General features: G+C 37.7%; 3 protein-coding genes and 1 long non-coding RNA gene across 9 annotated transcripts; 2 read left to right on the plus strand and 2 right to left on the minus strand.

Moving 5' to 3' along the window:
• Positions 1–5,004: 5,004 nt before the first annotated feature.
• LOC310881941 lies at positions 5,005–26,034 on the minus strand. Its single transcript, XR_014572702.1, has 4 exons — positions 23,037–26,034; positions 12,141–12,339; positions 9,482–9,592; positions 5,005–7,614 (listed from the first exon to the last, which is right to left on the minus strand). It is a non-coding gene; the product is annotated as an uncharacterized lncRNA (long non-coding RNA).
• LOC310881936 (phospholipase A2-like) lies at positions 20,840–32,498 on the plus strand. The gene is made up of 4 exons (XM_083799911.1): positions 20,840–22,125; positions 26,042–26,207; positions 28,964–29,070; positions 31,532–32,498. Exons 1-4 carry the CDS (start codon positions 22,068–22,070, stop codon positions 31,675–31,677), a joined length of 477 nt encoding a protein of 158 aa, XP_083656037.1. The 5' UTR covers positions 20,840–22,067; the 3' UTR covers positions 31,678–32,498.
• BFAR (bifunctional apoptosis regulator) lies at positions 32,497–39,936 on the minus strand. Of its 4 annotated transcripts, none has more exons than XM_083799880.1 (8): positions 39,628–39,936; positions 38,041–38,371; positions 36,971–37,172; positions 36,463–36,632; positions 35,664–35,808; positions 35,245–35,415; positions 34,535–34,737; positions 32,497–33,639 (listed from the first exon to the last, which is right to left on the minus strand). In XM_083799880.1, exons 2-8 carry the CDS (start codon positions 38,304–38,306, stop codon positions 33,447–33,449), a joined length of 1,350 nt encoding a protein of 449 aa, XP_083656006.1. In that variant the 5' UTR covers positions 38,307–38,371; positions 39,628–39,936; the 3' UTR covers positions 32,497–33,446. The 4 variants fall into 4 exon arrangements, with proteins under 4 accessions (XP_083656006.1, XP_083656005.1, XP_083656004.1 ...); XM_083799879.1 differs by having other exon boundaries at positions 39,611–39,936; XM_083799878.1 differs by having other exon boundaries at positions 39,546–39,936.
• Positions 39,937–44,159: 4,223 nt separating this feature from the next.
• PARN (poly(A)-specific ribonuclease) lies at positions 44,160–108,438 on the plus strand. 3 transcript variants are annotated; one of them, XM_083799838.1, is made up of 24 exons: positions 44,160–44,304; positions 44,515–44,592; positions 45,479–45,558; positions 47,740–47,807; positions 47,898–47,979; positions 49,847–49,907; positions 50,660–50,825; positions 51,452–51,517; positions 52,274–52,312; positions 53,976–54,018; positions 54,700–54,780; positions 56,599–56,655; positions 57,677–57,754; positions 58,901–58,944; positions 59,388–59,430; positions 61,164–61,239; positions 63,189–63,299; positions 63,384–63,453; positions 69,363–69,418; positions 73,159–73,245; positions 79,638–79,712; positions 96,525–96,714; positions 105,239–105,426; positions 107,475–108,438. In XM_083799838.1, the coding sequence occupies exons 1-24, from the start codon at positions 44,286–44,288 to the stop codon at positions 107,525–107,527; spliced, it is 1,911 nt and encodes a 636-aa protein (XP_083655964.1). In that variant the 5' UTR covers positions 44,160–44,285; the 3' UTR covers positions 107,528–108,438. The 3 variants fall into 3 exon arrangements, with proteins under 3 accessions (XP_083655964.1, XP_083655966.1, XP_083655965.1); XM_083799840.1 differs by having other exon boundaries at positions 44,184–44,291; XM_083799839.1 differs by lacking the exon at positions 44,160–44,304 and having other exon boundaries at positions 45,479–45,539.
• Positions 108,439–111,427: the final 2,989 nt, after the last annotated feature.

Here is a 111,427-nt window from a genome sequence, read left to right on the forward strand (position 1 = left end):
CCGAAGGGCGCACCGGTGCCGGCAGGTATCCGTGCGGTAGAGCCCTGCAGAGCAAAACGTCCCGGGCCTTCCCCTAGTGCACGGGGCGGTGGTGCCTCAGGCGCAGTCAGGCCCCTGGCAGATGCCCTCGGCTCGGCAGCGTCAATCAGCTCTGCTCTAATTACTGCCGGGAGGCTGAGCATAAATTGCTGAGCGTTGCTTTGAGGCCTTTCTAAGCCGCGGTAGCTGAATCGCCTCCGGATAACCTGGCTGATGTGAGCTTGTGATTCAAGGTTAACCTGATGCAAGGTTGCGATTCCTGAAACTAAGCGTGAGAATTTAATTGCAGCAGTTAGCCATGAAAGAGTTAAGTATATAAGATGAAATTTAAAAGCCCTCTAAAACTGAACACAAAATCGGGTTGTTGTTCACTGCAGAAGCTAAAGGATGGTGAGAGGCGGGAAAAAAGCATGCCCAGGACAACAGTTGTTGTACTCACGGATCATAAACTACGAGCTGGACCATGAAGATGGTAAGACGGCTTAGACAATCCCACGTTATAACTGTGTGAACACTGAGCAGCTTCAAGCAATACAATCGCTCTCATCCAGAACAACAAACCAAAGCTCAGGTAAAATCTTTCAGCTGATAGAAGCACGTTAAAAATATTGGTCCTAGCCGTTAATCCTTTCAATGTATGGGTATTGCATAAATCATGATGTACACACCACTCACCACTAAAAGATGCCTTGCTGTGAATTCCACCTATGGGCTGACCAATTTGGGAGAGTTTCAGGTGTAGGATGGACTGCAGAAGTGAGGCTGAAAATTGCGTGTGATGACATTAAAGTACAGAAAACGCTGTAAGAGCACCCTATGTATCAAACACTTAGGAAGCAAAGCAGATTTTGTGCTAGAATTATGATGTTGTTGAACTACTTTATTTATTTATTTATTTATTTATTACAAACAAATTGTACCCTATAAAGCAGCTCCAGCAGCATAGCAGTGGCACTCTGGGAGAGCGGGAGCTTTGGAGTCGTGGTTTCGTGTTATGTACCAGGTGTGCAAAATAACAGGAGTATATGGCAAGGCATTGACCCAAAACCAAGTTTTTGAGGAAATACTATATTTTGCTTTTATATAAACTGAAAGTATATAACATAATTATTTTCATTTGTTTAAATTGATTTTATGGTATAGTAACTCAGAGGAATAGAATAGTAGTTATACTTCAACCATCTTGAACTGACTTATTGTCACGAGTTAACAGGTGATAATTACTCCTGTTACATAACCTGATTATCTTTCACTTTAAAATACTCTTTGTGGAAGCCTACAAAAACTTACCAGACTTTTTTTTTTTGACAATTTCAACTGCTTACGTAGTTATACTGAGATGAAAAAGGAACCTCATTATTGTTGCTTATGAGAGAATTATTCCATGAGAGAGAGAGATTAAAATACCCTTTAAAAGGAATTTGGAAACACTGCATTTCTGTATGAAGAAGGAAAGACCCTTGTACCTTGCTGGAACATCACTCAAGTCAGCTAGAAAATCTTGTAGATGCCATCTTGGAGAATTAATCTTTTGTCATCTTAAAACCTGTTAGAAGAGATGTTTTGTCACTGTAGGTACTGATGATTTTGAACAAACAATCTAGGTTAATTATTTGACAAAGAGGAAAAACTCAATGTAACTGGAAGTTATAGAGCTTTTTTGCACTTTGGAGAAAATTGGTATTCTTTGATTGTTCCTAACCACTGTAGTAGAATTGTTACTCAGAAGTGCATATTTTAGTTGCTTTTATAAGACTGACCAAGAACAGCCTGAAAAACGTATAATTGTAGATTCTTTAGGAGTACTTAGTAAACCAGAACATACATACTCTCCTTTTCACTACTTTAATACAAGTAGATATGTTCCTTGTCACTAATCTAAGTTATAACTTGTAATGTTGTAATAACCTAACATCTATGATTGAGTAGTTCCCTTTCTGGTTTAAGTAAAGTGATATTTTGAGCTAATAAAGAGTTGGGACTTAGTAGAAATTAAGTCATTTACGCAGCTGACTTCCAGAAGTATGGTCAGATTTTTTTTGTATTTTTTTCCCCAAGAAGCTTATAAAACAAACCAGGCAAAGGGACTTCCCTTGAAATCCACAAATTATTTTAGGAGAGGAAACAAAAGAAGAACAGTCTTATTTTTATAATTCAAATGTTAAAAAGTAAATTGCTCTGGAGCCCATCTTTGTATTCACTAATTGGTAGAGTTACATAGCTGTGAATGGCAGCATCAGATGATTGGAAGACAAGTAACTTGTTTTTTCAGTGCATTCTGCAGCATCTTAAGTCCTTATCATTGAACACTTTCTGACATTAGGATTTCAGTTCACAGAAATTTCTAATGTAAATAAGTTATTTGTGTGTAGAGATAATTCTAGGAAATGTATTCCCTTAAACTGTTTTGGTTTCGTTGTTTTGAAAGGGGCCTTGATTTTCTTTTCCAGACCCAGAATTCCATCATACATATGCATGGTGACATTGTGCTCTTTCCATAAGCAGTGGTTTGCAAATATATGGCTATTCCATCTCCACATGTATTTTGGGAAGAAAAAGAAATTTCTCTTCCTGAATAATTAAAACAGGAATTTTCAAAAAACTTTTTTAACATCTGTACAAACAGCCAGTTTGGGTCAGACATAAATATATGTTTTAGCAACTATGAAAGGAAATATTCACCAAAAAAAATGTATACGTAAATTCTATAAATCTCAAAGGTAGAGCTCGACATAAAACAACAGGATGAAATACAGGATTCCTTCTGTGAAGGCATGCTCAGAAGTGTTGGCCTGAATTACTCAGATTGTAACAGTTAAGCCATATTAAATCTTTATGAGAAGACAAACCTTAAAAATAATGTCCTTTATTTTAAATAATCAGGTTAATGTAATCCGTCCTATAAGTCAATTTTTAGTTGGTATTTTTTTATACCTGTTTTTTTTTTGGGGGTGTCAGCAGACTGTTTGTTCTATTTCTGCATATCTTGATGTTTTCCTTAGGATACACAGAAATGAGTGAACATTGCTTTGAGCAAAATAGGAAGACCTAGTGCACATTCTTGTAGCTGGCCAGCATATGAAGGAGGACTCCCACCTAAGGTATTGCAAATATTAGGTTTTGATTCTGTTTTGTTTTGTTTTTTTTTTTGTTGGTATTAATGGATTCTTTATATCCCCATGGAAAAATACTGAGTATGGCATGCAAGTCATACTCTGTGGCATTTTATCTGTTCTGTCACGTGCATACCACGCTGTTGAATAACCTAACTGACTGCATTACTGATGCAGCAAGATCTTTTCCTTTACAAATGCTGAAGATATTGTATATTGTCACTTCCCACAGTTACTGGTCAGAATATGGGCTTGACCCCTGAAAATAAGATGAATTTTTTTCTTAAATTGCATCTGGACTCTTTTTTGCAAGTCACATGAAAACAGAATATTCTGTACTAGACAATACTTAACTAATCTCTGTAGAAATAAAAAGGTTTTGGTGTTTGTTTTTTTTTTAACTTGTTTATTCTTTCTTAAAACATTTATATATCCTTATTCAGTTACTCTTAGACTTGAACTAAACAGCATAACAAGATCTTCCTACACAAATGCTATGTTGCAAAGTTGTGCTTATGACTCGCTATGTAACCACGAATAATCACTTACTGTATGCAAAAAGTAAAGGAATTGGTAATACCCTAGCAGAGAAGTGATTTCTGCTATCACTGGGCAGCTCTGGGTGGCGGAGGGGCAACTGAGTATTTGGAGAACAGTTACAAGGCTAGTTAAACTGTAACTTTTGTGATAACTTTTGTGATAACTTTTTTTTCTACTGCCGTTAAAGATAACAAAAAACGTTTTTACAAATACATCAACGCAAAAAGGAGGACTAGGGAGAATCTCCATCCTTTACTGGATGCGGGGGGAAACTTAGTTACAAAAGATGAGGAAAAGGCTGAGGTGCTCAATGCTTTCTTTGCCTCAGTCTTTAGCGGCAAGACCGGTTGTTCTCTGGATACCTGGTACCCTGAGCTGGTGGAAGGGGATGGGGAGCAGGATGTGGCCCTCGCTATCCATGAGGAAATGGTTGGCGACCTGCTACGACACTTGGATGTACGCAAGTCGATGGGGCCGGATGGGATCCACCCGAGGGTACTGAGCGAACTGGCGGAGGAGCTGGCCAAGCCGCTTTCCATTATTTATCGGCAGTCCTGGCTATCAGGGGAGGTCCCAGTCGACTGGTGGCTAGCAAATGTGATGCCCATCTACAGGAAGGGCCGGAGGGTAGACCCGGGGAACTATAGGCCTGTTAGTTTGACCTCAGTGCCAGGGAAGCTCATGGAGCAGATTAGCTTCAGTGTCATCACGCGGCACTTGCAGTGCAACCAGGCGATCAGGCCCAGTCAGCATGGGTTTATGAAAGGTAGGTCCTGCTTGACGAACCTGATCTCCTTCTATGACCAAGTGACGCGCTTGGTGGATGAGGGGAAGGCTGTGGATGTGGTCTACCTTGACTTCAGTAAGGCTTTTGACACCGTTTCCCACAACATTCTCCTCGAGAAACTGGCTGCTCGTGGCTTGGACTGGCGTACGCTTTGTTGGGTTTAAAACTGGCTGGATGGCCGGGCCCAAAGAGTTGTGGTGAATGGAGCCAAATCCAGTTGGAGGCCGGTTACTAGTGGAGTCCCCCAGGGCTCAGTGCTGGGGCCAGTCCTCTTTAATATCTTTATCGATGACCTGGATGAGGGGATCGAGTGCACCCTCAGTAAGTTTGCAGATGACACCAAGTTAGGTGCGTGTGTCGATCTGCTCGAGGGAAGGAAGGCTCTGCAGGAGGATCTGGATAGGCTGGACCGATGGGCTGAGGTCAACTGCATGAAGTTCAACAAGGCCAAGTGCCGGGTCCTGCATCTGGGGCGCAACAACCCCAAGCACAGCTACAGGCTGGGAGATGAGTGGTTGGAAAGCTGTCTGGTAGAGAAGGACCTGGGAGTACTGGTTGATAGTCGGCTGAATATGAGCCAGTAGTGTGCTCAGGTGGCCAAGAAGGCCAACAGCATCCTGGTTTGCATAAGAAGCAGTGTGGCCAGCAGGTCTAAGGAGGTGATTGTCCCCCTGTACTCGGCTCTGGTGAGGCCGCACCTTGAGTACTGTGTTCAGTTTTGGGCCCCTCGCTACAAGAAGGACATGGAGGTGCTCGAGAGTCCAGAGAAGGGCGACGAAGCTGGTGAGGGGTCTGGAGAACAAGTCTTACGAGGAGCAGCTGAGGGAGCTGGGGTTGTTTAGCCTGGAGAAGAGGAGGCTCAGGGGAGACCTCATCGCTCTCTATAGGTACCTTAAAGGAGGCTGTAGCGAGGTGGGGGTTGGTCTATTCTCCCACGTGTCTGGTGACAGGACTAGGGGGAATGGGCTAAAGTTGCGCCAGGGGAGGTTTAGGTTGGATATTAGGAAGAACTTCTTTACTGAAAGGGTTGTTAGGCATTGGAATGGGCTGCCCAGGGAGGTGGTTGAGTCGCCATCCCTGGAGGTCTTTAAAAGACGTTTAGATGTAGCCCTTAGTGATATGGTTTAGTGGAGGACTTGTTAGTGTTAGGGCAGAGGTTGGACTAGATGATCTTGGAGGTCCCTTCCAACCTAGACGATTCTGTGATTCTGTGATATGAGCCTGATGTTAGTTGTGAACATTATTAATTTCCTTAGAAAAAAAACTTAGCATTTTTTTAAATTAATTTAAAATTCCTTGCTGGTAGAACATTGAGAATGTTTAAGCCAGCAAAACATCTACAGTTTTTTGTCTAGGAATTAAAGTAGAAATCGTTGTCATATTTTACATTAAACTGAAGTATTAACATGCAGTGGAGAGTATCCCGTGTTAGTTTCAGTGTCTCAGTGTTAATGTGCAGCAAAATTAAAAGCAAATAAACAGTCGCTCTGTAGCAGTATGCAGCTTTTACTGAGCCTAAGGGGAAAGGTTTGCCTGCTCCAGCAGCATTGTGAGGACCAATTGACCAGCAGAGGGCACAAGTCCCACTCCAAGGTTCCTGGGGTGCTGGTATCTGCAAACCGATGTCAGCTGCCATAAGGAGAGCTAGAACGAGAGGAATTCCTGCAGGTTGAAAGGTTCAGAATTTAAAATGACTTCTTGAATTAAGAAAACCCAACAACTTCAGTATTATAGCATGAAGAAGACCCCTGTCTTGCACAAGGCCAGCTGACATTAATGCCAGCTACCACTGTGAGCATTAGCTGGAGGCCTCCAACCAGCCCATGAGAATAATCTTGAGTGAAACATGCTGCAGCATGACAAAGGTGTGGATGGTGGATCTAATAAGGATAAGAATAGAAAAGGTAACCCTTTGCTAGGATGGGTGACCAGCTAGAGGTCTTCTGTTAGCCAGGAAAGAAAAAGAGTGCCAGTCCCTGCTTTTAAACTTTTCTGAAGAATAGTAAAGGTGATAATGGGCAGGTGTTCTCCATAAATGAGAGGGAGATGGATTTAAGCTTTCTTTTTCCCCAGTTAGCTCCGTAATGTACCTGAGGCTTACTCAGGCCTCTCTCTCCTTTCATGTTTGAAAACAATCAGAGCGTATCACCTCAGGCTGGCAGGGGAAGGAACAAGAAAAAGAAGTGCTTGTCAGGCTATGCTACTACAGCTTAGACCATCTCCTGATGTTGTCACACATTTCAACAGGAAGAGTGACAAAACTGGAACCACATCAAGCCATACCTGAAAGTCGCTTGAGATGAATGAGCAACTACTCAAAAGCATGCTGTCCTGAAAACGCATTGGTTGATTTTTTTTTATTTTTTACATCATTATATCATTATTGTCAAGGTTCTTAGCTAAGATATCCTTCCTAAATGTTAGTTGTCCAGAGTATGTAAAAAAAAAAAAAAAAAGTAAAACTTGTTGCTGGACTAGAAAATTCAAATGCCACAGGGTTTTGAAAACGTGATTTAAAAATAAAAGGGAATATGCAGGGCATTTTGTATTAATTCATACCAGAAATGCTAAAGAGGAAATAAATTTGAGACTCTGAAACAAACAGAGGTTCTGCTCTGTAAGGTCTCAGTAGATTAACTTCAGTTTTCCTGCTTACTGAGCCTTAATGCTGCGTGCGCTCAAGACTTGTAAATCTTTTAAGGTGCTTTACCATTTTCGTAAGGGACTTGCAAACTCGCAAACTCTCTTTTGATCACAAAAAATGTATCTGTCTGGACATAAAGGCTATATTTCAATAGGAATAAGATATATATTGCTTCAATTCTTGATTTAATAATAACTGATCTATTCTAGCTGGTTACAGAATTTTGACCAGAGTTGGGAAAAGTCAGGAGTTTGGACAGTTCTGTGGACAGTTCTCACAGCACCTCTCCATGTCCAGGGAGCTAAGGACAATTTCTGAGGGTGCCTTACATATCTTGAAAAAGGGTATCTATCTATCTATCTATCTATATACACATATAAAGATACTTTAAGGATACAAGAAAAGCACATCATGAAGTTATTAATCTGTCAACTCTCTTCTTTCCAAGCAGCTTCAAGTTTTCATTGTTTACATGTTTCATTACATTTTCCCTTAAAAAAAAAAAAATCAGAACTTTTCCTACCATTTTTCTTATTATTTTTTGTGGTTAAGAAGGTTTAAATGCAGCAATATATGCCCATTTAATTTATTGGATTATTTCATTATATTCCATTTTTTCTATACTGTTATCTTACTCATTTCTACATTACAAACAGGCATTGGAGATTAAACTGAGGAAGATACACACAATTTCTGGCCTTTTTGGTAATGTGATATTTACATCACTGTTGTAACTGGCTAACTCATTATCATGAGCTTCAGCTGTTTACATCAGATCTTAATTTTATCATTTTCTTTAACTATGGCTGTGCTGATTAATGATGTAAGGCATGTCAGATTACTTCCTTTGGGAGAAAGAGAATGTCATTACATCCGCTGTTAGCGTGAATCTATCTCAAGAAGTGTTTTGTTTGAGGGGTAATACACATTCTAGCTGTACTTTGGAGCTACATGTTTTTATTAGATTTAGTATCTTGATTTCCACGTCCATGGTCCTGTCCTTATTTGCTTGGCTTTATACTTGGAAGTTAAGAAGAACATACGTTTAATCCTAGAGAATTCTAACGTAACTGAAAAGATGGATTATGGCTAAAGTGAATTGATCTCTTTTTCTATCACAGCTTATATATGCAGTTTAAATCTGCCCATAAAGAAGATGGAGGAGGTGAAAACAGTGGTTTATAATCTAACTCAGAGAAGAGTTAGGAACTCTAGAGTCAGGAAAGAACACAGCCAGAACTGAAGAATACCTCCACCCAGAGAGGGGTCCCTACCAGAATAACAGATGACTACACAATGAGCCAAAGCACACCAAATAGTGGCAATCAATGGCTCACTTCTGAGCCAAACTAAAATACTAGCATGGGCACATACTTTACCAATTTGATCATTCCTGCTAAGAGTAATCCCCCTGAGTTTTGTAGGGCACCTTTGCATAAACAAGCGGGGATTAGGATAGATTTTCTCTTTTTGCAGTAAGGTATCCTAATCACGAGCTCAGCTGTTGCTGGCATATCTTTCTGTCTCTGAATAAGAAAATCTAATTCTTCTCACAATTTTAACAGAAAGGGTAAAGGCAACAGTTGCTTAAAACCTCTTTAGGGCTGGCAATCAGATTATCCTTTTCATAGGTGAGTTAAGTAGGTTAAGTATCTTCAAAGACTCTAAACTGTCTCTCTCATATCCTGAAAGCTATTAACACATTGGAACTGTCTGCTCCCCGCAGGCTTAGGTCAAAGTGGCTAAATGCTACACCTCTCTGCCTCTCTTAATCATATCCACTTGAAAAACAGGGAGTCCCCCATCAGTACATTGGCTCTTGTGAATCCCTAACTTTTTCTTTTTACTATAGAGGAAGCTCAGACCCTTCAGACAGAGAACCAACCACCATAATGCCTAGTTATAGATCAGTATTCTTAATTCCTGCAAACGGTATAAGCAGTTATTCATCAGCTGATCTTAGCTGTCATTGTTATTCTAAAAGGTCAAGAAGTCATCCAAGACTCAGGATATAAGCACTAGTAAAAACAGCAAAGTATTCTCAAGCTGAGTATAGCATATGTAAGGAATTCTTCAGTTTTGCCACTGACATGTTTCAAGTCCTGAACAGTAGTGTTTACTTTTTGCTTTATGTCACTCCACCTCATGTTAGAGTACATTATTACAATGATTTTGCTTTTCATCATGTCACCTAAAACATAATGGAACAAACGCTGCTTTGCAAAAGTAGCAATTATACACTAAAAAGCTGAATTTAAATACAACTTTAAATAAGGAGGGGCCAGATTTGACTAGATTCTTTCAGAGAAAATACTTTTTAAACAGAAAATAACAAATGAGAATGAACTTAGCTGGTACCTTTGATCTAGCTTATTTCTGTTTTTATATTGCTGGGCATCAAGCTGATGAGATGTTTCTGCTTTTCCCTTACCATCATTACTGAAATACAGGGTTCAAAATACAGCTTTTCTAGAGTGAAGGAGAGAGAAAAAGTCTGTAAACCCTCACAAAACACACACGCACACTTTCCAGATAAAATTTACTTGTAGGCTTCACCCTTTATTCCTTCCTGGCAATTTTAATTTCAATTTTTGATCTTTCTTGAACAAAAAACATTAAAATACAAAAAGGATAAATATAGTAATTTTAAAAAATGCAGAAATTACTAATAAGTGCTATGCATTGAAAAGATAAACACTGATATTGGAAAAATTTGGCAACGTGTAGATCAGCATCAGACACCAACACTCATTTTACTAAGTGTTCTGGCCAGCAACTGAAACTTTTAAGTGTCGAAACTAGATATTAGAAACTTGTATAATAATTTTCTTTCACCTCTTTCTTCTAGGGAGAAAAGGTAGACTATTTGGTTCAACTAGAAAAAATGCAGAATACTTCATAACTGAGAACCTATCAAAGAGAAATATTTAAAAACAGTATTTCAATTCTTGTTTGTTAAACTAGAAAGATTACCATTTTGAGGAACTCATAGCATCAAAGTAGAAAAGCATAAGAATGAATGATGCTGCCATGGAACCCCTAAGGATATTTTTTATTCAAAGATATTATAAATATAAATATTATAAATATTTTCTTTAAAGAATAATTAATTTCATCCCTCAGTCCAGCATTTTGGTATTCAAGCCAGTACAGTTTGTTTTTTTTTTCTTCTGCTGCAAGCCATATCATTAAGCATATAGGTATACACACATTACTCCTAAATATACACAATTTCAGAAGTGAGAAGAGTCATATGAGAATTAACTAACACAATATATTTAATTTCAGAGTTCTCATTTTGCAGTACGGAAGAGAATCCAGGTGAATGGGCAGCGTACAGTGTCCATTACAAATAATGACCCTGATGGAGCAGCACAACCTCTGACAACAATGTGAGTCCATCTTAAGGACTGCGTGCCCAGCAAGGCAGGATATGAAGTCATGGAGCATTGTTTTTAGGCAACTTTGCAATTCTGTTTACATAGAAGTTGTTTTCTCATACCTTTTTGCTAATCTTTTTTTTTTTTTTTCTCCTCGTTTTTCTTGTACTCTTTTACTCTGTGGTAGGAACTCAAAAGAGGCTTTATAACCACATGTGCTTCCATGAAATTTGAGTTTGTATGCTATAAGACCCAAACAAAACAAACACTAGATGGTTGTGTGTGTTTTTTTTTCATTTAAGTGAAGTGCTCTATTCTAAAATGTGGCACCCCACCCATGGGCTGTATACATAAGAAGGTTTTAAATTGACAGGAGAGTTAACATTCTTCCAAACCTCAGTCTGGAACATATATAATTACGCTAAGTCATTGTTAGAAGCTATTTTAAAAGGAAATGTTGCCTACCCTCTGAGTTTTTTTGATATGTATATTTTTTAGGCACATCAGCTTTGATACAGTCTCTTTAAGAGTACAACATTATTATCGTGATAGAATAAGCAGCACTAGCCCACTTCAAAGCACTAAAAATAAGACAATGAGCTGGCTCTTCTACGTTTTTCTTCTCTTCACCTTGCTTTGTATGGAGCTTCAGTTGTTCTGTGTCTCATTATTTAAAATTTGTAAAATTGAGCTGCCACCATTTAAACCTACACAGTGGTTGCAGGGATTTAAATAAAGAAAACTACTTCTTTAAACTGTTGATTTTCAGGTACTAGATAGCTACTAGATAGCTATTGGGTTTTTTGGTTGGTTGTTTTTGGTGTTTTCTGTCTTTTTTCTTTTTTTTTTAGTTCCCTTTTTTGTTATTGTTGTTTAGTTTTTGTTTTTACACATTTTTCTTTATGTTTTAGAGATAATAGGAATTTACTGGTTTAACTGAGAACAGAACCTAACCTTTGGTAAATACTGTATATGCTTTATTTGTATGTTCTCACGACTAAAGTTTTTCTGCCTGTCAGTTGAAATGTTTTAATATTGAACTTACTGCCATTCCTTCCCCTTCTCAAAGGCTCTCCCAAATTATTTTAACAAATATTTTCATGAATAAATAATGAATATGTTTTCTTCTTGAAGAGAAAAAATGATTGTGTTGATTAGATTTTATTTTTACTAAAAACATTTTACCAATTTCAAATGTGCATTGTCCCATCTAACTGCAAGTCAATCAGTTTTAAGTAAACCTTTTCCCTAAGTAGACTATCCCGTCTTGATTGCTGGTGCCTACTCTTGAATCAACTTTTTTTTTCCCTGCAGACAGAGGCCCCTCACAAGGGTTCTGCTAACAGAACAGGAAGTCCCTTATCTTCTAAATTTGTGTGACTCCAAATTTAATTATATGCTTCAGGCAGATAGGAAATATGCCTTGCTCAAATAAATTACTTGGGCTGGTACAAGAAATTTCAGGAGCTATGGCATACAAGTCAGATTAGATGATCTGAGCATCAACTCTTTAAATAAATCACAAGTGACTTAAGAAGCTGAAGAAGAAGGTGGGCAGAGGCCAAATCAAAATGATTATTTATTGAGATAAAACATCAAAGAACAGGAAAAAAAAAAAAAAGAAACAAGCAGCTTACCAGTAAGTAGTCACACTTCTTGTTTTGATGGTGACCCTTCTTGAAGGGATCATATTGCCTGGTGTTTTCACATGGTTTCCTAAGTCCAGTATTTCAAGTAAAATTAGGGCTCTTGCAGCTCCTCCTCTTCCTTTCAGCCTGCTGTCATAATGATCATAAAGGCACCCACCTAATACCAGTTCTCCCAGTTGTGGGGTAGCTACACAGATTACAGAAAAATGAAGGGGGTTGGGGGGATACAATATATGTGTTACGATTAAAAATATTTCTTTCTTTATATGAAAGCAGTTGTTTAATGCTTGTATTATTTCTGGCCAAAGGAAGATGCATTCCCTTCCCCAGGATCAGGGATGATATCATTACAGATAATTAACCACTTTGCTTTACATTTTAAGTCTACTTCATTGCATGCAGAAAGCAAAACATGTTTCCACACATCCATAGGCAAACTATTCACTGCTTCAACATAAATTCATAAATAAAAAACACTACCTTACTGAAAGTGAAAAAATGACCTTTTAGCATCTCAACACACAGTTATTTGAGAACATCTATATGTTTGAAACAGTGATGTACAGTATTGACTTTTTTTTTTTTAAATAAATACAGGTATTTTCTTTGGTGGCTATCAGAAAAATCAAAACAAAAACTCAGTAAGGTATTCTACAGAATAAATATGAATTAGAATTGCTATGTAATTAAGTTGGGGTACGTCTCCCCTTGACCCTCCAATTTAAATAAGACTTGGAATCAAGCAAAGATTATCTGTTCCTGGCAAATCCTAGGGATTACATGGAGCATAAACTAATAAGGGTTTAGCTTTTCTTCTTTCTGAGAGAGGAAATAAGTAGAATAACATTAAAACATTAATGTGGCGTTAAAGAATTCCAAACAGAACTAGAAAATTAAAAAGGTTAGGATTCTCACAGCAATATCAAATCAGCATTGAGGTTAAGAAACGCAGTCTTGCAGATCACGCAAAATTCAGAGTACTCCCTGTATACAGTACTGTTCTGCTCTGTAAAGTAAAAGCATCAAATATAAGAAATTCTATATTTTAAATGATAATCTGCAAACAAAAAATGATGCCAACAATATTCAGCACCACAATATCCTATTTTGGGGTGTCATAGTCACAAAGGAAATCTAGACAAAATTTCTACTTGTTCAACAGAGTTTGACAAAATATCTGTATTAAAATAATTGAAACAATAATTAACACAATTAGAATGTGCTAAGTTTTATGGCTGTTTATTTCTTTAGGCTTTGAAGGACTAATCAGTGAAAGCGACAGCATAAATCCTAAACGAGGAAGTTACTGAAGAAAGTCTTAGAGGAATGAACTACTTTGTTACCAAGCTCCTTTTGACTGCTCGATATCACCTATGACTTGATGCTATATATGCTTTAGGATCAGTGCTTTAAAGAAGTAAATCCATTTAGCAAGATTCACACCTTTAATCCCTTGCTCCTTTGTTTTCTCGTGCTGTCTTGTGCATCCTGACCAGTTAGCAAGGCCTATTACACTCAGTATAGCACAGTCCCTTATAGCAAATGCAAAGAGAATGACAGTTCCATCACTACTAGTACGCATGGGGTAGTTCCATGGCATTTGATGTATTAATTAATTTAATGATAGCATCTCAATACGAAGTTAAAACATTTTCTCCTTTCTACATAAGATTTTTCATACATGCCATTTTAAAGCATACAGTCTCTCTGTGCTTAGGATGATATGAGCTTTAAGATTACAGGACCTGTAGACAAGAGTTTTTCTTGCTTGCTTTCTACTAAATTTAGTAAATACAGCATTGCAATTAGGAATTTGTTTTATTGTAAACTAAGGAAGTAAGTCAAGTATTTGGTTCAGGTCATATTCCTCGTATTAAAATGAAAACAAAAACAATAACCAAGGCTTAAGATTGCCAAAACCACTGGTGTCTTATTTTTCAGTTTGGACAATGGAAATTAAATTATGCAACATATCTACATCTCTTTGAAGATTCAGTGAACTCTGTAGGAGCTAGGTATCATCATCTTGCTTGAGCACAGTCGTATTTACAGGGTACTGGGACTCCACTGCAGATGCAACCCTCAGACTCAACTGTTCTCTTAGCATTTTCTGACAGTGAGCCTATAAGAAGTCTCCTGCTCACAAATGTCTTGAACATGTCTTATCTTGCTCATAACTGGTCACTTTTAAGGGAATATGCAGCCTATAGAATCATAAACTCTTTCTTAGTTTTAGGAAGAAAAGTATTCTTAATCCAGTAATTGACACCACAAAGAAGCATAAGCTAAAGTCTTTATAATTACAGGATACATAAGTTGTTCTAAATTGTTCACATTATAAAGTACCCATGGCATTTGTTGCTGTGCAAATACAGTGGCAAACAGGCCTTCATAGAAAACTTGCATAATATGTTTGTCAGCACGACCCAGATTTGAGAATGTACTTAAACTTGTACTTTCTATTGAGATTAGAGTCCTAGCTTCTCCCTGGGAAATCAAAATAGCAACTAGTGGCTAAACAATAGCAGCTAAGCAGACATTTTACTGAATGCTGACCTGCATGTTGGGCACTTCCGCTCTATGCATAATCCTCAGCCAATGACTGTTACAACTCTTGGCTAATTCAGAAGAATCTGATTTACTTGAGGTGTAGAAAATCATGGTCATGGAGCTGGCGGTTCTCTGTTTCATTTACTCCTTGTTCCACCCACACTGAAAAGGCAGTAAAGGTAGGAAACAATCCAATGGGAAAGAAAGAAATCCAAGCCTGTTTGACAAGTGGCACTTGAATTTATCAACACTATTGAGCTGCATTGCCTTTTTGAACCCGTGTGTCTTAACATCCCAGTTTTCTAGTTTTCACTTCTTTCCTACTCGTAAGAAGTTCTCTGGCTATTCCCAGTAACCCTCATCCCTCCTCAGTACTTCCATTTTTCTTGTCTCCTAGTCATACATTCAGTAACTGCCCAGTTCCCAAAGGAGTCTGGATGGCATTTAAACAGGTTAAAGATAGCTATTCGGATGATTAGCCTGGAGCAGACAAGGGCTACTTTGTCCTCACCTTTCCTTTGATGGACACCCAACTTAGGTTTTTTATCCTCTCCCAGGTGTCCAACTGACATAAAATTATTGACAGATGAGAAAGCAGACATCATGAACAGAAAGATCATAAAGAAAGCTGTAATACAAGCAGCCTAGTGGGGCATTACACCACTGACAGGATGGAGAATAATATAATAAAAGATGGAAAAATAAATAGATGAGACAAAAATCTGCACTTCATTTTTAAGCAATTTACAGCATTTAATGAGACGGAATGAAGAACCAGTAGGTAAACGAAAAGTGTTGCACAAAATGATAATAGGTGTATTTGTCTCAGCCCTCTCAGTGGAATAGTCTACACAGTCTCTGTTAGTCTAAAGTCTACCTTAATCTTTAGTACTGCTTACAGTTCTGCAGTTTCCCCACATCTCAGTAAAAATACAACAGAACTGGAAGAATATTTGGATAAGGACAAATGCATGGAAATGGAATTTCAGAACAGTGAATTAAAATGGCAGGAAAGTAGTTCTTTATGAAAAGAACATTGCTTCTGTTTATGACAAAGCAGTCTAGATAATAAAAGTAGAAAAGCAAAGTCTCATCTTTCCTTGAATTCAGTACGTATTATTCCTCCTGTGCATTTGCATAGCTTAGTTGGTGATACATACAAAAATAATTATCAATTAATTTGTTATTGTAGTAGAACAGACGTACTGCCTTCCCTGCCTGCAGGGCGTAGTTTCATGAAAACCTTTAGGCAAAAAGAAAATTGTTATTAGAGTCTCTTTCCCTGCAAGGTGGAACTGCCAGTTTGAAGCTACCTGCTATCAGATCACAATTCATAGAATCACACAAGCGGTCAGGGACTTCTGCAAGTCTGCAGCATTACTTTCTGCTCAAGGCAGGCTCCATGAAACACATTGCTTCAGGCCATGTCTAGTCCAGTTATGAATATTTTAAAGGACAGAGTTACTACAGCCTCTCCGGGTAAGCTGTTCTGGTATTTGACCACCCTTTTATATACATACATACATATATATACACACATATATAAAAGGAATATATATTTCCCTATACTGAATTTCCCACGTTGGAACTTGTGCCCATTTGCCTCTTGTGCATCTCTGGGAAGCACCAAGCTCTACACCCTCCTTCTCTACTCCCTCCCATTAGGTAGCTAATTAGACAACAATATGAACTCCCCGCACCACCATCATCATCTTTAATGCTGAGCAAACCCAGTTCTGTCAGGTTCTCCTTGGCACGTTGTGAACTGCAGCCCCCAAGCAGTTTGGTGACCTTCACAAGCCTTGCTTTAGTATGTCAACATCCGTCTTCTACTAGGGGTCCAAAGCTACAGACAGCATTCCAGATGTAGTTTCACAGAAGCCAAATTGAGGGGAAGAATCATTTCCCTCCAAAGCCACTGGCTATACTCAGCCCAGTATACAGCTGGACACGCTTGCTGCAGGGGCACACTGTTGACTCATGTTCAACTTCTCCACCATGACCCCGAGATCCTTTTCTGTAAAGCTGCTCTCTAGACAGTTGCCAGCCTGTCCTGTTGCATGGGGTTATGCCAGCCCACATACAGGGCTCTGCATTTGCTGAGCTTCATGAGGTATAGCTCATTTTTCCAGTCTGACTAGGTCCATCTGAGTAGCAGCCCTGCCCTCCCATGTACCAACCACTCCCCCCAATTTGCTATCACCCACAAACTTGCTGAGAGTTCACTCTATCCCATCATCCCGCTCATTACAGCAGCCATTTCAAGAATCCGTGTTGACATAACCTCTATAAAAAGAAATCACAAGAAGGATGTTTGACTTGCTGTGCTACAACCTTCTAATTTTGCTTTACAAGAAAAATGGAAGAGTTGCATTGCTATCTCTTCTTATCTAGGTATAAAAATCAAAAGTAAGTTCCATGGGAAGCAGGCCCTGGGTCCCTTGGGTACACATGCTACAATGTAGAACTTGGCTTACAGTGTGTAAGAAATCTTCAGAAAGGCACAGGTGACTGTTGAAACTTAAGAGCTAAGAAAGTCAGAAATTATTTACAGATTCCTTACCCAGAATCTGCCAGTTCATGGCTTTGGTCAAAGACAGATGATACTTCTATATCATAAAACAGACAGATTCACATCACTATATACATAGTGCTCCAAGAACATACTTGCAATTTGTTATTTACCTGGGTGATTGCGTGCACAGGATGGACTTTGTGCTAGTAGCCATTACAGTTGAGAAGGAGAGGGTAGAATCTGGAGCAGAACAAAAACAGCCCCCAAAAAAAGACTGACGAAAAATGAAAACTGTAGGAGTAATTTAGCTCCTCTGCATGCACTGTAACTGCAAACCAGTTTCAAGAACATTTATGTAATAACAACCTTTCCAGCAACAGTATGTTATGGGCAGCTGCGCACCAGCACAACATTTCTACAGGAGGGACATGACAACATTGCTGCCAAAGGGCATGTCGAGGATGCTACAAACATGGTTCCCAAAATTCTCTCAGAACATATTATTTTTCTCATAGACTTACTATTACAAAAACAGTGCAAGTCATACCATAGGCTGGTATAGTCTTAAAGTTGTATTTTGTTCTGTATGCTAGAAATAGTTTTGAGATAGTACCATGAAGTATGTTATTAAATACTATAAACTGGTTCTGCAGAATATTTTCGGATCGTTTCACACAAACCTCTCTCTCCAGATTATGTTTTATAACTCTTACAGTTTGTGGAACAACATCCCCAGCAGCATGAGACGAAGAAAACATTGGTAAACAGGAAGCGTTCGTTCTGAAAAGGAGCTACAGAGGATGGAAAGACATGAAAGAGAAGGAAGCCAGCCAAACCTCTAAGATGTGGGAACAAAGCCACTGACTGTTTCCAAACAAATTCTGGAATAAGACTCTTCTTTTTATGAGGATGATTATAAGTAAGACACCAAGGTGCAGTTCCCCAGCTCTACCACAACCCTCATGTAAGACTTTCACCAAATCACCCTGCTTCCATTCCCATCTATAACAATGGGAGAAATAACTTTTTCCACCATTCTTTATTAGTTGTTTGCTTAGCTCATTAATTCAGTGGGGTAGGAAATATGTCATGTACAGTAATTGCAACATGCCTAACACAGTAGAATTCTGATTTAGTAGGACTTGCCTTAGATACCTACACACCCTAGTACTCCTACAATCATCATCGTTACTAGAGATCTTCATAATAGCTAAGTTCTGAGTACATAAACCAACCCTGGTCCAAGGTAGGAGGTCAATTTTTTTTTATTATTTTAATCTCTCAGTAAAAATAATTGATCTTACTAAATAAAAAGTGTTAATGGAAGCAACTTTTTCTGTTACTTGAAAAATACAGCTTTGCAGCTGTTTGGTCAGTGGCAAACATACTATCACGTTTTTCTCAAAATCACCACCTTCACCTGCTCACAGGGGAACTGGATACCTTGCACTTTTTCCTGTTTTAGACCATTCCAACACTTTGCATCAACATTTTAGAATAAATTGGTCCAAAATGTTACCATCTTGCTGCGTATACAGACTAATATCTTCATTCTACACATAAGGAAACCGAATCATAGACCCAGAAACCAGGCTTTTACAACCAACTTAACAAGACTGCCCATAATATTTTTGTTCTGAGAGAACGTTCCTCAGAGCAACTATCTGTCTCAATTATATTAATCTATTCCTCAGATTTAAAAACAACTTAATTAAAGCTACCATTGAGCACATGCAACCTTGGTTGAGAAAGGATATTTGTAAAGCAAATGCTTCTCCCCGCCCTTGCATGGCTCCAATTCACAAAGTAAAAATTCACCAGTAAGAAAGGAAATGCCGTTTCTTGCATACAACTTCTACCAGTTACCAAGTGCTTCAGAAAGAAGAAAGGGACACTAGAAAGAGTGAATATGACATTTCCACTGTCCTATAAAATATTATTTTAAAACGTAAAGGGAATTTTGAGTCCCATTAAATAAATAAACAAACAATCGTTGTAATCTGTAATAACTTCCAATCTGTTACTAGTATCTTTTCTTAGCTGTATACAATAACAATTAACTGGACAACCTAACTCCCCTTGAATTGAAGTATTTATTTTTCAGATTTTTTGCCATGATTTCACTAAATATTTTCCTTTTACTGCAGTTCTTATGAAACAAAAATCCTGATTTGCATTCCTTACTTCATATAGTTTGTCACCTCACATCTTTTTCTCTTTTCTAATGGAAGCAGCTGTAGTCTGAGCATTTCAATCTCTTGTGATTTTTCAAGGGTTGTAAGATTACTTTCCTTCCTTCAGGGAAAATGCATTTCTAAATCACAGATGAAATTTTGGGAAGCATATGTAATGATAGAGCATGGGAAAAAGTACTCACATGCAAGCACTATCACCACCTCATGACCTAAGAAATACACCAAATCGGCTGTAACTTCTTATGTGGTCTCTACAGAAAAAGATTTCTTAAAAGTAACTAATTATATGATCTCTGGATAAATGCTGCAGAAGCTAATGGAACCTTGACAGCCCATTTCTGTGTCAATCCTGCTCTTGTTTTAGTAGAACGTTTCCCAGGGCCACAGGACACTAAGAGGATGGTTCTCTTCCAGTTCAAACTATTTACATATAAACTATTCAGTAGGTACAGATACAAAGTATTACAGCAGTGTATTATTTATCTATTACTCTATGTATTATTTCTGCACATACCACCACACTTAAATGTTAATAGCATGAAATTTTGTGACAGTTGGATAACATGCATATGAGAATGAGAGAAGAATTAGCCAGCTTAGATGAAAAATCCACATCAGCTGTACTAAACCAACATCAGGTGCACCAGCACATCACCATCAGGCAGTCTACTGAAGAGCAAACATGACATTCAATTTGTGTTGCTCCCCTGGATATGGTTTTTATTGTCATAGCCAGTGGTATGTTGGATGGGATACTGTTCAACTGGAAGTTTCACTATACTGCTGTTGAACACTATTAAAACACTCTAATAGGTGTGACTTATTGACCGGAAGAGTCAGTAAACAAATAATGTATAAGTGACAATATAAAAATAGTGTAACAGTAATTAGCAGTGTGACTCCATGAGTAATAAGAAAATTGCTTTGACCCAGTTGATGGCAGTAGGAACAAAATCTTCAAATAAAAATAAATAAATAGAATCTATTCCAAACAGATGGATTATCTGCTATGACTCGTATATTAGCAAAACTTTTTCAAGATCATCGACAACGGTTATGGTTGCCAGAGATCCCATTTTTCCAGCAAGTCCAGCTCCCCAGGAGGTACAGCAGTAACTGTGCTCCGCTCTGCTCAGAACAGCCATGAGGTAGGGACAGAAGGAGCTGCTGGCAGCACACAGTAGCACCCTGTATCAGAAGCTGCTTGGCATCAATCAGCAGGAAGGCACAGTCACAGAGTGAGCCTCCAGCAGGATCCAGAACTATCTATGTCTATGCCTCGGCATAATGCCTCTCGAGCTGGAAACCACGCTTTCTGGTTTGTGAAAACTTCACACCATGAGTGCATCTGCTTATTCGGGCACAATGCATAGCCTTGCCTGGCTAACAAACTGCTTCTGCTGTTCTGCAGGCAGTTGCACAAAGTGGTGTCAGGTGTGTAAAGGCATGTCAATATCCTACCTTCAGCTGATGTGCTTCCACATTTATCCTACGCTACCCTAACTTCTGTGCCAACACTAACAGTTCATAGAGAGTGGATTAATGAGAACATAAAAACAAACCCGATCTGTCTGTGCATGCTTTTTGTCTTTTGGAATCAGACCACATATGATTTTCCACTTCCCTCCTGATTAAAGAGGAGCGATATGAAGCAGAAAGCAGTGTTTTAATGCAGAAGTAGAATTATTCTTCAATACACACATCCGAAAACATTTTATTTCTTTGGTGAAAATAGCCTTAACTACAAAACTACAAGCTGCTTTCCAATAGTAAAATGGTGTGACCAAGAACAAGTTCTTGGTAAATCCTGTTGAAAACAAATAAGCAAAACAAACACCACAAAAAAAAAATAAATCAACCAACCAACCAACAGAACCCCAACTCTCTTTTTCTCCTCTCTCCTTTATCCAAACAGTCAGTCTCCGTGGGATCCAATGGAGGTGGTATACTGAAATGTAATAATACTACACACGAAACAGAGGGAAAAAAAAAAAAAATCAATGCACATGATTTCAGGGGTCCCAGTTGCTTGAACTCACAAGAAATGCACTGGTTTCAGTGCAACAATAAAAACTCTGATGAAATACCTGGAACGTAGCAGCAAAGAAAAGTGATGTAAAAGCAAGCGGTGTTGTCTGTGTGTTGAGAAAGGCAATGACACCATAAGAATGTGACACCCACCTGTAGATTTTGCAAAATATTCCAAGAGTTAGAAGGAAAAGCATATACAAAAAGGAAATGATCTGGAAGAGGAAAAAAAAAAAAAGAGAGAGCCCTCAGTATAAGCCTGCTTTGCCAGAGGGAAGGTTAAAAAGTCCCTTTGATCGAGCTGCGGAGCCCACAGGCAGCTCCCCGAGCTGGTGCAGCAGCAGGGGCAGCTTTGCCTCCCCGGCCTCCCGGCTCAGCGCACGAACCCGGCGCTGGGCACCACCCCGCAGCGGAGCCGAGCCGCTCGGCCCCTCGCCTCGAGGCTGAGCCGCATCGAGAGAGGAGCGGGGTTGTCCCCGCTCAGCCGGGGCCCCCAGCGCGGCTCCTCCCTTCTCGGGAGCCCGGTGCCCGGCCCGGGGGCAGCCTCTTAGGGCCGGCGGGGGCGGCCCCGGCTCAGTCCCGCACGGCGGTCACAGAGTGAGGCCGCGCAGCCCGCCCCCGCTGCCCATGGCGCCCCGCCCGGGCCAGCTGCTGCTGCTGCTGCTGCTGCTGCCGCCGCCGGCCGGTGAGTGCCCTGCGGCTGGGGACGGGGCTCGGGGGCACGGGGACAGGGACTCCGACCCCGGCCCGAGGCCTGCCCCCGACAAGGGGAGCTGCTGGGCCCGGGAGGAGGCTGAGAGGGGGCTTCGCTTCTTGGGGGGAGCTTCGCTGCTTGGACCTTCTTGGGGAGTTTGGGGGGAGCTTCACTGCCTTCCCCCCCCCTTAACAAAAGTTCATCAGTAATAGGCAAAATGTGTGAAAGTTTGGTACCTAAAAGCTGACTGCAGGTGTAATAACCTTTCCACAAAGGCAGGATATTTTACCATACCCATCTCAGGGGGTAAGACGCCCAAGGCACAAAGCAGTTCTGAAGCAAGGAATTGCTGGTGGTAGGGTTGTCTGCACAGCCACAGCGGGGTTATTCATAGAGACCGACTCATTCCTCGGGAGTAAGTTACAGTATAGGAATATAATTAAAGGACCCCTGCCTCGTACCTGACTATAACAGACTGCTCACTTAGCAGGTATTTAATTATTTTTTTTTGTCTCCTACTTATTAAATTAATGTCCTGTTTCTTAAACAATATTAGAGACCAGTTGTAATAATTTAGTTCATTTCCTCATAGATTTTCTGAGGTATTCATCAGCATAGTGCCTGAATGTACTTACTCCACGCTTCTGTGAAACTATACCATCATCATCATCCCTCTTTTACAGATAGGTAGCTAAGTTAACACACAAAGCATCCACTAATTTTAGGTTTCTGTGCTGACATGACAGAACCCAATCTTTTTTTGTGCTACTTTAAATGACAAGGAACATCAACTGCTTAAAGCCTGGCTCTCAGCAGTACACTTGTAGTTTGTTTCTCTAGCCCTGGGATATTCAGCAGGCTGGGACCATCAAGAGGCATTGTTTTAAAGGGTTAAAACTAACCTTATGCTGAACTTCTCTAACAGCTGTAAGGATAAAATCCAGTTTTCCAGAATAGCATCCAGCTGCCTTAACTAAGAGATTCGCTTTTGTCTCCTTGCACTTCTCCACACATTCTTAAACCACTTGGAAATTCAGCAAACCAAATCTCACAAATAGAAAGATCTTAAGGACGAGAGCCTCGACCTGTTCTTACAGCAGATCCTCTGTACAGAATGAATCAGGGATCTGGGGAAAAAAAAAAAAAGTCACCTGATTAAAGACCACAAGGTAATGTGCTTACATAATGGGGCCAACTTAAGGTTCCACCAGGCTCACTGCCCCAGTTCTACTTCCTCACCTCAGCATGCCCCTATTATTCCTTCTGCATTTTGATCATCCTCCAAGACTTCATCCTTTGCACAGCCCAAACCTCAGCAAGAACATTAAGGAAAACAATGAAAGACTGTTTCACTGCTTGTGCCAGCCTAGAGCAATCATTACAGAGAGAGCCTGGCTTCAGCCTGACGGCTGAGTCAAGCATCGCAGTCACCCCTTCCGTAGGCAGCGAGGAGGAAGGGAAATGCAATTTACCTGTTTCTCAATGCTTGGTCCACAGTATCAGGCAAATTTATCTGTTCAAAGGAGTTTACACATGACCACAGTTCATAGAGATAGCATATCAGTAGTCTGGGCAACAAGATGAGGTGAGAAAGGCCATTCCTGAGGCAGAAAACGTCTCACTAAAACATGTTAGTTATTACATTGTCCCTTCCAACCCAAAGTATTCTGATTCTATAACCATGTACAGCACAATCAAAACGCTGAAGAGCTCATACAGGCAACAAACCATGAGGGTACAATGAAGTTTAAACTCTCCAAAGGTGGCAGGACTCCAATTTGGGCAACAAAATTGCTGATTTGAAATCAGGCAGGACACCAACATAACGTGATTACTTACTGTTACTTACTCTCAGGCTGTCTTTACTGTTAACTTAATTTCACTCTTCAGAAAGTCACCTCGGCTTTTAATCTCTGCAGTTTATTCATTAGAATCACATAGAACTGCATAGATTGTGTTTGTTCGTGTCCCCATCTGCTATTTTTATGTGTAGAGTAATCTTAGAATTGGTATAGTATTGTTTTTCCTTCAACCTTTACTTCTAAATCAGGTACATCACATCCATTTAAACGTGAGTTTGCTGATCTCTTGTTAGTTTTGTTTCCCCCCCTAATCTCCAAATACCTGTCTGTAAAGCTTTCTTTCGAGAACAGGAGCAGCTGAAATTTTAACATTTTCTTTGGCTTTATTCCATGGAAGTTCAATAAAATATTTTGTAAACATTTATTGTGCTGCTGATACACTAATGCTATCATTTCTGTGCCAATACTCCTCCTGTTTCTGTCATTATGTGGGTTCTAGGAGCATCCTTCATTGCTTTTATTACACATGGGTTATAAAGCTGTTGGGACAAACCTTTCTTTCAGCCTCGTTCTGAGCATCTGGTACAATACAGCCTTGCTTTATACCTGGAAGTCCAGATGCTGTAACACAGAGAAATTCCAAGGATAAAGATTTCATTTCCTTTTAACTTAGGTGGCACACTTCAAAAAAACTATACTTAAGCTCGCCACGGAGTAGGCAGTTCATTACTTCCATTTTACCTGGATTTAAATAAGGGATTGTGATTTCTCCAAAGTTAGCAGACAACTCTGTGATGCAACCAGGAATGTGATTTGGAAGTTCTTACCTTTTTCTTTCTGTCTTGTAGCCCTCCTATACCTTCCTTCCTCAGCAGCCAAGAACCAAGATGCACTCTGTATATTCTTCACTCGCTTCTGGGGTTTCCTCAGAGTTACTAACATCATGTACAGCAAACCTGGCTTTGCCATTAACCACTAACATGGTTCCTTCAGTTGTTACTGGCTAGCTACAGGACTAGCAAAACTAAACACTTAAGATTATAAGCTGTTTTAGTTTGTAATGCTGCAGCCTTACTGCAACATTTTTATCCGGGTATTTACTGAACCTGTACTGATAGCAAGGGTAATGCTTTCAATGGTGGTGTAAAAATAACTTAAGACTTAAAAATTGCTGAAAATAGGTTGGAGCCTTCAGTGCAAGGAAATGCTGCCTATTTACCATCCAGGGTCTGATGTGTTAGCTGAAACTGAAGGATGACCTGAAGCCCTAAAAAGAGTCACATGTTGTCGCAACGTTTATCTCCTTCCCAGGACCTAACTGCTTTAGCATTGAACTGATGGCTACAATAAAGTCCTTGAATAGTCTTGTTCTGTAGAAATGATGGCGAGAATCCCTTAAACAAACCTTTTTTCTAACTTCCCTGTAAATGATCCCAAGCACCCACATGCTTCTCTGCTCCGTGATGGAGAATTATTATCAAAATATACATTAATCATAGTCTTCACAACCTTCACATACATCAACAAAAAGAATTCCCTCCCAAATTTATACACACACCCTTCATCCCTTCAACATATTACAACAACAGAAATTCCTCCCTCCCCCAGTAAAATCAGTTATTTGGCATCTTGGCCTAGAAATTAGGATGCTTTAGTGGAAAAAAAGAACCCCATGAAAAAGGATATACTTGTACAAGTGTGAATTTTATATAAAGTAATAACACAGGCAAAATTGCGTTTTAGGTTAAGGAGAAAATCATCACTTAGGGCATCTAGTCCTAGCAGACTTGTGGATCTAGACCACAGAACATGCTAGCTCTAGCCAGTTTTAAGAACAGAAATGACTGAGGTCTGTCATTATATGCTGCCTTTATGGGAGGCAAACACAACACCTTTTCTGAATGCTGTTCAGTATTCTGCTCACTACCAAGTGGGGGAAAAGGGATTGGGTCAAGGACAGTCAATCACTGTGCCCCAGAGTTTCAAAAAGAGAATGGAGTATTATTTCAAAGTACTGACATATATTATCAAAGTTCAAATAAATACTAATAACATCAATGACTGTGTCTGCACATTAGATTCAACGCAAAGTTTTTCTTCCACAGTTTATAGAGGCGCTCTTGGGGAAGCCCATTTAAGGAATAGAAGAGGAATTCTAGAATTAGCCGGAGCCATTAGATGTACTACAGGACGATCTCCTTTTGCCTACCTACGTTATGGATGCTACTGTGGACTGGGAGGAAGAGGATGGCCCAAGGACAGAGTAGATTGGTAAGAGTAACTATTTATCTGAGTAGCAAAGTGCTGAATGCTTGCAAATGACAGAGAAAAAGGACTGAAATATGAATTAGGCCTATTTAACATCAACAAGGGAACTGACTCTAAACACACTTCAGAATGCTAAGAAACTCTGAAGCATTAAAATAGTATCACTGTAGACCTACATGAGTCTTTATCTCAAACTCTTACTGCATTAATATTGACTTCACAGTGCAACTGAGTTTTCTTGCTGTTGCTGCTTGGCCAAAAACTGAAGAACTGAAGTCTTCTTAGAAGAGTTTGAAAAGCTCAAACATTCAAACGATCAATTTAACAAGTCCCAATTGCAAGTCTTTTGATTCCGCTTCTATCCATCCCATTTTATTAGTGTTCAAAATAGTACATAGAAAGTGGTGCAAAATTCAACCTGTGAAAAATAACTTTTGAATAAGAGGAGCTATGAATCATTACTAAAATAATTATAAAACCAGTCCTTTTAAATTTAGTATGAGACCTCATTATACTGACTACCATCAATTTAACTAATAATTGAATGTTAGCTGTCAGGGAGATGATTTCATGGTTATAGTAGTTAAATAAAAGTTTTACATTTTCAAGGTTATCATTATAACAATAAATTTCCCCACCATATGTTACCTCGCGGTTATCACTTACCAGACAGATTATATTGTAAAACAAATTAAAACAAACACCTGATACTCACATTTGGGGTAGAACATACAGGAAGTCATACAGAAAGCTTGCATCTGAGTTTTTTTGCACAGAGTAGTTGTGTCCAAACCTTAAACTTTTAGAATCTTTTCATATGTATTTCAAGCTTTTGCACATAAGTTCTGTTGTTTTAAAAGAGAGTTTTTGTGGTTGCTGCTTTATGGCTGGGAACACATGAAAAGAAGGATCTGTTATTAGTTCTAGTTACCTGCATACCCAAAGATAGTGGTGAAGCATCTATAGTTTGCTAATCTTTCCTTGTGGGTCTATTTCTCACTTTACGGAAGTCCCATAATAGCAAGAAGCTTATTCTGCACAAACCACAGCTATGTAACATTAAGAACAAGCCAGAAGTGACTGTACTTATTACTCTGCTTCTGCATTTGACCAAATCAGCATTTGGCGCTAATTAACATGTAGCATCAAACATTCTTATCAAGTTATATTTCTTACAGTTATGAGCTACACTGTGAACTGTTTACATTCAGGATTAGGTCTGAAAACAATCTAAGGGAAATTACAGAAATACTTAATATGAAGCAAGAATGTCTGTAATGGAATTATTTGTATAATACTTACTACAATTTAAATTTATACCTATCACAAAAATAAACTTTCAAATGGAGACAATTTTTATTGCTTTTATAAGACATCTAAAATCCGGAAGCATTTGCTTTTTTTTTATTAAATCCTTAAATTAGGTCTAAAGTTATTCTAAAAATTTAAGAGATGCATTCTTATAAGACTGCTATTTCTGTAAAGACATGAAGATAGACTGAACTGTGGCAAAAAAAAGAAAAAGCCATACTTCCTGGTTTATTTACCTTAGTCCTGCTATGAAGACTCTGAGTCCATTTTTTTTCTTTTGTTTCTTGGAAGAGACTTCCTCATACATATAAAATGGATGTATTGAGCTACTTAAAAATTGAACAGCAAAATGCCTGTAAAGTACTGCAGGATGTTTAAACGAAGACTGGTGTAAAATTACCAAGTAATTATTTAACAAGCATACAAAAATAGTCATTCCAAGTGAGAAAAAGTCAATGCCGTGAGCTCTCTTGCAAACAGATTCCTCAGGCAACCTAAACACCATTGCTAAACATCACGTACATACTATAATATGATGGTTGTAGGCTACCAGGAGGTAACCGAATGACTGAATGCAAAAAGCTTGCCGATGTATCCTGTTCTTCCACTGAGGAAAAAGAACAGTCTGCAGCAAAGACTTGCAAACTATCCATCTGAATTCAGGTCCTTCCCTACTTGCTATTCTGGGCTTGCAGTGTCTCCACACCATATGAGTAATTATTTGTTTAAGCATTAAAATATGCCATTAACACTTAACTATACTGTTTAGTTCCACAGTGTGATAGAAAGTCTATGAATTCATTGTCTCAAATGTGAAAAGAATAACCTTGAAAGCATGATTTGGGGTAATTTTCCATATTTTTGTATGATAGGGAGCAAACAGTTTTAGGTATATGACATTAAACTGCCGCCATGCCTATGCATTACTGAACAATTCACCTGCACCATCTAAGGACTTTGCCATGAAAAGACATTTTTGGTAGTATGCTATGGCCTAACAAATTTTCTCATCCCCCCCCCCCAAATTGTTACAAAAGCCATCAATAAGAAAAATAAGTCACTTATTATCTGACAAACTATTCTGGTGTTTAATCATCTTCTTGAAAGGGGCTAAAAGGGAGGGGATAGGCTATTAAGTAGGCATTTTGTTTAAAACTGAGAATACTTGAAAGATTCTTACAGATGAAAGGGAAAGTTCAACTAAATCAATGTGTATCAGACACTTTTTTCTCCTCATCATTTATTACATGAAAGAATAATTAATGTCTGTATTATCCGTTAAACAGTTATCCTGTTTTGATTCCTTGTTAGGCAACTCGTTGCACATTCATACATTGACTGTTTTATTACTTTACAACCTACAAAATATGCTGATAAAAAACCATCTGGATTACCTGACTAAATTACCACACTATGAAATAAGGCAAACCCGTTTCTGTTTCTCTCAGGTGCTGCTTTAACCATGACTGCTGCTATGGTAAGGCAGAACGAGCAGGTTGTCACCCCAAGATAGAAAGTTACCACTGGGAATGTGAAGACAACATTGCTGTGTGTGGTGAGTGGACAGTTACATTTTCTGGGTTTAGTTTTACTTGCACTGATTGCCTCATGGACTTCATAGAAAGACACTTAACTCCAAAATCCTTATTTTGCCTTCCCTCCTTCTGCAACCTCTTTGCAGGGTAAGCTGTTTTTCTAGAAGGCATGGCTATGCCAACTGAATACAATTTCTTTTTTTAAATCCCCACCTGCTGACATAACCAAGCAAAATTCTGATCTACAAGTTTCTATTATTTTTTCAGAAAACACTTCAAAAATAAACAAACCAACCCACCTGTTTTCACTCAAGCTGTGTAACATGTATATATATTAAGGAACCCACGCTATGCCTTGCTGGTCTCCAACTGGAAAGCAACCACAAATGGGGCCAGAAAATACAGCTGTTTAAAAAGGATCATTTTTACACTTAGCAGAAAATATTATATACCATTTCTAAGTTCACAATGTACACATTTTTGGCATATTTACCACTGACTGACTGCACACCACACTACTAGTGACTGCAATGCACAAGTGACTGCAATTAAAACTTAAAAGTTCAAACACTAAGGCAGTAAGTTACTTGATGAGTATATTTGTTTATTGAAATAGCGTGTCCACAAGCCATAAAATGTAAATTTGAAAATTCAGCCTGATAAAACTTGTTTGATTGCTCCAAAATATGAATGTAATACATGCCAAGCTACAGTATAAAAGGGAGGGACAAAGAGATGTTAAAGAAGTGAAACAAAAATATGTAACAGGGAGAAGCAGCATGTCTTTTACATGATTTGTTTACAACACCCAGTGTTTTCAGATATACTTAAAGAACTTTTTGAAGCCATAACAAATAAGAATCCCCCAAGCTTTGCAAGCCTTTTTTTTTTAAGCATTAAGTCAAAGTTACTTTGCATGTAACTGTATGCTACTACCCAGAATACAAATCAGCTTAATAGCTTATTATTTGCACTGCAAAAATGCAGGCCCTTTTATAAATTTGTTTACAAGTCTGACTCTCAGACTGACATATTTTACAGGTAGCAGAGTAGGTCATTCAGAGAATACAAAAGATAAACCCTCGCTTCACAACTCAATTTAATGTATTTGCCTGACCTGAAATCAGATGAAGTTTTTTGATGTTATTTTCTTTCCTCCTTTTCATTCAACCCCTATTTTGCCCAAGCATCTAGCTCATATAGACTCTCTACTTAGTAATTTCCTCCTCTGCTCCAGAAGTGCTAAGCATCTTCTCTCTCAAACTATTTAACAGTCAAATTACAGTCAGCCTATATTTGGCTGTAAAGGTTCTGCTCCTATTCCAGACCAGAAGCTGACATTTTGAAATACTAGCCAAGACAATAAGCATATCAGCAAGAAATAAAGTTGGAACAAAATAACAAAATAGCTGGCATACCATTGAGAAAGTTAAGTTTGGAGCAATAACACGCCCCCCCCCAAAAAAGAATTCTTCTCAATTAATGTTTTATTTATGCTGCTAAGTTATTTATGCTTCTTACACTAAAAGAAGCTTGTAGGGTAGCTAGTTACAACATCAACGTATATACATTGAGAACAGTCCCATTTCGTAGCAGAATTTGAGTTTCTTCATCACAAAACTGAATGCTTGTTCTGCTCTTAGACAAATCTCAAGCAGAGATGGAGGTAAGCTTTCACACTCTGGCAAAACAATCAAAAATTTTTCAGTTTACAGACTGCTGCAGGAAAAAAATAATCGCATTTCTGGGTTGGCACAATAAGACTAAAATATACTGCCGTGGAAGAAACTGTTCATGCCAATAAGAAATGTTAATGCTAGAAGAAAGAATTCATGCCAAAAAACCCTACTAAGTTTCTGTAAGGACTACAATTACAAAACAAACATGGCCAGAGATGGATTTTATTGTACTTTAACACATTTTACCTAGCTTCTTATAGAATACCTTAATAAAAAAAAAAAAGGGGGGGGGGGGGGAATATAAGCTGAAGATGGAACACCTTTGCATTCCTTATTACACATAGATAATTTTTAATGCTACATCCTTTAATAGAGTAAAGCATATGTGAAATGGAAATTTCTTCTCAAACTCAAATTTCACTAGAGCAAAAGGGCAGGCAAGGAGGGTTACATACCACTTTCTAAAGGGGAATTAGTTACCAGAGTTCCTTTTCTAAAGAAGGTAGAGAACTTTTGCTAAAGCAAACCATGCTTATGTATCCTCTATTGCTGAGCTGTCCTTGCATGGAGCTCAGTCTAAATACGACAGATTTTCCAATAAACAAAAGAACTGTCTTACTAAAGCTCAGTACAGTTCCTGTTGCATTTGAACTACAAGAATAAAACAAAGCATGATTGCTGTTTTGTAAAAGATTGCGTTATTTATCTGGCAAACATAGAACAGGAAGTAGCAATTGTTGTAGGTCCATTTGTTATTTCTAATTACTTCAAACTAATATCAAACTTATTTGTTTTCTTTCAGAATCAATAGAAGACAAGTGTCAAAAAATGGCATGTGAATGTGATAGTGAAGCTGCCAAATGTTTTTCTAAAGCTCCCTACCATACAAAGTACCTTTTGTGGCCAGATGTTATGTGTGGTGAGATTCAGCCTGTGTGTAGATATTAGGTACAAAAGATCAGCCTTTATGACAACTCTGTATGTACTTAAAACTAAAAAGACTATTTTTGTCACAGTATTGACAAGAAATGATTTTTCGCTTTCTTGATTCTCCTTCCTGCCACTCTAGCTCCTCTATCCCAGAATGGCTGAAGTAAACATCTACCTTCTAATTTACCTTCTACAATACATGGACTAAAAAAGCATGTTCAGTAGTTTGGTGTAAGCTTTTATTTACTAACCTCAAATTCCTATTTAGTATTTATCAGTTTAATGAGTAACTGACTTAAAATTTGTTTGAATCACAGAATAGTTTGGGTTGGAAAGGACCTTTAACAACCACCCAGTTCCAACCCCTGCCGTGGGCAGGGACACCTTCCATTAGACCAGGCTGCCCAAAGCCCAAACCCCAACCAGCCTGGCCCTGGGCACTGCCAGGGATGGGGCACCCACAGCTCCTCTGGGCAGCCTGGGCTAGGGCCTCACCACCCTCACAGTGAAGAATTTCTTCCTAATATCTAATATTTGTTGGTTTATATTCAGCTTCATAATATCATTCACTGCAAATTTTCCATCCTCGCTTCACTGGAATGTAAGATACAATCCACACTTTTCCACTAACATTTATCTTAACATTTGTTACATTTGAACTGACAGGAAGTGACGTTTATTAGGAAACCTAATTCAACTTTTGTATCTCACTCTACTTCAGAGGTCACCTGTATTAAAAATTGCCCAACATAGTTTTTTCTTTTCAAGCATTTACTGTCAAAGAAAATGTCAAGCACTTTGATATAAAATAAATAAAACTTCTTTAGGAAGGCCTACGATTTAAAAATGTATCTTTAATCTTTAAAAATATTCATAGGCAGATTTAAAGTTCGTATTAATGATAACAAATGAAAAAAAATCAACAACATAATGCAAGGCGACGCAGCTCTTGAATATTTAAGAGGTTCTGCTTCAGTCAAAAAAAAACAATACATTAATAAATGGCAATCCAGTTTATACAAAATAACTTTCCAGTCAACATTCATTCACAGTTCTAGATACACACCTTATATTGCAGTAAGACATAATTACAGTGTCAGGTCACTTATCCAAAATAATCCCTTTAAGAGATAACCCTGAATTTAAGGATTAGCAACAGACTTTAAGAGGAGAGCATTAAAGAAGCTATTGATGAAATCTAACTGATCTGAACAAAACAAAGCAAATTGAATGGCAAATCACCTTATCTTCCAAAAGGCAAGAAAACTCAGTCTTTGCCCTTAACAGGGGGAATTCTAGACCAAACTTTATCGTGCATTTGACAGTCACAACTTCACATGTAAAGCAGGCTGAAAACACTGAAGTACTTTCAATATCAAGCCTATCCAGGAAGAGCTCTCCTTTGGCAAGTTTAAGTTCTGAGCAACACATTTCCCTGGTATGAAATACTAAACACCACTGTAGTTGTTCAGAAGACACCGATTTTAAGACAGAATAGTGAAGTTTGATTTGATCAAAAATATGATGACATGACTAAGTTTTAAATGGCAAAATCAGGAATATATATATATATACACATGTTTTTACTATAAAAATCATTTTGGATAATAAAGCCCATCCTCAGAGTTGGAATCAACTGTTTAAGAGTAACTTACCTTAAGGCTTTTTTGTATGTTTAAGTTAATGTAATCCAACATTTTCACTGCCACATACATAAAGGAGAAAAGCAAAGTTTCTTTCAAATAACCACTTTTAGAAACTAAATAGCTCAACATTTCTAATGCCAATCACTGCACTTGTGTCTCCAAACGCCTTACTTCTTTAACCACAAGATCAATGTTTATAATTGGGTTAAAGTACAAGGCCCAGTAAAACAAACAATTGCAGACAAACTGAGGAATAAATGGCCAAAAAATAGCAACAAAAAGACCCTGGGTTGAGACTTTCCAGAAATGTCTCCACATTCTGTGAGGAATAGTCCTGTGGAAAAGGAAAGGGAGAGGCTTAATGGAACTTTGTTTTGTTTTTAACCATTCTAAGACAAGCTAAATAATTTGAGGCTGCAGCATAAATTAACGCTTACTCAGTTACCTGCAAAGCATCATTCTGCACTCCATAGAAACTTTCTTAAATATAGTAATACTACTTTTTATGTGAGGATGTATTAAGTCAATTTATTCAGACTACAAACTACAGCAGTTAAAGTGGTAAAATTCTGGATTTGTCATAGATTATGTTCATATACTCTGTTCTTGTTTGAAGATGTTCTGCCCCCTAGCTGCTGACAAAGTGAAAAACCCATATATGTCAAACCAAGAATTTCTGCTATGCGACTTCTAGAAACTATAAACAAAAGATCAAGCAATTATGAAGTGATATTAATACACCTGAAGTTAAGACCAAAGCAGTAACTTTTCTGTTGCTTCTAGCAATTTTGATCACCATCAGAGGTAATATCAGTCTAACTAAACTAAGTTGAGGATACATCCTTTAGTAACTATACTGTAAGTATATCTTGACAGAATTCTTGCACGTTTAGTTCTCAGCTGACAGCTAATACCAGTTACCATAAAAGGCAGGTACACATTAACTCTTATCCTGAGAACTAACGGTTAGGAACACGCATATTACCATTACTGCATTTGCTACACCTGATCAGTAAAACCAGCTGTAATAAATCCTTTCAAGTATTCACAGCAAGAAATATATTCAAGACTGGAAATTAGTGCATGTGCAGATTTAGATTCACATATTCTTATTAGTCTCAGAGTTGTGGTTAGACACTGTAAGCAACTGTGAAATCATAAGAGACTTATTTTCCAGTTTATAAGGTCACATACTTCCTAAACCCCTCAACAAGCTCAGTAAGACTTACTTCAATTCTCTTCTTGACCAGAGCCTCCAAAAGGAGAATAACTCGAGAACAGAGAGCAGCATTGCATTTACAATTATAAATCTTGATGTCCAATAGTGCACATCCAGCCAATCCCAAGCAAATTCAGCTATCAACTGGTATGGCAAAAATAAATACTTCACAATGAATTCTCTCCACTGTTTCCAAGTAGGATCTTTGAGGTCCTGTAAATTAAGAAAAAAAAACCATTAAACAGTTTCCTACTAAATAGACACAATACTGACTGGCTTATTTCCACTACTCCTCTGTTTTTTGTTTTTTAAACAAACTGAAAGCAGTAATTAATCTTTTTTTATGCTTTCTAGTAGATAGCATTGTAACACAGTAATTTCCATTAGAGTAGCATAAAACATCACAAACATCCAGGCTTTATAATGCAATTTTTTAAATGCGGATATTTTCAGATAAAGGTTTTTCTACAGTCATGTGACCTTAAAAAAAAAAGAATCATAAGAATCATTTTCACATGTTTAAAACCCTTAAATATCTTGCTAAAGGTTGTAGTCACAACACTGTTAATCTCATTCAATAAAATAAGAGGAACCATTTACTTTACAATATTTCTTTTTAAAAAGTTGAATGGTAATGAGATGAAATGATGAATAATTACATCATGCTTTTAAGCAACTAAATCTTAAATTGCTTCAACCATGCAGCACCTGAACACTTACTAATAATTTTGTGACAGTATCTTCATACTGGTCTTCTTGCATAGGACAAATTGTGTGGATGAAAGGTAGGAAAGCTTCTGCATAATCAAACAGATATAAGTATAACATACTGAGTCTTGGAGAACTCTTCAGTGCATACAGAAGAAAGAGTGATTTTCCTGGATTTACTGCCTGAAAGGTATCAAATTTTGAACGATGAAAAAATTAAGGGATACATCAGTTCTTAGACTTTTTAAAAAGATCGTTTTTCAAATACAACAGTTCATTAAACTGGGCATTTTATATATATATATATATATTTATATTTTTTTCAGAGTTAATTCTACTTCCTTAACACTGCTTTTGACTTTAAGAGAATTTTCTTTGAAATACATTTTAAAATTACTTTATATAGATCGCAGACTTTATACAGAATTTACCTTATATTCCCAAAGGTTCTGTGGTGGTTTAACGCCTAAAGTTTTGACACATTCCAATTCCACCATAATAGCTTTTCTATGGTTATTGTTCTCTATACTGTAAGGCTCTTTTGTGAAATCCTCCTCTGTCAGTGTGAGAAGGAGCCTACAAGAGCAGAAGAATTCAGAAGGTAAACAGTGACTCTTCACCAAAAAGATATGACTAACAAATCAGTAATTACATAATGAAACAATAAGCTACTGATAGAAGTTATCACCTTTTGGATTACATTCCACATGGAGTGTTCTGAATCAACTGCATCTCAGAGCCTGGGTTTTAAATATCCTTCTTTTCAAGTTTTCTCTTGCCTGCTTTCAGCATGCAAATTTAGCAGCTTGTTGGCTATCACTGAACACAATTCTTCATTACATCACAGATCTAGTCTGGTCTCCTGATATCAAACCTAGAACTCTTGGGTGGAGTGCAACAATGCATATAGCGCACAAATTTCCGCAAGAAAGAAAAGGTGGGGGGTAGATAATGCATTAGTAGAATTTTACTTTAAGTATCATTTCGGTCTCCATTGTTAGTATTTAAAGAAGTTCTTAGAAAATTTTCAGTTAGGTTGCTTAGTGTCTACTACTAAAGTTTTCAACTATAAGTGTTAAAACATCTCCTGTATTTTCCTTTGCTACATCCATAGAATATTCCCACTATCTATGGAACAAAGTCTGGTCATTTCATAATATACCATGTCTAATGAAAACTATCTAGTAGTCAACTCAAATGATAGCCACTCCTGACAATTAGACCCCTCACCTTCCATTCACTTTCTCCAGCAGAAATTTCTCTTTATAATGTGAAGCCCATGGGCCCAATTGCTCTAGCCAAAGCATCACTTCTTCAGCAGTCCATTTAGCAACTGGCTTGTGGACAAGAAGATCATCTTCAAATTCTCTGCTACTCCAGTGATACCCAAGTAGTACTACCTATAGGTAGATTAAAAAAAAAAAAAGATCCTTTGCAAAGCTAATATATTATCATACAAATAAATGTGCATTGAGGGACTTGACACGCAAAATCTTTCATGCTAAGAACCCTAGAGAATATTTAGGTTACAAGGAACTATCTTGGAGTCTTAGCCAAGTTGTCTAACTTCCATTTGTTGTATATTACAATTATAGCTGCTGACAGACAACTCTGCTACATTATTTACTCAGCTCAGCCAAAGTCTCTTCTATACAACCCTTTTTATGTGCATGTAATTTAAGTATATTTATTTACATATTAAATGAAGGATATGGAAAACCATCTCAACGAAACTTACTGCTACACCAGTTAAAGCTGTCAGAACGCCTGAGAAAAACCCTCCTCCTCGAGGATTAATTCTTCCTGTGTTTGGAGCTGTAGAAATCTGGTCATTCCCATATTTTTGGAAGGTTGCTAAGCTGCGTGCTACATCACTGTTTTGTTGAATATCTTCTTTTCTTTGTTCAATTGCATCAGAAAAGAGTCTTTCAATAACATCCCTAATGGGAAAAATACTTGTCATTGACCTATAACCATTGAGGCCTAGCATTCAGAAAAGGGATTAATTTTAAGATTTTTGTTTTCCAGCCTCTACCAAAGACTGTCATCTTTGAAAGCAAGAAAACATTAGTTAACGATACTTAGTAAAGTTAAACTTACACCAATTACTTCAAAACAGTATTTTCCTTAGCTTTTAAAGATGGAGGAAGTTAAAAATCTCACATTTAAAAACAACAATCCTTATCTCATATATAAAATCAGTACTGTGTACACTACTAGGATGCCTTAATTATTCCAAAATGCTAAGCAAGAAACAACATAAAAGCATACCATCAATTCTATAACTTATTTATTAAAATCCTATTAATGTAGGCTAATGTTGTCTTGAACACACCACAAGAACTTGTAGGTAATTTAAGACAACAGTTTGATATCTTGAGCTTTCTTCTGCCATAAGATCATACTTCTTCCTATAAATAATTCTTACTACAGAAATAATCACAAACTTATCAAGGATCCTTCTAACTTAAAATAACTGGTTATTTCCTAATAATTTTAACAGATGCAATTGTCTCAGTATAAATTAAAAAAAAAAGATTGCTCCTCTCCATTCTCTAAAATATTCAAGAAGGGGGGGGGGAAACAAACAAGTAAACAACACTTTACTTTCATGCAGAAAAACATGCTTGCACAGTTAAAAAAAAAAAACAAACAACAAAGAAGGTATACGACTTCTGGCTCTAAACATCCTTGTGACAGTTCAAGTTACCAATAAAATACAAAAATTTATAGCAGATTCAAGAAACCAGACAGTTAATTTTGGTTGTTTTAGAAATAAATTTTTAAAGAAAAGCACATTACAATTACCTGAGAAGAATGTTGACTTTGGGGAATCCTTCCCATTTTTCTCTGCATTCTGGACATTCATTCTTCTTGGAGGATACCCACCACAACGCTAGGCAGTGTCTACAGAAACTGTGTCCACAGTTCAGGGTGGTGGGATAAACCAGAATGTCATAACAGCAATGGCAATGGAACTCACTAACTGATATTCGCCGACTGATTTCAGGGGTAGCATGTGCTTTAACTTCTGCCCTCTCAGGTTCACCTTGTGAAGTCTCATCTTCTTCCATTTTCTTTTATACCTTATGCAAACCAAAAGCTCTCTCAGATCTTCAAATCTGGTACAGCATTACTTCTGCAAAGCAACAAGACAAGTCTCAATAAGAAAAGAAAGTTACTAAATATGTTTAGAATTGCAAGTTTATTTTATCATCGTAACATCTGTCACTCTGATGGTTTTAAACTTTTTAACTAACTTAACTCTTCCCAAAATGACACATGATCTACTTTTTCAAAAAATATGTATTTATTGCAAACTACAATCAAAATCAGACTCTAGATGTAAAGTGTTGAGCTCAGTCTCCCTGTATGTTTTTTTCCAGTGTTAGGTAGCACATGAAAGTGAAACCAAAAACCTCACCAATTCTCCGATTCAGACGCCCATCTTATTTTGGCCAATCAATCAAAAGAAACATCATTAGAAAATACCAGGAGAGAATAAAAAAATAAAACCAACACCAGAATACATGCAACATTTTGATCTAATTTACTCTGGCACTATTCTTTACAAGTATATGGAATAAAATTTAACAAAGACCAATGCTAGGCAATGTAAAAACCCCCAGTTCATGAAGTCACAAGCCTCAAAATTATAAGGGATTGTTCTGTTTGCCATCTCAGTGAAGGACTGAGCTCTGTATTAACTTCTTTACTAGTAATTACCCATTGCTGGTATTTCTGAAAATGCAGAGCTGAGAAAAGTGTAAGATTTCCACATTTTTTCCAGTGTAAGTTTCCCCCCCAGCTTGCCAAAAATATCATCCTATTTATGTTCCTACTACACTCTGTCAACTGGTCGTATCTAGTTTCTTAGGACACACATTGATCCAGATGACTTATCATTACATGTTAGAAAGGACCAAGGGCTGAAGGATTTTCCCCTCAGGCATTAACAAACTTATATACGCTTATGCTCTCCCCCATCTGACTGCTGCTCACTACCGGGTTACCATCTTTCCATCCAGACTAGACCCAACACAAGAAGTAAGCATGCAAGTTTGTAAGAAAAAAGAATAATGAAGCCCGACAAGCAGTACAGCGCTACATACCGATAGCGCAGCCAGGCTCCCGAGAGCGCTCACCACCACTTCTCTTCCCAGCCAAGCACAAGCTGTCGGCTTGCTACGTAAAGCAAGCGACACATCACTTCCAAGAGGAAGAAACCAAACCAAGCTTTTGCGTCTGAAAACGTCCTCCTCCTCCTTTTCTAAAAGGGAGAGGCAGCGGGGTTCTCCGCAGACCCACCTCACCTCAGCACCCAGCAAGAGCCCCAGAGCTTCCCCGGCGTCTTCCCCGCTACCCGCCCACTCCCTACCGCCTCGGCGCTGCCACCTCAGCCGAGGCCCGGGCCCAGGTCGACCTTCTGTTCCTCCCGCCCCGGAGCGGCGCCAGGCGGGGCGGACACGCCTCAAGCCCGCCTTCCCTTCACCGGGAACGAGCCGCGCCGCTAACCCCGGCCCCCTCAGAGCTCGCAGCACCCTCAGGGCGCGGCCGGCTCCGCTACCCAGCGCTCCTCGTCAGGCCCAGGCCCGGCCCGACTCGTGTCGTTTTAAGCCCCGCGCTGCGCCATGCTAGGGCACCGCTACGCGGTCTTAACGCGCTCCTACACTCGTGAGTCGGGCTGCGTTTGCTGAACGCACGTTTGCACGCTCATCTTCCTTCACGGAAACGTGGTCCGAGGTTTATTTTACAAGTTGAGATCTAGAGGGCTAATTGCAGAGGTCAATTAGGCTTCTAGAGGCTTGTTCAACAGCAGCGCTAATGCATACTGCAGTGAGTTGGCTCACACGGGCTATTTTTACTACATTTGAGAGTATTTCTCTATATAACACACGTTCACAAATATTTATATCAGTCTCTGTTCCCTTACTGTATTTCATTTTGACTAGAGTCCAAAACAAATTGATTTTTTAAGTAGGGTTGAAATGTATTTTTCACTGTGTGATATGAAGTAACATTTTCATAAAGATTTTGTTCATGTTCAGCTTGGCACAACCTACAAATCCAGTTCAAATGACATCTGAGGTACCCAAACCAGATATCGAACATTACCACTAGTTCAGCCTATTTCAATAATGAAAGTAATAGTCTCTCATTGCTTCCTCTCCCGTATTATCCAGGTGTCTCCAGAGGCCAATTGTTCCTGTGCTGACACATGCACAGTCCTATTTTTGTTTGCTCTAGAACTATTCTAATCTGATTTCTTCCGGGACAGAAAAACACACAGATGAGAAGTTCATAACTCTTTGAGCAACAATCCAATACTTGTATACCACACTTGCATATTTATTTGGTTTACTTACCAGTTATTGCTTCTTCACATGCAAGTGGAGTTCCATTAGCAATATTGCAGCTATTATTGCTTGGATCTGTTTCTGATTAAAAAAGGAGCATCCAATTCTGACCTTCTTTAAAGTGATATATTAAAGGTACTAAACAAATTTCCATTGACATGGAATAAGTAGGCATATATGTTCAAGCATACACACCATTGCTAGATTTTTTAAACACAATTTTAGTTACAATGGTTCAGGGATCATAGGAATGATTTTGGACTCCAAAGCAGATTTCAGCTTTAGTCAAATAAAAATGAAGAATTCCACTATCAGCACAGAGTAAATGGTAAGTCTGTACCAGCTAACTTCCAATGCTTCATAGCAAAAAAAAGCAATGTAACCTTGTAATTAGCTGTTTGCCCTGCTCTCTCTCAAGATTACTCAGTCATTTGGAAAGCAGCCAATCTTTTCCTATGTCATTAAAAAATGGGAGCTTTGAGGAACTAAGATTACAAGCTATATTTTCATAAGTGCAGTTGCTTTAATGTATACATGGAAAAAAAATCAGGTAGGTACTTATTTCATTTTGTAAATATGTTATCTTCTGAAACTAAACAGAAGTGAAGATGTATGCCTCTGAAACATTAAGGACAATTACACAATAATTGATATTAAAACTTGAATAAATATCATAAGAATTATAAATTCTTTTTAACACCTAATAGCATTTCCTTTTTATTGCAATAAACTTTGTATAGGAAAACAGTTAAGAGGAGAATGTTCCAAAAGTGGATCAAAGAACAAGCAGCCTAGGCTGTCAACAGTCATGCAGAATTTCATTTTTCTCCAGAGCAGACCCTCTCAGAAAAACAAAGGAAGACAAATGACTCTCATCTATTCGACCTTTAGTTCTGTAGCTTGGGACAAACTTTTTGTTTCAAAAAAATCCAAAAGTAAATCTGAGGTGATTAACTGGACATTAGACCAGCAATGAGAAAAGATGTGTAGCATCAAACAGTAGTTCAAATTACTATAAATTAGATAGAAACTACTTGTGATGAATAATTGCCAGACTCCACAAAACCCTAATTAAGCAGAGTACTCTGCTGTTAATGTAAAAAAATGCTTTTTACCATATATAGATGGCATATTGCCAAGATGCTGCACTCTTAAAACCAGAGCATATAATACTATATCCAAGGTAAAATTGGATTAACTTGTAGTATGGATTATTACACCACATACTTCACCACATGAATATTTTTGTAGCTACTGTCATCCGCAGAGGAGTCAATCCTAAGTATAACTGTGCTGTTTTAGTCCTGCTATTTGAGTTCATTTTTCTCCTCCAAGTTAAGAAGAAACTTTTTTTTTTTTTTTAAATAGCTAAAGCCCCAAAGGACTGTTAATAGTTTCACATTTTCCTTTTAAATACACAATAATAATACCTACGTTTGAAGCAGGAAATCTCTCTTGCCTGTAACACATAATACTTCAATTCATATTAAGTAACTACACTTTATTACAGCATCTGACATTTCTATTTGCAGTTTATTTAGCTTTGTTTTGTAACTGAAGCAGACTTCCTGATTGCTCAGCTACTTGGGGAAAAACGTTAAATTTCTAAAACAGCCATCAAACTTTGTGTTTCTTTTTTCTTTTTTTTTTTTTCCTTAATAAATTGTATGCTTGTAAGTTGAAGGGAGAGAAAAGAGGAGACAAAACACAATTTGCTTAAAGTATGAATAAAACTATTAGCCAGTGATCTCTCTGAGCTAAGAAGGGACACAGCATTATACTTTCAGGTTATCTCTAATACTATTTCATGCATAGTACTGCTCTATGCAGATCTTTTTGTTTCCAGAATAAGTACAAATATTTACACTACCTATTAGTAATGTAACATTCCACCACTTTTCGTAATTCTGTAATACAGTTTATCATAATTTTACATCTAAATGAAAACAGGTAACAACTTGTGAAAACCACACTGTATTCTAGAAAACTGTTTAGAAATCACAAGATCTATCCTACTAAATGTAAGTGACTAATGAACCTCAAAGAGAGGTTCAAACCTCAAGCAAAGTTACCTTGTAGTTTGCTTTTCCCTTGGAATGACATTTCCATTTTTTCTATATTATATCTAAAGTTTGACTTTGATTACAGGTACATTGGTTACTACTGATTCTCAGATTTGTTGCATATATCAAGTAGCTGAGCCCAGGAGATTATGCAAACAAATTTAATTCTCTAAAACACATGGTTTATGTCACCAAGCAAATATTACTACAATTGTGGCCCATGCATTGGGAAAACTAGGTTGCTCTTGAAAATCAGCTGGTGTTCTCTCCCTGGAGACCAGGCTCCATTCCACCACAGAGCTGCCCTTGAGGCTCTGCCTTCTCAGAAGCACAGCCCTTCTGTCTCAAAGCCTTGACTCACAGCTCTGCTGCCCTTGGCCCAATTCTGCAGCTGGGTCTAGCACCACTTTGCCTTGGGTCAAGCACTGCTAGCCTGGGGCTATTTTATCCCTTAGCACAGCCTCTGCAACCACTGACCTCGGGGGCTGCACTGGCACTACACACGTTCAGGCTGAACAGTGCTGTGAGCAGGTTGCTCGGCATCTCAAAATCTGATTTGCCCATTACCCACTAGTTGAACACTGCTGGTACCTCTTAAGTCTTTTGTTCAAGCTCTTTAACAAGAAGCAGCAGGAGCATTTCTTAAAAAATATGGGAGCAAGATTCAAATGTCATGCTTCAGCCAATTTACTGCAAAATATAAGAATCTCTACTACTATTTAAACTAACCTCTTGCTTTGCACCATTTAATCATATAGATGATTTACTGTGGGCACATGTAGAGTAAATTGCTTGCAGCGAAGAGGCGAAGCCTCATCTTGAAGAATCTTTAAAAGCTCTCCTTTTTCACTGCCCAGTCCTGCATAGTTCCGCATCATCCACTCTATGCAGAAATACCACCCAATTCATTAGGAATTTCCCATTTGTTTTCATTCTGCTGGAATGCTGGAAAAGGGCTTTCATTTGCTGTGTGAACTGGAACCCTTGGGTTTCATACTATTCTTCCTCATGAGTTTAGTTTCCTGCTCTTGTACCAGGCCTTATTTCAGAATTTCCTTCCACAGTAGAGGTGTGGGGATATTTTGCTGGGCATTGAGCTTTACAATGATTGTACAGTGATCTGCAGAAGTGTTGGTTTTATGCAGTGGGACAACAAATGCTTCATCTGCAGCACTTTCACACACACCTGCTCCATCACCAAGGTGAATCCACAACCAGCGTTAGCATTTCACCATCTTGCCAACTTTCCATCACTTCCATCTATGTGGTGCTAGCTGCTTCACCCTTCTGAAAGGACGTATTTCCCCACACCCGTGACACTTCGAAACACCCCCCCACCAAAAAAAGAAAAAAAAAAAAAGAAAAAAAAAGAAAAAAAAAGAGAGAGAGAACATTTTTAGGACTCTGTAGCGGCGACCAGGGCTGTCTGTCCCCCCTCCGCACCACAGCAGGGCGCTGAGGGACACCCCACCTGAGACGCGCGACTTGCCCCCAAAAGATGGCGGCGGCCGCCCGCCTTCTGAGGGGCGGGCCGGGCAGGGCGGGCCACTCTCCGGAAGCGCTCGGCGGCGGCGGCGGCTGTTGCGGGTGGTGCCGGGCCGGGCCGGGCCGGGCGGGCTGGTGCGGGCGAGGGATGGAGGTGATCAGAAGCAGTGAGTGAGCGGTAGCCCTTGCTTGCCTCGCACCTCGCGGCCGAGGGCTTCCCCGCTGTCCTAGCTCCCCCGTTCCCCTTCCCCCGGCCTCAGGCTCTGGGCAGGGGGGCGGCCCCGCGCCGCCCCTCGCCCCGCAGGGACAGCCCTGAGGGGCGGCGGGCGGGCATGGGCCGCGGACGGCTCAGGCATGTTTTGCCTTTTTCCCTGCAGATTTTAAGGATAACCTGAGCAAAGTCTGTGAAGCCATCGAAGAGGCGGACTTCCTGGCTATTGATGGGGAGTTTTCAGGTACAGTCGGGTGTTCTGGCAGTATCTGTGCGGTGCCAGGTGCATGAGTTTGCTGTGTGGTATCTCCAAGTGTTGGCTTGAAGTAGCTGAAGCAAAGGCTACTGGAAAGTGATTAAACCACTTATTCTATGTATCATAGCAAGGTTTTTGGTCAAGGAAAGATACGTGTCATGCTCACAGTTCTACTCTCTCCCCACAGTAATTTTTGAGCATGTTAACTGATTCTCAGCTGCAGCTGTCAAAGAAGCCTCAGGAAAGACATAGAGGTTTTTGTGCCTCATGAAAACAAGAGGTTGGGATAAATAACAGAGATCCTGCAAGTGTTTGGACAGGGAAAGAGACCAGTAAGGACTTAGACATTTGTAAAGCCTGGAGGGTCTATGCATCAGAGACTCTTTAATAAATGTTTTAGCTTTGGGATGTAGTCATTAGGCAACCGTAAAAAGTAAATATGATTAAAAAATGTTTTTGTTAGCTGTGGTGCTTATGGAAATACAGTTAGTATTTTGTGTTGCTTAAGGTGACTAAGTCATTCAATGAATCTCTACGCTGCACTCTTCACGTTTCGTAGTTTGACTTTGATCCTCCATTGTGTTGTAACATCAATGTCATGTTACTGGTAGAAGATGTTTTCACGTTAGTATCTTGTAGGATAGGAACCAGACTTCTGCAGCAAGGCTTTACTGCTAGAACAGTACTATTACATTGGGTGTCTTTTCTGTTGAAGATGCATGTTTTTACACAGCGGAAATTTGTTCTTAACTGAAATACTCTTAACATGTATTTTAAGCAAAAACATTTTTCTTAACTTACCAGTTGTGACATTGCTTAGTTGTGGCTAATTTTGAAAAGCTTACCCAAAGCCAAATACGTTCTGCTTTTTCAGGGATCAGCGATGGGCCTTCTGTTAGTGCATTAACCAATGGCTTTGACACTCCAGAAGAAAGGTATCAGAAACTTAAAAAGGTAAAGTGTTTACCATGACTAAAATGAAAATGCTGGAAAAAAGTTCTGTAGTTCAGAATGGAGCCAATGATAGAGGTCTGTACAATTGAGTTACGTAGAGTAGATAAGGATTGCTTGTTTCGTTGTCCTTGCTAACACAAGAATTCAGGAGTGTTGCATAAAACTGGTGGAAGTTGTGGTCAGAACAAAGGGGCATGATTCTTCGTATAAGAGATAGTAGATATGTAGAGCTTGTTATCAAAAGATGTTGAAGGTGTTAATCAGTTTGAAATGGGACTAGGTAAGGGAAATTCAGTGACAGAGAAACTACATCAGGACTAAGGTCCTTCCTGAACTACCTCCCCTGCAGCAGGAACTGTTGCTAAGCCAACTGAAATGCCAGTTGCCACCACCTCTGCCTCTCTGCAGGATGGGAGGGGAGGGGAGAGAAGAGGTGCTAAACGAAGTCAAAAGAGTCTTAAAAAACAGCCAAATGACCATGGGAGATAACATGTAGTGTGTGAGCATCTAGCAGTCAAAACTGTGATGTTTTGGGTTGTTTTTCCTTTCCTCTTCCCCCTATAGGAGAGGGATCAGAAAAGAGGAGTGCTAAGTGTTTTAGCACATGCTGTTTCTTGAGCTGCAGGGAGTCAATAAACACTGCTTACTATTATTTTGTTAAGAGGCATTGCAGCATGAGGGAATTGCTGGTTAGTGTTCCTATTGTTCCTCTCTATTAGGGGTAGCCATTGAGAAACTAGAACAACAAATGGCAAAAACTAGGGAAGAGGCTATAGCTTGAAAACAAACAAAAAAAGGCAAAAAGTGACCCAGAAGAAGACACTAATGGAGACCGGTTTCTGAAGAGCATCCAATAAGCTAGTGGATGCCACCTGCTATTCCTCTGGCTCCATATGAGAAAGGCCAGGTGAACTTAATGTTAGTTTATTTATTTATTGTCTTTTATGCAATGGTATCTTCTTACGTATAATATTTTGGAGAAACTTGGAGACAGGAAAAGCTATGTTAAGACCGCAAGAGATCTGCTGTCCTCCAGCCTTCCCTCTGGCATGTGTTTGTAAAGGCAGACAAAGTCCAAAAGGTGAACATGCGTGGGTACCATTATGCAGGTACCTAGAGTTCTTGATGCATAGCTTCAGATCAAATAATTCAAAGACTTCTGTGGCTCCTCCCAGTTTGGAGACCAGGCAGAGAGTCAATGTAAACAGGGCTCCTAGTTTGCTTGTTGTAACAGAGCCTCTGGCTACTGTTTGTGTACCTGCAAGAGTTGCCATGGGCTGGAAGCCCAAAAAGTGCTAGAGCCAGTCAAGACTTTCAGAGCTTCAGGGTAGCTGATGATTTAGACTCTGCAGGCACAAACAGTCTGGTGTATCTGAGCCTAACCTGAAATTTTGTTATCATCTTCTTAAAATTTCTCTTTTGCCAGCCAATGAATTAACATGATTATTGATATTTTTGATCTTTATGCTCAAAGATTAGAAGATTAGTGTTGTATATCCTGTGACTGCCCAATCCCCCCCACGACTGAATTGAATAATTCTGTGTGTTCATTGTGTTTAAAAGGGCTGTTTGGCCCTCAGGAAGAATGAGTCAGTGCAACCAGGATGCTTGTTTATTTTCCTATACACCTACAGCAGTGTTCAAAACATTTTCAATATTGATTCAACAATTGTGAAATAGAGGACAGGATGATAAGTATCTATCTCGTACTTCTATCCCTGTTAGCCACATGTACTAGAAGAATATTAAAAGTATTATCATACATATTTGGAAACAATATGCAGCCAGCATCCCTCATAGCCTCTTGCCACGCTACTTAGAGCGTAAGTGAATGTAAGAAGGTGAACTGACAGCTGCTTTAGGTACACCATCTTTTCCTTGTGTGTGAGCAACAGGTAGAGAAATAGGGGACTTCCATTAGTTCTTGTGTGTTTAGGGAATAAAAATGCATTCTACAAGTCATCTTTAGGCAGTAGTGTGATGATTTCTAGGTAAATGGGGTTGAAAACTAGTTAAGATCTGGTGAATTTACTTCAAAATTACCAACAGAGTAAATGTTGGTTATGAAGATCCAGATCTGTTTAAATTTGAAATGAAGTCATATCTACTCTGGGTGCACCCCAGTTATTTTTAAATATGTACAGCTCTTATTCTCATGCAAAGTTTTCCTTTCCTTTCCAGCATTCCATGGATTTTTTGCTCTTTCAGTTCGGCCTTTGCACTTTTAAATATGACCACACAGAAGAGAAGTATGTAATTCTCTTATTCCTTGCTTTGTTCATTGAGGAATTTATGAATATAGATAAGATGTATTGACATGCAACTCATCTTTTTCACAGGTATATAATGAAGTCATTTAATTTCTATATTTTTCCAAAACCCTTTAACAGAAGTTCACCAGATGTCAAGTTTGTCTGTCAGGTTAGTAGAAAAACAATTTGAATTTTCTTGGGTAAGATATACCTGCAGGAGGCTTCTAAGCAGAGGTTTTCCTGAAAATACTAAATCATTGTAGAGGGAGAAGTGGTTGGTTCTTTTAACAGTTTTAAAGACAGATAAGTTTGTGTTTTGTTTTGTATTCTTAAAGAAGAAATAAAAGCATCAGTTCAGAAAAATCCTCCCAAATGAGCTTCAAGGAAATACCTTTGACTTCACTTAAGTCTCATTACATGTTACATTGTATTCCCTGTTGTTTCTGGAATTGGAGATAGTGTTTCAAACCTGGCAAGATGATTCGATTTTTTTCCCCTTGTCTGACTTCCTGTTTCCTTGCTCTTTCCAGGTTGATTCTTTATTCTCAATTGCTTATCTAATTTTCATTGCTTTCCAAACTATTGCCAGCATTTTCCTGGTCTCAGATTTTTTTTCTACTGAACCATATTTTTCACTCTAGCTTTTTCTTTCCATGTAATTCGGTTTTTCATCTTTATCCCTTTAGTGTATCTGTTCTTACTTTGTAAGTAAAAATAAATCATAAACTAATGCAGAAATTACAGTTTGAGATCAGTATTTGAGGAAATGAAATTCTAGAATAAAAATTGATAAGAAAATCTAGAATATGGTCTGCTTAAATGTTGCATTTAGCTGAATTACTGAAACTTTCTACCCCAACTTGCTGCAGCAACAGAGGTTTCTTTTTATTACATCTGTTTTTCCTTAGGAGAAGATGATGTATGTCATTAGTGTGGAAAATTGTAATAAAAGATAGATACATAAAAAGCCTTTAGTGAACTCTGGGCTTGGATTAAGTTTATCGGGTTGTTACCTTTTTGGCCTGAATGGCTAGACAAAGAAGTATGGTCTCTTAGTTCATTTTGATTTGGAGAAATGAGGTTGTCTTCTACTGCAACTTTTCTGTTCAAACAAAAAAACAGCTAAACAAAGCCTCCTTATTCCTTTAGATAACTGAATGGCAGTGTTATTGCTATGTATTATTATGCAGTGTTATTATTGTAAAAGCCAAACATACTGTTTATCCTAGATAGATATTTTTTTTCTGGGATTTGAGACTTACTGTTAGTAATTTCATTCCTTTTTGTTTGTTTTCATTGTGTCTGTACTGTGTTTTCTAGCTGTGTTTTCTAGTTTCATCTAGCTAAGTTTTGTGCTCGGACAGGTTAATTCCTGTGTGATCTTTTGTCTGTCTCCTGGATGTTTGTTTTGATTTTTAGACTTTAATAAAAGAGCGTAAGTGCTCCTTAACCAGTTATTTAAAATGAAATTGTGGATAACTGCTCTAGATTTAATGACACTGAACAGTGCAAGAAGAAATTTTGGACTGTCTATGGTAGGACTCTATTGGATAGTATCTGGGGCAGTAGAGAAACCAGGCTTCTCATTGCTAAAACTTCAGTATGTATTCTTTGAGTCATTGCCTTAAAAGGTTGTCCAGTCTTGAACTTGGTTGTCTTGATTCAGAAAACAAAGCCAATGAAAATTCACACAATAAGTAAAGTTGAAACTAGTATGTTTTCACTGGCTTTTTTGTTGTTGATGTATCTTGTGCTCCTATATAGCATTGAAACCCTAAATCGTTTAAAATTGACCCATGTGTCAGAATAGCTTTGGGAGACACAGCTGATTTTGAGATACCCTATAGAAGCTGAAAGTACATAACAAAAGTAACGTGGTTTAAATTTGCTTTGGCTTCTTTAGGTTCACAAACTTAGTTGCTCTTGATCCTGATTATTACTATAATTTCTTAAAAACTTAAGTAACTTAAAAATAGTTGATCTTTGTAAGCCATTGATACTCTTGCCAATTGTAAACCTATTTTCTTTTGTTACAGAGTTCAAGTATAGATTTTTTAGCAAACCAAGGATTTGATTTTAATAAAGTTTTTCGCAATGGTGAGTTTTTTTTCTTTCCATATCTGCAAAATTTATGATGACATCTTTCTTCATGTTATGCAAAAAGAAAAAAAGGCAGCCATTCACAGTATTCTCTTATCACAGAGTGAAGTTCTGTAACAGTAATTCTAAATTATTAAATTCTGGGCATAGTTCTAAATTACTCATATCTTGTTCTAGAATATGCTGATAGTTACTGCCTTTTCAAAAATTAATTATATAGTATTCAACTGAATAGAATTCCTATTTAAATAAGTGCTTAGTAGTTTATTTTTCTTTGCTGACTAAACATAAATAGATGAGTAATAAATTACATAGCAGGGTAATGGAACAATTGTAAGGCCTTTTAAGTAACATTTTTAGAAAAGGTATCAGTACTTTGTAATAGGTGCTGCTGCAGTCTATTATCAAAGCGTTGCAGATATCAAGGAAGAGAAGTGCCAAATATTCCTGTGATTATGATCTACAGCTCTGCAGTTCTCAGGCTCATGCTTTGTGCAGATGAGGCATACAGATCTTAGTAATCCAACAGCACCAGCTAATCTCACATGTGGTTGAAGAAAGCCTTTATACCCACAAATAAAGAATGGGATCTAGAATGGGTGGCTGAAAGGGCTAAATGTGTTTTGAGCTTTCAGGGGGGTAACATTGGCAGATTCTTGGTTAGTAATAACTCTTTCCTAAATCTACATCCTTAACCTGCTTGTAATTATTATGAGTTTTTAATTGTCCTTTTTTTTTTTTTTTTTAAGGAATTCCGTATTTAAATCAGGAAGAAGAAAGACAGCTAAGGGAACAGTATGATGAAAAACGTTCTCAGGCCAATGGTGCAGGATCTCTCTCCTATATTTCTCCCAATACCACAAAATGTCCTGTCACAATTCCTGAAGATCAGAAAAAATTCATTGAGAAAGTAGTGTAAGTAAAATTGTCTAATATAAAATGAAACTTTATTATGCATATGGTGACATTACAATAAACCATAACTCTTAAAATACTTAATTTCCTACTGTTTATGATAAAATATTCTGTGAAAGGAAAGACAAATTAGAAAATACAGAGAGAAATCCATTATGAATTTCATTTGTTTAGCAAAAGAAACCCAAACCCTTTAGTTGGCCTTCAACATAAGGAGGTGTAGAATTTTGGTTGTGGGTGTTTTTTTATCTGATGGCAATCTCCTCCTTTGCAAAACAGAACAGAGTTAGGGGAAGAAACACTTAACCAATACTTCTATTAAATCTGCATCTGCCTAGCAACGCTTAATGGTCTTAGGTGAAAAACAAGACATCCCCTCACTAATGTGACAGTTTAATGCTATCTTTCTTCGATGTTGTTGAAACTAAAACATAAACATGTTGACATAACATAAACATAGTGACATGTTTGTAAATTGAAGATATTTTTATTAGGTCACTAGTTTTTATTTTTTCATTTTTTTTTATGTTCAAGTGTTTTCTTTTGGGGAGAGCTGTAAACATCTCAGTAAAAAGAAAATGATAGCTGTAGGGGCAAATCATCTATTTAATCTTTTTTTTTTCCAGGGAACAGATAGAAGAATTGTTAAAGAATGAAGAAAATGAAAGTTTGGAACTGGAGCCATGTACAGGGTCAGTTTCTGAATTTGTCTTCTAAAAATGATTTTTTTTGGCTATATTGAATTAGGGGAGTTACAGGGATGAAGAAAGATATCTTGACCCGGGCTAACTGTAACAAAAACTACATTTATCTCTGAATGTTGAGAAAACCTGGTAATCTATATGATTGTCATACTCTGCTTTATGAGCCGTAACTTCTGCCTGCAGTGTCAACATATGTAAGTATAGCTACGTAAGTGTCTTGCTTACATAAGCCTACTCTTGTAGTTGCTGTAGTGCTCTATAAGCATTGGAGATGCATTTTATAAACAACTTTCTCAAATCTATTGAGCTATTAATTGTTTTGTTCATTGTTGACACCGTGTTTTAAAACTGCTTCTAGTGGATCTCCTTCCCAAACTTACTTATTAGCCTATTTAGCTTTGGAATCCAGATGTACAATTATTATCTTAGGAAAAAAAAAAGTTATCCCAACTTAGAGATACTAGAGCATTGTGAAACTGGAGTAAGGTTACATTGCTGCATCTATATTCAGTAATCATGAGTGCAGAATGTTTGCTTGTGAGAAGATACATGAATAGCTGTACAAAATGTTCCAAATGCCTTCACAACTTGGCAACTGGCCTACAGGTTTTGGTATGAGTGAATTATACTCTTAACTTAAAAATGTTTCTACATAGGAACTAAAGCAGGCTTTATTTGAACATTATTACTTTGAAACACATATGTAAAATATGACTTAGTAACGTAATTATCTTTTGGTTTTAGATTTCAGAGGAAATTAATTTATCAGACCTTGAGCTGGAAGTAAGTTACTGATAATTCTGTCTTACTCTATAATTTTAGTATTTCTGATTAAAAAAAAGGGGGGGGGGAGTAAAAGCTGATCTATTTAATCTCAGAGGTGATTAATGGAGATTTTTTTTTTTCCTTTAAAGGAAGATTTCTATGGTGTTTTAAAGATAAATTATATTAAACTGGTTTGTGATAATTCATTTGAACATTTTAAAGCTTAATATTAATTTTATCATTCCTGTCTAAAACCTGTGAATAGAACAGCAAAGTGCAGAAGCCTAGAGCTATGTAACAAATGCAACTTGACAGGTTTTTAGTGAAAATGAAAGTGCATGTGCTTATGGATGTTGTGGGCTTTACTTGGAAAAACTTCTATGTTGCTCATATTAACATCTAATTTTTCTGTTAGATGTCAGGTATAACCATTTCTGACCTTAAAAAATCCTAGTTCTAGTGGCAGTTCTCCTCTTCTGACTTTCTTTATCCTATATCTTTGCCTAATTATATATCCCTTAAGGCCTTACAAGAAACTGTAAGGCTGTTTGAGTAGGGCTGTAGAGATGAGGTTTTGCTCCAACTGCACTACTAAAAGGTAGAAAATACAATGGATTTTTTTTTTGTACATTTAGTTATTTCAGTGTTGCAAACAATATCTGGCACTGTTACGTGTACTGGAACTGGATGAAATAAAGCTGCTCTGTATAAAATGGAATCTCAAGAAGTGAACTTGAGAACTAACTTGAGAAGAACAGAGGTGTTTTCAAGAATTTTACTCTGTGTTTCTGAATATATTGAAAAAATATCTGTAGCTTCCAGTAGGACGTGGTGTTATGCTTGTCTGATGTTTATTCTTGCATCTTCTCGTAGTGTATAGAAGAGTGTGTTTTTTAAATTTTCAACTGTGTACACTGCGTGGGGATATTGGTCAGAGAAAGTGAAGTTGTGAAGTTAGCTTGGAGATAATTAAAGCAGAAAACAATGAGGTTATTGATTGCCCTTCTCTCCTGAAGGGAGAGTGACGCAGTCCTGAACTCTTCACAAGTCACATTCTCTTTTCAAGAGCTCTGTTGTGCAACAGTGTTCTGATGCATCCAAGGTCTATGACATGAAACAGCTTGAAAGTGAATCCTAGGTTGAAAATTATGTGGGAAGTCAGGGTTAAGAGGACACAATAGTACTCTAGTATGTGTCCTCTAAGGACTCTTTTTGGTAGTTCTAATACTACAGTTTCTCTAGTACTAGATTTAGTAGTAGCCAGAGGATGAAGGAAACATTCTGGTTCTGTGTGGATTATATAATTGTGGTTATTTTTTTTATAATGGGAAGATCAGAAGATGAACAAGATGGTATTTCATTGCCTTAAAAACAAGGCATGATGTTCTCTGGCCTTGTTAGTTGTTGGGTGTTCTGTGGCAGCACTCTGGTAATTAAATGTGGTTGCGGTGCAGTGATGCAACCCAATAGCAGAGCTAACCAAATTTAGTAAATATTAATATATTAGAGCTTCCTATTAGCAGGAAACTCAGAGTGGTTTATAAATACTAAAATAAATGACATGGTAGAGGCATGCAGCCACCAAAGAAGTTGGCTTGTGGCTGCAGATAAATGACAGCTTTCTCACAAGTGTTTTGGTTTTATAACTTCTTACATTTACTTTTCATGTGTTCTGATGTAGGTATCCAAAAGGTATCCACGTTGAAACTCTGGAGTCGGATAAGGTAACTAGGCAAGTTACTGCCTGTAACATTTTTCCTGTTGAAATTGTACTTCTCAGTTTTACTAATGTTCCAGATCTCTAGGTCTGACCAACAGTCCTGATTTCTACATCCAACTTGAGCTTTGTTATGCAAAACGTGGAACTTCTTAAATAAAATATGATTAACTAGCTTCTAGTCTTTAAATATGAATTATATATGAATTATATTAAGCCACACAAGTATATGTTTATTACTTAAAAATTTAAAGAAGGACACCAAATGGTACTTTTAAATGCAGTGTTTGTGACGTTCAGTGTTGGTGAAGAGTATGTATATGGGTGAAAAGTGACTCTTGATCTTATGAGAACAATAGTGTTGTTGCATACTGCATCCTCCCTTCCCAGCTCAAATCTCTGTTTCAAAAATATTTGAAATCTGTTAGCTATAATGAAACACTGATAACCTTTCTTAAAAAGTAAAAAGTGGATTTAGTAAAAGTTAGGTTTAGTGGGTATATAGAATACAGCTTTCTAAACTAGACTTTTGGGTATGGATGATAAGGTGGTGCTTAGAGTAGAAACAGTCACATTGCCAAAGTTACTGCTGCTGAGATATGACTTAATTTTCTTTACAATTTAATTTACAAAAACTTGCAGTGGTTGTAAGCATGAACTTCTCAAATGATACTTTTTCTGATTTTAGAAGGAGAGATATATTGTTATTAGTAAGGTAGATGATGAAGAACGAAAAAGAAGAGAACAGCAGAAACAAGCAAAGGAACAGGTAAATATTTGCAGTAAGTTCCATTTCTTTAGTTTGAATGAAAGAGAGAGGGGGAGAATCTGTGACTTCAATCAGCTGTGTAAAATTGCATGCGGTAGGGTTTGGTAGTATTTCCCTTTTGCTTGGCTGTAGCTGTTGTTTGAAACTGGTTCTCCAAATTCTACTCAGACATCTTTTGCTTTGCAGTATAGCAAAAAGAGTTGCAAGATACTCTACAAAGTTTTAAAGAGTAACTAATTGTAGAATACTTAACCAATATTGTGGAGCACTGGATTCCTCCTTATGTGAATCTGCTCTGTCAGAAAAGCAAGGTCTAGACATAGGAAACATAGTTGAATTGCATTTGTTAGTGCTCTATAACAACAGTCCTTGCAAAAAGTCTTGCAAAAATTCTGGAGCAAGTGTTCATGTTATTTGGATTTGCAATCTGACCTTGATGTAGTACCCTGTTAAAAAAACGTGCTTGCTTTTAGTTGTACAATTAATGTAATCTGATTTTTCTTAATAGAAACATGCTGCACACAACTACTGTAGTAACAAGTTGACTGCGAAGTCATATGTGGTATTCAGTCACTCTCAGCTTTATTTATGGGACTTGATACCAAGTCTGAAGCAAAATTTTGGGAGTCGTAAGACTGAAATTGTGGTCATGGTTGATCACTTGTCTCCTGTTGATGTCTTGTCATTTGTGCATACATGTTTCAAGATAAAATCAGCTTGGATGGAGTGAATAATGTTTGCATGCAGAATCCCCCTTAAGAGGGAAGGAGCTATTTAATAGAAACCTTATCTAAAGTGGCATCTGTTCTTGCCAGAGGAATGTTAGGAACAACTTATTACTGCAGTAGACTTCTCTGAAGCCGTTTTTATAGGTGTATTAATCAGTCTGACTAGTGGCTCTAAAAGCTGAACTAAAATAACAGTGAATGCTTTATTGAATTTCACTTACGGTTGAGCAAAGACAAATAACGCAAGGCAGAAATTACTTGGAAAAAATACTTGAAGAAGAAGAACCTATTGGGGGAAAAGTGCTTTAAGTGAAACTAAGCTGAAGAATGAAGTGAAACTTAAGATACATAACAGTTTTAGTATCTTCTTGAGCTGTTTACAGTCTAACAACTGGTGAGCACTACTGAAAATACTGTATAGATGACAAATTGGGTATAACTTTACTGGGTCTGGTTTAGATGAAGCTAACTTTCCTCGTAGCAGCACATGTGGTGCTGTGGGAAAGGAGGAAGGAAGGGGGGATGTTCGTGGTTATGGTGTTTGTTTTCCCTAGCAGCCATTAAGCAAGCATACTGAGGCCATGCTTCCCAGGAAGTGGCTAGACATCTACCCGCTGATGGGAAGTGAAGTAGTCAATGAATTCCTCTTTTTGCTTTGCTTGTGCATGGAGCTTTTGCTTTTCTTATTAAGCTGTTGTTATCTTGATCCACTTGTCTTTTTCCCTTCCTTTTACTTTTTTTTTTATTATTATTAATTTCTCCCCAGTCCCTGGGAGAGGCGAGTGAGCAAAAGGCAGCGTGGATACTTGGCTGCTGGCTGGAGTCAACCTACAGCAGTGGCAGTGGCTTGCAACTTGTCCAACCTTACAGTGAACCAGAGCTATATTATAACTGAAATTCTCACCAGCATCTGGCTTTGGCCTCATGTATTTTCCAAACATTGACATTTCTGTTGTGGTCTGCTCTTGCTTATATCTGAGAAAACATTTGAGCCAAACAGGGATTAAAATTTTCAGTGTGCCTGTTTACAGGTACTATTTTGACAGTATTTGTATTTATATTTCACTAACTCCAGAATCTTTGCTTACAGGAAGAACTGAATGACGCAGTAGGATTTTCCAGAGTTGTTCATGCGATTGCAAATTCTGTGAGTAATGTGATTCTTAATGTACCTTCAGAAAAATAATTCCAACAAAGTCTTCTTTTGTTGTTATATTTTGCAAGATGAGATGGAATGCATGTTAAAGTCGCTTCTCTTTTGGTATTTTCTTTTTTTCTAGTTGACATTGTTACATGGTTTACAATGGGTTAGTATGTTAGGTTAAGTAAGCTCATGAACTGATGGACGTGAATGACCTCATTATCTATAAGACTCAACAGCAGATTTTTTTTTTGTATTTTTTTTTTAACAAGATTCTCTTAGGTAACTGAGCTTTCAGGTTTTTTCTATGTTCAAAAAAGATTGTTTATTTTTCCCGCAGTTAAATGCTTAATCACAGAAGGTCATCTGGGTCTTTTCTACTTATATAGTTTAAGTAGGCTATAGTTTGACATATGTACCTTTCAGCCTGATTATTTTCAAGTAGTTGAGACAGCCTGCTTTTGAAATAACAAATGTGTGCGTATATTGTTTTCTTTAGCTAAGGAAGGATGCATGGAAGCAGAAAAAGTTGTCAAATGAAGCAGAGTTAACATTAAAAAAAAATTCTTGCACTTTTTCGAGAAGGAACTTGTACAGCATCTGGCATGAATATTTCCGCACTGTGAGAAGCCATGTCACACCCTTAATAACTGTCATATATTAATTACAACCATAAAGAATATATTGTGATTTGTTGTACAAGCTGTAAATTAAAAGTTAGCAGACTGACATATTACTTTAATACATTAAAGTTGTGAGAAGCTCTCTTAGTGTTATTTTCTACTTCTCATCATTTCAAGCTGCTGCCGAAGGCTGTGATAAGTGGTTGGGAGTAGAGGAAAGAGAGGAGTAGCAGCCCTCAGAGAATGGAGGAGTCTGTGGGGCAGGTGGAGAGCAAGTTGTGAGGTTTGATTTCTGTTTGTTCCCAGCTGCTCTCAGCTAGCATCTGTGACAGGTGCTTTTCACATACTGCCCTTGCTTTGTCCATGGCTAGAAGTGTGACTAACATTTAAGTTACTTTTCACAGGGCAAGCTTGTTATTGGACACAACATGCTGCTTGATGTTATGCATACTATACACCAGTTCTATTGTCCTCTTCCTGATGTAAGTGATCTTCTCAGTGTTCAGATGATGACATAAATGCTTTAATATATGTGTTTAGTCTGGTAACAATAGAAAGGTATTTTAAAAAGAGCACTTGTGGCTTCTGGGCTACTGCCTTATTTTCTTAAATCTTCATGTAGAAAGTTTAGCTGAATTCTTCACCTTTTTAAAACATTTGAGTTAAATGTTGGAAGTGAATTGTGCCTTCTGCACATGTCTGTTAGTCCTTCAAAATCCGCTTGCATAAGGGCAGATAAATATAACTGATACATTTGTTAGGAGACCGGATTGGAATTTGTGTATTATGTTATTTTTTCCGCTAGTAGTCACAAAGTTGGAAAATGTCTTTATATAAAATATAGTAAAATTAATAGAATGATAAGAAATGTCGTAACAGAAATTTATGATGATGTCCATTAGGTTAAAGAGCTGGAATGCCTGAATAACTGGAGGGAGCATGCATTCATGACTGCCCCAGGGCAGTCTGACAATTCATGGCTGCAGTAGTCTTATTACTTAGCTTAACTTAAGTGTGTGTTGGCACTGAGGATGGTGTCTGAGGAAGCCAAAGGTTTCATTGGAGGGATGGGCTGCATGGTAGTTATATTACTTGTGATCCTCAAGGGCTTGTAGATGTTATGGGAAAGACTTGATTGTGAGGTGGGTGAAAGCAGTTTGGGACATGTTCACACGGTGTTGAACACAAGCAGTCATCAGTTATGCCTGCACTTTTGAATCTTGGGAGATCAAAACCCATAGGAAGTCACCAGTCCACCTGGAGTGATGGCTTATCTTCCAGGGACACATTAAACGCCAGGAACGTCCTTTCAGACATTTAAGTAAAATTGTTGTTGCAGCTGGAACTAGAGGTAGCCTAGGATATATGATAGGATAGGGTATTGGAGGTGATAGAATGCTTCTTCTATGAATCATGGACAAACCAGAAATAATTAGTCTGTAGTTCTGTGTAATTGGAGGTGGTATTTATAGCGATGCTGACAAATGCATCTCTTATGAAACGTGAATTTAGTCACTGTATCTCAATTTTAGAAGCTGATTGGATAATTGTTGCTATTGTTAACTACCATCCTGGGACTGATAAACAGTTAACATTTGGATTTTACTTTCTTGTTACTGTTAATTTAGGACCTAAGTGAGTTCAAAGAAGTAACATCATGTGTCTTTCCCCGGTAAGATCTTAGTTCAAACTTGTAACTTCTTCGGTATTGTTTTATCAAGCTGATACTGTTTATTGTAGCACTGTGACTAGAAGTAAAATTTTGAACAAGTTAAATACAGTTTTAAGTGTTCTGCAAAATCTCTTTCACAAGAGTAGTGCTAGTCTACTTCTTGGCAAAAGATGTTTTTGGCTACCGCCTCCTTTTCAGCATGATGATTGGCATTTTGAGTCTGTACTACATTTGGAACAAGATTTATTTGCTACTGGTTGCATCTCTTCCTACTTAGTTAATGGACAATGCCAAGTTATGTTTTGGCTGCTCCAGGACCAGAGAGTAATGTTACAGTAGGGTGAAACTGCTGATTCCCAGCTAATTAGCCAAAACATTTTTGAGGATTTGGTGAAATTGACGTTATTGTGTTTCAATATACTTAACTCTTATTTTGTTTCTAGGCTATTGGATACTAAACTGATGGCGAGTACACAACCTTTTAAGGTAAATTTATGTAGTATTATAGAATGATTTGAAGATACAAATTTGCATTACATGTATTGAAAGAAATATTTTCTTTGAGATAAATGTCTAACAGTTTTTTTCTGCAATGCTCCCTTTTGTGTTTAAAAATAAATAAATAAATAAATCCTTGACCCCTGATTGAAACTTCTGAAAATTTTGGAATACAGACTTCTACATTTGTACGAGTGATATGTATTTGTTGCAGTTTTAACGTAACAGCAGCTCTGAATTCCAAAATGTACAGCTTTGGCTAATTAAAATGTGATTAGATATGTATTTATTTGTATTGTAAATTAGCACAGAACTGCATACCTACTCGGGGTAGGGGAAGTGTTACTCAGGAACAGATAAGACACAAAAGTTGCTTGTAAATGCAAAGCTTCAGAATATTGTGAATCTGACTCAGATTTGTCTAGAAAATGGCCCTGGAACATCATTAGGTTCTACTATGTCCTACTGTTCTGTGGGTAGTCAGCAGGAGAAAAAATTTTACAGGTTTCTCTTAAAACTTCTTTTAGTATGAGTTTTATTTTTCCAGGGAAGATGTATTGACATAGGCGAGCATATTCTTGTGCTCTCCTGTGTAGCTATTGAATTAAATATTAAAAAAAAAAGGCGCTGATGGAGCAGCATCTCTTTCTGCTTACTTTTCTTACTTAAGAATATTGCATAACAGAAAATCTCATTAAGATCTACTTAGATATTTTCAAGTTTGTCTTGAATACTACTGTAGTAATAATAGAGGCTTTTGTATTCTGAAAAGTAATAATCCAGCACAAGTTTTATGTTTAGTACAGTTACGTTGATATTTTTAATTTTTACAGTAGGTGCTTAGGTTTTAGGCAACTGTTACCAAATGGTGCTTTGGGATGCCAATGCAGTGCATGAGTTGAGCTTGCTCACTGTACGGAATTCTTCATACCTTTTCAGACCAGAGATGTGATGATAACTGTAAACAGCTGTCTTGATTTAGAACCAAAGTAAAACTTGGTCCTCAAATTTCAGCCAATTCTGCTTAAGAAATATTGTGTGATATTTTTGGTTTTCTGTTGCTGTTGATTCTGCATGGTTTTTCCATTGTACTGATTGACAAAGAATATTTGCTTATTCAATAATGTGAATTAAATTTGGTTTAAAGAAACTTAATAATCTGGATATTTTTTAGTGACATTGTATGTGCATAAATTATATTCAGTATTGCATCTTGGCTGAGCAGAAGCGTAGGATTTGATGAAATGAGCTTTCTGATTGTAAAACTTCTTTCCCTGTCTTTGAACTACTTAAAAATGAGCAGTATTTACACATACAAATATTCAAGAATTTCCAGTTGGCAAGCACACCTCGATACTCACCTTGAATGCCTTCAAACATTATGATTGATATTTTACCTTGTTCTTTGTGCTGCCTTCCCTTACCACGTATGCCCTGCATGGTGACAGATTCAAATAGAAATAGTATTTTGGCATAATTTGACCTCAAGAATTCTGAAGAGCATTAATAAATGCTTGTAACTCAGAGTATGTTGTAGGCTAGGCAAGTTAACTTTTTAAAACTTTGCAGACTTCTTTGGTGTTTTAATTTGAAATGAGGCTGTGTATAAATCCTTAGAGGACACAAGGTGGCAGCAGTAAATACTCATTTTATCTTACTTGATTTCAATTTTCAGAGAAACCGTGCTTGGCACTGGCAGTTAATGCTGTCCTTTCTTGCAGGAGATCATTAATAATACATCCCTTGCAGAACTGGAAAAGCGTTTAAAAGAAATTCCATTCAGTCCTCCTAAAGTTGGTAAGGATATATCAAAGCGGTCTTCTTTCGGAAATGTTTTCCTTTAGCAGAGGAAAGAGAGTGTCTTCATTATTTTCATTCTTGTCCTGAAATGTGAATTTCCCTACTAATATTTAGTATTTTGTTGAAAAGGACCTTAAAAAATAAATGCAGTTGCATTTAGAACTATTAGTGGAAGTCGGCAGGAATCCTTGCACTTTATTTCAGATAACAGAAGAATGGGAGTATTTCAGTGAACAGCAGTTCTGTTATCTTCTAATGATGGCATTTGTTCTTTAGCTTGATTTTGGTGAGTAACTTGAAACTCTTTCAAGCTGTTTAATTTGTTATAGTCCTTCAGATTGAAGCCAGAGTACTGATAGACACTTGAACAAAGAAAGCCAAGAAAATTTGCAAGTAGCGACTATTTACAGGTGTTCTAGAAATTAGTGAAGTTCCTTTAGAGCTTTCTTTGCTTCGAGGTGAAAGAAAGGAGATGTTATCAAAGGACAACTTTATCTCAAGGTTCTGGAATTTCTCTTGAGCTGCTGGTTTAGAAAGAGGGCAATACAGAACAGTAGAGTATGTTGGGAGGGAAAGTCTATGCTTAATCAAAATCAAGATGAATGATACTTTTTATATTGCTGAATGTGCACAGCAGATACACTTAAGCTGTAGTAACAGGAGAGAGAATAAGATGTATGACCAATTTTTACTTCTACAATCTTGGACAAAGACCATGAGTCCCTTGTGCCTAGACCTAAGAAGTGCTATGCACATGGAGTGTATAGTAATTGCATGCAGACCTAGTGTTGTGTCCCCTGTAGCTTCTCCTGAGGATGTGTAACATAATTTGGCAGCTGTCAAGTACTCTTTTTTTGCTTGTGTTATATAGATTTATTATTTTACCAGTTTTTTAAAAATTTCTTTTCTTGAGCAAAATATGTTCCTATAGGTTAACTCAGTTACAAGGGCTCATCTGAAAAATGCCTGGTGTTTTGTTACTCATTTATCAAATTTGGATTCCAGTTTCTCTTTTTAAAATATGACAAGTATATCTGCTTATTTACATTATATAAGTTATGATAGTATTTCTGTATTACTGTTTTAAGTCTTATGTATGTTTCACCATTGTTTTAGCTTCTCGTGCTATGATAGAATGTAATAAATTAGATGAAATTAGAGAGTGTACTCTTCAGTCTGTACCTTAATGTAAAGGTCACAATTCAGGCTTTTTAAACAGTTAACTGCAATCTTCCAGTCCTATTCTCAGTATAACTTCTAGAGGAAAAGGAACCGTCTTTCTAGAGGCTGATAAGCTAGCTACCGAGGTGACATAACTTTTATGTTGGGAGAGGGAAAACTTTAACTAAAGAAAAAGTGATATGCAAAGGCATCTTTGGTAGTGAGACTTAGGCACTCTTGGATGCTTCTCTTCAGACAGGTGCATATTGAGGTTTCTGCCTTCAGGGATGATTCAAGGAATACTTTTCAAGACCACAGAAACACGATAGACGGTCATCTATAAAGATATCCTTTAGTCACTTAGTTACATCTTAATCATTTAAATAGTTTGAAAAATCTGGCCATAGTTCAACTGGATAGCTAGCAAAGGGGTTAGTGTTAGTTTTCAATCAGCCTGAATGACTGTTCTCTTAAATACAAGACAGTCATGAGAAAATGAGGTGTGGGGGGAAATCTGTCACTGTATTAGTATTAATATTCTATTGTAGCTAAGTAGGTCTGTGAAAGAGGAGATTAATAGCTTTTTAATAGGAAGTGGTTTCTATCCTAGGAACCTATTCTTCTTTTTAAAAAAAAAAAAAAGAGCTGTGCTTGGTTCAGAACTTCTGAAAATCATAAAACTTAGTACAAATGATACTCTCTGACATAATAAATACTGGGGGTAAACATACACAGCTGTATTTAACTTGTGTGACATTTGTTTACAACATACTTTTTCTCCTCAGAAAGTGCAGAAGGGTTTCCAAGTTATGATACCTCTTCTGAACAGCTTCATGAAGCAGGATATGATGCTTACATTACTGGACTGTGCTTCATCTCCATGGCTAATTTCCTAGGTATCTACATAGTCTTTTTCAAACCTTTTCCTTAGTGGTATCTGTAGCTGCTCATTACACGCTGATTTTCTTCTTTTTTATCAGGTTCGTTCCTCAGTCCTCCAAAAAATCACGTGTCTGCTAGATCAAAACTCATAGAACCTTTTTTTAACAAGTAAGTAGTTGCTGTATTAAAAAAAGAATGCTAAAACATGGAAATGTAACACTAGTCTTAGAATATATAACTCTGGCATCCAAATTAATGGCTAACTTCATTTTTCTTTACGCTTCAGTTTTTTGATTGGCTTTCTTCTTCACACTAATAATGCTGCAAAGAGGCCAGAATTTGTACAGTAAATACCTTTTTTTGGAAGAGTATGGTTTACTTTCTGCTAGCCTGTAAAAGCAAACTTAAAAGAGAATTGTACCTAGGTTGCTTTAATGGTTTTGTCCGTGCCATTGTTGAGAATATGATTATAATTTAGAAAATTATTTTTAGAGTAATCTTTGGGATTAGTGGAGGAGAAACTGGTCAAGTGTTCTTTGTTGTAGGACACTCTCTGGGACTGCTGATTTGTTAACACTAAGTATGCTTAAACAATGTGGAAAGCTAAAATATCCAAAATAACACAAAGCTATTGTATTATCAGGTAACGGACTTTTTAAAGGCATAGTAAGCACATATGATTAGTAATTTTATTGGATGATGCTTTGTTCGGTATTTTTGTATTAGATGTTCATGCAAGTACTTGCATGAATTACATGCAAGACTTGAGAAATCTTTAGAAGTCTTTATGGACGGCTTTGATACAATAACCACTTGATTTGAATGTAAAGGTGGTGATAAAATTGGTCAGCATAATTTCATTTGAAGATAAGACTTGTCACAGGATTGTTTTCTGTAACACCAACACAGACAAGCGCACACATGCCAACTAGTAGATGCCATTTGCAGAAGTTATTTTTTCAGTCATTAACCAATATGCTTTTTCAGTTCTTCCTAGAGATGGATATCTTTAGCAAGTAAAAACTGAGACTTCTAAAATTGTCATAACTATAGGTTAAGTTTAAGCTTTTCAAGTGAATTAAGTTGGCTGCTTTGAATGTGGCATTCCTCCAACAGTGGCATTTCAAGGTTTTTAGAGGAAGCCTGCAATGGACTGTAAAATTGGTCTGTTTTGGCTTCAGAGTTAACACCGCCTAACTAACAAAAGGGAAAGTTCCCAAAAAATTACAGGGAGAAGAACAGCTTTATTTTTTTTTTTCTTGAGCAAAAGCTGAAAATTACTGTTTACAAGGGAAAAAAAGGATATTCATCCAGTCTGTCATTATTCAGAGCTTGTAGCTTCTTGTTTCTGAAAGGCTATTTATAATTTTTGAATCAAGGAAACTTGGAAGACTTGCCATACCTTACTTTCACATGAACTTACTTTGATTTTGCTGTATTCTAACATCTGTCACCTTACCTCAGAGCTTGGAGGTGAGACTATATCACCTTTTCCTTACAATGAGTAGGCCAAGGCTTGCATTTTTTAAAGCTTTTTTTTGTTTGTTTGTTTTACTATATTGCAAACTAACAAACCAGAATAAGGTGACTTTTTTCTTTTTTAAGATAAAAGTACGCACCAGAAGCCAGATCTGTTGGATATCTAAATGACCAAGTCATCAGCTCTGTGCAGTATGTCCTTTCAGACCAGATGTCTATTTACAGCACTTGGTCTGTTTAGCATCTTTAAGTAGCATCCAGGGCTTATGCAATTTACAGAGTTATCTTAAAGTCCCCAGTAAGTATGTTGCTTATGGGGCTTTTTTTGCAGGCGTGCTTGGGGCTGCCAGATAGCTTTCTGCTACTCCTACTTTTCTCTAGTTTGTCATCTAGCAACTTTCCCTAGCTGAGCATCTTCTCTTCTTCTTGGGGAGAAAAAAACCTATCTTCCTCCTTCCTCCAGAAGTTCTACCTGATCCTGTGGGCAGCAGTCAGAACAAGGAAACCTTTTTCTTTGTGCTGTAGTCATGTTCTTCAAGCAAAATACAAACTGCAACATGCAAACAGTAAGCTAAATGAATGAAAGTTTATCTGTCACAAAAGGTTTTCCTGAAAGAAGCCGAACGGAGTAGTTCTTCTATTATTTAGAAGCAATGTTCTCGGTTTGAACTGTCAAGATAAACCTTTGAAAAATGTTCTTTAAAGCAGACCACTTCTTTATGATTCTGTGGGTTGCTTATAAAGTCTTAATTTCAACATATCTGAATTCTGCAAGTTAATATTTAAATAGTTCAGAGATGAAATTTTTAAATGATTGGTGTGACTGATAGGATTTTGGAAATGTTTTCTGTTCAGATAGACTTTTCACTAATGTGAACAGTGGGAGTAAATTGAAAACTGAAAAGTTGAGCTTTGATTTTTTTTATTTTTTTTTTACAAACTTCCCTTAATAAAGGGAAGGTAATACCTTTTTTTTGGTTGTTAGTTTGACCTCTTTAATTATGTCACTAAAGTAATAAAACTTCCTGGCTTGCTGTTCAAGAGCGGTGTCCAGCAGCATATGGGTTAATTTTCATACAGGTTCATGATGAACATAGGTAAAAGCTTTAGTTTCAGCTTCTTGTAAGAGCAGAACTAATTAAAACCAAACTTTGCTTTAGGGTTGTTTTGCTCTTTGTAGATATAATGGAGTAAGCTATATGGTAAACAATTTATAAGCCAAGAATTCCAGAAAGACATGCATTTCTGTAATCTTTATGCTTCATTTTATATATGCAGTCTTTGAAAGTCACTGTGAGTAATCCCTCTAATCTTGATGAATTTAAGGATTGAAATGATGAGACTTTGTATTTTAATATATCTAAGCTATTATGTGTACAGTTCAGGTGTTTCATCATGTGTGGTGGTTCTGTCCTGTTGGGCAGCTAAATTTCCACCACAACTGTTCTCTTGTTCACCCTCCTCAAAAGAAGAGGGGGGAGAAGAAAGTATAATTGAAAGAAAAAGGCTCATGGATTGAGATAAAGATAATGTAATTAAAGTGAAAATAAAAGTGTGGGGGGGGGAACAAAGGCCATGGGGAAGCAAAGAGAAAGGAAAAACAATTATTCTCTACTTCCCGTCAATGAGCGATGGGAAGTGAGAGCTATAATTCAGATCTCTCTAGGTTATTTGTATGTATTCTTTTCCTTTTGATGTAGCTGGAGGTGGAAACAAATGAAAACACCATGTTTTACTGAGCTGGATAGCATGATAATCTAGAGAGGTAGAAGTTGTCTTAGAAATATATTTTTCATACAAAGGGATATCAGAAACCAAAATTTGAAGTATGTGCAAATAGCTTGGCTTTGTGCTGTGTTTGCGGGAGACAGATTCTCCAGTGTGTACTGCAAATCACTTAATTTCTCTCTGCTTTTATATGAAAATAATTTTCTTCGCAGAAGAATTGCGAAAGAATGTCAATGCGCTCTTCTGCAGCCTGACCAATAGCTTTTCAAACATAGTGTACAAGTAAACAGTTGTTGTCGTGCTTTCAGCCACGTGTGGCAGTGCTAGCAGGACTGGTAAACGCATCTGGGTTTAAAAAAAAAAAAAAAGCCTTTTCTTTCTTCAGCTGCATTGGTTTCTCTACCGAGTTCATCACACAGCTGTGAAAACTTTCATCCTAGCTCAGCGCAGAGGAAAGATTTTGACTACTTGAGACTACTTACGCGTTGCTGTGAAATGTCCTGATCGTAGCCTTGCTCTCCTTCTTTTACTTGACTTGCCACTGAAGCAGTCAGATTTCAAGTAGCTGACTTAAAACACATCAGAGTTCCTAAGATGTTGTTGTACATTGAGAAATAGATCTCTGACCAGGTGATCTGGTTGTAGCCTCTAAACAGATTAGGAATTAACTTTTTTCTTAACTTGATTAATATATATTTAAATAATTACAGCTTAATGTAATGAAAACCAATGCCATAGCTACAACTTCAAGAACCTAGCTAACTTAATATAGAGTTTGTGTTGTCATACAGAACAACCTTATTACTTTAAATTTTTTGCAGATGAGGAATCTTGCAGCTATAATCACGGATACATGATTACAGATTATGCTGCAGCTCTGTGCATATAATCCATATGATGTTAATTAGTGCTACAAGATGTCGTTGCTGCTGTAACATACTGGAAATGCACTTAAAATCAGTGTTTACACCACTTCTTCAGGGTGTGTGTGTGTGTGTGTTTGTATGTGTGTAAATGCTGTTTAGAGAAGTTCTTTGACTAAATAGATAAATGTAGGACCGGTGCCTCAGAGAATGAAAAACTGATCTTAATCTCTGGTATATGCATTTCTGGCATAAATCTGTTCTTGCTGTTGGGCCTTGTATCGCTTTCCTAAACATCATAAAACCTGGGTGAGGGTAGCTCACCCAGAATTTTTGCTAGAAGTTTTTGTTGAATTTTAGTAAAATTCACCCAGTTGTCAAGTTGTCCCACACTGCCTCTTTGTGTTCCCCCTCCCTTTAATTTCTTCTTGTAAGGTGTACCTTTATGGTTCAGAGATAACCGTGATGTGAGCAAAGCCTCCTGTCCATTTTTTGTCTGGGTGGGTTGCTTTTTGTTTGTTTGGGAGCAATAGCACTGTGTGTCCTGTCAGTATTACTCTGGATCTCTAGGAGTTGTCAAGGAGATGTCACAGTAATGACATCTTTTTGGTTCCTTACGGAACCTGTTCTGAAGCTAGCCTGGTTCGCAAGATGTCATTCCTGTCCTGTTTAGACGAGTGGCTGTAATGAGGCCAAAGTTGTACAAGTACAGCTAAAGCTAAACCTAAGAAGAAACTCTGACTCCTTTGTAAACTGTCTCAGTCACTCAGTGGCATGTTTGCATTGCTAAAATTTCTAAAGTTAATTGATTTGAATGTTTCTAATGTATATTGATTTTAAAAACTGCTTTGGGGTTCCTCGGTGCTCAGGGGCACAATACACATTATGTCATATTTGCCCTGAGGCTTAGGAAGAGAAATTAGATAGGACAGTGTGCGCCATAACTGCTGCCAGCGCTCTGAAGCCCCTCTGGCTCACATCTACACCAATCACAAAATCTGTTTTCCCCCAGTATTTTTTTCCTAAGTATTTATAGTAAAGACAAGTTACAAACTGCGTTCCTGGAGACTTCAGTGATACGAGTAACTGTAAGAACATTATGTTCAAAATCATAAACACTAATGGTGAATATAGTAAGATACAAAAATATAGTCAGATACAAAGACTCTAGGGAATTACAGATCAGTCTACATGCTTAAAAAGTTATTATTGTCTATTTATTGAGGTTTTTATTTACTTTAATACTGTAATTAATCTGGTAAACATTTTTAAAGCTTTTCGAAGCCATGATAGAAAACATTTATTTTAGCTCCCCAGTGAACATAATGCACTGCAAATATTTTGTAACAGTACTGTAGCATCTATGCCTATGACAGGATTTAAGACTACTTTTAATTCTTGTTTTGGAGGAAAATATTGTATGAACTGAATATGAGCTTATACGGAAAGCATTTCATAAGTGTAGTTTGAAACTATTTAATTACATGTTAAAGGGCAAAAAGAGTGACCTGGTTGATCTCCACTAAAGAGTCATGGTGGCTTTTGCAGTTTTAGGGTTTTGAGATCAATTCTGTCTAAAGCATGATGCAATGCTCAGAACACAGGAAAGAATATGTGTGTTTGTAATGAGAGCTTTCACCCTGTATGCCATGAACCTGGAATTCACTGCACAGAGCTACTTCTCTCCTCATTTGTTCATTTCCCCATTATTTTAATAGTTTTCAGCAGTAACAGTCAGTGGGCTTGAGGCTTTTTAGACTTCTTTTTGAATAAGTAAAATTACTGGCAAGACGTCAAATAATTTCTTGAATCTGGATTGTTAAATAGTGGATTAGACTTACTTGGAGGGTCTTTTTCTCTTATTACAGTTTAAGCTATGTTTAGGATGTTAAAGCCCACTTCTAGCAACCTTGAAGAAGCAACGTTGAAATAAACGATAGAAAGGACAGCTTATTAAAAGGTCTTTAGGCATAAATTTGCTAATGGTGCTTCTCTGTTTTGCTTCAGGCTATTTCTTATGAGAGTAATGGACATTCCGTATCTGAATTTGGAAGGACCAGACTGTAAGTAGCTTATTTCATTGTGAACTTTGGATGAGTGTTACCACTGATGCCTTGACTTAAAAAACAAAAACAAACACAAAAGTGAAGCCCTGCAGGCCAATCAAGTCTTTTACTAGATGAAGGCTTAACTTATTACTTCTGTAATATGTCTTAGAGATGCATGAATGTCTTCAATAGTGCTTCCAGATGAGTAGCATTTCTATGTGAAGACATTTGCCACATCACGCATTGGAAAGCTTAGAATGAAGGATGACCCTTTGTTAAATACTAGCTTAATAGTATAAAAAAAAAAAGGCAATTCTCAAAAGATAGAAGTAAGTGCTGGAGAGGAAAATGCCTGCTGTAAAGGCATGTATGTAACTTTCAAATGCAGTAGGTGATCAGATCACTGATCAGTGGCTCTGCAGATCTATTGGAATGGTTATTTAATTATGCTACATGCTTCTTTCCTCAATTGTTCAATACTGAGTGGAAGGATAGTGTAGTGTACTCTGGGTTATTGAGAGAAGGCCAAAGCTGCTAAGCTGTGAAGATGCTACTTCCACTTGCTAGTCAAATTGCAGGATCGTTTTGATGCTTTGCCAAAAAGAGTCTGTCTCTGAAAGTCTGTCTCTTTTATCTGAAAGCCAGCCCTAACAGACTGATGCAGATGCTTCAGCGAAGTCTGAACCAGGGATACTTTCTAAGCTTCAAAAAGGAAAGTATATGTAAGGTGGCACTTTGACTACTTCAGAAAGTTGATTTCCACTCTGAGAGTTCAACATTACTGTAGGTTGGGGAAGCTAGCTGGTCATTTGTTGCTTGTAGGTTGTGTTTTTGTGGAGAAGTAAAGCCACACAAAGAATAGGACTACAATTCTGAGGTAGGTATGCTTAGACAGTTTTGTTTGTTTGTTTAAAAAAGTGCAGCAAACTAGGTGACTGTTACAAATGTTGTTGTGTTTGTCAGTTTGTTTATTCTGTAGTATTATAGCCAGTTTGTGCATTTTTTTCCAGAAAGATTGAAGTTCAGTAACACATACTAGGTCAAATGGTACTGAATATGTGAAAGTGACTTTCACGATCTTATTTTGTGACTGTGCTTCAAAAACTTCAATCTTTTTAAGGAAGTTTCCACCAAATAAAGTAGAACGTGATTCAAATATTTCTCACCTGGGTAGGTAGAAGGGATGGAGTTTTAAACAAAGGATTCAAAGTGAATTTAAGAGTAAGATAATACTGAAGGCTTATGAGGAGTTTCTTTTCTCATTAAAAAAAAAAAAGCATGTTGTGCCCTTTTTTGTTTTTTGAAGTGGTAGATTTAATCAACAAGACTTCACTTGTGCTCATGAAGTGATTATTTTCTTTAGCTGCTTCTGCTTCCATCCAATTGGATGGTCAGGTGCTCATGAAAACCTGTAATTTGTTGACAGGGAATTGCTAGCAAACTCATACTAGCCTGACTCATTTTCAGTGAAACGGGTTAAAGCACTTACAAGCAACTCACAAGTTGTATAAATTATATTTCAATTGCCATGATCAGACAGGTGACCAATTCATGTTTTTCTAAGCTGCATGGATTCCGCTAACCAACTAATTAGACATGTTGCAACTTACCGCAGGGTCATGTTCTGGTCTTCCATATTTTGGCAGCTCAAAAACTGGGCTCTTTACCGATGTGGAGCAAAATCAAGTAGTCTACTCAACACAAAAGTTATGAAACCTGTTTTCCACTGACTTCATTAAGCATTCAGTATTTTAGTCATGAGATGCTGAGTTAGGACTGTATTTTTTCCTGTTGGTGTGTTCATAGTGGAGCTTCTGTGAAGATTTCTTTTAGTATTTTAACATTGTCATTGAGTTATTCTGCAATTAATTCCATAGAAAATAGATGCACTTGGAAATCTGTACTGTTGCCATGTCTTGTTTGGTTTAGGAACTTTTGTTTTACAGGCCTCCAAGTAGCTGCTGTGTTCAATTGAGTTTACACAAAGGGTTCAAAAATTATTTGGGAATTAAAAATTACGTGGGCATTTTGGAAGTGAGTGGGAAGGCTTAAAACTAAAACCTATTAAAATCTGTGCCATCTATTCAGGAAACACTAACTATTGAAAGCTACGGTTCTCAATTTCATGCAAAAGTGAAAGCCTTGGTTGGTGGAATAGAGCTACACCCAGAAACATACATCTGTTTTGCTATAATGCACATACCAGGCGGAGCATACTTCGTTTATAACCACCAGCCAAAATTAAACTTTAGTAATTACTAATGCTTTGCTGTGATGTGAGCAGTCCACAAGTCTTTTGTTCAGTGAACAGTGCAAAGTTGCATCTTAACCAAATGTGGCAATAAAACCGAGCAGGTTTGTCCTTGCCTAATTGGGTTAAATACATGTGAAACCTGAATATAGCAATAGCAAGTGATTGGGGGAGTGATTTTTGGACATGTGCACTATGAGTAAGGTCCACTGTGAAAAACTATCCTATTTTGATGCTGAGAGCAAAAGAGATCAGAAACTAGAGAAGTTCATCAAAAAACAATTCCGGAGAGAAATTCACTGTGATGAGTCACTCGCTTATCTATATACCCAAAGAAGAGAGACTCTCTTCCTGAGAGTTTTTCATTGTGGTTAAGTAAAAATCTTATCATATAATGCTGTGTGTAGTTATGCCTTGAATTGCCTTTAAGAAATTGGAGCAGTAAATTATGAAGTAAAACTGCTGCACCTTAATGGTTCAGCCTCTGTCTAACATCAGATGTAAAATGACAAGGTGAGACCTAGCAAAGTGGCATGTAGAAAAACAAATCTCTGCAGATAGCTGTGAAGGGGCTCACTTGATGACTGGTAAATAGTTTCATATGAATATGGAAAATATATCAATTTCTTTGCACCATAAAATGTAGATTCCACTTGCTTCCTGCACGGTAGGAATTCTCAGGCTCTAAAAGCTTGAGTGTCTAGCAAAAAGAACTTCAGTTGCAGATATATTGTGGAATTTTCCTATGTACAAATGGTCTTTACTGGACAAGGTCAAGGGTCTGTCTCATTCAGTGTCCTCTCTCTGATGACTGAAACCAGAGGTGTAGAGGAAGTGTGTAAAAGTAGGGGTTAGACATACAGTGATGATTTGTGCTGTGGTCTGGTCTTGTCCAGCAGCTTGTGACTTGGGTTCTCACTCTCTCTCGCAGAACTCAAAGTAACTGCCAGTGTACACCAAAGATTTATTTAGTGCTTCTTTGTTAGAAGTTGGCCTCTCCTGGTGTAGTTTTAATTTAAAAAAAAGGTCTGTCAGTGTGTATATTCTAGCTTGTACCTAATGTTATGTGAAAACTACATTGAACATTGTTTCACAGTAAGGTTTTTTTATTGACAGAAAAATGGTATCATTGAATTATTAATGATTTGCTTAAACTAGAGTTATAGCACAAAGAGGATGGGTTTTGTTTTTTTATTTATTTTTCTGTCCTAGAACTTGGCACAAAAGATGTGAATTTTGTGGGTAGTTCCTGCTGCATGTAATGCTGCTTCAGTTTCTTGTACTAAATCCTGCTAGCTTATCTGTATATCTACTTCATGCATGATTGCAAATATATTTTCACTAGTGCCTGATGTAGTTTTGTAGGTCTTGGCCTGTTTTCTTTAAATTTTTTTTATTATTTATTTTTAAAGTTATGGGACCATATTAGGTAACTTTTCTTTTAGGATTTTCTGAAGATGCCAGTGGTAATTCTTATTCTGATAAGTAACTTCTTGGTTTGCAGTGCAGCCTAAACGAGATCATGTTCTTCATGTTACTTTTCCCAAAGAGTGGAAGACGAGTGACCTTTACCAGCTTTTTAGTGCCTTTGGTGAGTAAAGTGGTCTATCCTTCCTTACATCTTTTTTTTTCCTCTTTTGTTAGCAAGTATCTCTGGGTTTATTTTTAATTTGTGGATGCAGATTTATTCCTAGTATAGGCAATGATGAGTGATCTTTAGTGATTTTGAATAGTGTCCTGTGGACTAGTTTTGCAGTGATGTGTTGAAAATGTCTGCCTTGCTGACCTGCTCTTCAGAAATCTTTGTTACCTGGTGCCTGTTCAATATTGTGGACCTTTGACCCTTTTTTTCATAACCTCTCCTGGGAGGAGGTAAGAGTTTTTTTTATGTAGGTGGCTGAAGGGAATGGGAATTGATGTGAAAGGTAGATCAAGACCTGAGGAATAAGGTTCATCCCACAGGGTGCTTAAAGCAAAACTGCAACTTATGTGACTTTAGGCAAGCAAGCTTTAAAATTTGATTTCAAGATTGTGAACACCATTCAAGTTGGAGGAAACAACAATAACAAAAGCTATCAATAACTGGGTAGTCCTATTACTCCTCTACTAAGTAATAGCGTATATAACTTAAGGACATGGAGGTCCTTCGTAACTGGCATTGATCTCCAGATGTGTAAATCTTGCAACAGAAAGCAATGGTTGTGCCTTGTGCTGTTAAAACAGAGCAGGAGTGGTCTTTCATAGGGCTGTAGCTTTATGTTGGTTGTTGTTTCCAAGACTTTTATTGTAGACTAGTTTCTAATTGCTTACAAATAAGTAAGGTAATGCTTCAAAAGACATCTTCTGGTCTTGCAAGTAGAAAAGTGACTAATTGGTTCTGTCTGTAATATGAAATGGACCTTTCCCCTTTTGGAGAAAAGCAAGTGAAGAGATGTCTGTAGCTAGTACTTGATCAGTATATACTGTAGGTGTTTTTGAAATATTTGATTTTCCATGTTTAATGACTTAAGTCAGAGTTTGCAGTTTGGCAAAAAGATACAGGGCAAGCCTGAACTTAACCTCCACTGACAAAATTACTATGCTAACCATAAGGATGTTCAATTACAAGTAGAGGGATAGAAATCCTTCAGAATACTCTGTTGTTACTCTTGGGCTTGCTGTGGATTGCCACTCTGGTTTACATAGTAATAGCATTTGTCTCTTTTTCACCTATAATTATGATTCAGTAATCAATGCAGGGTCTCTGAATATATAAAAATTGACTTGATTCTTTCTGACTTGATCTGCACTGCAGTATGATGCCATTATAATGCAGAATAGAACTTAATATTCCCACTTGGTAAGTCTAGAATATAGAAAGGTGCTGAGATTCTTCAAGAGGTGGACTTACAGGATTAAGAACCTGTACAGTTTGGTATTGTTTCTATAGACTTTTGAAGGCTCAGCCATGTAACTTTTCTTATTTTAACAATTCCTTCTTTTCAGTATTGTTATGAAATGCGAGTACATATCACTACCACCAGGTGTCAGGCTTACACATCTGAAATATTAATCAATTTTCAAATTGTTATTTCTCCTGTTTTTACGGATTCCAGAGCTGTGTGTTTTCAGATCTGGATATACAAATTCATGGTATTTGGATAGTGCTTAATTCACATTTTATTTTAGGCCTTATTGCCATGCAAACCGCAGGTGATGCCTTCCAAAATTCTAGGAGCACCCATGCTTTTTCAGCCGTAGCTGGACAGAGACACAGAGTATGGGGTGATGTGAGGTTGATTTGCCAGAAGCCAAAAATCACGGCAGCAACAGACATCAATTATCCCAATTTACAGTGCCATTTGAATGAATGTGGTTTTAAATTAAACTTTTACCTGGATTATAAATCAATTGTTAAATTAAATAGCAACCTTAATCTGATGTTATAGAAAAATCATTTTGAACTTGTTTTAGTCTAGTACAAATTGAAGCAGAGTTGTAATCTTCCATGGTTTCTGATGAAAGCAGTGAGACAGCTGAAGGGACTGCAGTGTCAAACTTGGAACTATTTTACATTTGCTACTCTAGAAGGGGTGCTCATGATTCTGAAGTCTTTCAGTACTGCATGCATACTGGACACCTGTTCATGCAAGATGTCTTTACAGTCTCATGGGTGAATGTGATTTCTCTGTACAAGTACTTGCAGTACTATGCAGTCTCTTAAAACATTCTCTTTAAATGCTGATGCAAAATGTGAAGCTATTAAAATAGTATTTGTTGAAAATCATAGCTTTTGTATATACCTTTCACTGCTATTTAAATGAATATGTTTAATGGGCTTTAATTAAAACCTATACTAACAAAGTATTGTAAAAACTGCTACTGATCTTTTTTTTCCAGATGAGTGGAGTCAAACCTCTGTATTATAACTTGTGAGAACATGAGAGTAATCTTTCTGTTTGAGAGAGAGGGGAACACTGGTATAGTGTAGTTCACGGAATCATAGCGATTGTAATGCATAAATTGCTTTTAAAATGTAACCAGTCCTTTTGTATGTTTAAACCTTGTTCTTGTAGTCCAAGCTACTACATACGTGAGTTTTAAATGACTTTTTAAAATGAATCATAGAATCTCAAAATTGGATTTGTTCCATACACTATGATACTTGTTCCTGCTTCCCCCTGTACTGCTATCTCCTTGTTTTAACTCCTCTTAAAAAAAAAAAAAAAGGGGAGCTTGAAAAACATCCCTTTCAAAGGTAAGCAATGTAGTATAAGAAAAATTTCTAGCACACAGTATATGGAAAGTATTCTCCTACAGCACGTGTTCAAATAGACATCTGAGCTTTGTATAATGTGTTTTTTATTATTATTTGTATTATTTTTTATTTTAATCCTATATTCCTCTGTGGATTTTTGGCCTTTATTCCCCCTCCTCATGCCAATATTTCCTTCAGCTGTTCTTGCTTTGTTTGTACTGTCTTCTTGCCAGAAAGGTGGAAGCTCTGTTAACCCTTCTCAGTTATTCACCACAAAAATGTTGTTTGCATTTAACATAAGCTTCAAGCCTTCTTCACAGAATAAAAGATTCAGCTGTTTCTTTTGTCTGATGTAGTACGTGTTCATTTCTTTTTATTTTTTATTTTTTGTTAAGATCCATATAATCTTTAATATCTGTGCTAAGGCTTTAGTTGTAAGTAGCAGCTGATTAGAAATGTATAAGAATAGTTATACATGATATTAACTGTTCTGTGACAACTTCCTTTGGTTTTAAAACTTCACATCTTCTATTAAATGTCTCTTAGTTGTTTAGTAATGAAATAGTGAATTCCCCCTGTATGTCCTTCATATGGTTTCTGTTCTTGTGTCTTCCCACAAATATGTATGGGCATCTTTCTAAGAATTTCTCTGAAGTCTGAATCCTAGTTTACTTAGTCTCTTATACGGAAGACTTTCCATACCTTTTATCATTGTGGTACAAAAAATGAAGAAAAACCTGTCTGAATGATATAATCTAACAGTATCATTTTATTCTATAGATTTTAATGTTGTTTGCTTATTAGTATGTGTTTATATTGAAAGGTTTTAAATTTATTCGTTTAAAATAATAATAAAACCCAAATACACATATTGCTTTCCACCTTCATCTCAGAAGCAACAAATCAGGTTTTAATCTATTTAGGTGAAGATGTTTTTATTCCAAGTTCTAATACTTTATTTGACAACTTTTTTTAGCAAGGGACTTTTGCCTGTAGTAGTGTAGTAGCAAATAGACAAGGGTCATTTAGCTAGCAGTGGTCATTTCAAAGTATCAAAGGCATTTGACCTATTCTGGAAGTGCAGAAGAAGAAATCTTCTGTTTTATTTCTCTAGAGCTGGTATTCTATTACATTGCTGAATGTTGCTTATTTGGATTAGCCTTGCAGTAAGCTGGCATGTGGCTATGTTGATTGCTTAATATTGCACTTCAAATACAGATGCATTTGCTTTTCAGATCTTTATTGTCCTTTCACCATACTTTTGAAATACACAATATTTACTGAGTACCTAGCAATACTTGTGGATGACCTCATTTATCAATCTTGTCTCTTAAATTCCTATTTCTTAACAAAAAAGAAATGCAACATATCCGAACAGTGTCTGTTAAGCATGGAGAATTGCAAAAGGCCATTTGTTGCAGTTCTCTTTAGACTGCAGCTCAGTGTTCACTATTTAATGTTTGACATGCTCTTACAATTATATATTTAAACTGAATAAATGTAAGTATAAAGATAGCTTATGTTGGCAGGTATTGAAACCCTTAATTATCTAAAATATCAAAGCCATTTAGAGTGCAGCAGCCTTACTGTAGCAATGAGTACGTATCTGATACTGAAATCATGTGCCATCAATAGATTGGATTTTTATTTACTTATTTTTAATTGGTACTTAATGGAAACATGGGCACTGATGTCCACTTTAGTATCAGCTAAATTCATTCAGGAGATTTTGGTCCATCGCTGATCCTCTGTGCTGTTTTATTCTAAGGATACGTTTGTAAGATATGCAGGATAATTTTTCTTTCTGGTCTTTTGTTGTTGTTATTGTTGTTTTTGTTGTTGTTTTTTGTTGTCTGCTGGAATTCATTAATTTCCATATAGGAGAGGGACAGAATTTGGACAGCACTTAGGTCTTGCGGAATTACGGAAGAATATGTCAGCTGTCTCAAAAAAAAAAAAATTGTAATTAGAAAAAATTGTAATTAGAAAAATTTGTAATTTGAAAAATCTGCAAAAAAGGAGAACTCAATACTTAAAGAAATTTGGAGCAGTAAGTTGCCAATGTCCTTAGAGCAATGTTAATTTTTGCAGTAGTTTCTAATATTTAAAGAAAGCTGGGTGTCAGGATTCTACCAAACACACACTAATTTTGAGCTGCAATTTTAAATCAGCTTCGGCAGTTCCCATGTTGTGAAATGTTAAGTTGCCTGCCTAGATCTTGTTCTCCATAGAGTAAAGATCCTTAACCATAGGCAGTGAAGACCTATGTTTTTCAAGACTGAATTATTAGAAGTTAAATTTGCCTTATGAAGTGTTTAAAGAAATTCTAACATTTGCCTTCTCAGTGAAAGCTGCTCTTACTAGCAGCCTTAGCTCTTTAATACAGGAAAATGTCAGAAACCATACTGATTTAATTATGGTTTTGGCAATGATTGAAATGATCATAACTTAAAGTTCTAAATAGCTGGCTACTCAGATGTATAGCATGCAAACTGAATCTAACTAGGCTTTTATTTTTTATAATTAGAAAATCTGCTTATTATCTGGCTGGATTTCAGAAGAGACTTCTCTAACCTTGTAACCTGTAATTAAATTAAATTTTAATAGATTAGACATCTGAAAATAAAAAGCATTTTAAGTCAGTTTGCGTCATTTTTTTAACCTTGTAATGTCTGAAGGTTAAACAGTGATGTAACATTATATAAACTTGATTTCCTTAGTCTCCCTGAAAAAAAGTTGTAGCAATTTTCAGTATCTGAAGTATACAAACAGTAAAGCACTTAGATGAGGACAGGAGATGTAAAGGGATTTCAGACTACAGTAAGTCCTTGTGTCTGGGATGAGAATCCTTGCTTATGCTTTTACTTGTTTGTAAGCTTTTTTTGTGCTAATGTGACATTTTAAGCCATTCGCATAGGCAATGGAATCACTGCTTGATGAGTGGAGGAATGTATTTCCAGTCATTGTTCCATGGTAACAGCTTCCAAATGAGGTGCACAGTTTCATGCATTTGTCCTCGTATTTACTCAAATTAAGTTTTCATTGCATATCCAGGAAATAGTGCGTAGTGTGGCACAAACCAGATTTTGAGGATTTAGTGTTGCAATACCTAGAGTTCTCCACTTGTGTGAACCATCTTCCACCCCCATGCCCCATTCCTTTACTGGAATCCCTTATCTTGCATGTCTGTACGAGGAAACTGAGTGATAACTTGGCCATTCCATGCTGTGTCTTCAGGAAATGTTGCAGTTCTGAAGGATGGGGAGGTTTTTAAACCCAAAAAGCTGTTCTTTCTCTTGGTACAGAGCTGAAATTTCCTAGCAAAATTGCTTCAAATTTTTGTTTCAGAATTATACAGGACACAAGGAAGGAGGAATAAAACAAAAAACAACACTAAGATTACTTGAATTGTTAAAAGATTGGGGGGTGAGGCTGAAGCTATGAAGAAGCAGAAATCCTATAGGATCAGAAAGGTGTTACACGTCTCTTACCTTTTTCCTTTTGGCCCTTACTAAGAGGGTTTGATAGTAAACAGGATGAATATGCAGCCCTAATGGTCACTGCTTTCTGAACAGTTCCAGGCTCATAATTATACACCTTTACCAGGGACTCTTGTTGACAAAAAAGGATATTCTCTGCTGAAGATATGCTTAGCTGACTATCTTTTCTTCCATGGCACAGCATATAAAATACATGACCAATTTTGAGACAGAAATAGTCATAGCCATTTCTTTTGCCTTTTCTAGGTAACATTCAGGTGTCGTGGATTGATGACACATCAGCATTTGTATCATTAAGTCAGCCAGAACAAGTACAAATAGGTAAGTGTTTCTGAAATTACTTCAGTGCTAAGCCAGGACTTAAGCTATCTCCTGTAAAATCCTCTAGGCTAACAGTGTCTGCGATTTGAATGGCAAAGCCACTGAGCTGGTCCAGATCCTTTAGGAGGAACAAAACTTTCATAGTACCAGCACGTGTTGCAGCAAAGACAACAAGCCCAAACTGGATTTAGTTGACAGTTTTCCATGACCCTCCTAGTAGCCGAACCTGTAAGTAGAGTATGGCTACTTTTTTCACTTGATGCAGTGTTGTTTTCTTTTAAAGTTATTTACTGTCACTTTGCACAAAGCAAAACTATCAGGACTTTTATGATCTGTTTTTGCCTCCAGATATCCTCGGGACTGATGCATGTTTGATTTGTTTCCGTTTGCAAGTGACAACTGCAGTAGAAAGCCTTTTTGTGTGTTATAGAGCACATGCAAAATAACTTTAGTCTCATAACTCAGCCTGGACTGCTAATGTGTCTACAATTTGTGTATTAATAGCATGCAATGTCTCCAGACTTTATTGTTTTAATCTTTGTTCGAACTTTTGAGCTTAGCTTAGCTTTGAAACAAATTCATGGAGATAAGATCTACAGGAAGTACACGTTTAACTTTCTTGGAAGTTGTTTTTGTATTTTTTCATATTGCTTCTTGTTTGGTTATTCAGTAGATTTATATATTTTGGATTTTAGGAGAGGAGTTGGTTTAAAGAAAAAACTGCATGACTGTATAAACAACTCGTGAACCTGCGTTCCTAATTCACATAATTACTATAGATAGTAACATATTACTTAAGTAGTGTGCAAGCTAACACTTGAGCAATCATCAAGAATTAGCCAAATATATTTGTGAATGCTTTGGGAATCAGATAATCCCATTTCACATTGTATAGATCACTGAACATCATCCCTCGTGTTCAGACTATCCACTTGCTTTGCACAGGAAAGGACAAATTGTTACAGTTACTGTGTTCATTCTGTTTCCATATCCATGTCTGTTCTGTTTACACTATCTATAGGAAAGAGTTGGCTTTAACATACCAGTCAAAAGAAGCACGAGAAGATAGTCTAGGGTGTATCTGGTGCCAGGAAAGCTATTCAGATTGTGATTCTTGCACCTGAGGAGTGAGAGGAGATGGTAGTAATTGGGTTAAGTATCATTTAATGGCTAATGAGAGCATACATGTAAATAAAATCAGAGCTGAATGGAACAATGAACGTGAGGTTAAATAAAATGCCAAGAAGCGGAGGATTTAGGAGGACAATTATTTGGTTAGAGCAAAAAGCAACTCGCTTGATTCTAATTAGTAGCAAACAGAATGGTTTTAGTAGCAGTGGTTTGTATGGAATGAAATGAGACTGGGGCAAGTATTGCGTAGTAGTAATGTTTGCATAGAGGGCAAAGAATGGACTACTGTCATGGTTGAGGAGGGGTAGCAGACTCTTGAAAAGATTGGAATTACTGGATTTAGTTGAGCATGTTTATGGTTGTTTTTGTTTTAAACTTTTAAGAGGTGCAAGCTAACATGGCTGTTTACATGGGTTATGAGGATCCTGTAAATTGCAGTGAGTTACAAACTTTCGTAAGGCTGTCTGACATTGCTTCTCTGCTCAGATGCACATGGTAAAAAAATGAAAAGTGACCAATGTCTCTGAATTTACTGGAAGTATTGCTTCCAGTTATGAAGAAAAGCAGTTTGTTTTTGAGATTTTTTTTTGGTTGATTGTAGTTGGATCCATGAGCCCTTAGTGGTTTCTGGGTTGAGGAACTACCCATAAACTTACTGCTGAGAACAATGACTGGAAATAGACCATTATACATGATAGTTCTATGAGTGTCATCCCTATTTATTCAAATGCTCATGTCAAATGCTGTGGAGCCAGTAAAAATAGCAGTATACGTAACACTTTTGATTAAGCGGCTGAAATTTTATCCCACTTTAGAGTTATTCTGTCTGAATTCCCACACTTCTAAAAAGAAAAAGCAGCGTAGAAAAAGCCACTGAGATCACCATTATCTGTCTTACAAAGCTAAAATAAAGAAGCTTTCAGGTTTAGGATGCATAAATACTGCATTATTATCTAATTCTTTTTTAACTTTCTCCAAGTGTTCATCATACTTTATACATACTTATCTCCGCGGAGAATGATGAGTGCTTACCAGCAGCCTTCTTATAGAAACCACTCCATAGCAGAAGGAGCATTGTTGCCTCACCTGTGTTTAGACAAATGGACCATATAACTCCTAGTGAGAAGTTACCAATAAAGAATTATGTCAAAATAAAAGTGGTCCTCTTTTAGCTAGCTGTGTAACTCGGGAGAGCATTGCTGATGCCTCTTGCATGTCATCATCTCCGCATTATAGTTAGCGGTGCTACCAGCACGCCATCAAAGGTTCAAGGGAAATGCTGTTCATGCAGTAGTGAGCACGTTAGAAGATTGGAGGGAATAAGACTTAATCTAAATTATGTTCAGTAGAAGTGTACTCTGGGCTGTGCATTTGCAAATGATGTTTGTGAAGTAGGAACTTATCTGAAGTGTCTGCAGCTTTTTTATTTCAGACTGATTAATCTTACTCAGTTTGGTCTCAATGTGTGACGTATAGGCTGAGAAGGAATTGAATGAAGGGTTGGAATTGCGCCACCTTTTTGCATTTCCAAAAGGATTTGTCTTTGTGGTGAATTACAACAATTTTTTTCTGCTTTTGATACCTTCATGTACAGAATATCTGTAAATCACAAAAACAAGTTTCTCTTTGTACATTTTCCACCACCTTTTCAAGCTGCTTGCTTGTTTCTCGACTTCCAAGGCTATTAGTTTTATTTACTTATTTATATATATATTTGTGTGCGTGTATACACACATACTGCTACAATAACTTCCCCACTACTATCAACTGAGTTAATAGCCCATTGTGTGCCAAACATTCAGACACATTCACCACCATCACAACTTTTTTTGTTTTCAAGTTCATTTTGTTACAGCAAATAGGTATTGTGGAAAGAACTGAATGTCTGCAGAATATATAAACTGAATCTTTCTGGCACCGGTGTGTGTCTTTTTCTTTTTAATGCGTTGACAAACTGGGAGGCTTGTTCTGTGGCCTGTGTGCTAGGAAACAAGTTATTTCTTTGGAAGCTCAGGTGATTATAGTTTTTCATAGATTTTTATGAAATGAGGTTAGTAAAATCTTATATACTGAAAGTACTCAGCCAGCCAAGCTGATAAACTATAGCAACCTCAATTACCAAAAAGCTGTGTGATTTTTACTGTAAAATTGCTTAAGCCTCTTGGTTTTTGCTGTAATAAATACATCATAAAATCAATTGTTATTCTATTTCCTGATTTAAATTTCTTTAATAAACAGCTTTGGCAATAAAAGTCACTACTCATCCTCGTGATTTAGTGAGCAGTGTTTAGGTAAAGAAGCTAGGAAAAACTAATGATGTGGCCTGTTTTTTAACCTGTTTATATAAATATGTCTGCATCTTCTGGGCTATATAAAAAAAACTCGGAGAACTGTCAAACAACGTGATACAAAGCAAGATGTTGCTGCAGACATATGTTTATGCTTACCTCTTAGAGTTGCTTCTGGCTTTGAGCTGGTATTAATACGTGTAACACGTGCAACAAAAACATTTATGGAAAATAAATGAAATGAGAACATGAAGGGTGTGTGGAAGTTTCCCTATATTTATAGGGTGGTCAGATTCGGCCTCATATGAGTCTAAACACTGTAAAAAATAAATAAAATTCAGATTTGTTTTGAATCCTTTTAATGAGAAGAACGTGTGGGAAAAAACTATGAAAATCTGATTTGTTTTATAATAATCTGGATGGAGTGTTAACTGATTGTATGCCTACCAATTTTTTTTAATTTGGTTCAGACTTGGAAGGTATCCTTATTTTTCAGTTGCAGCAGTAATTCAAATACTGAATATTGGACTGAACTAACGTGCAGTTATAAAATTGAACAGCGGATCATTTGAAGGGTGATTCGCAAGCACCCCTGCAGGCGTGTGCTCAGGATAGCCAGTTGATACAGTTGGTTTGTTTGTTACAAACTTTCCTCTTCTGCCTTTTTATTTTTTCATCCTTGTAGGTGTTAAAAGAGAAGTCGAAGCGTGTGATCGGTCATATCACTAGTTTTGTGTATAAGGGTGGCACTGAAATTGTGATAGTCTCGTGTCCCAGGTACAGTGTTTCCGTGCTGCTGCTGTAGGCTGTGCCTAGCTGGGCGGGATAATCCCAGAGCAGGTTCCTTGGGAGCGGACAGCTGGCATGCAGCCAGTGAAGGAAATGGAAGGGGTGGTGATGTGAGTGGGCAAAGAAAACTAAGAAGGGACAATGAAAGACAGGGGAGGACTGTTTCAGGGTTTGGGGCCAATCTGTTGCTTGCTTGTAAGCTACCCATCTCCTCCATTCCAGAGATGGGGGCCCAAATCCCTCTCTTAAACCAAACATCCTGCCCCTACGAGAAGCCACCTCTTCCACAATTGTTCTCGCTTTGCATCTGAATCAGAGGAAGAAAAAGAAAAAAGAAAAAGAAAAGGAAAGGTAGTGGTTGGTTCCATACTAAACTGAGACAGGATGGCAGGGGAGAATGTTGCTGGTAGGTGGGAAGGGGCAGAGTCTTGATGCGACATTGCTTGCCCCTGTGTGGGGACTCTTCCTCCCAAAAATGAGAATTCTGAAGGCCCTCAGGTTGAGCCCTGCCCTGTAGGCAAACTGTCCTAAGTCAGCTGTGTTGGTTTCTAAGGTCAATCTGAGATAAATACACGTATTTTAAAAAATCATTAAAACACACAAAACACACAAAAGCAACAAACAAAAAAAACCCTAGATGATGCATGGGTGCAGTCAGCCTTTGTGGTTTTTTTTTTTTTTTTCAATGAAATAAGTCACTCCTGAAATTTGATGGGTGGAATAAATGAATGCAAAAAGATCTCAGATGGTTCCACAGGTGTGATTGGGCAAGTTACTGGTTCCATTCGGACACAATTAGTGCCAGAGTAGGGTTTCTCAGTTCTTAAGAGCTATATTCAGTTCCCCAAACTGCATGCTAGCCTGTATTTACTGCGCAAGTGCTAGTTTTACGTAACTCACACCTGCTGTGCTTTGGAAATTGTAACCAGTTTCTGATCTACTGAGTCATGTCGACCTGTTTGTCTAGCAGTATAGCAGTAAGATGTTGCAAGATTTATGCAGCTGTTCAAAAACTAATCAAAAGAATTGAATAAATATTCAGTAGAAATGAATAATAAAGTGACCTCTTTGCTTGAACTCTCAAGCTGAAACAATTGCTTTGGTATAAAACAGCTTCTGTTAGCTCAATATCCCATTGTTAGAACCATTTAGCTGTGAATGGCTTTCATAAAAGCGTCTGACTAAATTATTTATTAGCTGGCTTTTTGTAAGTATTTCTGAGGTTAAAAAAAATAGTCTTTGAAAATTTTTGCTTTTCATTTGAGATTAATTTCTACCTGATGAGGAGGGGATTTTTTTCTTCAGTTTGTTTTACATTTCAGATAATAAATTATAATTAATTTTGATTCTCATGCTTATCCTTTGCATCAAACAAGTGACAGACCTCCTAAACCATGATGCTTTGTACAGGCTTTTGTGTGCTGTTTCTGGTGCTTCTGTCTCTCCTGGCTTCATTTTTTTTATGGACTAAAAACTTGTTCATCTTGCACACTAGGAATATGCTGGAGATCTCATGTTAATATGCATGAAAACCAATTTTAAATATGTAGGTAATAAAATGTATCTATTCATCCCAGTGGTCTTCAAAACAGCATTCCTGAGTTACATAAACCGTGAATGGTAACCATAGAGAGCCAGTCAAAAACCCTTGATAAAACATTGGTCCATGCACTCTTCTATTTGGAAAGAATAAACCTGTTTAGCTAAATTAAACTAATGATTAAACTGTTCGACACGGCGATCCGTAGCATGTATGTGGCAAGGAAGAACAGATTCCAATTCCTAGTCGTTGAAGTGTTAACCCAAAGTATCTGAATCTTTGCATGGTATAAAGAGACTTGCTCCCTCTTCCTCTTTTTTCCTTCTGAAACAACAACTAGGGGAAAGGGCAGGATTTTTATAGGCAATTTTGGAGCTGCTCTTAAGTTTCAATCTGAATACAGCATGCTTAAAACACATGAAACAGAAACCTCAGGAAACAAAAAGCAAATCCCTTAACCTTCTTATTTTGCTTTTTATAATTATGTCCAAGAATCTTCACTTAATTTGGTTATTCATGTGACTCGCGTGTTGGCAGCATTCTGGTAGCTAGCAGAAGCAGCAAAGCCTTACTGTTGTATAAGATGATACTACCCTGCAAAGTCAGACGGAAAGCTTCGGCGTCAAGTCGGAGCTGCATCGAGACAAACGCTGGTTAACTACTCATAGGCACCACGACGCTGTGTGCCTGGTGTCTGTACGTGCAAGCTGTGCCTGCGCATTTTGAGGGGGAGAATAGTTTTTGAGTTCTGGTGGGCTGTGCTCTCAGTTCTCGTTGAACTTGCCACGTTGTCATGCCAAAGGGAGTGACCAGTCTGTGGAAGTGGTGGTGTAGATTACGTGCTGTGTCACTTTTTGCACTATGCTCCACAGTAAACTAAGTTACTAGCGTTGTGAAAACAAAAATGAAAAATATTCTTTATTTTCTGTTGAGGTTTGCTGTTCAGAGTAGGTAATTACTGAGAGCTTGTTAAATGGTTGATACTCCTTTTGTTGAACATATGGGAGACAGAGCTCATTGTTGCCAAATCGCACTTCATAAGTTCTCAATATTTCTGTCAAACATTGAGCACATGCTTTTTAAGTGAGTGACAAAAGATAAAGCAGTATGAGCTTGTATAAATATAAAAAACTTCAGAACGAACTCTTGGTGCACAACTTCTGGCTCTTATGACTTCCAGCTTGCTAGATAAGCTTGCTTTTGGATGCTGTTCAGCTTCATATGTTTATAAAGTTGGCTTTTTCTTCTGGAAAGGTTAGTATGAAATAAATACTATTTCAATGCGTCTTCACTTAGAGGAACCTGCATTTCATACAAATATTCTGGAAATGGTGGGGGAGATGGGAGAGACTTCAGCTTTTCTTAATTTTGAAACAAAATCAGTATTTTATTTTAATTAATAACTTGATACAACCTGAAATACTATTTCAGCACTTCAAGCATTCTGAGCAGTTTTCTCATCAGCAAGTCCTCGGTTAATGCTCTGCCTCAATGATAAGCTCTGATTGTTTGGGTTTCCCTCAAGTTTTGTTGCCTGCCTGCCAGCTTTCAGTGACTATCTAGGTCATTGGTCTAAAAAGAACATAGATGCACTTACAGGGAGGTTTCTTTATGTGCCTTTACCCTTAAGGAGTCTTTATAGCCCACCTAACATGTGCTCTGAAAAAACTGCAGTTTCCTGAGAGTGGGATAATTTCTAAAATACAGAAGAACTCCTATAAACATGTTAGATTTTTTAAAGAGTTTGACAGTAATTTCAGTTTTGAGACACATGGCTATTACACATGCACTCTGTGAATAGTCTTGATTTCTAGTTGTATTGTTAATAGAAATAATTGACAAAAAATACATCCAAAATAGATCTTTTATTTGTTCTTAGTGGGTAACACTTGCTTTTAATTATCTTTATTAAACTGCACCTAAGTTTTATATAATAATATATGTTCTGGTTACGAGCAAGTTCTACGATACTTTTAAGACCACATCTTCAATTTAAGAGCAATTTTAACTTTGAAAAGGTTCCTGAGAACCTTTTTCTCCTGTTTTAAAATGTAATAAATGCAGTTAACCAGAAATTTTAAATACATGTGAAAAGCAACTGCTCATCCTAAATGGCAAGCATTGAAATAATGTTAAGTTCTTCCATGTGTTAATGCCCTGATACATGAGCTCATACAGCATTTACTGCGTGCAAGATATCTTCTTCCTCTAGGCACCGAGTGGAACAATGTATTTAGACAGCAGGGGAGCAAAAGACTAAAGCAGGTGCAGCAGCTGAAACTGTGATAGCCTTTCAATGATTTTTGTTTAAATCGTTAATGTTTCTGAACCTGTGAGTTCTCAGAGAGGGCTAGACTTCATACTTCACCAGGGTATTACAAGGTTTATTGTACAGCCTTCTACTTAGCATGAATACTTACCAATGCAATTTAAAGTTGTATGCGAGTGTATCAAGATTGTGTGCATTTTAATCTCTTCTCACTGAATTTGGGGAAGTGGTAGGTAGCACCTACTGCAACACCTAGATTCTTTGAAGAATTATATTCGTGCAAGTTGGATTTCTGAAACCATGTTGCCTTGAAGCTGCATGTTGTTTTACAGAATATTGCAGGGATCTTTGTTCTGTGTTTCTGCAGGCAATGTAAGGGCCTGAGTGAAAAGGTTTCACTGGGATGTCCAAGACAGAAATTGTGCCTGAGCAGTGAGTCTGTAGGTTTTGCACTCCTCATGGGCAACAAGAGGTATCAAAATGGAAAAGTTACAGGTTTCCTTTTATTGTTGGTATTAATGCATTTGTTTCATGCATTAGGGAATATGCTAATTCTGGTAATGCAGTGCAGCCATTCTCCAGTGTATCCCCCAGTACGGTGGGTGGGCTTGTTACCTGTGTCTTACAGTGACCTGGAGCATTAATAGGCTTGGATTGAGAACTGCCTGAATTGCTATGAACCTGCCTCTGTCACTGAACAGCACTGCCTCGAGGACGTCTCCAAGCTCAGTTCACTACTTCATTGGTCTGAAGTTATTAACAAGCATCAGAAATGTCACCAGATTTGCAGGAGTTTGCTTCCTGTGACTGCTCAGCCTTAGCTGAAATATTTAATTTGCTGGCATTAAAACGTAGTTAATGGTTTGTGTCAGTTGTAATCCTTCATGTATAAAGGTCATGACTCTTGTCCTACTCAAGCAGTGAGCTCTCACTGTTATCCTTTTGCTGATTCTGTGCCCAGAAAAAAAAATAATAAAATTGCTGCTGGTTCAGTGGGGGTCACCTAGCTCATCAGCAGGTCTATAAACCAGAGAAACATCATAAAGAAGGGCATGGGACCATGCGGCTTGCAGGGTCTAAGGAGCAAGGAAGGGGATTCCCCCTGTTTGGTAACCGGCTGTTAGATGAAATCAGCTGCCTAGCCAGCTAGCCCCACATCGTGGTGTGCCTTCCAGAAAAAATCTCAGATCTGACCAATCCATTCCCAACATCTACTGTTACTCAAAGACCTATCTTATGGGAAAGGAAGTGTTATGTACATTTTACACTTTCTGTATATTAACAGATCTGAACATTTTACTAGTTCTACTAGCATTTCTGTGCTAGTAAGTGCTGGCAATGAAATGTGGTGAATTTTGTACTTGTGTGGTTCAGGAGTTTTGTGTGTAACAAGAAGTGGAATTGCTGGATGATATATTCTAGTCCTTGTCTTACATTAGAGCTAGAGATCTAAATCACAACACAGCTGTTTTACAACTTTCAGCATTAGTGATGTAGAGGACAGATTAGGGATGGACTTGCTGTCAGGCACCTGCGGCAATGTTTTCTTCTCATTGCTTAAAAAACAAAAAGCAAACTAACAAAAAACTAACCCTTTGCCATGCAAGTTTGAATATAATAAGTTTCTTATTAATGTAATCTTGGAACTCTTTTGACTAGCTTTTCATCTGTTTAGGATTTTTTTTTTTTCAAATGGGTTAATGCATTTCACAGATTTTTTTTCTATTGCTGAGGCATTTAAACAGGGTGCAAAGGCAAAACGGTTTGACTTCTTTTAGTACTTAAACTGCAACTTTAAGAAAGTTAAAATCCTAACAATCTGCATACATGTATATAGTGTGAAACGTCTCAGTGGATTGTACCGTCATCTGTGTTCTCTGTGGAGAGATTTTTTTTCCCCAGTAGCTGCTCTGGGAATAACAAATGACTTATCTAGCATGTGCAGCTGTACACTGTGGAGACGAGGCAATGATGCCATTCTGATACTTTGCTGGCATACCTGTTTACATGGAGAGGCTTGATTCTGTGCCACCAACTAACCTGTACAAAAAAAGCATTTCACTTTAATTTTCTACTTATAAAGTTCCTATGTACATTTTGTGCAAGAATGATACAGGGGGTATCTACAGACATGTTAGACATGTCTGGTATTTTTATTTAAAACAACAACAAAAATTTCTAAGTAAATGTTTACAATGCAGCAAGGAAAAGAGCATAAGAGATGTTCTTTGCACATGTATCTGAACTTCTAAGGATGTTGTATCACATCCAAGTGCGTGCATGTATATGACTATAATTTGCATAAAATATTAGGCCTAGCACTGTGTGGCTGCAGTTTCCTGTCTGCGTTTTTAAGAATAATGTCAGATATTGTAAATCTAAGAGTCTCGCCTTTAAACTGTTCCTAGTCCCTGTTAAATGGCAATAGAACAGACCCAGGATATCAGCAAAAGGTTAGGAGGGGAAGCCAGCACCCCACGAACGCCAAACATTGCTTAGTGGGCAGGTGTGGTTTTGTTTTGCTTTGTTTTATATAGATATAAAATTCATTTATTGCATATTTTGTTCTGGTGCTGTGGGAACACACAGAACAGTTGGTAGGCTGTGTCCTTAAGACTCCTTTATAATATTTGAGTTTAAAATACTGTCTAAGGTTCCTTGTCCTTTCTTTGCTATGCTTTGTACTTGGCATTTTTTTTTCTTTTCTTGTCTGTAAAACCATCTTATTTCACCTGTTCATTTTCCCATTTTCTCCAAAACAGACAGAGACTCATTTTGGTTTGCTCTCTGGCTAACCTGGCCATCGTCCTTTGCAAGGTGAAGGGCTGCTTTGCCATCACACTGACACTGCTCCCTCTACCCTGATCCAGGTTTCAAGAAATGACAGTCTTTGTAAAGCAATCTCTTATAAAAAGTCTGTTTTTAAATCTGTATTAACACGTTCCGCTGTCTTTAGACTAATACAGGAGGAGAAAATAGAAAGAGATGGTCAGTGCCACATACAAGTTGGCGTTTTCAGTTCTGATATAGCCTGCAAATAGCTGCTAATCCCATGTGTAATTCAGATACGACAGATCCCTCATTGTAAAATAACTTTTGTCCATCAATCTCCAGTACGCTGGTTCTGTTGACCAAGGAAATACATCTTCACCATCCTTATTTATGTTTTTGTGCAGTTAGTATGCAGCTTGTGAAATTAGGTATGGAATTAAATAACAAAATTGATATATTTAGTGACTTATAAAAATGGTGTCCTTAACACAGTGACTTGTCCTTGTACATTTTGTACTGAATTCTGTACCTGTGTCTCAGAACGAGAGTGGTTTATTCAAAGGTAGGATTTTCTTCATGGACTCCAAAGAAATGTGTAGTAGTGATGTATTTTTTTTTTTTAAACCAAAATTTTTAGACACCTTTTATTTCCTGCTGTCAGAGCAAACTCAGACTTTCCCGTCATGATGCTTCAGTGCAGGATGATCCTAGAGGAACTTGCTCAATCTAATTCTTGACTATCATGTTATTTTTTAAAACAGTTTGCAATGAGTTGTGTTCTTTTTTTTTTTTTTAATCCTTAACCTTCCTTGAGGACAAGGATCTTGAGGAGCACGTTAATGAAGTGTCACTTCATTCGGTAATGCTGTGCAAGCATGCTGTACTTACCTTGGCATGTGCAAAAGGGCTCGAATGCGGCAGCACAGCTGTTACGGAAAATGGAAAGCAGGTGATCTGTAGCTGAATTAGCAGTTATTTTTGACTCCCTTCAGTCACAGTTGAAATGTATTTGCTCGACTCTATGAGAAATGAACCTGTGCAGGATAATTCTGATGAAAGGGGAAAAACTGCTTTCAAGGTAGTTTCATTTTAATAAAAGCTCTAGCAAGGGGCATGCGAAATACATCCAACTCAACAAAATACCTGCCTCGCTAGTGCGGGTTGAAAACCAAAGCTTTAAAGAATCGTGCCTGTCTTGTGTAGGTGCCTTGCCCTTAGGAACTGATGAGGCTTTACACAGCTCTGACAGTAGCAGTGTCAGACGGATTTGCTCCCTTAAAACTCCACTGTGCTCTTCAGCCGTTTGGCTTAGAACGGCTGGTTTGAAACCCAACAGTTTTAGAGCAGGATTTAAAGAATTCAGGTGTTGCTGTTGAAATGCAAATGAATTCCCATCCTCCTAAGTTGCTGACAAAAGCAAGCAGGTTTTGTTAACTTTTTTTTTTGGTAAATATTATTGAGATAAATATACCTGAGAAAGTGGTTTTATCCACTATGTTTAGTTGTGTTTTGTTTGTTTTTTTTTAATTATTTTGTCAGAGCTAAGAGCAACGTAGGGCAGTTAGTCTTAAGGTCATTTATCTGAAAATTGCTAAATAATACAATAAAATAGCTAGTTTAGGATTTCGTTCTCTTGAAGTAGTGAGAAGAGCGCACAAAGCTCATGAGGTTGGGTCTGCACTGTGTTTCTGTGTTCGAATGGCTGCCGCTTGTACTTGACTCTGGGGTGCTGCACAGGCACCAAGTGAAGAAACTTTTGGAAAGAAAGCTAAAAAATAGTAGTTTATCGGTAGCTGAAAAGGCATGGTTAAGGTTAGTGTAGCCTGCCTCCTTCCTAATCCTAAGGATTAGTCATAGTTTTACAATTTGTCCATTTATGTTGGTGGGGGAAGGAATGCTCTGCCAGCCTGTCGCTGTTCTTACAGTGTTTTTTATTTTGGTTGTCAAAACAGACTTCTAAGCGGAAAAAAAATGGTAGTGGAGTCATTTTTATCATATGTTTTTGTTTACTTGTTTGGAGTATGCTGGTCCTTTTGGGGTGTGAACGAGGCATGGGGTCTTGTAACCGCTTATGCATCACCAAGGGGCAATTTTGTGGTAGTGTTTGGACCAGCGCCTGGTGCCAGCCCCGCTGCCAGCCCTGCTCCCTTGTTTTAGGTAAGGGATAGCCGGGGAGCAAGTTAACGGGGTGAGAATGGGAACTAGTTGGCATGTTTAGATGCAGCAAAGAGGCTGTGAGTGGGCCTGTTCTGAAATACCTTGGATACTAAAGAAAACTGTATTTGATAATGGCTAACCTGTATGTAGAAAACTGCGATAAAAACCAGAACTGGATAATGCAACACAAGGTAAAAGTGGCGCCGAACGGCAGCAGAAACATGCAATTTATAAAAGAAGGTGGGAGTAGTGCATGGCTGGAGCAGAACTGGGATCCATGAATTTAACACTAAAGAATGTTCAAGGGTATGGTGGGTTATGAAGCCAGTATGAGACAGGCACTGCCACGAAAAGGCTGAACTGGGAGAGAAATCGGAGAGGGTAGGAAAAGAGCAGCAGTAAACAGAAATATTGGCAGATTGGTGAGGGTTCTGTCAAGTTCACGTATATTTCTGAGAGAAGCCAACAGAGTGTACCCAGTCCTTTTAAATGTTGAATCAGCACTAGCAACTATCAGTAATTTTCATAATTCGAGTGGGAGAGGTCGGAGAAATGCATTTACAATTTCTGGTCTGACTAGTCAGTTGTCAAACAGTGTAGTGCCTTGCAGTAGAACTTTTCCGGGTATACTGAAGTCTGAAAACTGCTTATCAGCTAAGTGGGGGGAAAAAAATAATATTGCAATACCAGTTTCACTAATATTTAACATAATGGAGGTCAATTACACTTCCATTGATAAAGTTCATGGCCACACGATCATGTGCTGTTTCTTTTGGAGAATTTTGATTTATGACTTTTCTCGTAATATGTTAATATGTTTGTGTGGGGGATCCCAGCCATGATTGGATGCTTTGTGTAGTGGACAATTTAATTCCATTTAGGTTAATTAAAAATATATCCTCTAGTTTGGGATGTGTGGTCTTTAGTTTACTTCTGCTTTCTGTTTATAAAATAGGCACTTGTTAGCTTCTTGAGCTAAGGAGCTTTACTTTCAAACTGGACAATTTCAAAAACAAATGAAAAAAACGCATATGTAAACGTTTTGGAACAGTCACGAGTAATGAGAATAAAACAAAGCACTGAATTAGCTACTCACAATTTGGACCCCCTCAATCTGATTGAGGGAGTAGTCTCAAAGCAGCATCTATGCAGAGGTCACTTTAATACTTCATAGGTGATATTTTACTTTTATCATTTCATAAATTTGAGTGTTTAGTATCACAGCCTTAATCTGTGTAGTTCTCTGTAATTTATGAATTGTGATTATTTTACTTATGCAGTTCACTTACATATTTGACAATTTTTAAGAGGCTTAATATTGCTGGTGGCCATCAGTAAGGATTTTGCTCTGTATGACAGTAATGACTTGGTGAAAGAGCATCTTTGTACACATTCCTCTTGGATCACTCAGTGTCAGCCAGCCTATTTAATAGCTTGCCTGTTAACTAGGGAAGATGCCGTCATTTAGAAATCTTTCCTGAAATAATGTGCAATTACTATTATTCGACTTTAAGGCAGAAACTTAACTTTACAGCTGCACCCAATGTAATGAAATGCAGCCATGTGGTGCTGGTTAGTATGTCAGGTTTCTCACAAAAAAATTTTGTCTTCTCTATGATTTAAAAACAAGTAAATAAAAACCTTATGTTCTATTCAGTTCATTAGAATTCACCAGGTATTCTAGCAATGCATTTCTTCCATGGGCACTGCAGGGTGAGGTAACTGTATTTGGTTTCTTTGACAGCAGGGACATCATTCACCAGAAGAGCATCAGAGAGAACGTATTTAAAGCTCTTAAGGGAGCTGTTTTTCAGATCCAAACCGTGGAAGATTCACTTGTCTGTGTGGCTCCATAGAATTTTTATGTGCCTTCATTTCGGTTGTTCAATGCATAAAGCATTTGCACTTTCTATATACTGAATTTGACATAAAATATGCTAGTTACATTCAACATTTAACTTTTTAGAACTTTTTAGATGCATATACACATATGTAAAAGTATGTATGTGGCAACAGGAACATGTTGCATAAAATACAGGTCTTGCTTCAAGGTAGTATTTTTGGACAGACAGCTCTTCTAACTTTCATACAGATAATTTTTAAGAATTATCTTTAGGCTGATTCATAAGGATTATTTTTTCCTTATATATAGGCAGGGTTTGTCAGGGAATTAAATGGATGAGCCATAACTCTGCTTCGAAGTTTATAGCAAAACAAACAATGTGAAATGGTTATTCTGTTTTAACAAATCAGTATTTATCAGATGATCCATGGTAACTGTGTGCTTGATTTTTAGCAAGTAAAAACATGCTTGAGTTAAACTAAACAAATTTTACCCGTAGGAATGTCAGCTGGCACGCAGTAACTTCAGTGAGCATTATTAATTCATTTATGATGCCTGTACTATAACTTCATGGGCAATAAATATGCTCCTAATTCTTCAAACAGATCCTATAACTTCACAGTTCAAAATAAATAAAAGGGGGGTGACGGGAGGTATGTTTAACATGTATCTGGTTAATGCAGCAGTCTCATGAGACCGTTAATCATAATTAAAGTTATCTATTCTTGGGATTAAAATTAAATATAAAAATGTGTTGTCAAGTTTTATGTACATTTGAAAAACTTTGTAGCAGCAACATATGTGTGCCATGACTTGTATTATAGCTGCTTCAATTCATGTTAGTATAGCCAATATGCAGAATAGAAGATTTTTCTCTGAAAGAGAAAAAAAAATCCACTACCCATCTTCCTTACCTGTCTGAATTGCAATGTCAGAGCATGCTATGTCTTGTGCATGGGCTAGGGGTAGTACAGAATGCCCTGTATTTAAGATGGCAGTGCTTCAGCTGGGATCAGAAGGTTGGTTACGCATCTGAAATTTCTATGGGAAGATTAGAAGTGAAGTAATAAAATCAGGATTTTATCTACATTTTACTATTACGGTATTTTAAAATGCACAGCAGACATGCATGAAAAAGAATGTGTTCTTTTGTTTGTTTTAGATTAAAATGGGTGTGCTGGTTAGTTTACAATGCTTTCTTTCAGTGAGTTAGGCTGAAAACGGTAGAGGACACCAGCTGACAGCCAGTTTAATTTGCTGATTCATCTGTTATAGTGATGGCTTCAGGCCAGAGCTTGGCTTCCAGATTAAAGGCTGAGAGTTGCGAAGATACTGGGACTTGGAGGAATGTTGGTAAACTGTTGCTGAGTGAAGGCAGTGAAAGTTTTTTCTTTTTTAAGTGATTCTAATTTTGTGTTGACAGAAATCCTTCTACCTTGAACTGGCAGTCTTTTTTGGTTAAGTGGAGACAGAACATTAGAAAGATACAAGGATGGAACAGCTGGATGCTAGTTAAGTGCTGCTTCCATGGGTATCCTGTGCAACAAAAAATGCAGCTCAAATAAGCTTATGTTTCACAGCAATCAGAGTTTTGGCAAAGCCTGTGCAAATGTCGTCTTTTCCTGGCAGACTTGCAAAATAAACCTGCTGGGTTAAATAATGAGACTAAAAGGGAAAAAATCCAGGAAATCTTTTCTTGCCAACAAGCAATCTGGAAGAGGGTTATGAGTGAAGAATTGATGGTTTCTAATTTAAAAGAAAAGTCTTCAGTAGAATTAACCCTTCTTGGAAGAAGTCTGACTCAGAAATGTTTTAAATGTGTAATTCAAATGTACAGTGTGAATTTAGGAGAGTACAACATTTATTTATTTATGTACTTATTTTACCACTAACAGTGGAACTAGAAAAAGTAATTTTTATGAACTGAACAAATAGCCTTCTGTTTTTCAGACTAAGTTATCTCAGGAGAGGGTGTGTTGTAATTTAAGCATTTTGTATATAACATCACTCTTCTTCCCCATAGCTGTAAACACCAGCAGGTATGCTGAAAGTTATAGGATCCAGACATATGCTGAATATGTTGAGAAAAAACATGAAGAAAAACAGGCAAAGAGAAAATGTACAGAAGATAGTTGGAAGGAGATGGAGAGAAAGCGGTTAAAAACTCAATGCACACCTTACGTTTCCCAGAGTCGATACTACTGTGTTAACAGGTGAGACTTCTGTATTGCAAATTGTTGTATTTTTATTGCATTTTATTAAGTCTAGCACTTTTGAGGTAGTTCTTATCTGGTATTTTTCTTGTTTTTTATTTGCACATGAATCAATAGTGGTACATCACGTGTCATAAGATCATAGGTAAAGGAGATTTAGTAGTTAGATAAACTTTTAAAATATTAGGATACTGGGGGCAGGTCAACTCACAGCTTCTGAGCGTGTTGTAGCAGTACCATTTCTTACAACCAAAAGAAAAGAATTACATCCCTCTTTGTTTTGCACCTCTGAATAGCTTTTGTGTTGCGGTTTAACCCAGCAAGTAGCAGAGCACTGCACAGCCATTCACTCACCCTCCCCTCTCTGCAGTGGGATGGGGGAGAGAATCAGGGACAAAAATGTAAAAGGGTTGAGATAAAGACAATTTAATAGGATAGAAAAGGAAGAGAAAATAGTAATAAAATACTAAACAAAGCAAGTGATGCACAATGCGTTTGCTCACCACCCACTGACTGATGTCCAGCAGTGGTCCCCTGCCCCACTCCAGCTAGTCACCCCACTTTGTTGTTCCACATGTGGCCAGATGGTGTGGAGCATCCCTTTGGCCACTTTAGGTCACCTGTCCTAGTTCTGTAATCTGCTCTACAACAACTAAGCCATCTGTGTGTTAGCATTATTTTAATCTTAAATCCAAAACACGGCACCTTACCAGCTACTAGGAATAAAATTGACTGTAGCCCAGCCAAAACTAGGACACTTGTGTTGTTTGGAAACTTTGAAAACTTGTCTTTGGATTCTCCTCTAAAGGTAGTCTTGTTTTTTTTTTTTTGATGACTTTCCATGGTGATACTGCCACAGTGAAGGGTATAAATTACCATCTTAGGCAGTCCTGATGAAGTTGTGCTTCAGAAACAGGAAGGCAAATGATGATGCTTGTGAGGCTTTGAGTTTTTGGAGTAAAATTTGAAAAGGGTTTTAATTTTGTTTTTAAATAGTTAGCTAAGTCAGGAGGTGTCTGTTTTGATTCCAATACAGTAGGTTGCTGTGTGTATTTCTTGTTCCGTTTTTACCCACACTATTGAAGAGAGGTTTTAGATACGAAGAGAACATGAGTTTTTTTTCAGTGATCTGTGTGGCTGTAAATAGAAAGGGTCTTTCAGTGTTAATAAAATTAAATAATTCAGCTATCAAGTCATTGGTATTCTTAGTTTTTCAAAATTCTATCAATTGTATATTTAAAAAAAAAAAAAAACTTTTGGTGGAGTGCATAAGTTACATTAGTGTAGATGTTCATTTTTTTCTCCCTCACCCACCTCCACTCCCTCTCTTTAAACAGACCAAATGAGATGGGCATAAAAACAACATTGAGCTCTTCCTGCTTTATCTTTCTTGGGAATGCTATGATAAGTTCTAACTCTCATTATATCTTCCTGTAAATGTTATCTTTCATGTAACAAATGTACCAAACTTGTTCTGTGCTTCTCACTTACATGAGCTTATGATTTGCCTACTTTGCAAAATTAAATGCAGGTGTGTGTTTTGGCTAGGTGTCAGATTTTCATGCCTTTTATCATGGTGGGAATTCTAAATGTGTTAGACTTGTTGGATTCCTTAAAAAAAAAAAAAAGCATATGGAAGAACCTGGTGATAAAATCCATATCAAATGAAGTTATGAAGTTAGTTTATTTGAACTATTGTACTTAGGAAGACTTGGGAATACATGCTGTGAAGAGATGAAGAGCTCAACATTGTCCTGGCACTGGTTTTCATGTGTTCTTGGTTCTGGTGGCTAAGGTTCAAGTCTGTAGCTTATAGTTAAGTCTGTATCAAATAGTCTGAACGTATTGAACATCTTGAGTCTATTGCAAAGAAATCCCAAGTCATAGTTTTATTTCTACTGGAGGAAGTCTCTCCCCTCACTGAATGTTTTTACAGGTATTTCGGGTATCTCACAGATTCTAGGCAGGACACTAATAGTGGTGGCTTATGGTATGAACTGTAGACAACTTCTTCTTTCAACAGATATGTTGGAAAACAGTAAATGTGGAAAGTAGACTTGTTATTTTTCAAAGAAGTTGGGGACAACCACAAATGTGTAATTTGGAAAATTGCTGAATAAATTTTTTAGTGAATTCTTTCCTTAAAGTTATGTCTCAATGAGTTGTCTGCCTAAACACTACCTCCTTGAAAGATTTTCATCTATTTTCTCTAGTACTGAGAAATTCCTCAAGAAACAGCCTTGTTACCCTTATTTTTTGATGATCAACACTTTGATAGCTTTAGATAGCAGTCTTTATTTTGTTTATAGACAGAACTTTTGTAATTGCCATTACATGAATTTTGGTTCTCTTGTTATTCCAAGAATAAAGTGACTTGATTCTGGTCCAAACTCCCTTTCATGCAGGTCTTTTGACATGTTTTTTTTTTTGTTTGTTTGTTTTATTTCTTTGTTACTAGCTAGATTGTGTTCTCTTGTCAATTAGTCTTTTGTAAATATTTCCTCTGTAAGTGTAAGCTGGCAATTACACCGGGTTAGGCATAACGTGTAACTGCACACTTGGTGGTCTTTCAGTTCACTCAAGCTGACTGTAGATAGTTTTTCTTTTTGTTTCCAGACAGAGATATCTTACAAATAAATACATATTTATATATGCTTATGTGTAAATATATTTAGACAATGTTATAAATTTGTATTTGTCCAGGTTATTTTTATGTATTTGTGTGTGCATATGTGCATATTCATCCAGATTAATCTGAATCATACATAGTCAAGCACTCAATACTATGATGTATCCAGCAGCTGATCTCTTATAATAGTTTCATGTTACTGCATCCTTTATTTATTTATTATTTAATAAGCTTACTGCATCAGCTTCTGCCAGGGAAGGGAGCACAGCTGCAGAGTAGCTGTTCCTCTCCATGATGGCAATATGTTCTGGCTAGTTTTTCATTCAGTAATGAAGTTGTTAGTTATTTCTTATAAGCAACCTTCTGTCTTAGATTGTCAGACTGATAAGTATGTAATGAGGGTTTATTAATTCCTGTTTTAGTAACAAGCTATACTCCAATGTTACAGAGGAACTTCTCTTCAGAAAATGCTGTATTATAGTAGCTGCAAGGTACAACAATTTATAATTAATATATACCCCCAGCATGTAGTGTATTACTACTGTTACATATAAAAATTAGTTTTAATGGAAAGGTGCCTGACTGTTAATGTCAGATGGGGAAGCAGAGGAAATGCAAAACTTCAAGTAGTTAATAGGATCCACTCCTCTAAATTCCCTTTTCAGAGCATGCTTTCCAAAATGGGTGGACCATGGCCTCTTGTGTGGCTGTGTACAGCACGAGCTGTGTTGTGCTGAGCAAGTAGCTGCCTGCCAGCTGTCTTGACTGTTAAACGCATGGAATTATCATAGAATCATAGAAAATCCCGAGTTGGAAAGGACCCATAAGGATCATCAACTCCAACTCCTGGCACCACACAGGTCTGCCCAAAAGTTTAGACCATGTGACTGAGTGCACAGTCCAATCTCTTCTTAAATTCAGACAGGCTTGGTGAAGTGACTACTTCACTGGGGAGCCTGTTCGTGTGCGACCACCCTCTCCGTGAAGAACCTCTTCTTGATGTCCAGCCTAAACTTCCCCTGCCTCAGCTTAACACCGTTCCCATGGGTCCTGTCACTGGTGATAACAGAGAATAGGTCACCTGCCTCTCCACTCCCTCTCGCGAGGAAGGGGTAGACTGCGATGAGGTCCCCCCTCAGCCTCCTCTTCTCCAGGCTGAACAGGCCCAGTGACCTCAGCCGCTCCTCATGTGTCTTCCCCTCTAGGCCCTTCACCATCTTCGACGCCCTCCTCTGGACACTCTCCAACAGTTTAATGTCCTTCTTGTACTGTGGTGCCCAGAACTGCACACAGTACTTGAGGGGAGGCCGCACCAGCGCAGAGTAGAGCAGGACAATCACTTCCCTCGACCGACTAGCAATGCCATGCTTGATGCGTCCCAGGATATGGTTGGCCCTCCTGGCTGCCAGGGCACACTGCTGGCTCATATTCAACTTGCTGTCAACCACAACCCCCAGATCCCTCTCTGCGGGGCTGCTCTCCAGCATCTCATCGCCCAGTCTGTGCGTATAGCCAGGGTTGCCCCGTCCCAGGTGCAGGACCCGGCACTTGCTTTTGTTAAACTTCATGTGGTTGGTGATCGCCCAGCTCTCCAATCTGTCCAGATCTCTCTGCAAGGCCTTTCCACCCTCAGCCGAGTCCACAACTCCTCCAAGTTTGGTGTCGTCGGCAAATTTGCTCAAAACACCTTCCAGTCCTACATCCAAATCATTTATAAAAACATTGAAGAGGACTGGCCCTAAAATGGAGCCTTGAGGGACCCCACTAGTGACCATCCGCCAGCCAGATGTGGCCCCATTTACCACAACCCTTTGAGCCCTGCCTGTCAGCCAATTGCTCACCCATCGTATGACGTTTTTGTTTAGCTGTATGCTGGACATTTTGTCCAGTAGGATCCTATGGGAAACCATGTCAAAAGCCTTGCTGAAGTCCAAAAAGATCACATCAGCTGGTTTCCCTTGGTCAACTAGATGGGTGATCTTATCATAAAAGGAAATCAAATTTGTTAGGCAGGACCTACACCTCATGAACCCATGTTGGCTGGGACCAATGACTGCATTGTCCCCCAGGTGCTCTTCAATAACCTCAAGGATCATCTTCTCCATAATTTTACCAGGCACTGACATGAGACTGACAGGCCTGTAATTGCTAGGGTCTTCTTTCTTACCCTTCTTGAAAACTGGCACATTTGCCAGCTTCCAATCCAATGGGACCTCACCAGATTCCCAAGATCGTTGAAAAATAATTGAGAGAGGTCCCGCGATGACATCAGCCAGCTCTTTAAGCACCCTGGGATGGATCCCATCCGGACCCATGGACTTGTATGGATCCAGGTGGAGCAGCAAATTCCGCACACGTTCAGGGTCATTTGGGAGTTTGTCATTCCCACCATCATGGTCCTCCAGCTCAGGGTACCCTGGGTCCCGAAGCCCATCATCAGCGTTGAAGACAGAGGTGAAGAAGGCATTAAAAGTCTCTGCTTTGCCTATGTCATCCTCTGTGAGGAGACCCTCTCCATCTAGTAGCGGACCTATGTTTTCTTTGGTTCTCCTTTTTCTATTCACATATCTAAAAAAAACCTTTTTTATTGTCTCCCACAGACATGGCCAGCTTCAACTCTAGTTGGGCTTTGGCCACACGAATTTTCTCCCTACAAACACGAACAGCATCCCTGTGTTCCTTCCTCGTCACCTGACCCTCCTTCCAGCAGCCGTACACTTTCTTTTTTTGCCTTAGCTCCAGTAGAAGATCCCTGGTCAGCCAGGCCGGCCTTCTGCCCCGCTTGCCTGACTTCCGATATTTTGGAATCGTCTGATCTTGTGCTTTTAGGAGGCAGTGCTTAAAGATGGACCAGCACCAACGGACATCAATGCCTTCAAAAGCAGTTTCCCAGGGGACCTTGCTGACTAGTTCCCTGAGCAGCCTGAAGTCTGCTTTCCCCACATCCAGGGCTGAAGTTTTGGTGGCTGTTTTCCTTCTGTCACCATAAATTCTAAACTCAACCAGTTCATGGTCACTATGACCGAGACGGCCGCCAATTGCCACGTCTCCCACAAGACCCTCTCTGTTCTCCAGCAACAGGTCTAGGAGGGCGCCTTTCCTAGTTGGCTCACTTAGCACCTGCACCAAGAAGTTATCATCGAGGTGCTTTATGAACCTCCTGGACTTGCTCGTGTCAGCCGTGTGGTGATCCCAGTTGACATCTGGCAAGTTAAAATCCCCCATAAGGACGAGGGGAGTCGATCTCGAGGCATCTCTTAGTTCTGCAAAGAATAATTCATCAGCGTTGTCGTCCTGGCCGGGTGGTCTGTAATAGACTCCCACAGTGACATCCCCTTTATTTGTTTGTCCCTTAATCCTTACCCAGAGGCTCTCAACTTTGCCATCGCCGACTTGAAGTTCCACACAGTCCAGCCCATTCTTCACATACATCGCCACCTCGCCTACCCTGCCTGTCCCTCCTGAAGAGCCTGTAACCATCTATTGCAACACACCAGCCACAGGACTCATCCCACCAGGTTTCGCTTATGCCGACGATGTCGTAGCTGTGGGACTGGGCCAAGACTTCCAGCTCATCCATTTTATTCCTCATACTGCGTGCGTTTGTGTAGAAGCACTTCAAATGCACCTCCCTACACGCAGCACCTTGTGTTGCCGAAGGGCACCAAAGGGCCTCACTAGGACACAGTCCCTCTAATTCTAGCACACCATCTCTTAGCTCGTCACTGGCATGCCTGGTTCTATCCCCTTCCCCCTTCGACTCTAGTTTAAAGCCCTATCTATCAGCCCAGCCAACTCCTGAGCAATTGGGATCCTTTCCTCTGCAAAATAGTGTTAAACCATAGCATGAAAAATGGGGTATGTTCTATGTAAAACTAGATATCCTGGTCTGCTTGCAGTTACTACTTTTCCTAATCATCATGTAGGAACGAGTAAAATAAAATAAGCTAATGGCAGAAGACTTAACACGAGTATAAAGAATAGGAAAGTGATGGGTCATTTTGCCTTACAAGTTTTCTAGCTAAAATCAGGAGTGCTGCACCTGCTGTTGTCAGGCTCCCAATTGTAGCACTGGTTTCTTGAATGCCTTTATTTTGCTGAAATAGCTTATCTGAGTTTTGAAATGTTCTTGTGTTCCTGCTGATGATTCCTTTACTGAGTTTGTAGTGCCTTTTCTTACAGTTTATTTTTCACAGAAATGCTTGTTTATAGTAGTTTGTTACTAGAGGATAAGAATTGGGAAATGCTTGAAATTGAAAGTCTGTCTGTATCTAGGCCTGTTCAAGATGCTCAGTTATGACGGAATTGGTCCTTTCAAAAGTAGGACATTCCTTTCCAAAATGGAAAATGCTTAATGCTACACCATCATAATGGTTTCCCTCACTTTTACTCCTCTCCACCTTCTGATTCTTTCAAAGTAATTACCATAGCACTGGCTGGATTGCTGCTATTTAGTAGCAGAAATGACATTACAGGGTTAGTGAGCATTTTAATCAGGTGGAGTCTGCTCTTTTGGGCAGCAAAGTGCTATATAAGGCCACCACATCCTGTTGATTCATCAAATTGCATTTAGTGCTGATGTTGTTACTCATGCTGCTGGAATTTAACAAAAATACTATATTCTTTGATGATTGGAGTTGCATTTAAGAATAGAAGTAGAAAATAAAATCTAGATTTTAGATTTCTGCCATCTTCCTTCTGTGGTATTCATCCTGGTTACTTTTGCCAGCAGGCTGACGTTAAAATAGGTCAACAGAAGGGAGAGGTTGGGAAAAAAGGACTGGTGGATCCTGAGTCTAAAAAAAAGTCTATTTCAAAGACAAAACTGTACAGATAAATTTGACAATCCTTTAGCTGAAACTTTACTACACCATGTTTCCAGATATTTTAGATTAAAAGGAAAAATAAAAAGGATTTTAGTTTTGTTTTATAATTTGATATTCATTTTTGTTGAAATATAAGCATTGACTTAAATATTCAATAAAAGAAGTATTTTGTGTAGATTTTAACAAAAACCTAAAGGTTTATAAGCCTAAAACTACTTTTTTTTGTTTTTAAATCTGTTGTTCTGAAAAAATATTAAAATGTACATTTAAATAGCTGGTATTTACATATCTAGAAGTTCAATGGGAACTCTTTTTTTTAATTAGCTTCTTTGCCAAATTAGCTTCTTTGTTTTATTTTATTTTAATATTTTCATTTGGCATTCAAGGAAGATTAACAATTGAATTATAGCTGGATGAAATTTATGCCGTGTTATTTCAATGTATGCTGAATGAAATAGAGCTCTAAGTGAACATTAGTAATGTGCTCATCAGACTTCAATTTAAATGCTACTTACATAATGTGTTCAACTTCTTGTGATTTTTATTTCACCAGCTTGTTGGATGATGGGAATCTCACTTTAAGACCCGTTTTTAACTTTTATTACACAGAGTTTGGTTGTTTTCTCTGTATAGTAGAAATACTTGTAAAACTGCTTATAGTTCCAGGAAAGTGGATGAACTTAGCATGTAGAATCCTTCAATATAAAGATGTATGTTTTTGGGCTTAATAGGTGACGAGCATTCTCAATAGATATTCAGTTATATGCAAGAGCTTTCATAACGAAGAGAGGAAAAAAAAATAACTCCAAACAGGGATAGAGAACAGCTTTAATTACGGTCGAGATGAGCAGTCTCATCAGAATAACAGCTAAGCCAGAGACATCAATAGCTCAATGAATACCTTCATTTGTCTAAGTTGCAAGTCAGATTTTCCAGGTAATGTAATTTCATGGTACATCACTTAGTTTATTCTACTACCTTCATAAGCATTTAATAGATGTATAGTAACTAGTACGTATGTAATAGTTATTCTTAACTTGTTGATAACAATATTTCTTCTACATTTCAGTTTTACAGGTACCAGTACAGTGGGAAAGAGAAGCATGAGTCCTATTCAGGAAGAAACTGGTTCTGATGATATGGAAGAAGGAGAAGATCCAGAATACAACCAGACAGACTCCTGTGCAGAGCCCCTACCAGATAGTAAGAAGAGAGCCAAAAAGTTCAAAAAGATCAAGAAAGAACAAGTTCCAGCAGGTAAAAAGCAATTGCTCATGACGTTCTGTTCTGTTTGGAACTGCCCTAGGCCTGAACAAAATTGAATTTTTCTTTAATGTCTGAACTTTTCTGGACTTCTATGAATGTAACACAGTAAGTCAGAGTTATAAGTTATTTTGCTGTGAGTTATTTAAACTGAAGACGGCATCAAAAAGCAAAAGCAAAACAAAACAACTGAGACAAACTAGAAGAAGCAGTATTTGATTTCTTGCCTACTTTCTTCCTTAAAATAAAGCTCCTTGAATATTTGTAGCTATTTTTAGTTTCTTTTTTTTCTTTTATCTGACTTTCTTGTTATGCAAAATCAGATACCTTTATCAAAAACAAAACTGAAAGAATTCTGGAAGTAGGACTCTAGAGTAGATCCTATTAATTCAACAAATTTATCACCAGTCATAAGACTTACCAGATGTAGACCTTTTCACTTAAGCTTAATTAGTTGGAATCATAGCATAACTGAATGCCGACGTCTGTCGTTAAACAAACTGTTGCTTACAAATAAGTCCATTTTAATAAAACTACCTGCTGCCTTGAAAGCTAATATATGTGCCCTTTTAATTAGCACTTATATGTATTAGAACTTAAACTGTATATCTTGATAACATTGTACTAATTTCCCTTATTCACAGTCATTTGTGAGATTAGTTATTTAAGTTGAAGAACCAATGCAATTTCTCACTGTGGTCAGAATGTTATCTACCTTTACAACTAAGCCAAAACTTTGACAGCCAACCTGCCTGCCCCTCCAGCACACTGCTTGCCACAGTGCCTCCCTAGAACATCTCTTGAGAACATGTTGGCTTTCTGGGACAATTCAGTGAAGCAGTAAGCTGCCAGATAGGTGTTGATATACCAGGATTTTAACCTTCAGTAGGCCCTTTAGTTTTTTGAGCTTTTTGTATTTATGTATCACTTAGCTGTGCTTTTTTTTTCTGATATTAATTGACAAGATGGTGATGAAAAGTGAGAGTTCTTAAAATCCCCTCCAAGCATTTTGGATGGGTGGGTCACAGTCACCCTTAACAGTTCTTGCGGTCTAACGTGTTCTGAGTAAGCCTACATTTGTTTGAAAGGTTACTGGACTGTGAGCAGATCATTCACATTTCATGAACTGTTAGCTGTTGAAGCTTGAGGAATCTCACTTTCAGGAGATACAGATTTTGAAAAACAGAAGAAATTGTAGACCTCTGTAAAAGTGTCAAAATACGGATTTGCCTGAATGATGTTTTTTCTTTATTTTTGTGTTTTGTAAATCTTCTATTTTTTAGCCTTGTTTAGGATTCAATATGTAAAGATTGAAAATCAATGGTGTTTCTAATACAAAATATAAATTCAAATCTTTTTCCTATCTTCTAAAAACTGTTAGGATTTATAAATCAATATACATGATGTTTTGTGTGGCATTTGATCATAATCTTTCTGGTTTTTAATTAGTTGAAGACTTGTCACCTAGGTTGTTGGATAATTTTTTGTTTTGATTTCCAGACTTTAATACTGACATTTTTCTAGCCAAAATACCTTTCAATTGTTTGTCTGGTTAAATGCAGATAGGTGACAATCAGGTGACTGTTTTTCACCTTATATTTTTGCAATGTTGTACAAATTACTGTAGTCTGTAAAAAATAAATAAATAAATTATGGGGGGGGGGCGTATGTTGAAATCAAATAACCTTAGGTCATGTGAATTTAAACCACAAAGTAATTGATTTCTGTTGATCTATTTGTTGTTGATTCTGTTTGAACTTGTTAGCAATTTCTTTCAGAAAATTTTCTTTGTTCTTTAGTGTTTGACTTAGTTTTTTCCAAACAAATTGAACTTTTTTTTAGTACCCAGTGATAAACAGTCTGTTGGGTTCCCTTCATAAATATTGACTTGCAAATAACATATCTAAAGCCTTGCTGTAGATAAGAAAATTTGTCATTTGTATGCTTTGAAAGAATCGAAAGATTGTTGATCTTAGTTTTTATTCTTTTTAGTGTTTGTATATTGAAATCTTTAATATAATGTTCTATGACTCCTTTTTTAGGAAGCTTCACAAGTAGTTCCAATGAAATTTTTGAAGTCCCTGAAACATGGTAGGAAACAACTGCCTGAACAAGTGGAATTGATTGAAAGCAGTTGTGAGATGACACCTCCTGGAAGCCATACTTTATTTAAATAAAGCGGTGTTAACAAAGCAGTATGTGTCCTGAAAATCAGTTTAATTATTTTAAACTGTTTACTGAACAATCACTGTCAATTTTACTTGTGCATATATTAACTAGTATATGATTCTGTTGTTGATCATGTGAAATCCTTGCTGTCATAAATGATGTTAGATTTAAGAAGCAAGACTAAATGTATTTTGGTCACCTCCTTTGGCATGCTGACTATGAAATGTACAAAAAGAACTGGCACTCTGACTTCGTGCTAGGCTGTCTCCTGTGCTTGAGGGGACTTACCACAAATCTCCTAATCTTTAGATACTTTTTCAGGCAATGTCAGTATGCTGTCAGCATTCTTGATACAGGTAGAACTGCAGTTTCACATACTGCTTTCTACCAGTTACTTCATCTGGAAATTTTTTTTCCTTTTTCATTCTCTACTCCCACCCTCCACCCCCAGTGCAGCCAGTGTTCCTCTAAATACCAACTTTACGTGTACCATATCCTTTTAAAATAAATAATTAAATAAATTTAACTTATGTGCTCCTCAAACATGAATATCCTGGTGGGAGGTAGTTTTTCTTTGTTTTCACATCTTGCTGTTTTCACTCTTTAGTCTTGATCTATTTCTTCCTCACCTTCTTCCTCAGCTTGTGGGGTTTTTGTAAAAATGTTTTTTTGGTACCTGTGACAAACCTGCTAACTGCACCAGCCCTTTATTTGTTTAAACAAGATCTGCATTGGTAGATTTCTGAAAATGTTTGATATTTAACATTTTTGTATCATGGAAATAAAAACAAAATATGTATTTCCATAACGTGAAAATTAAAGAAATTTTCTTAGGAATTTGTTTGTTTTTATTTATTAGTTTCTGAAATGTTTTTCATGTGCTCTTGTTTTGCTAAGAAATAATATGACACTCTTTAATTTTCATAATGATTGCAGCCTGTGACTAGCAGACCCTTTGGGTCCATGGACTACTTTCAAGATATTTGTGAATTGTAATCAGGAAAAGCAAACCTGTTATAATACGATGCAAATTGCTGTGCATTTCCCTTGGAAAAGAGTATTAGAGTTCTACAAATCAGCAAGTTCAAAGCATTTCTTTGGAAGAGTGGTTTAGAAGTGGTTAAGAAGCTTTCACTGGACTGTATTTACATTACAGTGTGAATCACTGTCACTTAAACAGTGCAGTACCCTGCTTGAAGGTATGGCAATTTTTTAATATTTTCTTTTAAATGACTGGGAGAGCTATCTTGAACTTGCATTGCAAAAGGAAAAATAATCTAAATTCCTCAAATGTGAAATGTTCTATTTCTAACCTTGGAACTGCCTGGAGTAGTAGAATTAAGGGTGGCGTGGTTTTTTGTGTTGTTTTTAATAGACTAATATCACATTTTTTACATAAAAGTGTGGGAAAGAAGAGTGTTAGTAGTGATGCAAGGGGAAGTTAGTAACTGAGCTCTTCTGCTCTCAAGGATCCAGAGGCTCCTCATCTCTAAAACTCGAGTCTTAAATTGCTTTTATCTTGAGTATCCAAACCTACAAAGAAACTGAATTCAGTTCTCAGAATGTATGCAACAGTTAAAACAAACAATGTATAAAATGAGTCATCTCCATAAGAGATAAATAACTTATTATAGATTCCTAACCAAATGCTGGGTTTGTTTTTTGCTATACACCCTAAAGAATTGGCATAATGTATTTTTGGGAGAGCTCAGAGTCATGATGTCGAAAGGATACAAAAGCATTTAAAGGGACTGCCAGAAATACCCAATAAGATTATAGCTCTTGAACAGATTCTTGCTTTCGAGCCTGCCACTGTTGCAGAGGATCTACCTGAAGTCTTTATCTTGAGGCTGTTAGAATCTATCTGGCACTGACTTCAGTCTTGAACAGCAATACTTATATACCAGCATGGGAAAATGTTTTAATTTCATTACAGTATAGAACGTTAAATCCTTTAATTTTTTTTTCTCCAGAGCAGGCTGGGTATATACTGTAAACTACAAATGTTAATAGACATTACCACTATTTCCACCCTTTTCCCTACCCTGAATAGACATTTTAGAGAGCAGGATGTTATTTATCTCTAGCTATATTTAATACCCCTTAACATACTATTTTGTTTTCTAGTCCTGCCGTACTGTTTAATTTTATGAGGTAACACCTAGTTAAACTAATAAAACATGATTGGATTGGTACTATGGTATTTCTAATATAAAGTTCGGGTGGAGAACAGTCAGGGACAGATGCTGTTCTAAGGAGGAACTGACCCTATTGATATTGCATCAAAACTCATGCTGTGGCTTTTAGTATACTTGCCCTTCACATTAAATCAAATCACTAATTCTAGCAGGAAAGGAATGTAGCTTCTTAAATTAGATCCACATTTGTTTCCTAATGTATATTTAAAATATGTGCATAGAATTTGCATTTGGTGGTGGTTGTGGTGTTTCTCAAAAAAAAAAGTTGTCATCACTAGTCTTTGTGGCTACAAAGTCTTCTGAGTTGTGATCTCTAGGGTTTTATGTGCTATTACATGACTTGGGAGGTATGATGAGGCATCCTTCAGGCTGCTTCATTATGAAGCTGGGACAGCTGGAAAGTTGCTGAGAGGCTATGTTTTGGCCTGGTAAGAAGTCAGATGTGCTTATGTCATACTTTGATAGTTGTTTTTTTTAAAAATTGATTTCCCCTTTTCCCCCCAGTGGAAAGGGGGGAGCAAACCCCATGGATCTTGTTCAGTTTTGGAGCTGTTCGTTTGCTTTTTGTTTGGAGGAGCAGCAATAGCTATACTTATTTCCATGTCCTGTTCAATTGTCCAAGTCAGAACCAAAGCAGGCTCAGGGCAGGAGGAAACCTCTCTCCTGTCACTGATTTTGGCAGCTGGATGGGCGGCATGGCCTCCATCTTGCCCTGATGGTTGGGGAGTGGCACCCTCAGTCCCACCTCTCCCCTCAGCAAGAGGCAGCAGGCCAGGGTGAGGTGGGCATGGCTCCAGCTGCCCTCAGGATTCATGTTTCCGCTTTTCAGTTGTATAAACTATTTTGCTGTTGGTTGTACTGAGGTGAAAAATTTTCTTCAGCCAGTGGTTGGGGGCTTTGCTGTTCCTTGCTTGTGGTGAGTTTGGGAGCTGCTGTTATTTGGCAGTGAGGGAGGGAGCTGGGAGCTGTGTGAAGGCCGGGGCAGGGGGACGCTTAGCTGGGTGTTACAAACAATATCTGGAATTGTTGGAAATAGGGATTGGAGAAAATGATAAATTTCATTGAGGAAAATGAGGACACTTCGTGATTAGTGCTGCGGTGAGAAGATGAGAACTCGTGGGTGTAGACCTGAACATAAGAGGAAATGAGGAAATGGTGTCGTGGAGAAACATGAAGAAAGCAAGTGAGGTAGGTGGACTGAAATCCTGCCTCTTTAGAGGGGTCAGAATGTGCTTGTTTGACTGAAACTTGAACTTGACAATGATTGTTTATCAATTGTGACTGAATGCTTCATTGTTTGAATTGAAAAGCAAGCTAAAACTGTACTTAAATTGATAACTTTCAAATCAGTCTCAAGTATTTATGGGTGACCAGTATTAGCTTGTATCAGAAAGCACAGGATTGACATCAAGGAGCATGGTAAGTTCATGGCAGATGAGAAATAGATAAAAAAGGGAACTGTATAGCACAGTGAAAGGGAAGAGCATGGGTGTCCCTGCAGTGTGGATTTGAAGAGGGACAGGTAAGAGAGAATGAAGCCTGAGGGAGAATGAACATAACATTAACATTTCTGGGAGTAGCATTAACAAGTAATGTTAACATTTCTGAGAGTGCAACAGCCTATTCTT

This window comes from Anser anser (genome assembly GCF_964211835.1).
Source record: "Anser anser genome assembly, chromosome: 15".
NCBI lineage: Eukaryota > Metazoa > Chordata > Aves > Anseriformes > Anatidae > Anser > Anser anser.

What these genes read in the sequence shown, in the direction of transcription:
- LOC310881936 (XM_083799911.1), top strand. Translation starts at nt 22,068, where the DNA reads ATGGCGCCCCGCCCGGGCCAGCTGCTGCTGCTGCTGCTGCTGCTGCCG. An exon ending in CCCAAGGACAGAGTAGATTG is followed by an intron (nt 26,208 to 28,963) that starts GTAAGAGTAACT and finishes TGTTTCTCTCAG; the next exon opens with GTGCTGCTTTAACCATGACT. An exon ending in AGACAACATTGCTGTGTGTG is followed by an intron (nt 29,071 to 31,531) that starts GTGAGTGGACAG and finishes GTTTTCTTTCAG; the next exon opens with AATCAATAGAAGACAAGTGT.
- BFAR (XM_083799880.1), bottom strand. Translation starts at nt 38,306, where the DNA reads ATGGAAGAAGATGAGACTTCACAAGGTGAACCTGAGAGGGCAGAAGTT. An exon ending in AAAGTCAACATTCTTCTCAG is followed by an intron (nt 37,173 to 38,040) that starts GTAATTGTAATG and finishes TTTTCCCATTAG; the next exon opens with GGATGTTATTGAAAGACTCT. An exon ending in CTGGAGAAAGTGAATGGAAG is followed by an intron (nt 35,809 to 36,462) that starts GTGAGGGGTCTA and finishes CTGCTCTTGTAG; the next exon opens with GCTCCTTCTCACACTGACAG.
- PARN (XM_083799838.1), top strand. An exon ending in TAATAAAGTTTTTCGCAATG is followed by an intron (nt 49,908 to 50,659) that starts GTGAGTTTTTTT and finishes TTTTTTTTTAAG; the next exon opens with GAATTCCGTATTTAAATCAG. An exon ending in GAAAGAACAAGTTCCAGCAG is followed by an intron (nt 105,427 to 107,474) that starts GTAAAAAGCAAT and finishes CTCCTTTTTTAG; the next exon opens with GAAGCTTCACAAGTAGTTCC.